Source organism: Odontesthes bonariensis, chromosome 12, assembly GCF_027942865.1.
Source record: "Odontesthes bonariensis isolate fOdoBon6 chromosome 12, fOdoBon6.hap1, whole genome shotgun sequence".
NCBI lineage: Eukaryota > Metazoa > Chordata > Actinopteri > Atheriniformes > Atherinopsidae > Odontesthes > Odontesthes bonariensis.
In genome coordinates, this window is record NC_134517.1 from 36634000 (window position 1) to 36777555 (window position 143556).

Consider the following 143556-nt stretch of genomic DNA (forward strand, 5'->3'; position numbering starts at 1 on the left):
AGAAGACAATTCAACTTGGCAGTGTTTACAGATGACTTTGGTTCTGTCGACTCCGCCGTCTGGAAGAACTTTAACATGAAAATGGCCGAGTAAAAGTTCCGTACCCTTCTCCATGTTTGGTGGATCCGCCGATTACTTTCTTTTCCTGTTCCACAGCAGACAGCAGCAGACTTTTACAAAATAAAAGCCTGTGAGCAACAGACTTTTACAGAATAAAAGCCTGTGAGCAGCAGACTTTTACAGAATAAAAGCCTGTGAGAAACAGACTTTTACAATAATAAAATAAATAATAAAACCTGCGTTAATGTGCGATAAAATATTTGTCGGTGTACATCCGGGTTTATGCTGATGTTACAGTAATGTGGAGCTGTGTCTGCAGCCTATCAGGCTTTCTGGTTAACACTGTGCAGCGTACTTAAAGCTTTAATCAATAAAACCAAACTTTCTGGCCACAACACTCATTTTAATTCACTCCAAACAAAGAATTCTTACACTTTTTTTAAAGCCTTATTTGCAAGATGAGAGTTTTTGACATGTTTAGTTTTTGATGTATTTCAAAGGTCGGCTGCTTCTCTTAGCAGAGAACTTTTGCGCTGTGTGTGCATCTGCTTTAACTCTTATATCTGAAACCTTTTCCACCACATGAGGGAGCATTACTGAGGAGAGCCGACAGTCAGCTGCAGATTTTATTGCACTAAATCGTCCTTACAGCAGAATTCGGCTCCAGATCGCTGACAGAGCAAGTTAAAGGTCTCAGAGTCATTCTGAAAGTTGTGATGTTGGTTCCAAAGCATGTTTCTGCGGTTACTTTGGACTGAAAATGCAGAATGAGTATAAGTCTTCTTACCTGAGAATTTAGTCACCCGTCCAACACTGGAACACATCCACAGGTTGTCCTGCCGGCCTAAGGCCGGGCCGAGGTTTAAGGCGTTTGTCACCACCTTTAGCTTAACAAACTTCTTCTCTGCAGACTCTCAGCAGCAGGAGAGAAACGTGAGACTGACTGTGAATCAGATAGGAACGCTTCCTGTGAAACCATGCATGCACACAAGCTCGCAGGGAAAGTCTGCAGCCACATGCACACGAACGCACGGTGGGCGACGGGATCACAAACCACAATATCGCCCACGTGTAGATTCATATCACAACTCTCACTGTTTTGCATCAGAGGCTTTGAGAGGCTGGAAATGTTCTGACATTCAGAGTGTTATCATCCGAGCTGCTGGCAGGGAGGATCTCGATGTTGGATGATGTCAGGATGTCTAAGAGAGGGGGGAAGGGCGTTTAAGATGCTTCTGCTGACGCTTTCACGGCTGTGCAGTCATGTGCTTGGAAATAAATACAAAAATATAGAAAGGTTCTTTAACCCTCCTGTTGTCTTGCAGGTCCAAAGTGAGCCACCACCATGTTTAGCTGTAGAAAAAATACCTTAAACTATCTTTTTCCAACTTGAAATGTTCTGACTTTTCCTAAAGGGACCCCATCATTAGAAAAAGTCAGACTTTATTTTTGTTTATGTTTCCATGTGGGCTGTACACCACTAGGGTACAAAGATTGTCTTATGGGTCATTTTTGACCCGTGAATTATAAAAACATTTAAACACCAGAAAAAAGTTCACTGTTTTTTTCCCTTTCAATATAATTAATTCAGAAGTAATTACTTCACATTTATATAATAGCAGGTTAAAAACATTTCTGTTCTCATGCGTCTACGCATGGAATCTGCACGATATCTTTGAACTTATCTGGACTGTTGCTTGTTATAAATTCATTTGAATTATTTTATTTGTTTCTCTTTATATTCTTTTCTGTATTTTTTAATGCTTCTTCCACTCCCTGCTGCAATGCTTTTATTTTATGTGAAGCACTTTGAATTGTTTTGTACATGAATTGTGCTACAAATAAATTTGATTTGATTTGATTCTGCCGGATGAGTGGAAGATAACGGACAGATGGATGGATGGACCTGTCAGTGCAGCATGGACATTATTTAACCACCAGAGGGCAGCAAAAAATTATTTAAACTGCTGTTCCAGAGTAAATTTAAAGTTTAAAGCTTTTATTTCCTTGAATCTGAAGTCCAGTCTGCCTCGGTGTCTGAGCTCAGAAGTCGACCTCTTTACCCTAACAAAAGCAGAAGGGACGTACCGACAGGCCGAGGCGGCACGCTGAGCTGTGGGCCGGAAGGTTTCTCAAGATGTGTGATGAATATAAAACTGTTTTTATCATGAAATAAAGTCAAACAGAGAAAGACAGGGTGGAACTTTTTAATTCCTCTTTCCATCAACAACCTGCAGAAAAGCATCAGGGGACGTCCCGCCTCGACAAGCTGAAGCTGAAGGTTACAGACTGTAAAGATGACGTTTGGGACCTGCTGTCTCTGAAACCGCAGAGAGGTTTGAGGTTTAGAGTTTGGATTCTTCACATTTAAAGAGAAACCGACTGCTGCACACACACACAAAGAGGATTTTCCTCTGCGGCTCACAGCTTTTATCACCTCTCTGCTGCAGCACAGCTGTACAGATGCTGAGTCTCCTCATCATGTGCTCGTGTGTTACCGACCACCACATCTGACAGATTCTATTCTGTTGCTAAAGTCAGAAATAACTCTGAAACTCTACAGACAAAACTTAGAGACAAACATAAAGCATAAGCGGCATGTCTCACTCATGGTAATCCACAGTAATTTCTCTTTTCTTTGTGTGTTCGGTGGATCTGAGCAGATGAAGTGAAGTGAATAAAAAACATGTAGTTTGACTAAAGGAATCCTTTTATACTGAGAGGAAATGAAAAAACTGTATTGATGAGATGATCTTCATGTCAGAGCAGCAGGGACATCATTCCACCACTAGAGGGCAGAAAAGCTGCTGTTACAGTAAATTAGCTGTTTAAAATCTGCATTTCACGCTTCACACTGATGAAAATGTTCAATCTGAAGTCAGACAGACTGGGTGGAAGTTTTTTATTCCAGATGTCCCACCTTCCTGGATTATTTAAGTAAAACATCTGTACAGATGCTGATTCTCTTCATCCTGTGCAGAACACAGACGCTTTAAGAGTTCCTCCTCGGTTGTATTATTTTATTTTACCCTTTTGTATTTTCAGATGATATGATAAAAACTACAAAAAGATGCTGATGTTAACAACAAAAGTGTGTTTATGCATGTATGCATGTTTTTATCATACATTTGTATGCATGTTTTTATCATACATTTGTATGCATGTTTTTATCATACATTTGTATGTATGTTTTTATCATACATTTGTATGCATGTTTTTGTCACACATTTGTATGCATGTTTTTATCATACATTTGTATGCATGTTTTTGTCACACATTTGTATGCGTGTTTTTGTCATACATTTGTATGCATGTTTTTATCATACACTTGTATGCATGTTTTTATCATACATTTGTATGCATGTTTTTGTCATACACTTGTATGCATGTTTTTGTCATACACTTGTATGCATGTTTTTGTCATACACTTGTATGCATGTTTTTGTCATACACTTGTATGCATGTTTTTATCATACATTTGTATGCATGTTTTTGTCATACATTTGTATGCATGTTTTTGTCATACACTTGTATGCATGTTTTTATCATACACTTGTATGCATGTTTTTGTCATACACTTGTACGCATGTTTTTATCATACATTTGTATGCATGTTTTTGTCATACACTTGTACGCATGTTTTTATCATACATTTGTATGCATGTTTTTGTCATACATTTGTATGCATGTTTTTGTCATACACTTGTATGCATGTTTTTGTCATACATTTGTATGCATGTTTTTATCATACACTTGTATGCATGTTTTTGTCATACACTTGTATGCATGTTTTTGTCATACACTTGTATGCATGTTTTTGTCATACACTTGTATGAATGTTTTTGTCACACATTTGTATGCATGTTTTTATCATACATTTGTATGAATGTTTTTGTCATACACTTGTATGCATGTTTTTGTCATACACTTGTATGCATGTTTTTGTCACACATTTGTATGAATGTTTTTGTCATACACTTGTATGAATGTTTTTGCCATACATTTGTATGAATGTTTTTGTCATACACTTGTATGCATGTTTTTGTCACACATTTGTATGCATGTTTTTGTCATACACTTGTATGCATGTTTTTGTCACACATTTGTATGCATGTTTTTGTCATACACTTGTATGCATGTTTTTGTCATACACTTGTATGCATGTTTTTGTCACACATTTGTATGCATGTTTTTGTCATACACTTGTATGAATGTTTTTGTCATACATTTGTATGCATGTTTTTGCCATACACTTGTATGCATGTTTTTGTCATACACTTGTATGAATGTTTTTGTCATACACTTGTATGCATGTTTTTGTCACACATTTGTATGCATGTTTTTGTCATACACTTGTATGAATGTTTTTGTCATACATTTGTATGCATGTTTTTGCCATACACTTGTATGCATGTTTTTGTCATACATTTGTATGCATGTTTTTGTCATACACTTGTATGCATGTTTTTGTCATACACTTGTATGCATGTTTTTGTCACACATTTGTATGCATGTTTTTGTCATACATTTGTATGCATGTTTTTGTCATACATTTGTATGCATGTTTTTGTCATACATTTGTATGCATGTTTTTGTCACACATTTGTATGCATGTTTTTGTCTTACACTTGTATGCATGTATTTGTCATACATTTGTATGCATGTTTTTGTCATACATTTGTATGCATGTTTTTGTCATACATTTGTATGCATGTTTTTATCATACATTTGTATGCATGTTTTTGTCATACATTTGTATGCATGTTTTTGTCATACATTTGTATGCATGTTTTTGTCATACACTTGTATTTATGTTTTTGTCATACATTTGTATGCATGTTTTTGTCATACACTTGTATGCATGTTTTTGTCATACATTTGTATGCATGTTTTTGTCTTACACTTGTATGCATGTTTTTGTCACACATTTGTATGCATGTTTTTGTCATACATTTGTATGCATGTTTTTGTCATACACTTGTATTTATGTTTTTGTCATACACTTGTATGCATGTTTTTGTCTTACACTTGTATGCATGTTTTTGTCATACATTTGTATGCATGTTTTTGTCACACATTTGTATGCATGTTTTTGTCACACATTTGTATGCATGTTTTTGTCTTACACTTGTATGCATGTTTTTGTCATACATTTGTATGCATGTTTTTGTCATACATTTGTATGTATGTTTTTGTCATACATTTGTATGCATGTTTTTGTCATACATTTGTATGCATGTTTTTGTCACACACTTGTATGCATGTTTTTGTCACACATTTGTATGCATGTTTTTGTCACACATTTGTATGCATGTTTTTGTCATACATTTGTATGCATGTTTTTGTCACACATTTGTATGCATGTTTTTGTCATACATTTGTATGCATGTTTTTGTCTTACATTTGTATGCATGTTTTTATCATACACTTGTATGAATGTTTTTGTCATACATTTGTATGCATGTTTTTGTCACACATTTGTATGCATGTTTTTGTCATACACTTGTATGAATGTTTTTGTCATACATTTGTATTTATGTTTTTGTCATACACTTGTATGCATGTTTTTGTCACACACTTGTATGCATGTTTTTGTCTTACACTTGTATGCATGTTTTTGTCACACATTTGTATGCATGTTTTTGTCATACACTTGTATGCATGTTTTTGTCATACATTTGTATTTATGTTTTTGTCATACATTTGTATGCATGTTTTTGTCACACATTTGTATGCATGTTTTTGTCACACATTTGTATGCATGTTTTTGTCACACATTTGTATGCATGTTTTTGTCATACATTTGTATGCATGTTTTTGTCATACACTTGTATGCATGTTTTTGTCATACATTTGTATGCATGTTTTTGTCATACACTTGTATGCATGTTTTTGTCATACATTTGTATGCATGTTTTTGTCATACACTTGTATGCATGTTTTTGTCATACATTTGTATGCATGTTTTTGCCATACATTTGTATGCATGTTTTTGTCATACATTTGTATGCATGTTTTTGTCATACACTTGTATGCATGTTTTTGTCATACATTTGTATGCATGTTTTTGTCATACATTTGTATGCATGTTTTTATCATACACTTGTATGCATGTTTTTGTCATACATTTGTATGCATGTTTTTGTCATACATTTGTATGCATGTTTTTGTCATACATTTGTATGCATGTTTTTATCATACACTTGTATGCATGTTTTTGTCATACATTTGTATGCATGTTTTTGTCATACATTTGTATGCATGTTTTTGTCATACATTTGTATGCATGTTTTTGTCATACATTTGTATGCATGTTTTTGTCATACACTTGTATGCATGTTTTTGTCATACATTTGTATGCATGTTTTTGTCATACATTTGTATGCATGTTTTTGTCATACACTTGTATGCATGTTTTTGTCATACATTTGTATGCATGTTTTTGTCATACACTTGTATGCATGTTTTTGTCACACATTTGTATGCATGTTTTTGTCATACACTTGTATGCATGTTTTTGTCATACACTTGTATGCATGTTTTTGTCATACATTTGTATGCATGTTTTTGTCACACATTTGTATGCATGTTTTTGTCATACACTTGTATGCATGTTTTTGTCATACACTTGTATGCATGTTTTTGTCACACATTTGTATGCATGTTTTTGTCATACATTTGTATGCATGTTTTTGTCACACATTTGTATGCATGTTTTTGTCACACATTTGTATGCATGTCTTTGTCACACATTTGTATGAATGTTTTTGTCATACACTTGTATGAATGTTTTTGTCACACATTTGTATGAATGTTTTTGTCACACATTTGTATGCATGTTTTTGTCACACATTTGTATGCATGTTTTTGTCACACATTTGTATGCATGTTTTTGTCACACATTTGTATGAATGTTTTTGTCACACATTTGTATGAATGTTTTTGTCATACATTTGTATGCATGTTTTTGTCATACATTGTATGCATGTTTTTGTCATACATTTGTATGCATGTTTTTGTCATACATTGTATGCATGTTTTTGTCATACATTTGTATGCATGTTTTTGTCATACATTGTATGCATGTTTTTGTCATACATTTGTATGCATGTTTTTGTCATACATTTGTATGCATGTTTTTGTCATACATTTGTATGCATGTTTTTATCATACATTTGTATGCATGTTTTTGTCATACATTTGTATGCATGTTTTTGTCATACACTTGTATGAATGTTTTTGTCACACATTTGTATGCATGTTTTTGTCATACATTTGTATGCATGTTTTTGTCATACACTTGTATGAATGTTTTTGTCACACATTTGTATGCAGGTTTTTATCATACATTTGTATGCATGTTTTTGTCATACACTTGTATGCATGTTTTTGTCATACATTTGTATGCAGGTTTTTATCATACATTTGTATGCATGTTTTTGTCATACACTTGTATGCATGTTTTTGTCATACATTTGTATGCAGGTTTTTATCATACATTTGTATGCATGTTTTTGTCATACATTTGTATGCATGTTTTTGTCATACATTTGTATGCAGGTTTTTATCATACATTTGTATGCATGTTTTTGTCATACACTTGTATGCATGTTTTTGTCATACATTTGTATGCGTGTTTTTGTCATACATTTGTATGCATGTTTTTGTCATACACTTGTATGCGTGTTTTTGTCATACATTTGTATGCATGTTTTTGTCATACATTTGTATGCGTGTTTTTGTCACACATTTGTATGCATGTTTTTATCATACACTTGTATGCATGTTTTTGTCACACATTTGTATGCATGTTTTTATCATACACTTGTATGCATGTTTTTGTCATACATTTGTATGCATGTTTTTGTCACACATTTGTATGCATGTTTTTGTCATACACTTGTATGCATGTTTTTATCATACATTTGTATGCATGTTTTTGTCATACATTTGTATGCATGTTTTTATCATACACTTGTATGCATGTTTTTGTCATACATTTGTATGCATGTTTTTGTCATACATTTGTATGCATGTTTTTATCATACATTTGTATGCATGTTTTTGTCATACATTTGTATGCATGTTTTTGTCACACATTTGTATGCATGTTTTTGTCATACACTTGTATGCATGTTTTTGTCATACATTTGTATGCATGTTTTTATCATACATTTGTATGCATGTTTTTATCATACATTTGTATGTATGTTTTTATCATACATTTGTATGTATGTTTTTATCATACATTTGTATGCATGTTTTTATCATACATTTGTATGCATGTTTTTGTCATACATTTGTATGCATGTTTTTGTCATACATTTGTATGTATGTTTTTATCATACATTTGTATGCATGTTTTTGTCATACATTGTATGCATGTTTTTGTCATACATTTGTATGCATGTTTTTATCATACATTTGTATGCATGTTTTTATCATACATTTGTATGCATGTTTTTGTCATACATTGTATGCATGTTTTTGTCATACATTTGTATGCATGTTTTTATCATACATTTGTATGCATGTTTTTGTCATACATTTGTATGCATGTTTTTGTCATACATTTGTATGCATGTTTTTATCATACATTTGTATGTATGTTTTTATCATACATTTGTATGCATGTTTTTATCATACACTTGTGTGCATGTTTTTGTCATACATTTGTATGCATGTTTTTGTCATACATTTGTATGCATGTTTTTGTCATACATTTGTATGCATGTTTTTGTCATACATTGTATGCATGTTTTTGTCATACATTTGTATGCATGTTTTTGTCACACACTTGTATGCATGTTTTTATCATACATTTGTATGCATGTTTTTATCATACACTTGTATGCATGTTTTTGTCATACATTTGTATGCATGTTTTTATCATACATTTGTATGCATGTTTTTGTCATACATTTGTATGCATGTTTTTGTCATACATTTGTATGCATGTTTTTATCATACACTTGTATGCATGTTTTTGTCATACATTTGTATGCATGTTTTTATCATACATTTGTATGCATGTTTTTGTCATACATTTGTATGCATGTTTTTGTCATACACTTGTATGCATGTTTTTATCATACACTTGTATGCATGTTTTTGTCATACATTTGTATGCATGTTTTTGTCATACATTTGTATGCATGTTTTTATCATACACTTGTATGCATGTTTTTGTCATACATTTGTATGCATGTTTTTATCATACATTTGTATGCATGTTTTTGTCATACATTTGTATGCATGTTTTTGTCATACATTTGTATGCATGTTTTTGTCATACATTGTATGCATGTTTTTGTCATACATTTGTATGCATGTTTTTGTCACACACTTGTATGCATGTTTTTATCATACATTTGTATGCATGTTTTTATCATACACTTGTATGCATGTTTTTGTCATACATTTGTATGCATGTTTTTATCATACATTTGTATGCATGTTTTTATCATACACTTGTATGCATGTTTTTGTCATACATTTGTATGCATGTTTTTGTCATACATTTGTATGCATGTTTTTATCATACACTTGTATGCATGTTTTTGTCATACACTTGTATGCATGTTTTTGTCATACATTTGTATGCATGTTTTTGTCATACATTTGTATGCATGTTTTTATCATACATTTGTATGCATGTTTTTATCATACACTTGTATGCATGTTTTTGTCATACACTTGTATGCATGTTTTTATCATACACTTGTATGCATGTTTTTGTCATACATTTGTATGCATGTTTTTGTCATACATTTGTATGCATGTTTTTGTCACACATTTGTATGCATGTTTTTGTCATACATTTGTATGCATGTTTTTGTCATACATTTGTATGCATGTTTTTATCATACACTTGTATGCATGTTTTTGTCATACATTTGTATGCATGTTTTTGCCATACATTTGTATGCAGGTTTTTATCATACATTTGTATGTATGTTTTTATCATACATTTGTATGCATGTTTTTATCATACATTTGTATGCATGTTTTTGTCATACATTTGTATGCATGTTTTTGCCATACATTTGTATGTATGTTTTTATCATACACTTGTATGCATGTTTTTATCATACACTTGTATGCATGTTTTTATCATACATTTGTATGCATGTTTTTATCATACATTTGTATGCATGTTTTTGTCATACATTTGTATGCATGTTTTTGTCATACATTTGTATGCATGTTTTTATCATACATTTGTATGCATGTTTTTATCATACATTTGTATGCATGTTTTTGTCATACACTTGTATGCATGTTTTTTTCATACATTTGTATGCATGTTTTTGTCATACATTTGTATGCATGTTTTTGTCATACATTTGTATGCATGTTTTTGTCATACATTTGTATGCATGTTTTTGTCATACATTTGTATGCATGTTTTTGTCATACATTTGTATGCATGTTTTTATCATACATTTGTATGCATGTTTTTGTCATACATTTGTATGCATGTTTTTATCATACATTTGTATGCATGTTTTTGTCATACATTTGTATGCATGTTTTTGTCATACATTGTATGCATGTTTTTGTCATACATTTGTATGCATGTTTTTATCATACATTTGTATGCATGTTTTTGTCATACATTTGTATGCATGTTTTTGTCATACATTTGTATGCATGTTTTTATCATACATTTGTATGTATGTTTTTATCATACATTTGTATGCATGTTTTTATCATACACTTGTGTGCATGTTTTTGTCATACATTTGTATGCATGTTTTTGTCATACATTTGTATGCATGTTTTTGTCATACATTTGTATGCATGTTTTTGTCACACACTTGTATGCATGTTTTTGTCACACACTTGTATGCATGTTTTTATCATACATTTGTATGCATGTTTTTGTCATACATTTGTATGCATGTTTTTGTCATACATTTGTATGCATGTTTTTGTCATACATTGTATGCATGTTTTTGTCATACATTTGTATGCATGTTTTTATCATACATTTGTATGCATGTTTTTGTCATACATTTGTATGCATGTTTTTGTCATACATTTGTATGCATGTTTTTGTCACACATTTGTATGCATGTTTTTGTCACACATTTGTATGCATGTTTTTGTCATACATTTGTATGCATGTTTTTGTCATACACTTGTATGCATGTTTTTGTCATACATTTGTATGCATGTTTTTGTCATACATTTGTATGCATGTTTTTGTCATACACTTGTATGCATGTTTTTGTCATACATTTGTATGCATGTTTTTATCATACATTTGTATGCATGTTTTTGTCATACATTTGTATGCATGTTTTTATCATACATTTGTATGCATGTTTTTGTCATACATTTGTATGCATGTTTTTGTCATACATTTGTATGCATGTTTTTGTCATACATTTGTATGCGTGTTTTTGTCATACATTTGTATGCATGTTTTTGTCATACGTTTGTATGCGTGTTTTTGTCATACATTTGTATGCATGTTTTTGTCATACATTTGTATGCATGTTTTTATCATACATTTGTATGCATGTTTTTGTCATACGTTTGTATGCATGTTTTTGTCATACATTTGTATGCATGTTTTTGTCATACATTTGTATGCATGTTTTTATCATACATTTGTATGTATGTTTTTATCATACATTTGTATGCATGTTTTTGTCATACATTTGTATGCATGTTTTTGTCATACATTTGTATGCATGTTTTTATCATACATTTGTATGTATGTTTTTGTCATACATTTGTATGCATGTTTTTGTCATACACTTGTATGCATGTTTTTGTCATACATTTGTATGCATGTTTTTGTCATACATTTGTATGCATGTTTTTGTCATACATTTGTATGCATGTTTTTGTCATACATTTGTATGCGTGTTTTTGTCATACATTTGTATGCATGTTTTTGTCATACGTTTGTATGCGTGTTTTTGTCATACATTTGTATGCATGTTTTTGTCATACATTTGTATGCATGTTTTTATCATACATTTGTATGCATGTTTTTGTCATACGTTTGTATGCATGTTTTTGTCATACATTTGTATGCATGTTTTTGTCATACATTTGTATGCATGTTTTTATCATACATTTGTATGCATGTTTTTGTCATACGTTTGTATGCATGTTTTTGTCATACATTTGTATGCATGTTTTTGTCATACGTTTGTATGCATGTTTTTGTCATACGTTTGTATGCATGTTTTTGTCATACATTTGTATGCATGTTTTTATCATACATTTGTATGCATGTTTTTGTCATACGTTTGTATGCATGTTTTTGTCATACATTTGTATGCATGTTTTTGTCATACGTTTGTATGCATGTTTTTGTCATACGTTTGTATGCATGTTTTTGTCACACATTTGTATGCGTGTTTTTGTCATACATTTGTATGCATGTTTTTGTCACACACTTGTATGCATGTTTTTGTCATACATTTGTATGCATGTTTTTGTCATACATTTGTATGCATGTTTTTGTCATACATTTGTATGCATGTTTTTATCATACACTTGTATGCAGGTTTTTGTCATACATTTGTATGCATGTTTTTTGCCATACATTTGTATGCATGTTTTTGTCATACATTTGTATGCATGTTTTTATCATACACTTGTATGCAGGTTTTTGTCATACATTTGTATGCATGTTTTTGTCATACATTTGTATGCGTGTTTTTGTCATACATTTGTATGCATGTTTTTGTCATACATTTGTATGCATGTTTTTGTCATACATTTGTATGCATGTTTTTATCATACATTTGTATGCATGTTTTTATCATACACTTGTATGCAGGTTTTTGTCATACATTTGTATGTTTTTATCATACATTTGTATGCATGTTTTTGCCATACACTTGTATGTTTTTATCATACATTTGTATGCATGTTTTTGCCGTACACTTGTATGTTTTTATCATACACTTGTATGCATGTTTTTGTCATACATTTGTATGTTTTTATCATAGATATGTATGCATGTTTTTGTCATACATTTGTATGTTTTTATCATACATTTGTATGCATGTTTTTGTCATACATTTGTATGTTTTTATCATACATTTGTATGCGTGTTTTTGTCATACACTTGTATGTTTTTATCATACATTTGTATGCATGTTTTTGTCATACGTTTGTATGCATGTTTTTGTCATACATTTGTATGCATGTTTTTTTCACACATTTGTATGCATGTTTTTGCCATACACTTGTATGTTTTTATCATACATTTGTATGCATGTTTTTGTCATACATTTGTATGCATGTTTTTATCATACATTTGTATGCATGTTTTTGTCATACATTTGTATGCATGTTTTTGTCATACATTTGTATGCATGTTTTTGTCATACATTTGTATGCATGTTTTTGTCATACACTTGTATGCATGTTTTTTTCATACGTTTGTATGCATGTTTTTGTCATACATTTGTATGCATGTTTTTGTCATACGTTTGTATGCATGTTTTTGTCATACATTTGTATGCATGTTTTTGTCATACGTTTGTATGCATGTTTTTGTCATACATTTGTATGCATGTTTTTATCATACATTTGTATGCATGTTTTTATCATACACTTGTATGCATGTTTTTGTCATACGTTTGTATGCATGTTTTTGTCATACATTTGTATGCATGTTTTTGTCATACATTTGTATGCATGTTTTTATCATACATTTGTATGCATGTTTTTGTCATACATTTGTATGCATGTTTTTATCATACATTTGTATGCATGTTTTTATCATACATTTGTATGCATGTTTTTATCATACATTTGTATGCATGTTTTTATCATACATTTGTATGCATGTTTTTGTCATACATTTGTATGCATGTTTTTGTCATACATTTGTATGCATGTTTTTGTCATACACTTGTATGCATGTTTTTGTCATACATTTGTATGCATGTTTTTATCATACATTTGTATGCATGTTTTTGTCATACATTTGTATGCGTGTTTTTGTCATACATTTGTATGCATGTTTTTGTCATACATTTGTATGCATGTTTTTATCATACATTTGTATGCATGTTTTTGTCATACATTTGTATGCATGTTTTTATCATACATTTGTATGCATGTTTTTGTCATACATTTGTATGCATGTTTTTATCATACATTTGTATGCATGTTTTTATCATACATTTGTATGCATGTTTTTGTCATACATTTGTATGCATGTTTTTGTCATACATTTGTATGCATGTTTTTATCATACACTTGTATGCTTGTTTTTGTCATACATTTGTATGCATGTTTTTATCATACATTTGTATGCATGTTTTTGTCATACATTTGTATGCGTGTTTTTGTCATACATTTGTATGTATGTTTTTGTCATACATTTGTATGCATGTTTTTGTCATACATTTGTATGCATGTTTTTATCATACATTTGTATGCATGTTTTTATCATACACTTGTATGCATGTTTTTGTCATACATTTGTATGCATGTTTTTATCATACACTTGTATGCTTGTTTTTGTCATACATTTGTATGCATGTTTTTATCATACATTTGTATGCATGTTTTTGTCATACATTTGTATGCGTGTTTTTGTCATACATTTGTATGTATGTTTTTGTCATACATTTGTATGCATGTTTTTGTCATACATTTGTATGCATGTTTTTATCATACATTTGTATGCATGTTTTTATCATACATTTGTATGCATGTTTTTGTCATACGTTTGTATGCATGTTTTTGTCATACATTTGTATGCATGTTTTTATCATACATTTGTATGCATGTTTTTATCATACACTTGTATGCATGTTTTTGTCATACATTTGTATGCATGTTTTTATCATACATTTGTATGCATGTTTTTGTCATACATTTGTATGCGTGTTTTTGTCATACATTTGTATGCATGTTTTTGTCATACATTTGTATGCATGTTTTTATCATACATTTGTATGCGTGTTTTTGTCATACATTTGTATGCATGTTTTTGTCATACATTTGTATGCATGTTTTTATCATACATTTGTATGCGTGTTTTTGTCATACATTTGTATGCGTGTTTTTGTCATACATTTGTATGTATGTTTTTATCATACATTTGTATGCATGTTTTTATCATACACTTGTATGCATGTTTTTGTCATACATTTGTATGCATGTTTTTGTCATACATTTGTATGCATGTTTTTGTCATACATTTGTATGCGTGTTTTTGTCATACATTTGTATGTATGTTTTTATCATACATTTGTATGCATGTTTTTATCATACACTTGTATGCATGTTTTTGTCATACACTTGTATGCATGTTTTTGTCATACATTTGTATGCATGTTTTTGTCATACATTTGTATGCATGTTTTTATCATACACTTGTATGCATGTTTTTGTCATACATTTGTATGCGTGTTTTTGTCATACATTTGTATGCATGTTTTTGTCATACATTTGTATGCGTGTTTTTGTCATACATTTGTATGCATGTTTTTGTCATACACTTGTATGCATGTTTTTGTCATACATTTGTATGCATGTTTTTATCATACACTTGTATGCATGTTTTTGTCATACATTTGTATGCAGGTTTTTGTCATACATTTGTATGCATGTTTTTTGCCATACATTTGTATGCATGTTTTTGTCATACATTTGTATGCATGTTTTTGTCATACATTTGTATGCGTGTTTTTGTCATACATTTGTATGCAGGTTTTTGTCATACATTTGTATGCATGTTTTTGTCATACATTTGTATGCGTGTTTTTGTCATACATTTGTATGCATGTTTTTGTCATACATTTGTATGCATGTTTTTATCATACATTTGTATGCATGTTTTTGTCATACATTTGTATGTTTTTATCATACATTTGTATGCATGTTTTTGTCATACATTTGTATGTTTTTATCATACATTTGTGTGCATGTTTTTATCATACACTTGTATGTTTTTATCATACATTTGTATGCATGTTTTTGCCGTACACTTGTATGTTTTTATCATACATTTGTATGTTTTTGTCATACATTTGTATGCATGTTTTTTTCACACATTTGTATGCATGTTTTTGTCATACATTTGTATGTTTTTGTCATACATTTGTATGCATGTTTTTTTCACACATTTGTATGCATGTTTTTGCCATACACTTGTATGTTTTTATCATACACTTGTATGCATGTTTTTGTCATACATTTGTATGTTTTTATCATAGATATGTATGCATGTTTTTGTCATACATTTGTATGTTTTTATCATACATTTGTATGCATGTTTTTGTCATACATTTGTATGTTTTTATCATACATTTGTATGCGTGTTTTTGTCATACACTTGTATGTTTTTATCATACATTTGTATGCGTGTTTTTGTCATACATTTGTATGCATGTTTTTTTCACACATTTGTATGCATGTTTTTGCCATACACTTGTATGTTTTTATCATACACTTGTATGCAGGTTTTTGTCATACATTTGTATGCAGGTTTTTGTCATACATTTGTATGCATGTTTTTGTCATACATTTGTATGCATGTTTTTATCATACATTTGTATGCATGTTTTTGTCATACACTTGTATGCATGTTTTTATCATTCATTTGTATGCATGTTTTTGTCATACATTTGTATGCATGTTTTTGTCATACACTTGTATGCATGTTTTTGTCATACATTTGTATGCATGTTTTTGTCATACATTTGTATGCATGTTTTTATCATACACTTGTATGTTTTTATCATACACTTGTATGCATGTTTTTGTCATACATTTGTATGTTTTTATCATACACTTGTATGCATGTTTTTGTTGTAGCGTTACCGGGTATTTATATACCTATTAAATATAAGGATTTATGAGATGTTCTTACAGTCTCAAATAAACCTTACCTCGAATTTAGGGGGCACCACCAACCTAGGTTTTGACTTAATTTTAAGTCACAGTCAGGTCGGAAAACTGTTCGAAATCTTACGATCCTGGTGTTAAATTAATATTCAATTAATATTCAGTCTCATATCTCGCTACTTTCGTGAAGTTCTCGTTTGGTTGGACAGACATTACGTAAAGAAAGCATACGACACAATCTGTGATTATAACATATATATAGATATATGAGCTGTTTATTACATTGATATGATCTTAGACATGAACCTTTAAACAAACAGGAGATGCATTGAATATGGGTGATTATATAAAACACTTAGTGAATATAAAATAAAATATGGGAATGGGGAGATACTGGATGTATTCAAATAGTTTGGGTTGGCTGACTATTTGACGCTAAATACTGACATTTCAGATTAATTTATCATTCTGTGAAAGCCTCGAGACATCCATCAAACCCACTTTAAGGTGAAAACGGGTCGGTCTTACTGTGCTGAAGTTCTGTTCAGTCGTTTCGGACCAATGGTAGCGGCCACGCGGGTCCGAGGAGATTTCTCTTCCGCTCTCTGGGCCTTCCTGGCTGTGGTGGCTGACTTTAGCGGACTTCTCAGTTGCTTCTTTCACCGGGAAACGGGGACGATGAGGTCGAGGGCTTTACTGTGGGATGATCAAATCCATCGTTGTGTCAGAGTTGGTCCGTTGCTGCTTTCTCTGATGAAGTGAACTTAAGTTCACAGAAGATTAATAAAAGGTTGCTTGGAGTTGGCTTTCTTGGTAGGAAAAGGTGATGATGGCGTGAAACAGCGGAGGTTGGGACGTGCGACGTAGAAGGACGTGGATGGCGAGGGACGAACACAAACACGTAAAACGTGCATCTTCAGAGTATTTCAATCTGTTTCTTTGTTCGGATCTTTCTTTCTCGTCTCCGGGGTCTCACTGGGTTCTGGAGGGTCTCCTCCGGTCGTCCGCTGCATCGTTATCCTCACGTCCTTCCGCTCTCTCCTGAGATTATGGGAAAACTCCCAAACTCCGGCGAGCTCTTCTCTTCTGCTTAAACCATTTCTAAAAGTCTATGAGCAGCTGTTTTCTGCTCAAATCTTCTTCTGAAACTCTGGGTTGGAACCCTTCTGGAACAAGATCCAGGGCACCAGAGGGCAAGCGCAGACGCCTGAAGCGAGCCAGCAAGCACGAGCGCCAGCGGGGAAGAAGGCAAGAGCGCCTGTGTTTTCCGCGGTTCCGGGTTTTGACTCTCGGAGGCGGGGTTTACACTACTTTTTCAGCCAATGACATGCTTGAACTGTGTGCATGTCTCTGTAAGGTGATCTGTGCTATAGGGGGATTTCTGGATTTAGACAAAGAACTGTGTGTTTCTCCATTACTCCCATCTCATAGAACATTTGTCTCGGTGATTCTGAAAACACCACAACTTGTTAAGATATGCAGATTAAAGATATAACATAGACTTGTAATATAAAGACATCAAAATAACACACATGATAAAGACAATTATGACTTTCAAAATTCAGATGAATATCTATGAAATCGTGACATATGAATTGTGAATTACACAATGCTAATTTCTGTGTTGACAATGGGGACACTAAACAAATACCAAATAGATACCGAAGGGACATCGTTAGAAGTCACTAGCTGCATATATTGTCCATTTTACTGAGTCCTTTATATGTTCAACTAATCAACACTGCAGACCACTAGGGGGCAATGTGGTTCCATCAGGCAGGTTGGGCATTTTCCACCAAAATCAGTTCTTTGTCAATATTTGAGCCAGAATCGTACAAATTGTCTCTATATGCGTCTTGTGATCAAGCTGGAAACCTGAAAGAAATTGTACACGGTTATCAAACACATTTAATATAATTTAAGATTTGACTAAAAGTGAGTCTTCTCAGTTCATGAGTATATCTGGTCTCTTTCTCTGGTGGGAGAGGGTGTTAAAATGTCAATTCGATTCATGGTGAAGATAAGATAGTGAGGTCTCCAACAGAAAGATCCTTTGTTCATTTGAGTTTTCCAATTTTTATGGCAAGTGTCTGTTGCGAGTTCCACTCCCCAAAACTCTAAAGAGGGTAGAAGATCAACGTAAATTAGGCAGTTTCTGTCTCTTTTTCCTTTGTGGAAAGAAAATGAAGATCTGGTTTATATCCACATACGTAAACATCCCCCACAGGAATGTTGGTTTTGTCAAAGTTTGAAAAACTCTTAATCCACACGGCACTGTGACTGTTACATTCCCCCATTCGAATCGGATCTGAACTCGTGGCTGATCCGAATCGCAGGTGAAGAAGTCCAGTGTGTCCGAGTCTGGTGGTTGCTAGGACTCTCAAGAGGGTTATGGTGGGTGTCTCGAGACAGCCTAATACAATTCTGACACAACAATGGCTATACACGTAATTTTGTTAAGCTTACTTAACCTACGTAGTAAATGTCTAATAGCTAAAGATAATGTTCATAAGTAAAGGTTTCTAAGCCTATATAATTTCAAATGGAAAATCCTAGTAAAAGCATGCAGATTTCTTTTGGAAAAAGATCAATGTTAGGGGAGAATTTTGCTCATGTTAGAGTCATGATCTAGGATGTGGTATTTCTTAATAGTTAGGAAATGAGAACGTTTACTACCTGAGTGTGAGCAATATTCGCAGGACTTTATACGAACAGTAATGTGTAACATATTTGTCGCGGCGGCGGTCCTGGACAGGGCTTCACTGTACAGTAGCAACGAGTGATATTCTAACTAAAAGGATCCATGGTGAAAGCTGTTGTCAGTGTTTCACTGCTAATTTGGCTTTTAATTCAGTTGTAGACCAGTTTCCCCCATTTGTAGATGTCACATGGGTGAAATAAGGTAAGTTGAGTGTGTCACCAGATGATAATAGACTTGAAAATTGAAGTTTTGAACACTGAGGTGTCCTGGATTCAATCTTGAGGCATCATGATACTACGGAGTAGTTTTATCGTGGTTGGGTAAGTGATATTTTGAGGGTAAGCTTCTTTGCTTCCTTTAAGAGTTAGCTATGGTTAAAGGTTTGGTATTCGGGGTTACTAGAATGTTTGTTGGAGTGTATGGTCCTACCTCCAGGAACAGGCTAGCATTTCTAAGTCTCTGTTAGCACGGTTGGGTTCTGAACTTTTTCTTTTCTTTTAGTAGCAGACTTTTCAGGCTATCAATATCATCTTGACTGATGGCACTTTTTTCACTAGACCATTGCTGAGATTTGATGTGGTCCTTGTCGATGACTCTGCTCATCTCAGTTGTTTTCTGATCTGGTGATGGTTGTGACCATGCAGTGTGTGATGGTTTATAGCGAGACCGAAGTCTATAATTGCGGTTGCGATTTTGAGCGGATTGCTGGTCATGTCGATTTTGAGAAGACATGTCTTTTTGCGGGTTTGAATGAACACTGTGGTTTTCACTGTGGCAGTGAGTTGGTTCATGGCTGGGCCATGAGGATTTGGAATAGTTGTGTTTGGAGCCTTTCTTAGGCCGTTGAGAATGTGGCCAGTGGGGGACCTCTGCTGGAGGTCTGCCACTTTGTCCCACTTCTAACTCTGGGGACCAAGAACCAGGGTTCTGGGTCTGTGTGGTGATGGGTTCTGGCTGTTTAGCTTGTCTATGTTTTTGGAAACCTAGACTGGCCCATTCACGTAGCTGCTGAATGGTAGCAGTGTGAGGGTTAGCTATAACTCCTAAGTGATAGCTGGTAGTTGGATGGAGGTTTTGAAGGAAAAGAGTTTTGAAACTCATGTCTTCTTCCATTCCTACCTTGTTGCTGAAACCAAAATAAGCTTTGAGGAGGCGGTAATAATACTGCTGAGGCAGCTCATTCTGTCCTTGTTTAACCATCATGGCAGCGGTTAAGCCAGATGGGGTCAGCTCATCTGAAAACTCGCGTTCGAGTGTTTGGCAGAGGAGTGTATAGTCGTTCCGGATGTAATCGGGTTGACGTTCAATGAATCTACTGACTTCGCGGCTAGATGTAACCTTAATCAAGTAGAATTTGTTGTTAACTGATGCGTTTGGAAACCTTCGCAGGAAGAAATCAATGTCGTCCAAATATGCTCGGGTGTCATGTGGCGTCCCAAGAGTCGGCTCGAATCTGGGCACATGGCGAGCAATTTTGTCAAGCTCTTCGTCAGAAGGAGCTTGTGGAACGTGGGGTCCTAGAGTAGGAAATGATTGATCCGGTTTACCTGGATCATAAACGATCTTTTCAGATCTGAAAGAATTTGTTGTCGTTGAAGACGGGGGTGAAATAATTGAGCTCTTGTAGGCTGTTTTCACTTCAGGAAAAGGGTTCCCTCTGTCTTCCTGGGGGAAGCCATGTGTTTCCTGTTCATGTCCAGTCTCCAAAGACTGACGTAGGTCTATCTCAACACCTTCTGGTTTATCTGATAGGTGTTCCTGCTGTGGATGAGCGGCGTTTTGCTCATCCTTAGCTTTGCTTAGCTGTTCTGTCAACAGCTGCATTTGTTCCTGCTCAACATTAAGATGCTTGTCATCAGTTGGCACTTTGACTGTTAAATCCTGCACTTTCTGCAGAACCACGTGTAGAGATTGCTGGGACTGTTTTTGTGCTTGGTCCACCTTCTTCAGTTGGACTTGGGTTGAAATCAACTCTTGTTGGCAGTTTTGAAGTAGCTGTTCAAGCTTTTTGTTGTTTTCATTGAGTTGAATAATTTGTTGGTTTGAGTTCTCAACCTGTGTTGTTAACTCTGTTACTTGGGCATTAGCTTGGCTGGATGCCCTCTCAGTGGCTTCAAGTTGGTGTTGGAGGAATTTGGTTTCCTCCTGAAACTGTGGCTTTTTCTGTGACCGAGTTTTAAGTTTGTCAGCGGCTTGTTCCATCACTTGGTGTGCATGTTTAACGAACACCACAGCTAGACTACTTAACATTTTGGTCAGAGATTCTTCTTTGGGCCTTTTAGCTTTTGTCTCAGCCAATGGCTTTACACTGATTGGCTCTGTTTCAGGTGTTTTAATGCATCTTTTCTTTAAGGCATAACCCAGTATCAACTGTTTTGTTAAGTCCATCATCTTGTTTTCACTTGTCTCAGAAAGGGTTCTTTCTTGAAAATAAGTTTGAGTTTGGAACAAGGGAAATTAGTTGGGTTAATGTGAAGGTAGTTGGGAATAAGGATTGTTCTCTTGAAATTAATTTCTTCCTTTTGAATTTGTTTACTTGAGAAACAAATAAGGAAGGATGTTAAAATAAACACGACTGTGTTATTTTACTCAAAACTGGAAGAAATGCATTTAATTTAGAAGCTTATCATTAACCGTTATGGTAAAAAGAGGGAAAACATTAATGCTAACACAAAAGGGAACATACAAGCTCTTGGCTGTTGTTTTCTTTAAGCCTTAGTGTCTTATAATCAGTTCCTGTTAAGGTAATCTGATTTGGTGAAAGACACACATTTGAGATAAATTAGCTTCAATTAATGTTTCCAAATAACAAAGTTGGTATTGTTTATGTCAAACAATTGATTCAAATGCATTAAAGAATATTCAAATAAAGCTGGTATTCGTTAGTACCAAGCAAAATGATCAGCTTTCTTTGTGATCCTATTTAATGTGATCCTGAACGCTCACATGTCCAAAAAGCTTCAAGTGGGCGGGTTTGAGAGAAGGGAGTGAGGAGTTGACGTCACTGGTGACGATTTCTAGCACCGCCCACCAATAGTCCTTCAAGTACCCAGTGAATTTGCCTCATTTCAACTGGGGAATGAAAGGGTTAACGTCTCTCACAGACAGTGCACAAGCGATGTTGTAGTTTGCTCACAAACTTTTTAAACACAGATTTGCAACATTCACAATGCTTGACACGGCGGCCTCAGTTCAGAATGCTTCTAAAAGTCACCAACTTTGATAATAACAACGAATAGAGTCACCAACTCAATTTTTCTGCAGCAAAATTGGTCTGTCCACTACTGCCGTTTATTATTTTAGTTAGGGCTTGTAAGCATTTTAAAAAAAATAAACACACCCTCAGTTTTTCTTTCAACTGGGTTCAACAGACACGGCGTTCCGGTCGTTTATTTAATAATACAAAAACAATTGACTGTTTAAGTCATTCATGCGATCACGTTTTGTGACCGTGTGTATTTTATTCATTTATTTTATCAGGAGCGACGGCTCTGACTCATTCAGTTAAGCTCAGCAGCTTTAACTTTCAATAAGTAATCTGTATTACTTTATTTTAGGCGTCACAACGCTCCGTTAAACAACGTTTAAACTCGCTCCCCCACTTCATGGGGTTTCAATATAGCACCTTGATGCTTTTTTTATGTCCGGCTGCAAGATTACAGCAGATCAAAACTCCTGTGTTTGAGGAGACTCTGAGTTGACTAAATTCACCGGGACTCGCGGCTGAATTTGTGATACTCATAAAAATAAAATCAACCGTGTTGGAAACTCGCAACTACGGCCAGGCCTTTAAATTCAGCGTTCTTACGCTGTGCATGCAATCTTTATTCTGGGACAGACAGCGACAGCTGGCTGCTCTTCTGCGGTGTGCAATTAATATTGCGCACCCACGGATTTGGAGAGTTATCATGCGTCCACGATTACTCTGATAAAGTGCTTTTAGTCATTCTAAGTTTATAAAGACAGACACAGCCACTGCTTGCATTGCTCACACACAGATAATGAACCAGCCAATATCATGTTTATGCTTTCCTTCACGTAAGTCAGTCTACCGTAAAACGCCTCGCACGGCGCACCAAAAATATGTAGCGTTACCGGGTATTTATATACCTATTAAATATAAGGATTTATGAGATGTTCTTACAGTCTCAAATAAACCTTACCTCGAATTTAGGGGGCACCACCTACCTAGGTTTTGACTTAATTTTAAGTCACAGTCAGGTCGGAAAACTGTTCGAAATCTTACGATCCTGGTGTTAAATTAATATTCAATTAATATTCAGTCTCATATCTCGCTACTTTCGTGAAGTTCTCGTTTGGTTGGACAGACATTACGTAAAGAAAGCATACGACACAATCTGTGATTATAACATATATATAGATATATGAGCTGTTTATTACATTGATATGATCTTAGACATGAACCTTTAAACAAACAGGAGATGCATTGAATATGGGTGATTATATAAAACACTTAGTGAATATAAAATAAAATATGGGAATGGGGAGATACTGGATTTATTCAAATAGTTCAGGTTGGCTGACTATTTGACGCTAAATACTGACATTTCAGATTAATTTATCATTCTGTGAAAGCCTCGAGACATCCATCAAACCCACTTTAAGGTGAAAACGGGTCGGTCTTACTGTGCTGAAGTTCTGTTCAGTCGTTTCGGACCAATGGTAGCGGCCACGCGGGTCCGAGGAGATTTCTCTTCCGCTCTCTGGGCCTTCCTGGCTGTGGTGGCTGACTTTAGCGGACTTCTCAGTTGCTTCTTTCACCGGGAAACGGGGACGATGAGGTCGAGGGCTTTACTGTGGGATGATCAAATCCATCGTTGTATCAGAGTTGGTCCGTTGCTGCTTTCTCTGATGAAGTGAACTTAAGTTCACAGAAGATTAATAAAAGGTTGCTTGGAGTTGGCTTTCTTAGTAAGAAAAGGTGATGATGGCGTGAAACAGCGGAGGTTGGGACGTGCGACGTAGAAGGACGTGGATGGCGAGGGACGAACACAAACACGTAAAACGTGCATCTTCAGAGTATTTCAATCTGTTTCTTTGTTCGGGTCTTTCTTTCTCGTCTCCGGGGTCTCACTGGGTTCTGGAGGGTCTCCTCCGGTCGTCCGCTGCATCGTTATCCTCACGTCCTTCCGCTCTCTCCTGAGATTATGGGAAAACTCCCAAACTCCGGCGAGCTCTTCTCTTCTGCTTAAACCATTTCTAAAAGTCTATGAGCAGCTGTTTTCTGCTCAAATCTTCTTCTGAAACTCTGGGTTGGAACCCTTCTGGAACAAGATCCAGGGCACCAGAGGGCAAGCGCAGACGCCTGAAGCGAGCCAGCAAGCACGAGCGCCAGCGGGGAAGAAGGCAAGAGCGCCTGTGTTTTCCGCGGTTCCGGGTTTTGACTCTCGGAGGCGGGGTTTACACTACTTTTTCAGCCAATGACATGCTTGAACTGTGTGCATGTCTCTGTAAGGTGATCTGTGCTATAGGGGGATTTCTGGATTTAGACAAAGAACTCTGTGTTTCTCCATTACTCCCATCTCATAGAACATTTGTCTCGGTGATTCTGAAAACACCACAACTTGTTAAGATATGCAGATTAAAGATATAACATAGACTTGTAATATAAAGACATCAAAATAACACACATGATAAAGACAATTATGACTTTCAAAATTCAGATGAATATCTATGAAATCGTGACATATGAATATTGAATTACACAATGCTAATTTCTGTGTTGACAATGGGGACATTAAACAAATACCAAATAGATACCGAAGGGACATCGTTAGAAGTCACTAGCTGCATATATTGTCCATTTTACTGAGTCCTTTATATGTTCAACTAATCAACACTGCAGACCACTAGGGGGCAATGTGGTTCCATCAGGCAGGTTGGGCATTTTCCACCAAAATCAGTTCTTTGTCAATATTTGAGCCAGAATCGTACAAATTGTCTCTATATGCGTCTTGTGATCAAGCTGGAAACCTGAAAGAAATTGTACACGGTTATCAAACACATTTAATATAATTTAAGATTTGACTAAAAGTGAGTCTTCTCAGTTCATGAGTATATCTGGTCTCTTTCTCTGGTGGGAGAGGGTGTTAAAATGTCAATTCGATTCATGGTGAAGATAAGATAGTGAGGTCTCCAACAGAAAGATCCTTTGTTCATTTGAGTTTTCCAATTTTTATGGCAAGTGTCTGTTGCGAGTTCCACTCCCCAAAACTCTAAAGAGGGTAGAAGATCAACGTAAATTAGGCAGTTTCTGTCTCTTTTTCCTTTGTGGAAAGAAAATGAAGATCTGGTTTATATCCACATACGTAAACATCCCCCACAGGAATGTTGGTTTTGTCAAAGTTTGAAAAACTCTTAATCCACACGGCACTGTGACTGTTACATTGTCATACATTTGTATGTTTTTATCATACATTTGTATGCGTGTTTTTGTCATACATTTGTATGCATGTTTTTATCATACATTTGTATGCATGTTTTTGCCATACATTTGTATGTTTTTATCATACATTTGTATGCATGTTTTTGTCATACATTTGTATGCATGTTTTTTTCACACATTTGTATGCATGTTTTTGCCATACACTTGTATGTTTTTGTCATACACTTGTATGCATGTTTTTATCATACATTTGTATGCATGTTTTTATCATACATTTGTATGCATGTTTTTGTCATACATTTGTATGCATGTTTTTTTCACACATTTGTATGCATGTTTTTGCCATACACTTGTATGTTTTTGTCATACACTTGTATGCATGTTTTTATCATACATTTGTATGCATGTTTTTATCATACATTTGTATGCATGTTTTTGTCATACATTTGTATGCATGTTTTTGTCATACATTTGTATGCATGTTTTTGTCATACATTTGTATGCATGTTTTTATCATACATTTGTATGCGTGTTTTTGTCATACATTTGTATGCATGTTTTTGTCATACATTTGTATGCATGTTTTTGTCATACATTTGTATGCGTGTTTTTGTCATACATTTGTATGCATGTTTTTGTCATACATTTGTATGCATGTTTTTTTCACACATTTGTATGCATGTTTTTGTCATACATTTGTATGTTTTTATCATACACTTGTATGCGTGTTTTTGTCATACATTTGTATGCATGTTTTTGTCATACATTTGTATGTTTTTATCATACATTTGTATGCATGTTTTTGTCATACATTTGTATGTTTTTGTCATACATTTGTATGCATGTTTTTGTCATACATTTGTATGTTTTTATCATACATTTGTATGCGTGTTTTTGTCATACATTTGTATGTTTTTATCATACATTTGTATGCATGTTTTTGCCATACACTTGTATGTTTTTATCATACATTTGTATGCATGTTTTTGTCATACATTTGTATGCATGTTTTTGTCATACATTTGTATGCATGTTTTTGTCATACATTTGTATGCATGTTTTTGTCATACACTTGTATGCATGTTTTTGTCATACACTTGTATGCATGTTTTTGTCATACATTTGTATGCATGTTTTTGTCATACACTTGTATGCATGTTTTTGTCATACATTTGTATGCATGTTGTTAACAGCAGAGATCATATTTCTCCAGTTTTAGCTTCTCTTCATTGGCTCCCTTTTAAATTCAGAATAGAATTTAAGATTCTTCTCCTCACATATAAAGCTCTTAATTACCGAGCTCCATCATATTTTAGAGATCTCATTATAAGATATTTTCCCAACAGAGCCTTCAGTTATCAGGCCCCTCTCTGAGGAACCAGCTGCCAGTTTGGGAGGCAGAGCCTTCAGTTATCAGGCCCCTCTCTGTGGAACCAGCTGCCAGTTTGGGAGGCAGAGCCTTCAGTTATCAGGCCCCTCTCTGTGGAATAAGCTGCCAGTAAATGTCCGGGAAGCAGACACCCTTTCCACTTTTAAGATCAGGCTTAAAACTTTCCTTTCTGATAAAGCTTATAGTTAGGGATGGCTCAGGTGGTCCTGAAACATCCCATAGTTAATCTGCTATAGGCCCAGACTGCTGGGGGTTCTCATCTGTCACACCTTTCTTCACTTTATCTCTTTTTCCCCTGTTTAATTTCCCCTGTTTAGGTACCCTTTAAATGGTGTTACAGTGGTTTTTTCCCCCTTTTTCTGTCTTCTCAAACCCCAACTGGTGGAGGCGGATGGCCACCCTTCCTGGTTCAGTCCAAACCATTATGTTGTGGAGAAAAATGAGTCGGACACGCGGTGGTCAGCCTCTTATGGGGAATTTATTGAACAGACCGTCACAGAGACATGTACATTTTCAGCATGCCGGAAATTCCCTTTGACCTCAGTTTGTGACAATCTTTTTTACACTTCTGTATCATTCAGTGCGTACTTGGCCCAAACCCAATCTCTCTTCGGCGCCTCGTTTTCGCCATTATCTAAAGAGCTCATACTAACCTCAAACAATATGTATGATCCGGACAACAACCAGGCACACTGTGTAATTAGGACAAAGTGTCATGGCTCTGCTCTCCCACATAATCCCCCCTGAAATCACTTATCAGTGATTTAATAAAGAAATAATCTAATAATCTAATCTAAAAAAGAAAATCATCACACATAATTAACGCTAAATTATTCTAATAATTCTAAATAAAATGGAACATATTGAATAAATGAAAATACTGCGAAAAAAAGGAATATATATGTTCCAAATCACCTTAAATGATACTGGATCCAACAATCATTTTAATTTTTAACATTACCATTAAAATTGTCCACTGTTCGCAGTGCATAGGAGCGAAAACCCACTGGCTGCTACTTTTGTAACTCGTGTTCTTATTCTTGGGAAACATAGAATTAATACACCAACATCATCAAATGAATAAATCACAGTTTTGTACCAAGTACAATACAGAAAATTATGAATGATCAAACAATAATAGTTATAAAATGCAATGTAATGCAGCTCTTCCAGTCCCGTCCGATCTCCCGTACTCTGGGGTCGTCTGCTTCCGGCCGAACATCCGTCCGGCTGGGTCTGGAACTGCTAAGCTAGCTTGGAAGGAGAGGTTACCAGCACTTCACTTCCATGGAAGAGGTCTTTACCACCTCCTCTCCCTGTCAGGCTATATTTGGTTCTACACCTAAGGAAAGAATCTTGTGAACCGTCCGTTGGTAACCTTCGTTTTCCGACCAGTTCTTCCATGCGTTGGTCCTCAGACCCGGTCTCGCAAGGTCAGCAGCATCCTGGCTTCTTCCAGTCTTTGTCTGAACATCACTTGCAGCAAACACCTTCTCAGAATGGGTATAATGCAACACACCAATAGGGAGACCATTATCAAAAAAGAAAGTATGAAAAACAATCATGCATACAAACGTGTATGCATGTTTTTGTCATACATTAATACAAGAATATTCTAGAATGCGCTGCTGAGGGTGGCAGCATGTTGGAGTAGCTCTGTACCTCACATTGAGATTTTTCTTTTTCTCTAAATTTCATTCCTGTTATTTCTTGGAAGAAATTGCATTTTTTGGACAACTGTTCCTTCCTGCCTTGGATGCTGTGCAGCTGGATTAATTTTTCCCAATACTTTTGTATATTTTACTCTTTTGTCATGATGCATCACCATAGCAACAAGGTGGTTTACAACAGGGAGCAGCTGAATAACATTGGAAAAGCAGAAATAATTCGACAACTGAAGCCAGAAATCCCACTGGAATTGAAAAGGAGGCGTCGTGGATGCAGAGCAGGAGCAAAGAGGAGAGAAAGAAAGAAGAAGTTCAAACCATCTCTGCCATCCTGCATCATGGGAAATGTAAGATCGTTAGCTAACAAGTTGGATGAACTTTTAGCCTTGATAAGGACTCAGCAAGAATATCGGGAATGTAGCATTATGTGTTTTACTGAGACATGGCTACAGGATCATATCCCCGACTCCAGCGTCTCTCTGCCGGGCTTCCTGACTGTACGAGCAGATCGAGATATAAAGAGTAGCAGGAAAAGGAAAGGGGGTGGATTGGCAGTGCTTGTCAACAACAGATGGTGTCACCCAGGACATGTTACTGTGAAGAGTCATATCTGCAGTCCTGACATTGAACTATTGGCAGTAAGTTTTCGTCCATATTATTTGCCAAGAGAGTTCACCTGTGTTGTTTTGGTGGCTGTTTACATTCCACCCTCAGCTGTTGCCGACACTGCATGTGATGTCATCAGTTCCGTTGTTGCTAAGATACAGACGCAACACCCCAATTCTTTTGTGGCAATATCTGGTGATTTTAATCATGCCTCACTCTCTGCTACACTGCCAACTTTTCAACAGTTTGTCAGCTGCTCTACCAGAGAAAACAAGACATTGGATTTGTTTTACACAAATGTCAAGGATTCATACATTTCCAAATCAAGACCTCCCCTGGGAAAATCAGATCACAACCTTGTTTTTCTCTGTTCAGCATATAAACCCCTTGTCCAGAGACTACCTGTCACAAAAAGGACTGTTAGAAAGTGGTCAGAGGAAGCTGAAGAAGCCTTACAGGGTTGTTTTGATGCAACCGATTGGATTTCTCTTTGTAAGCCACATGGAGAGGACATTAATGCCATGACTGAGTGTGTGACTGACTATATAAACTTCTGTGTGGACAACACCATCCCCACCAGAACAGTGAGATGCTTCCCTAATAACAAACCCTGGATCACCAGTGAGCTAAAGGAACTATTGAACAAGAAAAAAAGAGCCTTTAGGGAGCGAGACAGGGAGTTACTGAGGAGTATACAGAAGCAGCTCAAAGTCAAGATAAGAGAGAGCAAGGAGGTGTATAGAAAGAAGCTTGAGAGTAAACTGCAGAGGAATGATATCAGAGATGTGTGGTCAGGAATGAAGAAGATCACAGGCCTCAAGCAGAGGGAGGATCGGATGGATGGAAGTCTGGACAGAGCAAATGAGCTGAACACATTCTTCAACAGGTTCAGTTCAGGAACAAGCTCACCATCCTCCCCCCCTGTTCCCAGCCAAAGAGACATCCCACCCTCCTCTGACCCACAGCTTTCCTGTAACATCTCCACCTCCACCTCAGTCATGGATTCTTCTGCTTCCACTAGTTTGTCTTCAACCAAATCAGGAGATGCTGCTGTCCCCTTTGCCTCCCCCTCCCACTTTTCTGTTTCTAGAAGTCAGGTGAAGAGGCAGTTGGAGAGACTGAACCGGAACAAGGCTGCAGGTCCAGATGGTGTCAGCCCCCCGAGTCCTGAAGGCCTGTGCAGAGCAGCTCTGTGGGATTCTGCAACACCTTTTCAACCTTAGCTTGACCCAAGAGAAGGTACCACTGTTGTGGAAGACATCCTGTCTGGTTCCGGTACCAAAGAAAACTCACCCTTCAGTCATCAATGACTACAGACCTGTTGCCCTGACATCCCACATCATGAAGGTCCTGGAGAGACTCCTGTTGACCCACCTGTGTAAGCAAACCAGCACATATCAGGACCCCCTGCAGTTTGCTTATCGCCATGGAGTTGGAGTTGAAGACGCTATCATACACCTGCTTCAACAAACCCACTGTCATCTGGATAAAGCAGGCAGCACTGTGAGGATCATGTTCTTTGATTTCTCCAGTGCATTTAACACAATCCAGCCTGATCTGCTTCGTCTGAAACTCCAGAAGACTCAGGTGGAGGCCTCAACAATCACCTGGATTAATGACTACCTGACAAACAGACCACAGTTTGTCAGACTGAAGAATTGTGTGTCTAACCAGGTGATCAGCAGCACAGGTGCACCACAGGGGACTGTACTCTCACCATTCCTTTTCACTCTGTACACTTCAGACTTCCAGTACAAGTCAGACTCCTGTCATCTACAGAAATATTCAGATGACTCTGCAGTTGTCGGGTGTATCAGAGATGGACAAGAAGCTGAGTACAGAGAGCTGGTGGACCGCTTTGTGGCATGGTGTGGGAACAATCATCTCATCTTGAATGTTAACAAAACAAAGGAGATGATTGTAGATTTCAGGAGAAACAGGGTCAGATCAAACCCTGTTTCCATCATGGGAGAAGAAGTGGAGGTGGTTGAGGAATATAAATACCTTGGTGTTCATGTGGACAACAGACTGGACTGGAGACACAACAGTGAAGCCATCTACAAGAAAGGACAGAGCAGACTGTACTTCTTGAGGAAGCTAAGGTCCTTCAAGGTTTGCAACAAGATGTTGCAGATCTTCTACAAGTCTGTTGTTGAGAGCGTCATTTCCTCTTGCGTCATCTGTTGGGGCAGCAGCATCAGAACCAGGGACCTAAAAAGACTCAACAACCTGATAAGGAAGGCTGGTTCTGTTCTGGGGACGACTGTGGAACCTCTGGAGACAATAATGCAAAGAAGGATTTTGCATAAAATCAAGAGAATTATGGACAACCCTGAACATCCTCTCCATGAGACTGTTATCAGAAAACAGAGTCTCTTCAGTCAAAGGCTTCTTCAGTTTGGATGCAAAACGGACCGCTACAGGAAATCTTTCCTGCCCACAGCCATCAGCATCTATAATAACTCTTTGATTTAATTGAGCTACATCAACATTTAATTTCCCTCTGGGATAAATAAAGTATTTTTGAATTGAATTGAATTGAATTGAAAAAAATCACGCATACAAATGTATGATAAAAACACGCATACAAACGTATGAAAAAAAAGCATGAAAAAAATCCTGCATAGGCTACAAACGTATGAAAAAAACAAAAAAAAACATGCATACAAATGTATGGAGAAAAAAAAGCATGTCAACTGTATGACAAAATCACGCATACAAACTTATGATAAAAACACGCATACAAATGTGTCAGGGAAGCTCCTAAAACCCAAACTATGGGAAATATGAACTGTTTTGTTATATGTACATATGAATGAAAGTATTAATGTGAATGCAGCAACTGTCTGAATGGTGTCACTTTAATGGAGACATCTATCAAAGCTTCTAAACAAACATGATGATGATAACAGCTGCTGAGCAGTGTTATCAGACAGATGTATTTTATCTGTCTATTCATATAAATATATGGAGCTCAATTAAAATATTTACAATGATATATTATATATTAGAATTATATGATATTGTATATCAGAACAATCATAATTATAATATTAATAATAAAAATATGTTTTGTAACTTGTATGTGTGTGTGTGTGTGTTTATGTTTACTGCCACAGTTTATCTCCTTTTGGAGATATATAATTAAAGTATGTTTTTCATTTAATTCATTTATGTATATTTATGTATGAATGTAAGCACGCATGTGCATATGTATCCACGTATGTATGTAAATATATGTTTGAGCCCATCTCTCTTTGCTTTTCATGAAGACATCATTATGAAACATTTCATATAGGGCTGGGCGAGTTAACTCGTTATTACCGCGTTAACTTGTTAATTATTTAACGCTGATAAACATTTTATCGCGCATTAACACATTTTTTATTATTGTAAAAGTCTGTTGCTCACAGGCTTTTATTTTGTAAAAGTCTGCTGCTCACAGGCTTTTATTCTGTAAAAGTCTGCTGCTGTCTGCTGTGGAACAGGAAAAGAAAGTAATCGGCAGATCCACCAAACATGGAGAAGGGTACGGAACTTTTACTCGGCCATTTTCATTTTAAAGTTCTTCCAGACGGCGGAGTCGACAGAACCAAAGTCATCTGTAAACTCTGCCAAGTTGAATTGTCTTCTCAGCGTAGTAGTTCCAGTCTAAAATATCACTTAAAGGCAAAACACACAACTGATAGCAGCAAGTCATTCAAGGAAACAGACAGTGGAGCGAGGCTTCTACATAAAAACTACAGAAAGATGCTGATGTTAAAAGTGTGTTTGCACAACAAATGTTATGGCACTTTCATTCATATGGCAGCACATTTAAAATAAAGCTAAATGCTAAAAGCTATACACTACTTTTGGATTCATTTTTGGATTCTGCGTACAAATGCGATTAATCGTGATTAATCAGGGAAATCATGTGATTAATTAGATTAAACATTTTAATCGTTGCCCAGCCCTAATTTTATAACTTCACACCTTTCTGATGTAGACTTTATTAAAACTTTATTATCTACTTACTTTGCATTTCAGTGTAATTCTGCTTCATTTCTCTGCTTGTTAAACTGACCTCATGATCAACCCATCAGATTAGTTCAGCTTCTAAACCACGATGCCCACATGTGGCTTCTGATTTTGGCCTCTCTGACTTTCCATACATACTCGCATCACTGTTGCACATAAGTTAACACGTTACCATGTTTTTTTTTCATCGTCTGCTTGTGAAAAACATCTGTTCCAAAACACCAAACAACAAAGATGGTGATCTGCTTACGTCTCCTCTAAAACGACAGACAGAATGAAGATTGAGTGGAAATAAAGCCAGGCACACTCGTTAAAGTTCAAAGAGTTTAATTCTGCTAACCCAACACACAAAAACACAGAAATTATGAAACTCTGCAGCCAAAAACTGAACAAACATGAACATTTTATAATGAGTTTATAATCAACAATATTTTAGCTCATTGGACTCCATTAGGACTCAAACACCTATGGTGCACTGATTGGCTGAACACCGGAAAACACTGGTAAAAATGTTGGTCTACCAACCATTAACTGGCTGTTACATCACTTCAGTTCACATTTGTGATGAAAATGCCACCAGAGAAAAGTGTTTTTACTGTCTGTCCACTGGGGAACATCCCAGTCACCATAAGCGTCAGAGAGCTCCCAGAACTGTTTAGTCCAAAGCTTTCCATAAATGTTTCAGGAACAACTCAATCCCAGCTTTGGTTGACTGTCCTCTGATATCCAAAGATGACAAAGAGCTTCACATTCCTCTTCCAAATCTGACTGATTCATATAATTTCCGATATATCAAACAACTTCTAAATGTCATTTATAAGAAATTTAGATATGTAAACACATGACACAGTTAAGATTAAGATTAAGATCCGATTTATTGGTCATGCATAGATACGAAATTTATCCTCCACTTTTAACCCATGAAGCGCCCGGGGAGCATGGGGGGTACGGTGCCTTGCTAAAGGGCACCTCAGCCGTGACAAGGAGGTGGACTGACTGGTGGACTGGTGGCTTTTTTGAGTGGCGAGAGTGGGAATCAAACTGCCAACCTTCAAGTTATTGGACAACCGCCTATAACCACTGAGCCACGGCCGCCCACAGAGTGAGTGAGGCCCCATCCCGATTAAAGAAATCCTGTTTCTGATGTCTGATCAATGCATGAAGAAAAATAAAATGCTTTAGGCAAGGCAAGTTTATTTGTATAGCACAATTCAACTACGAGGCGATTAAAAATGCTTTATGAGGCAAAGAAGAGCCCACATGTCAGATATAAACTTAAACTCTGATTTTATCCCTTTTTAAAGAGCAAACAGGTGAACCTGATCAGTACTCCATCAGCGGTGTCATCTGCAGCTCCAGTCCCCTGAGAGGTGAGAACGGTGGGAGGCCGTCGTAGCCAAGCAGCTGACGGGTGGAGGACTCCCAGCTCAGACCGAACTCCAGCCGGCTGCAGATGCACGGATACTGCCGGTCGGCCCGGCACACCCAGTCCACCGCCTTCCTCACCTGCTCCCAACGCTCAGGCCTGGAGGTGAAAACACAGAGATCCAGCAGCTCAGCACAGGAGGAGGAAAAATTACAACAAGCATTAACAACCGAGTAAGTCCAACTGGTCGGAGGCAGCCCAGAAGCTGTCAGGGTGGTCTTACTAAGAGTCACAGGAGTTTCAGTTATGATGCAGATGTGAGTGAACAGATACTAAAGCTGTCAGTTATGTTGCTGGCGTGAGTTAACAGACACTAAAGCTGTCAGTTATGATGCTGATGTGAGTTAACAGATACTAAAGCTGTCAGTTATGTTGCTGGCGTGAGTTAACAGATACTAAAGCTGTCAGTTATGTTGCTGATGTGAGTTAACAGACACTAAAGCTGTCAGTTATGATGCTGACGTGAGTTAACAGACACTAAAGCTGTCAGTTATGATGCTGATGTGAGTTAACAGACACTAAAGCTGTCAGTTATGTTGCTGATGTGAGTTAACAGACACTAAAGCTGTCAGTTATGATGCTGATGTGAGTTAACAGACACTAAAGCTGTCAGTTATGATGCTGATGTGAGTTAACAGACACTAAAGCTGTCAGTTATGATGCTGACGTGAGATAACAGACACTAAAGCTGTCAGTTATGTTGCTGATGTGAGTTAACAGACACTAAAGCTGTCAGTTATGTTGCTGATGTGAGTTAACAGACACTAAAGCTGTCAGTTATGATGCTGACGTGAGTTAACAGACACTAAAACTGTCAGTTATGATGCTGACGTGAGATAACAGACACTAAAGCTGTCAGTTATGTTGCTGATGTGAGTTAACAGACACTAAAGCTGTCAGTTATGTTGCTGATGTGAGTTAACAGACACTAAAGCTGTCAGTTATGATGCTGACGTGAGTTAACAGACACTAAAACTGTCAGTTATGATGCTGACGTGAGATAACAGACACTAAAGCTGTCAGTTATGTTGCTGATGTGAGTTAACAGACACTAAAGCTGTCAGTTATGTTGCTGATGTGAGTTAACAGACACTAAAGCTGTCAGTTATGATGCTGACGTGAGTTAACAGACACTAAAACTGTCAGTTATGATGCTGACGTGAGTTAATAGATACTAAAGCTGTCAGTTATGATCCTGATGTGAGTCAACAGACACTAAAGCTGTCAGTTATGTTGCTGATGTGAGTTAACAGACACTAAAGCTGTCAGTTATGATGCTGATGTGAGTTAACAGACACTAAAGCTGTCAGTTATGATCCTGATGTGAGTCAACAGACACTAAAGCTGTCAGTTATGATCCTGATGTGAGTCAACAGACACTAAAGCTGTCAGTTATGTTGCTGATGTGAGTTAACAGACACTAAAGCTGTCAGTTATGATGCTGATGTGAGTTAACAGTCACTAAAGCTGTCAGTTATGATGCTGATGTGAGTTAACAGACACTAAAGCTGTCAGTTATGATGCTGATGTGAGTTAACAGACACTAAAGCTGTCAGTTATGTTGCTGATGTGAGTTAACAGACACTAAAGCTGTCAGTTATGATGCTGATGTGAGTTAACAGTCACTAAAGCTGTCAGTTATGATGCTGATGTGAGTTAACAGTCACTAAAGCTGTCAGTTATGATGCTGATGTGAGTTAACAGACACTAAAGCTGTCAGTTATGATCCTGATGTGAGTCAACAGACACTAAAGCTGTCAGTTATGTTGCTGATGTGAGTTAACAGACACTAAAGCTGTCAGTTATGATGCTGATGTGAGTTAACAGTCACTAAAGCTGTCAGTTATGATGCTGATGTGAGTTAACAGACACTAAAGCTGTCAGTTATGATGCTGATGTGAGTTAACAGACACTAAAGCTGTCAGTTATGTTGCTGATGTGAGTTAACAGACACTAAAGCTGTCAGTTATGATGCTGACGTGAGATAACAGACACTAAAGCTGTCAGTTATGTTGCTGATGTGAGTTAACAGACACTAAAGCTGTCAGTTATGATGCTGATGTGAGTTAACAGACACTAAAGCTGTCAGTTATGATGCTGATGTGAGTTAACAGACACTAAAGCTGTCAGTTATGATGCTGATGTGAGTTAACAGACACTAAAGCTGTCAGTTATGATGCTGATGTGAGTTAACAGACACTAAAGCTGTCAGTTATGATGCTGATGTGAGTTAACAGACACTAAAGCTGTCAGTTATGATGCTGATGTGAGTTAACAGACACTAAAGCTGTCAGTTATGATGCTGATGTGAGTTAACAGACACTAAAGCTGTCAGTTATGATGCTGACGTGAGTTAATAGATACTAAAGCTGTCAGTTATGATGCTGATGTGAGTCAACAGACACTAAAGCTGTCAGTTATGATGCTGACGTGAGTTAACAGACACTAAAGCTGTCAGTTATGTTGCTGATGTGAGTCAACAGACACTAAAGCTGTCAGTTATGATGCTGACGTGAGTTAACAGACACTAAAGCTGTCAGTTATGATGCTGACGTGAGTTAATAGATACTAAAGCTGTCAGTTATGATCCTGATGTGAGTCAACAGACACTAAAGCTGTCAGTTATGATGCTGACGTGAGTTAACAGACACTAAAGCTGTCAGTTATGTTGCTGATGTGAGTCAACAGACACTAAAGCTGTCAGTTATGATGCTGACGTGAGTTAACAGACACTAAAGCTGTCAGTTATGATGCTGATGTGAGTTAACAGACACTAAAGCTGTCAGTTATGATGCTGATGTGAGTTAACAGACACTAAAGCTGTCAGTTATGTTGCTGATGTGAGTTAACAGACACTAAAGCTGTAAGTTGTCATGCTGATGTGAGTTAACAGACACTAAAGCTGTCAGTTATGTTGTTGATGTGAGTTAACAGACACTAAAGCTGTAAGTTGTCATGCTGATGTGAGTTAACAGACACTAAAGCTGTCAGTTATGATGCTGATGTGAGTTAACAGTCACTAAAGCTGTCAGTTATGATGCTGATGTGAGTTAACAGACACTAAAGCTGTCAGTTATGATGCTGATGTGAGTTAACAGACACTAAAGCTGTCAGTTATGTTGCTGATGTGAGTTAACAGACACTAAAGCTGTCAGTTATGATCCTGATGTGAGTTAACAGACACTAAAGCTGTCAGTTATGATGCTGATGTGAGTTAACAGATACTAAAGCTGTCAGTTATGTTGCTGACATGAGTTAACAGACACTAAATCTGTCAGTTATGATGCTGATGTGAGTTAACAGACACTAAAGCTGTCAGTTATGTTGCTGATGTGAGTTAACAGACACTAAAGCAGTCAGTTATGTTGCTGATGTGAGTTAACAGACACTAAAGCTGTCAGTTATGATGCTGATGTGAGTTAACAGACACTAAAGCTGTCAGTTATGATGCTGATGTGAGTTAACAGACACTAAAGCTGTCAGCTATGATGCTGATGTGAGTTAACAGACACTAAAGCTGTCAGTTATGTTGCTGATGTGAGTTAACAGACACTAAAGCTGTCAGTTATGATGCTGGCGTGAGTTAACAGACACTAAAGCTGTCAGTTATGATCCTGATGTGAGTTAACAGACACTAAAGCTGTCAGTTATGATGCAGATATGAGTTAACAGACATTAAAGCTGTCAGTTATGATCCTGATGTGAGTTAACAGACACTAAAGCTGTCAGTTATGATGCTGATGTGAGTTAACAGTCACTAAAGCTGTCAGTTATGATGCTGGCGTGAGTTAACAGACACTAAAGCTGTCAGTTATGATGCTGATGTGAGTTAACAGACACTAAAGCTGTCAGTTATGATGCTGATGTGAGTTAACAGACACTAAAGCTGTCAGTTATGATGCTGATGTGAGTTAACAGACACTAAAGCTGTCAGTTATGATGCTGATGTGAGTTAACAGACACTAAAGCTGTCAGTTATGATGCTGGCGTGAGTTAACAGACACTAAAGCTGTCAGTTATGATGCTGATGTGAGTTAACAGACACTAAAGCTGTCAGTTATGATGCTGATGTGAGTTAACAGACACTAAAGCTGTCAGTTATGTTGCTGATGTGAGTTAACAGACACTAAAGCTGTCAGTTATGATGCTGGCGTGAGTTAACAGACACTAAAGCTGTCAGTTATGTTGCTGATGTGAGTTAACAGACACTAAAGCTGTCAGTTATGTTGCTGACGTGAGTTAACAGACACTAAAGCTGTCAGTTATGTTGCTGATGTGAGTTAACAGACACTAAATCTGTCAGTTATGTTGCTGACGTGAGTTAACAGACACTAAAGCTGTCAGTTATGTTGCTGATGTGAGTTAACAGACACTAAAGCTGTCAGTTATGTTGCTGATGTGAGTTAACAGACACTTAAGCTTTCAGTTATGATGCTGACGTGAGTTAACAGACACTAAAGCTGTCAGTTATGTTGCTGATGTGAGTTAACAGACACTTAAGCTTTCAGTTATGATGCTGACGTGAGTTAACAGACACTAAAGCTGTCAGTTATGATGCTGGTGTGAGTTAACAGACACTAAAGCTGTCAGTTATGATGCTGATGTGAGTTAACAGACACTAAAGCTGTCAGTTATGATGCTGATGTGAGTTAACAGACACTAAAGCTGTCAGTTATGATGCTGATGTGAGTTAACAGACACTAAAGCTGTCAGTTATGATGCTGATGTGAGTTAACAGACACTAAAGCTGTCAGTTATGTTGCTGATGTGAGTTAACAGATACTAAAGCTGTCAGTTATGATGCTGATGTGAGTTAACAGACACTAAAGCTGTCAGTTATGTTGCTGATGTGAGTTAACAGACACTAAAGCTGTCAGTTATGTTGCTGATGTGAGTTAACAGACACTAAAGCTGTCAGTTATGATGCTGATGTGACTTAACAGACACTAAAGCTGTCAGTTATGATGCTGATGTGAGTTAACAGACACTAAAGCTGTCAGTTATGATGCTGATGTGAGTTAACAGACACTAAAGCTGTCAGTTATGATGCTGATGTGAGTTAACAGACACTAAAGCAGTCAGTTATGATCCTGATGTGAGTTAACAGACACTAAAGCTGTCAGTTATGTTGCTGACGTGAGTTAACAGACACTAAAGCTGTCAGTTATGATGCTGATGTAAGTTAACAGACACTAAAGCTGTCAGTTATGTTGCTGACGTGAGTTAACAGACACTAAAGCTGTCAGTTATGATCCTGATGTGAGTTAACAGACACTAAAGCTGTCAGTTATGATGCTGATGTAAGTTAACAGACACTAAAGCTGTCAGTTATGATGCTGATGTGAGTTAACAGACACTAAAGCTGTCAGTTATGATCCTGATGTGAGTTAACAGACACTAAAGCTGTCAGTTATGATCCTGATGTGAGTTAACAGACACTAAAGCTGTCAGTTATGTTGCTGACGTGAGTTAACAGACACTAAAGCTGTCAGTTATGATCCTGATGTGAGTTAACAGACACTAAAGCTGTCAGTTGTGTCGTTGTGCAGACCTGAGCTGTGCAGACTCTTCCAGGCGAAACAGGCTTTGCAGCAGGCTTGCTTCCTCCATCTTCTCCATCCTCATCAGCTGCAGAACCAGGAGGGTCGCCACCATCCTCAAGATGTCTGAATGAGCCTTCACGCCTTTAACACACACACACATGCACTTTTGGTACAATTTGTAGCACTTTTTGTGACAAACAGTCAGAATCTAATCTAAAATCTGTCTCAGTTTAAGTGTTTAAATCGGAGACGGAGAAGTTTTACAGTTTGCCACCATGGTACAGGCAGATGTAAGTGGTGTCACTTCTCTGAGGCTCCAGAAGTTTCTTTTGATTTGGTTGATGCAGATTTAAAGTTACAGTGACCCAGCAGGTACAGTCCCACTGATTGCACAACAACAACAACAACCAAAAAAAAAACTACAGCAGTGACACAATCCTAAAAAGTGTCCTGATAATCCACCGATCATTAGTTTACCTACAGAAAAACAAGGGTCCCGACAACCCACTTCATCAAAACCCTGCTCCTTAAAAACAGTTTTATAAAAACTAAGTTTATGGAGTTAAAGCTGAGGGAAACATCTGGACAAGCCTGAGAGTCAGCCTGTAAAGAAACCAAAATCAATCATTCCCTCCTCGAGGTCCTGGATCCATTTGCTGGTTTACAGTAATTACAGGAGTAGAACTCTTTAGGGAAAGAGTTGTTACAGTTGTTACATGTTCCTGTTTAACCTGAAAATAAAAAGCCAGTTCTCCTCAGAGATCTTACCAAGAGAGCATATCCCTTTGTTCTTCAGGAAGACGTTGGCAAAGACGTCCACGTTGAGGTTAATCAACTGTCCCAGTTGGTCGTTTAGCTCCCAGAACCCCTCCTGCAGCATCAGAACCACAGTTACAGGCTTCGGGTTACAGTGCAGCACAGAAACAACGTTGGACTACAACGTGGAGTCCATCCCTCCACAGCTTGTTCTTACATTTGTAGAGAATAATGATGAAAACAATAGGGCTGGGCAACGATTAAAATGTTTAATCTAATTAATCACATGATTTCCCTGATTAATCACGATTAATCGCATTTGAACGCAGAATCCAAAAATGAATCCAAAAGTAGTGTATAGCTTTTAGCATTTAGCTTTATTTTAAATGTGCTGCCATATGAATGAAAGTGCCATAACATTTGTTGTGCAAACACACTTTTAACATCAGCATCTTTCTGTAGTTTTTATGTAGAAGCCTCGCTCCACTGTCTGTTTCCTTGAATGACTTGCTGCTATCAGTTGTGTGTTTTGCCTTTAAGTGATATTTTAGACTGGAACTACTACGCTGAGAAGACAATTCAACTTGGCAGAGTTTACAGATGACTTTGGTTCTGTCGACTCCGCCGTCTGGAAGAACTTTAACATGAAAATGGTCGAGTAAAAGTTCCGTACCCTTCTCCATGTTTGGTGGATCCTTCGATTACTTTCTTTTCCTGTTCCACAGCAGACAGCAGCAGACTTTTACAGAATAAAAGCCTGTGAGCAACAGACTTTTACAAAATAAAAGCCTGTGAGCAACAGACTTTTACAGAATAAAAGCCTGTGAGCAACAGACTTTTACAATAATAAAATAAATGATAAAATAGGGGTGGTTTGTGGCGTAGTGGGTTGAGCAGGCGCCCCATGTACAGAGGCTATAGTCCTCGCTGCAGCTGGTCCCGGTTCGAGTCCCGCATCGGACGGCCCTGTGCTGCATGTTGTTCCCCCTCTCTTGGCCCCCTGTTTCCTGTCTCTCTGAACTTTCCAATCCATTAAAGGGACAGTTCGCCTCTTTTGACATGAAGCTGTATGACATCCCATATCAACAACATCATTTCTGAACATCTTCTTACCCCCTGCTGCGTCCTGTGAGCAGAGTTCCAGCCTCGTTTTGGTGTTGATGAAGGTAGTCCGGCTAGTTGGCTGGGGTTTAAAAAATAAAGCGTTTTGCTTCTCAAAACAATATGCGTTCAACAGAGTTATACATTTGCATCACAAAATGGTTCTCCAGGAAAAAGTCAGACCTCACAATCTCTTGGCCCTATTTTCTCTCCCTTAGTATCACTGCCTGCTGTGCAGACCGAAGTGCAGACCAAAGTGTTTTTTTTATTAAAATAAAAAAAAAAAAACTGCGTTAATGCGCGATAAAATATTTATCGCCGTTAAATAATGAATGCGTTAACGCGATAATAACGAGTTAACTTGCCCAGCCCTAGAAAACAACAATAATTTCACTCAACTGTCCATTCATCCCATAAAGGAAGAACATCCTTGTTCAGTTCTCAGGGTTTATGTATCATGACAAAATGAACGTCGTGGTTCCGACACGTTACACTGAGTCGTTGGGTTCACAGTGGAATATGTCCTGTGTCTGTTGACAACCAATAAAAGGATAAAGTTGCATCTCAAACAGACTCAGAGCTCAGAGCAGTTTCCTATCGTCGGGCTGCTTAAACCCAATAAAAACAGAAAATATCTCACCGAGCGCTGCAGCTGGAAGATCTTTGCCCAATCGTGCTTCGGCTCTCCAGAATCTGTGTCCAGCTGAGTCCAGCTGGAACATGACAGCAGAACACAGAAAAGTTGCAGGGCGTGCACAGACACAGCTGATGAGGTAAACTAGTTTAAAACAAGTGTTTTGCATACAGCATTTAGCTGTTGTGCTGCAAACAAGTGGAAGAAACTGCCAGTGGAGATTAAACTGTCACCAAGTCAAGGCAATTTTATTTATAGAGCACAATTCATACACAAGGCAATTCAAAGTGCTTCACAGCTACATAAAATCACAAGAAGGCAATAAAATCATTAAAAAGAAATAAAAAATAATAAAAAATAAATAAATAAATAATAACAATAATAATAATAATGATAATAAAAATTTTAAAAAAATTAAAATAAAAAACATTAAAGATAATCATTAATTAATTAATTTAAAAGTGAAGAGTGCAGATAAAATACTTTCAGGTGTCATATGCACAGCTAAATAAGGAGACATTTTTAAATCCAGGTTAAAAACATTTCTGTTCTCATGTGTCTATGCATGAAATCTGCATGCTATCTTTGAACTTATCTGGACTGTTGCTTGTTTTTAAATTCATTTAAATGATTTTATTTGTTTCTCTTTATATTCTTTTATTATTATATTATTATATTAGTATTTTTAATGCTTCTTTCACTCCCTGCTGCAATGCTTTTATTTTATGTGAAGCACTTTGAATTGTTTGTACATGAAATGTGCTATACAAATAAATTTGATTTGATTTGATTAGATTTTTTTGAGGTTATTCTGTGTTGTTTCAGGACTCACTCAGAGCACGGACGAGCTGGAACGGAGGGGGATGCAGAACCCTGATAGGAAGATGCAGCTTTCCCGCGGAAAGACCGTCGGGCTCCAAATCTGGGTTGTAGGCTTTGAAAGTTGGATTCAAATGGATCCAATGCGGGGCGGCCTGATTTAGACTGAGACATGAGTGACTCTGCTGAGCCCCTCATTGGCCTCATTATCTCACTTTCTGTTGAGCAGGCAGCTGGAGCTCGGGCAGGCATATTGAGCACGTCTATTCTCTTTTTCTTCATCGATTGCTTTTTTGGCGAACTTTTGAGGGAACTGACCATTCCAACTGCACTGGATAAAGGTGCTGGTCGTCCAAAAAGGAAGCCGCTGCATTCAACCTTTGGACCAAAACCAAATAGTCCAATATCCACGTCCTCAGACATGTCCTGGGATGTCTGAGGAATTGGATTACTTATCGCTTCAAGAAGGACAGGAGGAGGAGCTGAGGAGGGAGGAGGAGGAGGAGCTGAGAAATGAGGAGGAGGAGCTGAGGAGGGAAGAGGAGGAGGAGCTAAGGAGGGAAGAGGAGGAGGAGGAGGAGGAGCTGAGAAATGAGGAGGAGGAGCTGAGGAGGGAAGAGGGGGAGGAGCTAAGGAGGGAGGAGGAGGAGGAAGAGCTGAGAAACAAAACGAAGGAGGAGCTGGCATAAGGCAACGGCGATCTGAGTAGAAATGAGGAGGACGAGGAGGAGGAGCTGAGGAGGGAAGAGGGGGAGGAGCTAAGGAGGGAGGAGGAGGAGGAAGAGCTGAGAAACAAGCCGAAGGAGGAGCTGGCATAAGGCAACGGCGATCTGAGTAGGAATGAGGAGGACGAGGAGGAGGAGCTGAGGAGGGAAGAGGAGGAGGAGCTAAGGAGGGAGGAGGAGGAGGAGGAAGAGCTGAGAAACAAGGCGAAGGAGGAGCTGGCATAAGGCAACGGCGATCTGAGTAGGAATGAGGAGGACGAGGAGGAGGATCTGAGTTTTGAGTGAGATCCATGGCGGCACCCATCATGACAGATTCAGAGCTACTACTTGCTTCCAAGCCGAGTATTACACCTCTTTGAAGGGTCTTCTGTGAAAGAGGAGAAAACTACATCAGTCACAGCTCAGATCCAGCAGGTCCTACAGAAACCTTCCAGCTGACAGCAACACGCGTGTTTGGTCTGAATGTAACCAGTCCATGCTGGTTGTCACCTGAACACGTTGTTCGTGCACCAACATTAAGGCCTCATGTCTTACAACCCCAAAGCAGAAAGAGTTGAGAGGCTATGAAAAATAAATCAAATTGGGTTTCTTATGTTTCCAACGATTAACATGTTTAATCTAATTAATCACATGATTTCCCTGATTAATCACGATTAATCGCATTTGTACGCAGAATCCAAAAATGAATCCAAAAGTAGTGTATAGCTTTTAGCATTTAGCTTTATTTTAAATGTGCTGCCATATGAATGAAAGTGCCATAACATTTGCTGTGCAAACACACTTTTAACATCAGCATCTTTCTGTAGTTTTTATGTAGAAGCCTCGCTCCACTGTCTGTTTCCTTGAATGACTTGCTGCTATCAGTTGTGTGTTTTGCCTTTAAGTGATATTTTAGACTGGAACTACTACGCTGAGAAGACAATTCAACTTGGCAGTGTTTACAGATGACTTTGGTTCTGTCGACTCCGCCGTCTGGAAGAACTTTAACATGAAAATGGCCGAGTAAAAGTTCCGTACCCTTCTCCATGTTTGGTGGATCCGCCGATTACTTTCTTTTCCTGTTCCACAGCAGACAGCAGCAGACTTTTACAAAATAAAAGCCTGTGAGCAACAGACTTTTACAGAATAAAAGCCTGTGAGCAGCAGACTTTTACAAAATAAAAGCCTGTGAGCAACAGACTTTTACAGAATAAAAGCCTGTGAGCAACAGACTTTTACAAAATAAAAGCCTGTGAGCGACAGACTTTTACAAAATAAAAGCCTGTGAGCTGCAGACTTTTACAAAATAAAAGCCTGTGAGCGACAGACTTTTACACAATAAAAGCCTGTGAGCGACAGACTTTTACAAAATAAAAGCCTGTGAGCAACAGACTTTTACAATAATAAATAAATAATAAAACCTGCGGTAATGCACGATAAAATATTTATCGGCGTTAAATAATTAATGAGTTTTGTGAAGCATGTTTCATCTCCTCCTGCTCTTTTGGATTTCTGTTAAACTCTCTGAACATTCAATACATTCATTTATGGGGTGCTCTTATCACCATCACCTCATATAATAATAATAATAATAATAATAATAATAATAATAATAATAATAATAATAATAATAATAATAATAATAATAACTTGGACTTATATAGCGCCTTTCAAGGTACCCAAGGTCGCTTAACAAAAGAAAAGAAGGGGGGAAGGGTAGGGCCGGAGGGGAGGGTTTAAGAAGAGTAGGACATGGAGGAGAGATGTGTTTTTAGAATCTTTTTGAACTGTAGTAGAGAGGGGGCAGAAAGGATGTGAAGTGGCAGATTGGGTAGGGGCAGCTGAACAGAAGGCCCTATCTCCACATGTTTTAAGTCTGGTGCGAGGAACGGAAAGTAGGTCCTTGTCTGAGGAGCGCAGAAGCCGCGACTGGGAGTAGGGGTGGATGAGATCAGACATGTGCTTAGGTGCGAGTGAGTGGAGAGATTTGTAGGTCAACAGAAGGATTTTATAGGTGATGCGTGCTTTGACTGGGAGCCGGTGAAGTTGCTTTAGGATGGGGGTGATGTGCAGCCAGGGCTTGGTGTGAGTTAGCACCCTGGCAGCAGAGTTTTGGACATACTGCAACCTGTCAAGGGCCTTACTGGGCTGCCCAGACAGGACACCATTGAAGTAGTCCAGGCGGGAGGAGATAAACGAGTGGATGAGGTCAGATAATGAGGGCCGGAGTCTTGAGATGTTTCTGATGTGAAAAAAGGCAGATTTGGTGATACTCTTGATGTGGGACTGAAATGAGAGAGTGGAGTCCAGGATGACACCCAGGTTCCGTACCTCTGGTGATGGAGAGATGGAACAGCCATCTATGGCCAGGGCCAGATCACCAACCTTCTTCAGCAGGGGTGCCGGGGCCACCACCATGAGCTCCGTTTTGCTGCTGTTGAGTTTGAGAAGGTTAGAGGCAATGTTCCCTCTAAGCTGCGCACCTGCGCAATCGCGCACTGCTCGCACATTCTCAGCGCACAAGAAAATCTATGCAGCGCATAAAATAAAATTCACCATAAACGTATTAATTAATATCTAATACCAGGCGTAGTGTTTTTCTGTAGCATTTTTCAATGTAACGCAATGAGTGACAGGTGTTCAGCCAATGATACGAGTTTACTTACGCTATGCAGTCAATCAGAGCATTGATAGTGCTTGCATATGTGCCCTGCCCATACGCGCCGTGCAGCTTAGCTAGCTAACAACAATGCCAAAGTAAAAAAGAAATGCGGTTCTTTTAGGATGGGATGGCTGTCTGAGTATGTGCAAACAGAAGAACAAGCGGTGAAACTGGCTGATATTTTTTTCTTTTTCGAGTGAGAAAGGTCTACTCTGCAAAACATGCAGGCTGCAAGCATGACTCTCACATATAACATACTACACATCTCATGAACAACAAGATTTTTGTCTTTTTCCTTTTTAAGTGGGCCTAATCGCTTATATTAAAATTAAACTAATGAAAATTGCTGCTGGGATTTGATTCTTTTAATAAGCCATGTAACTTGCTATGATCCAAGGTTTTGAACAGGTGTGATACAGGTGTGTGGCCACAGCGTGCACATCTGATGTTGCTCACAGTGGTCCTCAGTGTGCTCAGGGAGCTTGTGTGTTTGCCCAGACACATGAAAAATTAGAGGGAACATTGGTTAGAGGTCAACCAAGTTTTAATTTGCTGCAGGCAATTGTTGAGTTGCGTGGGTGGGGGCTGAGAGGAGGGCTTTGTGCTGATGTGCATCTGAGTGTCATCGGCATAGCAGTGAAAACTGAGTCCATGGTTTCGGATAATTTGTCCTAGGGGGAGCATGTAAATGGTGAAAAGAAGGGGACCCAGGACAGACCCCTGGGGGACGCCATGGTTAACTGCTGCAGCGATGGAGTTGGAGCCTTTCAGTGATGTATTGTTTCCTGCTAGAGAGGTAAGACTGGAACCAAGAGAGTGCTGTGCCAGTGAGGCCAATGAGTTTAGAGAAACGGGTGAGGAGGATGGTATGGGAGACAGTATCAAAGGCTGCGGACAGGTCTAGGAGGATGAGGATGGTGATAAGACGATTATCTGCAGCAACCAAGAGGTAATTGGTGATTTTGATGAGGCCGGTTTCAGTGCTGTGGTGGATTCTGAAACCGGACTGGAGGGGTTCGAAGAGCCCATGGTGGGACATGTGGTGTTGGAGCTGGGCAGCCACTGCTCTTTTCAAGATCTTACTCAGGAAGGGAAGGTTGGAGATCGGGCGATAGTTGTTAGGGTCATCTGGGTCCAGTCCAGGCTTTTTGAGGGTTGGAATCACAGCTGCCGTTTTGAAGCTGAGTGATACCACGCCAGAGCTGAATGATGCATTAATGATGGTCACCACTAAGGGGCGGAGGGTGGAGAGACAGGCCTTCACCAGGGTCACGGGCAGTGGGTCTAGACTGCTGGATGAAGTCCTGGCTTTGGTGATGAGGTCGGAGACTTGGTTGGCATCCAACAGGGAAAAAGAGGAGAAGCAGCACAGTGGAAAGCAGACAGATGGGTGGTTGGTATCCTCCTGCCGATGTAGCGTGGGCAATGGGGGGGAGGTAGACATCAGCAGCTGCTGATGGAGGGTATCCACTTTTTCTTGGAAAAAATCCAGGAATCTGGAGCAGAGGTCAGCAGCATCAGAAGGTTGAGGGGCATAGGGAGGGTCAAGAAGACGGTTGATGGTAGAAAAAGCATTTTGGGATTGTTTTGTTGATTCCTGATGAGTGTGGAGTAGTATTGTGTTTTTGTCTGGGAGAGAGCCTCTTTATAGCTCTGAACATGGTCCCTGTAGGCTTCAAGATGGACAGTGAGACCAGATCTTTTGAAGAGCCTCTCGAGCCGGCGCCCAGTAACCTCCGGAGCTCTTGGGTAAACCAGGGGGCAGGGCGGGCAAAGGAGACCGATCTGGTGATGAGAGGGACAACGGAGTCCAGGCTAAAGGGCCGTGTATACTCTCGCAGCAGTGTGTCGCAGTGAGCTTGTCACAGACACGACGCAGTTATTTTTGATTTATGCCTACTTTTGAAGCGCTGTCTGCGCTATGTTAATTCCACGCCACAACGCAAGAGGGACAATCACGAACAAGCTAGGATTGTGGGTGTGGTGGGTGGCGTGTTTCTCTTCCGGTTACGGAGGTCATTCAACAACAATGGCGACTGGACGAATGCACACTTTGATTGAGATGCAGCTGATCGATCTAGAAATAGAAGAAATATTGCTACTACTGGAGCTGGCAGAGATGCAAAAGAAGCGTCACGGTTAGCACGGTTAGCGTCACCATTAGCCGGTTAGCAAACCGGAAATACGCATAGTATAGAGCGGATGTAGAGTTGACCAATCAGAGGCTTCCTTTCTCTCCTCCCTGCGACGATATCTGCGGCACTGTCTGCGGTGAGTTACAATTTTGGGGAGGTGCACCAGAGTGTCTGCGGAAGGGGGGGGGGGGGGGGGGGGGGGCATGTCTGCGTTAACTGCGACACACACGCAGACGACCTGGTTTCCGACCATAAACAGGCCTTAAGGGTGAGAACAGTGTTGTAGTGTTCCACCAGGCCGTCGACTGTGTGGTTTGGAGGGTGGGTAGCGAGGTTGATCGCTAGCGTGTTTGCCAGTGTGGGTATACACACACGCTTTGTGTTCCTGTTAGTGATGGTCCGCTTTATGCACTGCTTGGGGAGGGGCACAGGGACTGAGAAAAGGATGGCATGGTGGTCAGAAACAGCCGGGTCTCTGCATTGGAGATGGGAGGGGGTCAAGCCAGCGCAGCACACCAGGTCCAAAGTGTGCCCTTTAGCATGTGTTGGCCCTGTACATGCTGTGTGAAATTAAAACAGTCCAGCACTGACAAGAAGTCCGCAGCGAGGAAACAGCTAGAGTCCACGTGGATGTTAAAGTCCCCAAGTAAGATGGTGGTAGGGGACATGGGGCAGATGGAGGCCAGTTGTTCAGAAAACTCCAGTAAAAAGCAGGTGGAGGCTTTTGGGGGGCGGTAGACAAGGACCACCTGGAGCTGTTTAGCCCCAGCCAACATGATGTGAAGGCACTCAAATGATGTAGTGTTTACTGGAATTTCTTTGATTGGGATGTTTGTGCAGTGTATGACGGCCAGCCCACCGCCGCGGCCACAGCTGCGAGGCTTTTGAATATAGGAATATCTAGGGGGAGTGGCTTGGTTGAGTGTGATGAATTCATGTTGACTCTGCCATGTCTCAGTCAGGCAGAAAAAGTCCAGTTTTCTTTCAGAGATGATATCATGGATGAGTAAGGCTTTGTTATTTAGTGAGCGGATATTTTGTAGCATGAATGTGGCAGGTCTAGGCACTACTGTGGTAGCAGTACCAGTGCTGGCCGCCACACAAACCAGGGGTCTCAGATATACAGGCGGTGGGCGTGGCTTCGAACGATGACGTCGCCATGTTGAGGCAAGGATCCTGACAGCTGGTATGACCGAAGTTGTAGCCCGATAAACAAACTTATGCCGGGTAGCCCTACGCATGTAGAAGGGGGAGACGCAGGAGTCGGAGAGATTTTATCACCGCAAGACAGTTCGGAGACAAGTAAGAACTGAGATTCCTGAGTTCCACTGCAGTGTATTTGATGAAAGTCATGGAGTAGCGATCAGTAGCTAACATCCTAGCTCGGTCTGCTAGCTCCAGCCGTGTTGACAGACCAAGAAAGTTTGCCGTGGCAAAACGTGAAACAAGATGTTCAGGATGTTTCAGCCGGCAGAGAGGTGACAGAGTATCCACGGTAGGTAGAATAATGCCACTAACGTTCAGAGTCTGATGATAATCAGTTAGCAACCAGTAAGTAAAGTTAAAGTAAAGTTGGATGTGAGAAGCGGCGACAGTTCTTCAGTTTCCACTAATTCATCCACCTGGAACAGATTCACATTTAAAGAGGATTTTCTGCATTTGTTGCCCTGGAAATAACTGATATGTGCAAATGTGTGTGTAAAGGTAAACTTACCAAACACAAACCCTCCTCATAATCCTCATAATTAGAATCAGTCAGCATGTTTGATTTTGTCAGCTGAGATCAAATCCTGATGTAACCACGTGTCTCATCAACACAATATGGAATTTTAACCATTTTAGCATCATGAATGTTACCTATATCATTCTATTGAATTATTTAAATGTACAGAGTGTACCAAGAAAGATAAATGAGAGAAAAATCAGACTTTACTTTTGTAGAAACGTCTAAAGGAACGGGAACAGATGACTTTGTGTCTTTGTGACACAAAGTACAGAAAGATCCAATTTAAAGTGTCTAAAGTCATCACTGGTTGTCTGTGGGACGCCTCAGGGATCGACCCTGGAGCTCTAACTATCCGCCCTCAGATCAGGCCTGTAATCACAGCTGAGACAGTTCTGAATCAGGGGAAGTGTGTCCTCACTGTTACCTCACTAATATCCACAGGAACAGGAGAGGCCCAGCCGATGTTAGGGAGGAAGTCCAGGTCCTCCTCTGCCATCAGCTGTGGGATGTCTGTGACGCCGTCCTCTGCCTGCTCAGAGTCCTAAAACAAGATCAATCAGTGGGGTCACATGGCGCTGAAAGGATCAGATTATTGGCTAAAATTACAATCAGAATGAGCTGAGCGAGGGTAATTCTCCTTGGATATATGGCGGTGAATGAATGGGATCAGAGGCACAAAGCGTGTCATACCCCGGTATGATAGGTGGCGCTGTACCCATTCCAGCTGTTGCTAATAGAGCCACTTCCTGTTGACCTCTTCACCACCAACAACAACAACAAACTCAGGCATTGGAGAAAGTCGGAGAACGCAGAGCCAGATGAAGCTACGTCCCTCTACATTTGGTCTGTGATGAGCTGCTTGTTGCACAAACGCTATAGCCTGGGTGCCAGCCGAACTTAGCCCCGTCCATAAATGTTTGGTGGGGAAGTTGGGTCTGGCTCTGCTCAGTTGGGAAATCATTATGCCCGACCTGGAATCAGTCGACCCAATCAGATTGCCAGGGCGGGCTTTATACGATGATGGACAGATGATCAACAGGGACATTATCGACTACGTCACTATAGAGCGCTTGGTTTAACTTCGTTTGAAACAAACATGGCTGCCGCTGGAGAGCTAGGGTGTGTAGATTCTGCCATCGAGTCTGTTCTACAGGATCTCCACATTGCATTCATTTTGAAAGATGAACAGAGGAACGCGATAAAGGCTTTTATTGATAGAAAATATGTTTTTGCCCTCCTTCCTACAACAAGTGTGTGTTGCTTAATCTACGTCACATACTACGTTGCTCTGATTGGTTGTAGGTCTATCCAATTGAGCGAAGAGGCATTTTTTCTCCTGGTTCGGTTGAAACACGCCCCATACTCAGAACTCTATCCAGCGGTATCAGACTCACATTCTGACTAGAATCGTGAGTGTGACGTAGTCAGGCCACAAACTCGATGCCCAACGGAGCATTCTCCAGCGCGTTGTTTGTTTCTTTCTGACGGCGACAACAACAGGAATATCGTCTCCTTTGACTTCCGGGTCACGACCCCGGGAAAACATCTGGAGCATGCGCAGAACGCAAAGTCTGATTCACCACGTGCTTCAGCGTCTACAAGCACGTTTAGAGTGACTTTCAACCCAGTTATCTCTGGGTCTGAATCCGATCCGATCCAGTTCTTAGTCAGATTAAGGCGTCTACATGCACTTAACAACTCAGTCTGATTGGAATTTAGCCAATAATCCGATCCTTTCAGGGCCATGTGACCCCACAGACTGAAACCATTCTGGTCTGAATTAAAATAAATCCTCGAAATCCAGAGTGCAAAGTGAGTGAAGTCAGAATGAACGAACCCTCGTTCGAGGCGGAGGAGGAGCTGAGTGTTGAGTGAGATCCATGGCGGCACTCATCATGACATAAGATTCAGAGCTATTACTTGTTCCCGAGGCGAGTATTACACCTCTTTCAAAGATGTTTTCGACTCGATCCTGTGAAGGAGGAGAAAACTACATCAGTTACAGCTCAGATCCAGCAGGTCCTACAGAAACCTTCCAGCTGACAGCAACACGCGTGTTTGGTCTGAATGTAACCAGTCCATGCTGGTTGTCACCTGAACACGTTGTTCGTGCACCAACATTAAGGCCTCGTGTCTTACAACCCCAAAGCAGAAAGAGTTGAGAGGCTATGAAAAATAAATCAAATCGGGTTTCTTGTGTTTCCAACGATTAAAATGTTTAATCTAATTAATCACATGATTTCCCTGATTAATCACGATTAATATAATTTATACGCAGAATCCAAAAATGAATCCAAAAGTAGTGTATAGCTTTTAGCATTTAGTTTTATTTTAAATGTGCTGCCATATGAATGAAAGTGCCATAACATTTGTTGTGCAAACACACTTTTAACATCAGCATCTTTCTGTAGTTTTTATGTAGAAGCCTCGCTCCACTGTCTGTTTCCTTGAATGACTTGCTGCTATCAGTTGTGTGTTTTGCCTTTAAGTGATATTTTAGACTGGAACTACTACGCTGAGAAGACAATTCAACTTGGCAGTGTTTACAGATGACTTTGGTTCTGTCGACTCCGCCGTCTGGAAGAACTTTAAAATGAAAATGGCCGAGTAAAAGTTCCGTACCCTTCTCCATGTTTGGTGGATCCGCCGATTACTTTCTTTTCCTGTTCCACAGCAGACAGCAACAGACTTTTACAAAATAAAAGCCTGTGAGCAGCAGACTTTTACAAAATAAAAGCCTGTGAGCAACAGACTTTTACAATAATAAAATAAATAATAAAACCTGCGGTAATGCGCGATAAAATATTTATCGGCGCTAAATAATTCATGAGTTTTGTGAAGAATGTTTCATGTCCTCCTGCTCTGTTGGATTTCTGTTAAACTCTCTGAACATTCAAAACATTCATTTATGGGGTGCTCTTATCATCATCACCTCATATGAAGTCAGTTCTTCAGTTTCCACTGTTTCATCCACCTGGAACAGATTCACATTTAAAGAGGATTTTCTGCATTTGTTGCCCTGGAAATCACTGATATGTGCAGATGTGTGTGTAAAGGTAAACTTACCAAACACAAACCCTCCTCATAATCATCATAAAATACAACATTCTTATGCCGATTCAGATCCCAATCCTCGCCCGAGTCCTCGTCCGCGTTTGAGTACGAATCCAAGCCCGAATACTTGGGACAGGAACGACAGAGTATCTCCAACATGAATGTATGCAGATATCAGGGGAGTTATTCACTGAATTATATCTTCATAAATGTGTAGTTTCTATTGATTTAAAATCAGTCAGCATGTTTGATTTTGTCAGCTGAGATCAAATCCTGATGTAACCACGTGTCTCATCAACACAATATGGATATTAAACCATTTTAGCATCATGAATGTTACCTATATCATTCTATTGAATTATTTAAATGTACAGAGTGTACCAAGAAAGATAAATGAGAGAAAAATCAGACTTTACTTTTGTAGAAACGTCTAAAGGAACGGGAACAGATGACTTTGTGTCTTTGTGACACAAAGTACAGAAAGATCCAATTTAAAGTGTCTAAAGTCACCACTGGTTGTCTGTGGGACCCCTCAGGGATCGACCCTGGAGCTCTAACTATCCGCCCTCAGATCAGGCCTGTAATCACAGCTGAGACAGTTCTGAATCAGGGGAAGTGTGTCCTCACTGTTACCTCACTAATATCCACAGGAACAGGAGAGGCCCAGCCGATGTTAGGGAGGAAGTCCACGTCCTCCTCTGCCATCAGCTGTGGGATGTCTGTGACGCCGTCCTCTGCCTGCTCAGAGTCCTGAAACAAGATCAATCAGTGGGGTCACATGGCGCTGAAAGGATCAGATTATTGGCTACATTACAATAAGAATGAGTTAAAGCGATACAATGTACCTTCTCAAAAAGCCCACTCTGGAGCTCCCCCTACAGGCTTGGAGGTAATGTACGGTTACACTGTTGTAAATACAACACCCTTTCGCTTTCACGTTTCACGTTTGTTGACGAACCGGCGAGGAGTCAGAAGGTGCAAGCTATGTCGACCGAGAAGGTAAGAGTAATCAAATGTACCTGGGAGCGTGAGAGGGGTCTATTTGTTTTTGCGGTAGGTGTGCCAGAAAGCAAGTCGAAGTACTTCCGCTCAGCTCCCGGGCCGCTCCAGTAAAGTTACATAGCGCAGTTTTTCCAACTCAGACCCCCGAAGGGCATAGGAGACAGGCCAATCGTAATATTAAAACTCATTCTAGCCGCACAAATTTTTTCAAGCTGTTATTTTAAGGTAGAAATGTTACATAGTATTGCTTTAAGCAAGGGTAATTCTCCTTGGATATATGGCGGTGAATGAATGGGATCAGAGGCACAAAGCGTGTCATACCCCGGTATGATAGGTGGCGTTGTACCCATTCCAGCTGTTGCTAATAGAGCCACTTCCTGTTGACCTCTTCACCACCAACAACAACAACAAACTCAGGCATTGGAGAAAGATGGAGAACGCAGAGCCAGATGAAGCTACGTCCCTCTACATTTGGTCTGTGATGAGCTGCTTGTTGCACAAACGCGATGCCCAACGGAGCATTCTCCATCGCGTTGTTTGTTTCTTTCTGACGGCGACAACAACAGGAATATCGTCTCCTTTGACTTCCGGGTCACGACCCCGGGAAAACATCTGGAGCATGCGCAGAACGCAAAGTCTGATTCACCACGTGCTTCAGCGTCTACAAGCACGTTTAGAGTGACTTTCAACCCAGTTATCTCGGGGTCTGAATCCCATCCGATCCAGTTCTTAGTCAGATTAAGGTGTCTACATGCAATTAATAACTCAGTCTGATTGGAACTTAGCCAATAATCCGATCCTTTCAGTGCCATGTGACCCCAGTGACTGAAACCATTCTGGTCTGAATTAAAATAAATCCTTGAAATCCAGAGTGTAAAGTGAGTGAAGTCAGAATGAACGAACCCTCTCCTCGATGGCCACGAAGCTGGTGAACTGAGACAGGATGGAGAACTCTTTGCTCAGCTCGGTGATGAAGGACTTCAGCTCTGCCTTCTTACCCTGAAACAGCAGAAACACGGGTCACATGCAGAGGTGCAGAGAGGACGCTTTGGTCTGACCCAGCCGCACAGAAACGCACCTCGTGCTCAGCTTCGGTGGAATCCAGGTTTCCGTCCTCGTAATCCCTGATGAGGGCCCTCGCTGTGAGCTTGTGAAGGAACTGAACACACATCACACGAGTCACCGTGCTGCCTTCTGACTGCTGGTTTGTAGCCGCTCAGCCTTTCAGCGACAGATATTTTCAGGTCTGAGTGTGCATGTGTGAGCTCTTACTGTGCCTCTGGTCTTCTGCAGCTCACTGGTCGACACCATGGTGGTCACCTCCTGACCACACAGGTTCCCAAGAAGAGTTGCCTGGATGAGAAATCAATGATTTAAGTCATAATGACAAAAAAAAAAAGGTCTGGGCATCAGCAACGATCTCAGAGAAGCAACTGCCCATCAACCTGGGAAGGGTTATAAGGCCGTTTCCAAACTATCTGGAGTCCATCGTTGTACAGAGAGAAAGATTATTCACAGATGGAAAACATTCAGGACAGCTGTCAATCTGCCCAGGAGTTGACATCCCAGCAAGGTCACCCCAAGGTCAGAAACCCAAGAGCTACATCTCAGACTCTGCAGGCCATGGAAACATCTGCAGATATTCACTTTAAAGCTGCTCAGAACTGAACTAACTCTGGTTCTGACTCAGATTCTGGGTTTATGTTCATGTTGGAACATGTTTCAGTGAATCTCTGCAGCTGTTACCATGGAAACATCTGCAGATATTCACTTTAAAGCTGCTCAGAACTGAAATAACTCTGGTTCTGCCTCAGATTCTGGGTTTATGTTCATGTTGGAACATGTTTCAGTGAATCTCTGCAGCTGTTACCATGGAAACATCTGCAGATATTCACTTTAAAGCTGCTCAGAACTGAACTAACTCTGGTTCTGACTCAGATTCTGGGTTTATGTTCATGTTGGAACATGTTTCAGTGAATCTCTGCAGCTGTTACCATGGAAACATCTGCAGATATTCACTTTAAAGCTGCTCAGAACTGAACTAACTCTGGTTCTGACTCAGATTCTGGGTTTATGTTCATGTTGGAACATGTTTCAGTGAATCTCTGCAGCTGTTACCATGGAAACATCTGCAGATATTCACTTTAAAGCTGCTCAGAACTGAACTAACTCTGGTTCTGACTCAGATTCTGGGTTTATGTTCATGTTGGAACATGTTTCAGTGAATCTCTGCAGCTGTTACCATGGAAACATCTGCAGATATTCACTTTAAAGCTGCTCAGAGCTGAACTAACTCTGCTTCTGCCTCAGATTCTGGGTTTATGTTCATGTTGGAACATGTTTCAGTGAATCTCTGCAGCTGTTACCATGGAAACATCTGCAGATATTCACTTTAAAGCTGCTCAGAGCTGAACTAACTCTGGTTCTGCCTCAGATTCTGGGTTTATGTTCATGTTGGAACATGTTTCAGTGAATCTCTGCAGCTGTTACCATGGAAACATCTGCAGATATTCACTTTAAAGCTGCTCAGAACTGAACTAACTCTGGTTCTGCCTCAGATTCTGGGTTTATGTTCATGTTGGAACATGTTTCAGTGAATCTCTGCAGCTGTTACCATGGAAACATCTGCAGATATTCACTTTAAAGCTGCTCAGAACTGAACTAACTCTGGTTCTGCCTCAGATTCTGGGTTTATGTTCATGTTGGAACATGTTTCAGTGAATCTCTGCAGCTGTTACCATGGAAACATCTGCAGATATTCACTTTAAAGCTGCTCAGAACTGAACTAACTCTGGTTCTGACTCAGATTCTGGGTTTATGTTCATGTTGGAACATGTTTCAGTGAATCTCTGCAGCTGTTTCCTATTTCCATGGAAACAGAAAGAAACGAGGACTGTTTAAAACTCAGGTACGATCACTACTGGTGTCCTCTGTTTCAGCTCGGACAGAAGCCTGCTGATTTAAAAGCTTTACAGCCACATGTCTGAGGCGCGTACCTGAGTGCAGTGCGGCACAAATCCATAAACCAGAGAGTGGCAGTCTCTGAACAGCGCGTGCAGCTGCTGGGGCGCCTGTACGGGAGGAGGGGCGGTCGGGTTAAACTGCTGCCACTTCACCGACACCGAGCTGCAGCCAACAGACGACATGCGCTCCACCTGGCGCTCCACCTGCAGAAGGAACACGCTGGTTAAATGTGGAGGTTTCACCCTGTCTGAGATCAGGAGCCATCGTTAGATGTGAGGTTTACCTGTGACAACAGTAACATCAACGGTTTAATGACATCTGTGACGTTTCTCAGTAATCCTGCTCTTTTTAAGCTTTAAAAGTTTAATCCCTCTTTGTGTTCCAGCTGCATCCCATAACCATGATGCCCCCTGTAGGAGAAGTTTGATCAAATGCGAGGTATAAAAAAAAAAAAAAGACGTTTCCAACCACCAGCAGGTGGCGCTATAGGTGGATGTCACTATGTTATATGTGCACGTTCAGGCTGGGTCCAGCATTCACCGTATGAAGTTTGGGAAAGATTGGATAATGTATGTGGGAGTTATAAGCGACTTAATTTTTTGTGGCGAGTGATGGCGAGTCATCAAACTTTGAGGCGTCGCCACGGCAACACCCTTTAAGTTTTGAAAAAGTTTCTCCATGATTCTTTCCCCCCATGTCTTAAGAGTAACCTGGCCAAGTTTGGAGCTTGTAGCATTAAATCTGTAGGACGAGTTCGATCGTCTGACATCCAGATTAATATCTGCAGCCTGCTCCTCCCACTCAGGTTGTTAGATAAAAACCTCTCCTCTAAATCCCTGCAACAAAGGGATGATTAGAAATGTATTTGGTTCCTTTTATGGGTGGTGAACTTTCTGACTGCACGTGTCACTGTTTTCTATGACCAATTGAAGTGGGCGATGCTATTTATGGAGGTGAGCAGAGGTGGGCAGTAATGAGTTACATTTACTTGAGTAAGTTTTTGAAAACATTATACTTCTAGGAGTAGTTTTAAATCTCTATACTTTTTACTTTTCCTTGAGTAGATGTGTGCAGCAGAAACTGTCCTCTTACTCCGCTACATTAGGCTACAATGAGCTGGTTACTTTTCTTCTTACCTCTTTGGTATTCTACGCCTCATTATTTTTATCCCCCCGCGTACGCCTCATTTTAATGTTTTATTCTGACAGAGAGAGAGACTTCCGCCAAAGGCTCTGGTCACGTGACCGTACTCGATCTCAGCGGCGGGACGGGTTAGCTTTAGCATTAGCAGTCGTAGCAAACAAACAAAGAAACAGATGAAAAATGTCAGAACCAACGGTGGGAAATGAAGACGCAGACGAGGCCTCATACTGAAAGCATGTTTACCTTACAAAGAGTGAGAAACAGCAGCTACATTATGTGTCTTCTGTGTCAACCAAAACAAACGCACATTTCAGCAGAAACTCAACATCTAACTTGAGGAAACATGTAGCGCTAAGTTTCCTAAACTCGTTTTTTCCCCCATGGATAGGTGAATGTTTGTTTTTTAGGTTACATATGGGTTACATATGTTTTACACATTTCCTAAGTCTCTTTGATTTTTTATTGAAGTTCTGGAATTTACCTGGATTATCTTTAATTTAAACTATTTTGTAATTAATTAATTCATTTTAATTTAATTTTATTAATTTTTTTATTTATTTATTAATTTATTTTTTAAATATTTTTTGGGGCTTTTTATGTCTTTAATGGATAAGACAGTTGGAGAGAGACAGGAAGCAGGGGGCAGAGAGAGGAGGAAGACATGCAGCAAAGGGCCGTCCGGTGTGAGACTCGAACCGGGGCCAGCTGGATTATTTTCATTTAAGCTATTTTGTAATTATAAATTCATTTTAATTTAATTTATCAATTGGATGAACTCTAATTAGCCTAAAGATGATTATTCAGTATTTTTGTCTGTCTGATTGAATGTTTGTGTTAACAAATAAATCAGACGTTACTCAACAGTTACTCAGTACTCGAGTAGTTTTTTCACAAAGCACTTTTATACTCTTACTCAAGTAATTATTTGGACGACTACTTTTTACTTTTACTTGAGTCATATTATTCTAAAGTAACAGTACTTTTACTCGAGTACAATTTTTGGCTGCTCTGCCCACCTCTGGAGGTGACCCCGCCCCTCCTCACCTCTGATCAGGTGACGTTCTCACCTTTTCTGCCCAGTTGTGTTTGGTTTTTGCGTCAAAGAATTCGTAGGCTCCGCCCCCTGCCTGTGCTAAGGCTCTCAGCATGTGGCGGTTGGCTGTTGAGCTGAAAAGACAAACAGACGTGAAGACACACCTTTCTACGGTAACCGTTGTAGAGTATGAACAGAAAGGCTGTGTTCGAAACCGCCTACTTGTCCTACTACTCCTACTACTCCTACTAACTTTAACTTTTTTTAAATTCCCGGATGCATACTAGATTCTCTGAAATGTTGGGTATGCATCATGAGGTTACTACTCATACTCAAACTACCCAAGATGCAACGTAACGTGACGTCGCCGATCGTCATTTCCTGTCAAAACGGCAGTTTCAAGCTAGCTACAACGAGGGTAGGTTCACTTCCTGTTTTCAAAACAAAAGCACCAATTGTATGGTAATGGCTTTCCCTATGATAAAAGGCAACGGGTATTTTATTTTGTGAAAATAACAGGAAGTGCGTTAGCTCACTGCGGCTAGCTTTAGTAGCGCCGAATTCGTGGGAACAAAATTGTAAACAGCCGGTATTTTGTCAGGTTTTCAACACGTTGGGGATCTAAACGACTACTTTCTCACCTGAAAATGTTTCAAATGTTGCTAAAGTTTACAGAGTTTATAGCTTAAGGGAAATCAGCTTCAGGCCGGCTGATTTCGGCTCGGGCAGGAGGGAGATGCATTGTGGGTAAACGCTCTGCATACTGTCTGATCGATGAGTATGCAGTATGGAATTATGTAGTATGTAGCATGTAGCAGGTAGCATGTAGCATGTAGTAGGCGGTTTCGTACACAGCCAAACTGTGAAAAAGGGCGACCTCTGACCCCTGCTCACACCTGAGGCCGCAGGTGAAGAGGCGGCTGTGCTCGGCGTCTCTGAGCAGCTGCAGAGTGACCGCTGCGTCCTGGATGTGGCCGTCCGACAGCAACAGCAGATTCCTGACGCCGCCGCAGGACGGCGGCAGCAGGCCGAGCGCCCGCAGGGGACGCCACAGCTCCGTGCTGCCCCCTACTGGAGAGCAGCGCTGATGAGAGGCAGAGGAGGCGAGTTACTGACGCCACCGAGAAGATTCAAATAAAACTTCAGCAGTTTTACAGCTGATATCCACTTCCTGTGTCAGGGAATAAAAACTGTTCGTTTGAATAAAAACAAGCACATCCCATAAAACAAGGACTCTGGGTCGGGACTCTCTCTGATTCTCTCTTCCAACAGAAAGATCAGTTTCAGTTTGTAAGAACTCACCCTGATGAAGCTCTCGGCTGCCTGACGAGCTTCAGTGAGCGGCTGAGCGCTCAGGAAAGCCTCCGTGTGATCTGACAGCCACAAACACAGAAAGCTTCAGTGATCTGACAGCCACAAACACAGAAAGCTTCAGTGATCTGACACAAACACAGAAAACTTCAGTGATCTGACAGCCACAAACACAGAAAGCTTCAGTGATCTGACACAAACACAGAAAGCTTCAGTGATCTGACAGCCACAAACACAGAAAGCTTCAGTGATCTGACACAAACACAGAAAGCTTCAGTGATCTGACAGCCACAAACACAGAAAGCTTCAGTGATCTGACAGCCACAAACACAGAAAGCTTCAGTGATCTGACACAAACACAGAAAGCTTCAGTGATCTGACAGCCACAAACACAGAAAGCTTCAGTGATCTGACACAAACACAGAAAGCTTCAGTGATCTGACAGCCACAAACACAGAAAGCTTCAGTGATCTGACAGCCACAAACACAGAAAGCTTCAGTGATCTGACAGCCACAAACACAGAAAGCTTCAGTGATCTGCCACAAACACAGAAAGCTTCAGTGATCTGACACAAACACAGAAAGCTTCAGTGATCTGACACAAACACAGAAAGCTTCAGTGATCTGACAGCCACAAACACAGAAAGCTTCAGTGATCTGACAGCCACAAACACAGAAAGCTTCAGTGATCTGACACAAACACAGAAAGCTTCAGTGATCTGACAGCCACAAACACAGAAAGCTTCAGTGATCTGACAGCCACAAACACAGAAAGCTTCAGTGATCTGACACAAACACAGAAAGCTTCAGTGATCTGACAGCCACAAACACAGAAAGCTTCAGTGATCTGACAGCCACAAACACAGAAAGCTTCAGTGATCTGCCACAAACACAGAAAGCTTCAGTGATCTGACAGCCACAAACACAGAAAGCTTCAGTGATCTGACAGCCACAAACACAGAAAACTTCAGTGATCTGACAGCCACAAACACAGAAAGCTTCAGTGATCTGACAGCCACAAACACAGAAAGCTTCAGTGATCTGACAGCCACAAACACAGAAAGTTTCAGTGATCTGACACAAACACAGAAAACTTCAGTGATCTGACAGCCACAAACACAGAAAGCTTCAGTGATCTGACACAAACACAGAAAGCTTCAGTGATCTGACAGCCACAAACACAGAAAGCTTCAGTGATCTGACAGCCACAAACACAGAAAGCTTCAGTGATCTGACACAAACACAGAAAGCTTCAGTGATCTGACAGACACAAACACAGAAAGCTTCAGTGATCTGACAGACACAAACACAGAAAGCTTCAGTGATCTGACAGACACAAACACAGAAAGCTTCAGTGATCTGACACAAACACAGAAAGCTTCAGTGATCTGACAGCCACAAACACAGAAAGCTTCAGTGATCTGACAGCCACAAACACAGAAAGCTTCAGTGATCTGACAGCCACAAACACAGAAAGCTTCAGTGATCTGACAGCCACAAACACAGAAAGCTTCAGTGATCTGACAGCCACAAACACAGAAAGCTTCAGTGATCTGACACAAACACAGAAAGCTTCAGTGATCTGACACAAACACAGAAAGCTTCAGTGATCTGCCACAAACACAGAAAGCTTCAGTGATCTGCCACAAACACAGAAAGCTTCAGTGATCTGACAGCCACAAACACAGAAAACTTCAGTGATCTGACAGCCACAAACACAGAAAGCTTCAGTGATCTGACACAAACACAGAAAGCTTCAGTGATCTGACACAAACACAGAAAGCTTCAGTGATCTGACAGCCACAAACACAGAAAGCTTCAGTGATCTGACAGCCACAAACACAGAAAGCTTCAGCAACACCACTCTGGACTGCAGTAATCTGTCACTTCTGCTCAGCGTTTCAGGTCATATTTGCTTCATTAACCCCTTAACGCCTGAATTTAAATAGCTGTATATAAACAAATGTTTTGTCTGTGTTTTAGCCTTTAAGTAGATGGTAAATAATGCTGAGATTATTAATTTCACTTATGCACAAAAAATACATAGAAATTTTGGTATGTTCCTTATTTGCAACACCAGGCATAATGGTCTAGCCTGGGCGAAAGCCGACTGTTGACTCCGTCAAACAGTCTGGAAAAACCCAATAGGAATCTGTTTCCATGGAGGGTGGGACCTTACCCAGCAACTTAAATTCATTGGAGTTCCCTTAACCAATCAGTAATGTTTAGAAATGACGTTGGTTATGCGCCGAGGTTCATGCTTACTCTCGCGAGGCTCTAGCTCGCGAATCACGCTTCCCACATCCGCTTTCATTATACCGGTACCATTTGATAAATCAAACTTTTCCCAAAGCCAGTTGGAAGGAGAGCTTCGACATCCTTGCCACTAACAAAATTGACGAGGCATTCCTCTTGCTCTCGTTTTAATTGTGTAATGATCTCCAGAGTTGAGACAACTTCATGGATAGCTTCTAGCGTTCTTCCGTCGCCATGTTTATTTCCGCTGCGGTTGAACTACAATTATATGGACTACAATGGACTCCGCGCGTGAGTTCTGCGTCACCACTCGCAACTGTTTGCTGATTGGCAAAACACTGAGCGAACCGAGGTAGGGGGATTTGGCCAGACTATGTGCGGAGCCAAAATCTTTGGGCGGAAGTACGTAGGATGGCGTCGCCAGGCTAATAATGGTCAATGATAAGATAACAACAACACAGTAATATAACAGTGAAAAAACAATGTTTTTTTATTCACCCTTTTTTTTTTACATATTTATTTATATAAAGGTTCCTAGGTCCGTAGTGAATATTGACCAACCGGCAATGGGGGACAAAAGATGCTATCTCAGCTGGTTGATTGAGTCAAACGGGGTTAAGGGGTTAAAGGCGACAGAAGATGCCAAACAGACTGAAGAGAGAAAAACGTTTTCAACTAAAAACAAAGAAGTTCTGCTTCCGCTCATGCTTCTGTGTTCAAACAGTTTGCTCTTTTTAAAATCAGGTGAAACCGACCCGTGCCGAACAGAACCACGTTGACTTTGAGGTTGTTGTCCAGCTTTCTGAGGACCTGCAGGGCGATTCTCTGAGCCGAGCCGAGCGACTCCCCCCTCATGGACTCAGAGGTGTCCAACAGCAGGACCACTTCGTCGGATCCCGACCCGGAGCCGGGCTCAAAGTCCGGGTAGAACACCAGCATGCAGGCCTGCAGGAGAGAGGAGGAGGGCTGAGGAAGGACCAGACTGACCCAGGGGCGCTGCTGGGCATACAGCTGTACGGGGGCCCAGGCCCCCAGCCAGAACCCCACCACCACCAACACTGCCGTTCTGTATACAGAAAATCAGCCTAAAGAACATTTATTCAAATGTGCATGAACCTCAACAGGTTTAACAGAGCTATAGGCTATAGTCCAGCCATTTAGCTTTTCTATTCCTCCTTCTGTAGCTCATCAAACATAATCAAGTCAGCCTTTTACAAGAGGAAATATTACTAAAAAACACAGTATGCACAGTATTACAATTTTAAATAGATACTAAATAATGAAAAATATTTCAGTCCAGGTACTGAACATGTTTTAATCTTACTGTAACACAGTCAAGTAATACTTGGCAAAATAAAAAGTCAAAATTTTAAATTAAGAGCAGCTGATATGGTCTGATTGAGTAGCCTTTTAAACTAGCCTACCCACATTTTACCCACTTATAATGCCTAAGGTAGTTTAGTAAATGGGCTATAATAGGATATTGTCTCCCGTTTTTCATCTGCCATGGAACCAGACGCCGTTTAAGCCTAAATGCAAACGTTGTGTATTTGGCGTAAGAAATGACAGTGGACTATACGTAGGCGTGGGCGTCAACACAACAGAGAAAACAAATCTCTCACCTCCCTCCACTTCATTCTCAGTTCTCCTTGCTGCTTCTGACTGTAAGAATTTCCTGATGTCCATGACCACAGTGACAGCAATCCATCAATGTGTAGACTGTGCTTTTGCTGTGGCGGCTCCTAACCTGTGGAACAATCTGCCTCTCCACGTCAGACAGGCTTCCTCTCTGTCTGTTTTTAAATCTCACCTTAAAACGCATCTCTTCTCCCTGGCTTTTGACACGATGTGAGATGTTGAAATGTGAAATTGCTATTTTTAGTATTAGTATTATTATTGTTTTAAATTATATTGCTGTTTTGTGCCTTTTGATTTATTCTTGTATTTTATTCTTTTAAATTTTCTTTGTTTTTATTGTCATTTTCTTTTTGTACAGCACTTTGGTCAACTGATGTTGTTGTAAAGTGCTTTATAAATAACATTGGATTGGATTGGATTGTAGTGGTTCATGCAGCCTACTACGCTTCCATTGGCCCAATGTGTGGGCTACTATCTGCTGATGAATATGATGTGCGGGCCGCAGTATCTTGCCTTTCAACTCTGATTTTGCGAGCTACGCATCACACACGGTCCGTTCGCTGAACATGCACAGACGCACCCAACGCCTGCAAATACAACCTCTACACTTCACTCTTTGGTAGACCTGTGCAGCTTTAAAGGAGGTTACGTGGTTGAAATAGGGAAAATCGTGTCTGTGTTTTTCTTCCTTGGCACATCAGTCGCAGCGTAGTCTGAAGGATGTATGTAGGAATGTTTACAGGGGCACACCGCATAATTACAGGGGCAGGTGCTCCGGTAAAAAGTGTCAGGTGACGTGTCTGGACTGACCTGGCTCTCCTTGTCGGGGTGTTTCTCCACCCACATCCTGGGCAGGTGGACCTCAGACAGAATGACTGACAGCTGGAAACCGTCTGAATCCATGACCTGTCCCGGCAGCACGCTGACCACCGCCTTACAGTCCGTCCTCTACGGGATCACACACACAAAACCGTCAACATGACAGGAAGCTGGCGGCGTGTGATGACTTCCTCTCCAAAAATACTTCCAAAAAGATTAAATTATTCAAACTCAGTGAATGTTTTTACAGCTCGCGGATCATGAAAGTCGACACATTCGGTTAAAAACAAAACTTTCTGGCTTGGGTCGAGTGTGCCGCCACAGGCAGATGAAACAAATCAAAGTTTTAGATGTGAGAAATCACCTTCATCTTGACTCTGTGAGTGGTGCAGAGCAGGCTGCTGATCTCATGGGGCATCTCAACTGAGGCGTCCAACGTGAACTCCCTGAGGGGCAGAAACGGCACAATGAACACGACCTCCGCACATGCGGTGCGCTGAGAAAGCGCCTGATGGAGGACACGCAGTCACAGGATCGATAATTCAGTTCAATTCAGTTTTATTTATATAGCGCCAAATACAACAAATGTCATCTCAAGGCACTTAAACAATAAAGTCCCATTCAAGCCAATTGGAATTCAATTAATTGTAATCATAATTATTTATAAAATAATCCATTTCATTCATATAGAGCCAATTCAAAAACAGTTTCCTAGCTAAGGAAACCAACAGATTGCAGTGAAACTTGTCTTCAGTCCAATCTCCCGTCCTGAGCGTGCCTGAGGAGAGGAACGACTCCCTTTGAACAGGAAGAAACCTCTGGCAGAACCAGAACCAGGAAGGGTGGCCATCCGCCTCCACCAGCTGGGGTTTGGGCCTATAGCAGCTTAACTATGGGATGTTTCAGGATCACCTGAGCCATCCCTAACTATAAGCTTTATCAGAAAGGAAAGTTTTAAGCCTGGTCTTAAAAGTGGAAAGGGTGTCTGCTTCCCAGACATTTACTGGCAGCTGATTCCACAGAGAGGGGCCTGATAACTGAAGGCTCTGCCTCCCAAACTGGCAGCTGGTTCCACAGAGAGGGGCCTGATAACTGAAGGATCTGCCTCCCAAACTGGCAGCTGGTGCCACAGAGAGGTAGCCTGGGTGCCAGCCGAACTTAGCCCCGCCCATAAAAGTTTTGGTCAGGAAGTTCGGTCTGGCTCTGCTCAGTTGGGAAATCATTATGCCCGACCAAGAATTGGTCGGACCAATCAGATTGCCAGGGCGGGCTTTATACGATGATGGACAGATGATCAACAGGGACATTATCGACTACGTCACTAAAGAACTGAACACGGCTGCCGCTGGAGAGCTAGGGCGTGTAGATTCTGCCATCGAGTCTGTTCTACAGGATCTCCACATTGCATTCATTTTGAAAGACGAACAGAGGAATGCGATAAAGGCTTTTATCGATAGAAAAGATGTTTTTGCCTTCCTACAACAAGTGTGTGTTGCTTAATCTACGTTACATACTACGTTGCTCTGATTGGTTGTAGGTCTATCCAATTGAGCGAAGAGGCATTTTTTCTCCTGGTTCGGTTGAAACACGCCCCATACTCAAATCTCTATTGAGCGGTATCAGACTCACATTCTGACTAGAATCGTGAGTATGACGTAGTCAGGCTAACAGAGAGGAGCCTGATAACTGAAGGCTCTGCCTCCCAAACTGGCAGCTGGTTCCACAGAGAGGGGCCTGATAACTGAAGGCTCTGCCTCCCATTCTACTTTTAGAAACTCTGGGAACCTTAAGGTAGGTAACGAACTGCCGTGCACTGCGTGTGCGCCGACTCCTTTCAGCAGCTCCCATGAATCACGTCTGACTCAAACAGAATAAAACAGAATAAATGAGGCCGCTCACCTGCTTCCTGCTTCCTCATCAGTCACACACACCTTCTCCGTGGTGACCTGTTCAGTTAAAAACACAGAGCGCTAACTGAGTCAGACGAGCACAAAGCTGCAAAATAAACGAATAAATAAATCAACGACAGCAACAGTTCGCGCCTGTTTACAGTAACTGGTGAAGAATGAGACACTACAGGTGAATAGGGGAATATTTTTAAATAACAGATATCACCATGAAACTTCCTCAGTTGATTACTTATACAAGTATGAAAAATTTGTATGTTTAATTATGCAAATGAGGCATTATCTCATTGAATATGCGCAGATTTGCATATATTTCCAGAAGCTAGATCTGAACATGTGATAAAGCCAGGTGCAAAATTCTTTTTTCATTTTGTTTACACACAAAATGAAAAGAAAGTTACAGAGGGATTTCAGGATATCTGCTTTCATTTCCTAGGAAATCAAAATGTACTGTCCATAGCCTAAAAAACATCAATTTTTGCCATTTTTTTTAATATAATGTCACATAAATCAGGCCAGGAATGATTTATCAACAAATCCTTCTGTAAATATCTTCGGAATACTGCTAAGTGTATAACTGGAAAGTTTGGTGTTAGTAGGTGCTCCATAGTCTGAGATATTGATACTGGAAAAATACAAAAAACTGATTTTGAGAAAACGGCATTTAAAGATTCAAATAGGGGAATTCAATACATTTGTATTGGAAACAATTGCTCAAAAACAGAATAAATACTCAGGCCCTTAGTAATACTAAAATTGAATTAAATAATCTTATTAATAAAGAATACAAGCTCAATAAAATACAATAAAAGATCTTTTTCTTTGAAAGTTGTGGTGTTTTGGGGCATTTTCGGAGTGTCATAGTCCAGAGATTTCGTCATTAGCTATAAATCCGCCTTTAGACTTTCACGATTGGTTACTGATAGAGAGGAAGTGCCGTTATTTGGGTTTCATATCATTGTGCAGGAGACTTACAGGAGCTTTACAACCATACCGGTCACGACAGACTTCAGTAAACAGGCCAAGCTCGGCATGGCGCGTTGGAATGCTAACTTTTTGGTATATTTGGGCAAAACGTACTGCCGCAAGTAAACAAGATGTAATAAAATAAACATTTTAATTTACGTTTTCAACGTTTTCTTTATAGCAGGTTGAACGAACACATGTTGAAGGAGTCGACTGGCCCAAATTCTCAGAATTGAACCACTGCATGAAAAAAAAAAAAATAAATAAAAATAAAAAAAAATCACTGTTTTTGCCTGCCGTGTCTCGCCTTAATTAAGGCAACCGAACACACGTCTTCTTCCATTTGTTTTCTCGCTGCTTCGTCTCCACCGTGTCCCACTTGTCATTTTCACCCCGGCCCGCCTGCAGTGTAAGATGTGTCGGGATGTGTCATCCAGGCTCCTCCCCTACCTGTGTGGTCTGGTTGAGCGCCGCGCTCTGCTGCCAGGGCGCCACGCTCCCGGGCAGGGAGAACAGAATCCTCCCGTCTCTGACCACCAGCTCAGACACAAAGGTCACTTTGATGAGGACGGTCGCTCCGGGCGGCAGGTTGCCCACGCTGATGGTGAACACGTCCTGCAGAGAGAACAAAGATGGCGTCACAGCAGGTGGAGGGAACAACCGAGAGTCAGAATGAGAATAAAGTCTGACGTACAGGAGCATCCTGGTCCATGAGGTACGCTCCGTGGCCTTTCTCCACGGCCTGCTTGTACTCCTTACGAGCTTTCTCTTTCTCCTTCACCTGATCCCCGAACACACCAAACAAAAAGTGTTACTTTGGCTTAGAAAGGAATCCCCAACATTGATATTTCATTGTGTGTTGTGCTGGTGGGCAAGTTTTCAGACATCATTTACAGACATGACCAGCAAACTCCTGAGAATCAACAGTGAAGATGTAATCAATAAACGAAGATAATAAAAAATATGTAAACACTTTCACAACCAAGGCCTCCATCTGAGGCCCCGCCCTAACCACACTAAACCAAACGGAGGACAGTCCACAGGAGTGTGGTCCCATTTAAAGGGGAACTCCGGGGCATTTGAAGCGCGTTTCCATTGCTAGAGGTTGTCAAATACTGTTAGTAGGACACAGACAGGTGTAAATCTGCGCTCCCTGTGTGGAGATCGCGCTGTTCGCGCAGCCTGTCATGCGAGGCTAATACGTGGTGGCTAGGGGCAAGCGCTAACCCTTCCACGTAAAACAACAACTTGCACACTGCAGAAACGTCACACCACTTTATAAACCATCCGACAATAAAGTCACAAGCCTTACCATCAAAACCATATGCATGGTTCTCACATTACTGGCATGGGGACGTTACAAAACAACTTTATAAACAGCATGTCACTCACCGGCTGGTTGTACGCTCGCGCATGTGAAAGCCCAGAAGAGTCGATAGAGAATAATCCCATATACAAAACAATTATATTCTCTAGAAAAACTGCGTTCAAGTATTTAAAACATTACAACAATACATGCCCAGTAATATTGTTGTAATGTTTTACGTGGAAGGGTTAGCGCTTGCCCCTTAGCCACCACGTATTAGCCTCGCATGACAGGCTGAGCGAACAGCGCTATCTCCGCACAGGGAGCGCAGATTTGCACCAGTCTGTGTCCTACTGTCAGTATTTGAAAACCTCTAGCAATGGAAACACGCTTCAAATGCCCCGGAGTTCCCCTTTAACTCTTTCAGACCCCACGGATGGAGCCCCAACCACCAGGCGCTTCCCTACGAGTCCCTCCCCGGGACTGACCCAGGGTGAAGTCCCAGTCTCTCTAACGTGGGATATTGATGTTAGTGAGCCAATAAGTTTTGGTCCATTTACCCTGGTGTCCTGCAGAAGCTGCTTTGGTAATGTAATGGTATCGGTTCCTTCAGCGGCGTCGAACAGGGGGGAAAAGTCAGACTGATTCACAGGGTCCAGCCTACAGGGGGGGCCCTAAGGGAAATGTTCTTCTTCTTTCATTTTTTAAAAATAATTTTTTAAATAATGTCAATATGTGTTGGTAATTTATGCAAATCCAATGTTCTCTGGAAATACATCTGTTGAAATGTATATCCCAGCCTGCAAATAGGCTATAATCTATATCAGACACCCCCATTATCAGTGTGCATTGGTTCAGTCCGCCTTCTGGCGGACTTTTGATTGTAAATGCGCAATAAATTTCACTCCCTTCATTATTAGGCATTAAGCAGCAGCCGGCACATGAAAGATGTCATCCAAAAAAAATCAGGCTTTCAGAAAAGAAAAGAAAGGCAAGCGAGACAGAGGAAACAAAATGAAGGAAAGCAACTGCTGACTGATTTCTTTCCCAAGAAAGGTGAGCCCAAATGTCAAAATTACAGCCCACAGTAACTGATTATCCCATTCCCATTCCGTTGCATACCACTGTGATAGCAGCTTAAGTAAAATAATTCAAAAATAATCTCTCATTTTGTTGGCTACCACATAATTGTGATATAGAAGCCATATTTGTCTTAAATGTATTTATTTTCATAATAACTATTAGCCTATACAAGTGTCCCAAAAGCCTAACATAGGGTCGATGTTGGTTCAAATATGCATGGTAGTGGTTGTTCCTGGGGCCCCAAATTTGGTGCTACGCCCCTGGGTCCCTTTCTGATGAGCCATTAGGTCCCTGTACAACCAGTGAGAGCTTGGCTTCCTTTGCTGGTAGTAAGTCAACTGGTTTCAGGTTCATGTTGGACTCTGCTGAGGCTGGTGCTTTGTCACCATTGTAATTACAACTTTTATGGACAGAAATTTCAGGTGTTCGAGGCCCGATCCCAATTCCTACTTCTGGCCTTTCAATTCCAGTTTGCAGAGATAAAGTTTTTGTTTCAGACATGTCCTGCCAGGACGAGGCAGACCCAGGACTCACTGGAGAGATTTGATCTCTTTGGGTCCCAATGGAAGAGCTGGATGAGTTGGCTGAGGATCTCTAATTAGCCTGTTGCCTGTGTGACCCAGTCCCGGATAAAACTGAAGAATGGATGAATGGAAAAGAAGTCTGATCAGGTTACCTGTCCCACCACATGTTTCCCATTGATGAAAGCTTCAAATCCACAAACTGCAGCAGAATCGTCCAGCGGGAAGACATACTTTGCCTCAATGGGGACGGAGCTCAGATTGGTGTATTTCTGGAAAATAATGACCTAAAGGAGAAAAGAAGTGAGCAGTCAGTGAAAGACTAACATCTGGGAGTCTGAAGCTACCAAACCCCGAGCATCAGATCATCCCAAACTAAATGAGGCGTTTAAATTTTCACCTGAGAGAGCAAATCCATCAGTTTGCACTTCACGTGGACGGCCTGCAGGGGGAGCTGCTGCCCAGAGCCGTCCAACAGTCCAGCTGTCACATCCTCCAGAGGGTTTTTAATGTCTTCAGCCGCCTCATCTTCTGAGCTGAGCTCTACACACAGAAATCTGATCAATGAGGATGTTTGTGTGAAAGGACAGGACTTTGCTTTGTCCCGTTGACCCCTGATCAGAACTACTTGCTTTAAGAAACTCATCCATGCATTCATCTCCAGCAGACTCCATCACTGTAACGCTCTTTTAACTGGACTTCCCACAAAGAGCATTAAACATCTGCAGCTCATCCAGAACGCTGCTGCTGGAGTTTTAACCCGGACTAAGAGATCTGAACACATCACAGCAGCTTTAAAATCTTTACTCTGGCTTCCAGTCAGTCACAGAATAGATTTTAAAAGCCTGCTGATGGTTTACAATCTGAGATCTGTTCAGAGAATATAAAGCCAGCAGAGCTCTTAGATCCAAGGACTCAGGTCAGCTGGTCCAGTCCAGAGTCCAGACTAAACATGGAGAAGCAGCATTTAGCTGTTATGCTGCAAACAAGTGGAACAAACTGCCAGTGGAGATTAAACTTTCACCAAATGGAGACATTTTTAAATCCAGGTTAAAGACATTTCTGTTCTCATGTGTCTATGCATGAAATCTGCACGCTATCTTTGAACTTATCTGGACTGTTGCTGGTTTTTAAATTCATTTAAATTAATTTATTTGTTTCTCTTTATATTCTTTTATGTATGTTAATGCTTCTTCCACTCCCTGCTGCAATGCTTTTATTTTATGTGAAGCACTTGTTTGTACATGAAATATGCTATACAAATAAATTTGATTTGATTTGATTTGATTTTGATTTAAGGACGTGGCAGCGATGTTAATCAGATTTTTAATAAATTCACATCGTCTGCATTGTGTTTTTTCACTTTTGCCGTCTTTCCTTCCTGCTTTGTCTGCAGCAGCTGCTGCTCTTTACTCTGAAAGGATTACGGATTGTGACAGGTGAGCTGATGCCAGATGTCAGAGTCAGTCACCTGGGCCGCCTTACAGAGTTGATAACCGGCATCGTAGTACAGCGTTGGGAGATCTCCATAGTTAGGGTTAGTTAAACCAGATAAGCAGAAGAAGCAAACTTTCAGATGGAAAATGGCGGCGTCACGTAAGGCAGCGGCTACTCCAGCTCCAGATGGCGATGTGTGTTTTCTGTTAAATATGTTGTCTGTACCGTCACAGTCTTGTACGAGAATAGTCTATAACAGGACTACTTTACTTGGGCTACGAAACTCCAACTTCTCCGATAATCTTTCTGGAGTTACTCTGGCTTTCAACAAAAGGCTGAAGACACAACTATTTTCAGCTGCATTTGAATAAAGCTCCAAATCTGAAGCTTGAGTTTCAAAACTTAATCACATTTTAACTCCTGATTCTATCTATTGTTCTTATTTCTTTCTTTTTTGTTTAACATTTAAATCGTGCTTTTTATTTCTACTGTTTTAATGTCTCTGTAAAGCACTTTGAATCCCCCTGTTGTTGAATTGTGCCGTACAGATAAACTTGCCTTGCTTATTTATCCCATTTGTCTGTACATGTTGTGTTTATTTGTCTTACCTGTGTGCGTTATGGTATGTTGTATATTTTGTGTGTGTTATAATAATGCTGCTGCACATTTGGAGTATGGGGGAACGCAATTTGGATCCTCTGTGTAATTGCTCGCACTGATTGCACGGTTGGATTGACGATAAAGTTCACTTTGGCTTTGAAAACACGCTGGATGTGTTGAACCTGCTTCGTAGTTCAGGCCCCGGCTGCTTCACCAGGAAACATTTAAGGCCCCCACCGAGACCAAACCCAAAAACTGCTCTTTGGTCTGTTCTTTAACCCATTTAGGCCGGGAAAGCGTACACGTCTTTTTTCCTGTATGTAGAAAACATGGCTGTTATTCCACATAATCTGCCCAAAACACTTGCAGACTGCTGTCACTAAGAAACCTGGCACAGCAGCCTAATGCTGATTTCAAACAGGCTTCCAGCAGCATTTGTCGAAGCATTAAAAACCTTGTTTTAGCAGTGCCATTTTCTGATATCTGCGTTGTCCAAGATATCGATGTGGAGTTCAAGAAGGTGCTGGTTAACCTCAGCCCAGCACTTCTGTCACCTGAAAATCTGGTGGGAAAAGAAATTGGAGGAGTAAAACTCACCTGCAGAGACCTGCTGTCACACCGTGGTGAGGTTAAGTTGGGTTTTTGTCTCGTTTCATGTCTTGTTTCGTCATTTCCTGTTTTATTTTGAAAGACTAACTTCCCTCTCGTTCCAGGTCACTTGCCCTTCCTCTCGTGTTCCAGTCTGATTGTCGTATGAATGATTCCACCTGTTCCCCATTACCCCGGTGTGCTTAAGAGTCTGCGTCTCCCCCTGTCTTGTGCCAGTGTGTTGTATCTGTCTCCGTATAGTGCATCATCCTAGCGTTTTTCCCAAGCCCGTTTCCAAGTTCCGAGTTCCCAGTGGTATTTTTCCTCGTAAGAGTGATTTTGTTTTTCCCAGAGTAAGTTTTGATAATATAGAACCTGTAAGAGTTACAGAGTTAATTTTTCTTATAGCCTTTTTGTTTTCCCTCCTGAGTGGAGTGGCCTTTTTGTTTGTAAAATTTTCATAGCATATTTCCTCCGATTTCTAGGAGAGGCTCTTTTGTTTTCCTCCTCAGTAGGAGTGACATTTAGTTTAAAAGTAAAGTTTCATGGTCTTTTGTTTTCTCCTCCGCTAGTGGAGTGATTTTGGGTTTTGATAATTTTTATATAGATATACTTCTCCACTTTTGGAAAGTATATTCTTAGAGTAATATTTCATAGCCTATTTAGCTTCTCTCACGAGGAACTGGTCGATCTGCTGCCTCAAATAAAAGTCTTGGAATTAAACCTCGTGCATCTGCGTCCTCCATTCTCTGGTCCTGACACCTGCTGCACTACTTCAAAGTGAGTTTACGTTTTATACTCGGTACACTGAGTCTGTAAGAATCACACCTTTCTGCTACATCATGCGGCTCTTTCATCCTGATGCTGCAGCTCCGCCTGGCTTAAGAACATTTATTTAAAAAGTATCCAATTAAAGTGTATTTTATTTGGGTTTTTTTTTTATTTTTTTATTGTAGTTCTAAATTGGAAGATTATTGTGATCTTGAAATGTTAAAATATTTCTGTCTGACGGATTTCCTGCGAGAGTTCTGTCATACCGAGTCCAGCGCTGAGATACTTCATTTGTTGCCAGAAATAAAGACTTCATTTAACTTGAGATTACTCCGGCTTGTTCTTGAGCTTCCAATTAAAGAATCGATCTAACATATATGTATATATATATATATATACATATATATATATATGTTTGTTTTTTGTCGTTCAAAATATGAGTCACACTTGCTGAAAGCCGGTATATGCCCACTAAAACGCTGTGCATTTATCGAGACAGGAAAAAAGACGTGTACGCTTTCCCGGCCTAAATGGTAGAATAACGCAACAGTGCCCCCGGCTTTAAAGGTAGAAATGCAGCAATGCTTTCCCGGCCTAAATGGGTTAAAAGCTGTGAGTCCCAGTGAAGAATCCCACCCTGACTGGACCGAGCTGGTGCTGCTTCCCTCTGAACTGAAAACGTAACAAAAGAGCGACACGGCCCACCTTGGTCAGAGGAGGGCTGCGGCAGCTCGGCCGACGTGTTGATTTCAGGACTGAAGTCCTTCAGCTGCTCTCCCTCAGCGAGGAACTGAACCACATACTTCAGCTTCACCTGATCAGGAGAGTACACCACGTACTCGTCATCCTGGAACACACGGACACACACACGTAGTTCAGTTTGGGTGTAAAACAGCCTAATTTGGAGCCCTGTTTATATCCCTCCTACCTCAAACTCAGAGGGGGTTTTCTTGGTGTGGCGGACCCCATGCACGCTGTGGTGGCCGTCGGGAGCCTGGGTCAGAGCCGGGTCTCTCTTATGGAGGTCCCTGCACCGTCCCAGCGCCACGTCGCACACCAGCAGCAGCCGAGAGCCGTCCGTCCGGCTGGGTTTGGAGTACTTCAGACTGGTGCTGCCGGCGCAGCAGAAACTGGGTTCAGAGTGCAGCTGAACACCAGACTGTTAGTGTTTTAACTAGGGCTGGGCAACCATTCAAATGTTTAATCTGATTAATCACGTGATTTCCCTGATTAATCACGGTTAATCTCATTTGTACGCAGAATCCAAAATGAATCCAAAAGTAGCGTATAGCTTTTAGCATTTAGCTTTATTTTAAATGTGCTGCCATATGAATGAAAGTGCCATAACATTTGTTGTGCAAACACACTTTTAACATCAGCATCTTTCTGTAGTTTTTATGTAGAAGCCTCGCTCCACTGTCTGTTTCCTTGAATGACTTGCTGCTATCAGTTGTGTGTTTTGCCTTTAAGTGATATTTTAGACTGGAACTACTACGCTGAGAAGACAATTCAACTTGGCAGAGTTTACAGATGACTTTGGTTCTGTCGACTCCGCCGTCTGGAAGAACTTTAACATGAAAATGGCCGAGTAAAAGTTCCGTACCCTTCTCCATGTTTGGTGGATCCGCCGATTACTTTCTTTTCCTGTTCCACAGCAGACAGCAGCAGACTTTTACAAAATAAAAGCCTGTGAGCAGCAGACTTTTACAAAATAAAAGCCTGTGAGCAGCAGACTTTTACAAAATAAAATAAATAATAAAACAGGGGTGGTTTGTGGCGTAGTGGGTTGAGCAGGCGCCCCATGTACAGAGGCTATAGTCCTCGCTGCAGCTGGCCCCGGTTCGATTTCCGCATCAGACGGCCCTGTGCTGCGTGTCCTTCCCCCTCTCTTTAACCCCTGTTTCCTGTCTCTATGAACTTTCCTATCCATTAAAGGCACAAAAGCCCAAAAAAAATGTATGAATTTGTATTTATTTATTTTAAATAAATAAAATAAAATAAAACCTGCGTTAATGCGTGGTAAATAATGTATCGGCGTTAAATAATTAACAAGTTAACGTGATAATAACGAGTTAACTCGCCCAGCCCTAGTATTAATGGAGTTAAGCTTTTCTACCAACCTCAATGCGTCACCAAAGTAGATCCCGCTGCCCAGATTACCAATATCTGTCCTCTCGATCCCATGATGCCCGACGCCGACGAGGGGAGGCAGCAGGCCCCTGAGGAGACGGTTATAAAATCACATTTCTTACAGTCGAAAGCAATAAAACTAAAGGTTTACTGCATCACAGACAGAGTTAAAAAAGCCTCCTCGCTCCTCTCCTGTGGAAGATCTCACACTGGAAAAAATGCACCTCCAAAAATAAGTAAAAAAAACAACAAATACAAGACTTTTTGCGTGAAATAGGCAAAAAAAAATCTGCCAATGGAACTAGTGAAAATCGGCTTGTCAAGATTTCTTGAAATAAGATGTGATATTTAGGACTTTTGAGATAAAAGTGATCTTGAAATTAGCTTAAAAACCTCTTCAAATGTAAAAAAAAGTTTGTTTCATGTGATATGTGACTCAAAACAATTTGTTTTCAAGGCTTTTTCATTTAACAAGATATTCCAGATGTATTGTCTTCAAACAAGTCCCTATATCTGGCTGAAATGGTGCTTGTTAGGCAGTTGTGTCTGATATCAAGTGTAATGAGATATTTTGACAAGAAATGAGACAAATATACTTGGTAAGAATTAGATTTTTTCCAGTGTAGAAACAATTGGTCTGGTTAAAATAACGCAGCACAGAAAACTCTGCTTCCAGGCACAAATGAACGCCACAAAAAGGCTCAAATAACCAACAGTTTCACTGGAAAATAAAATGTTCTGTTTTACAGAGGATCAGGGTTCATTCAACGTGTAACTTTAACTCTGTGAGACATTAACTTTAACTCTGTGTGACATTGTGTTTCCTGGGTGCTCAGATCTCACCGGGACAGGATTCCTACGAAGTTACTGGGGCTGGAGGAATGGAGGAGGGGCTTCACGTTCCCCAGCTCATTCCTGAAGCTCTGAAGCTCCGCCCCCCTGGTGACACGCGCAATCTGCTGGATCCAAACTCTGCTGCAAAGCACACAGACGGAAACATGAGCATGCTGAGAGGTTTCTGAAAGGTTTCTGAAAGGTTTCTGAAGGGTTTCTGAAGGGTTCTGAAGGGTTTCTGAAGGTTTCTGAAGGGTTTCTGAAGGGTTCTGAGAGGTTTCTGAAGGGTTCTGAGAGGTTTCTGAAGGGTTCTGAGAGGTTTCTGAAGGGTTCTGAGAGGTTTCTGAAGGGTTCTGAGAGGTTTCTGAAGGGTTTCTGAAGGGTTTCTGAAGGGTTTCTGAAGGGTTTCTGAAGGGTTTCTGAAGGTTTCTGAAAGGTTTCTGAAGGTTTCTGAAGGGTTTCGGAAGGGTTTCGGAAGGTTTCTGAAAGTTTCTGAAGGGTTTCTGAAAGGTTTCTGAAGGTTTCTGAAGGTTTCTGAAAGGTTTCTGAAGGTTTCTGAAGGTTTCTGAAAGGTTTCTGAAGGTTTCTGAAGGGTTTCTGAAGGGTTCTGAAGGGTTTCTGAAGGTTTCTGAAGGGTTTCTGAAGGGTTCTGAGAGGTTTCTGAAGGGTTCTGAGAGGTTTCTGAAGGGTTTCTGAAGGGTTTCTGAAGGGTTTCTGAAGGGTTTCTGAAAGGTTTCTGAAGGTTTCTGAAAGGTTTCTGAAGGTTTCTGAAGGGTTTCGGAAGGGTTTCGGAAGGTTTCTGAAAGTTTCTGAAGGGTTTCTGAAAGGTTTCTGAAGGTTTCTGAAAGGTTTCTGAAGGGTTTCTGAAGGTTTCTGAAGGGTTTCTGAAAGGTTTCTGAAGGTTTCTGAAGGGTTTCTGAAGGTTTCTGAAGGTTTCTGAAGGGTTTCTGAAGGTTTCTGAAAGGTTTCTGAAGGGTTTCTGAAGGTTTCTGAAAGGTTTCTGAAGGGTTTCTGAAGGGTTTCTGAAAGGTTTCTGAAGGTTTCTGAAAGGTTTCTGAAGGTTTCTGAAAGGTTTCTGAAGGGTTTCTGAAGGTTTCTGAAGGTTTTCTGAAGGTTTCTGAAGGGTTTCTGAAGGTTTCTGAAAGGTTTCTGAAGGGTTTCTGAAGGGTTTCTGAAAGGTTTTTGAAGGTTTCTGAAGGGTTTCTGAAGGTTTCTGAAAGGTTTCTGAAGGGTTTCTGAAGGGTTTCTGAAAGCAGCATCCTCTGAACTACCTGTTCTGCAGCAGACGGGCGACGGCCTGGAACTCAGAGCTGCAGGGGAGGAGGGGCTCGATGCTGCACCTCAGAGCGCGGTACTTCCCCACGCTGGTCGGGGCCGAGCTCCCCAGAGTCATCTCGCTCACGCTCAGAACGTCTCGGATTAACTGCACCAACAGAAAGAAGTTGTTAATGACGTGATGTGGGGGCTCAAACACTCACACTTTGCTTAAAAACTTCCACTCAAACCAAAACAAGTCCACTTAGATCACTAAAACGGGTTGCTATGGTGACCTCTCCTGTGAGATAGCAACACAAGCTGTTATATTCGGTGTGTGGATTCACACAGGAGCGTTCATAAAGGTGCTCTCCTTCAGGCAAAAACTGCTTTATGCTGAAAACAAATAAAAATTTGAATGCATATTGTTCCCAGCTCAGTCCATCCTCCATCTGCAGCGTTTTTTACATGCACAATGCATTGTGGGTAATTTTAGAACACAGAGGATACACAGAAGCATCCTTAAAATGTCACGACCTCAGAGGCAGCGTCCGAGAAATGCGTGACATGAAAGATCCTGAGAAGTAGATTCTACTTCTGAGATGGTTTGGGAGGCGGAGCCTTCAGTTATCAGGCCCCTCTCTGTGGAACCAGCTGCCAGTTTGGGAGGCAGAGCCTTCAGTTATCAGGCCCCTCTCTGTGGAACCAGCTGCCAGTTTGGGAGGCAGAGCCTTCAGTTATCAGGCCCCTCTCTGTGGAACCAGCTGCCAGTTTGGGAGGCAGAGCCTTCAGTTATCAGGCCCCTTTCCACCTTTAAGACCAGGCTTAAAACTTTCCTTTCTGATAAAGCTTATAGTTAGGGATGGCTCAGGTGACCCTGGAACATCCCATAGTTAAGCTGCTGTAGGCCCAGCCTGCTGGGGGAGCTCCCATGATGCACCTCTCCATGTACATGTGACATCATTGTTGTCATTAACTTGTGTTTCTCTCTCTCAGCAGGCGTCTCTGGCCTGGTTTTACGCTACTTGTTGTCCCCTCTTTCCTGTCCTCTCAGCCCCCAGCTGGTCCAGCCAGATGGTTCTGGTTCTGATGGAGGTTTCTTCCTGGTTCTGGTTCTGATGGAGGTTTCTTCCTGGTTCTGGTTCTGGTTCTGGTTCTGATGGAGGTTTCTTTCTGGTTCTGGTTCTGGTTCTGATGGAGGTTTCTTTCTGGTTCTGGTTCTGGTTCTGGTTCTGATGGAGGTTTCTTTCTGGTTCAAAGCAAGTTTTTTCTCTCCACAGTCGCCTCGTGCAGCTCAGGACGGGAGATTGGATCAGAGAGAAGCTTCAGTTAATCTGCTGGTTTCCTTACATTTGGACTCATTTGGAATTTAATCAGTTGGATTTGATTGTTCAACAATGAACCGGATTCTGATTGGCTCTAATTGGACTGAACCTGTGAAGTGACCTGAGATGATATTTGCTGTGCTTTGGTGCTTTATAAATAAAATCAGGCCCACTTGCTGAACTCGCTGCAGACTGTCGCCTCTCTCATCGATTTAAAGGTCTGAGGAGCACTTTGCACATCTTAAAGCAGCTTGTTCCGTATAAACCTGGGAGTCGGGTGTTACCTGACAGAGGTCCAGCTTCTGAGACAGAAGCCTGGTGCTCGGGTTCGGGGGCCGGTCCTCCCTGTGTGGCAGCAGGACGTAAACCTCCTCCAGGAGAGACGACGCCTCTGGGAGATTTCCCTCCGTCAGCTTCTTCTGAGCCTGGAGCAACAAGCCCTCTGCCCTGCTCACCTGCTCGTGCACACACACATGCACACACATCAGGACACGATCTCTGATTTAACCGCTCTCTGAAAGCTCAAACCTTGAAAGCCTCACATCACTGAGGCTCAGCTGCTCGATGGAAACTCTGAGGACGTCGCTGAGGCAGCCCAGAGCCTCGGTCCACAGCAGCTCCACCAACAGACCCGCTTCCTGTGATAAGCTCCCCGTGTTCAGCTTCTCCTCCAGCAGCAGCTGTGGATAAAACAGCACAGATCAGAGCTGAAGCACCGATCATGTTCAACACGCTTTGGGCTGGTGCGGCCACAGTGAATGAGCCGATAGACAGACACCTCAGTGTGAAGCATCACGTTCACAGAGGCCAGCAGAGCCATGACACTTTGTCCTAATTACACAGTGTGCCAGGTTGTTGTCCGAATCATACATATTGTTTGAGGTTAGGATGAGCTCTCTCTAGATCAGTGTTACCCAACCGGGGGTACGCGGTGCATGGGGAGTTTTTTTTTTTTTTTTTTTTTTAAAGGCGTTACACAAGTGTTTAGTCCCAAGCTCGTAATATGTGGACAAATTAATGTCTGCTGTGGAATTAATGTCTGTGTGTGTATTTATTTAATACAATCTTAAAGAAGATAAATCTTCTCAGCATGGGCCTATGTCACTAAAGACAGATTATACTGCAGTAGTGAGTATTTTGATAAAGGTTTTGTTTCAGATATTAACTATTAAAAAGCACTTTTATGGAGGACTGTTAATGAAGGAGACTCCAGTTTTGTGATGAATGTTACATGAGTTAGGCCTGTTAATGTATTCTTAAAAAAAATGAGAAATGTTACTTATTTAAGTTAGATAAAAAAGGAAGATTATTTTGATTTAGTATTTATATTATTTTGGTTAATTATTTATATTTCAAGAAAATGTTTTTTATTCTTATGTTGAATTCAACTGAGGTTAAAAAAAAGAGAGAAAGCCTGAGAATTTTATGTTCAAGTTAAGGATATTAAATAAATGATTTTCATGTAATAACCACTGTGTTGCTCTACTTTTGGAGAATCATCGCACGCGTTGTATGTGTGAGGGGTACTCAGGCCAAAAGAGGTTGGGATACACTGGACTAGATAATGGCGAAAACGAGGCGCCGGCCTCGGACAGTAGGTGCGGGAGAGAGATTGGGTTTTGGCCACGTACGCATTGAATGATACAGAATAGTATAAAAGATTGTCACAAACTGAGGTCAAAGGGAATTTCCGGGCATTCTGAAATGCACTCGTCTCTGTGACGGTCTGTTCAATAAATTCCCCATAAGAGGCTGACCACCGTGCGTCCGACTCATTTTTGGTGGGAGAGACGGTTCACATACTTCCTGTGTACCACGGGATGTGGTTTGTGTTCGTGCGTTTAAACTGTCATTTGTGTCCAGGTTTTAAAACAAAAATGAAGAACAAAAGAGTGAAAACAATGTTCAAACACCTACTGTGACCTCATGGTGTGGGGAAATATTCCGGGTCCTCCCCCATGAAAGACTTAGTGCAGTTGTGAAGGGTAATGAGAGGTCCTTTAATGAGGTGTGGGCTCCTCTGCTCAACTATCTACCTGACAAATTGACTCAGCTCGTGACGAGGGGCGGGTCTTCCGTACAATGGCCACGCCCACCTGATATAAATCTGTAAGGGTCTTTTCTTGCAGTTACATACCACCATATTTAATTATTTTAAGTCTGCTTGATGTATCACTGTTTACTCTGTGGGAGGCTGATGTGACTTGGACTACATTAATGGGAGATGTGTATGTATACAGAGCAATATGAGGAGGGTGCCTGTTTGCACTGTGGGGGCAGATGGGGGGCAGTTAACTGGAAGATTTGTCTGCTTCGGATAGATGGATGGCAATATTTTACTGTATTTTGTCTATCTTTGTTTCTGACATGATGGCAAAATGTATATTTTGTGTTTCTGCTGAAAACCAATAAATATAAAAAAAAAATAAAAAGAGTGAAAACTGAGTACGTGGGGACCAGGCGTGTTGCATCAGGGGGCGTGTCTGAGTCTGACCTGCTGGAGGGGGGCGGAGCCCAGGCCCGAGGCCTCTGGAGGAAGGCCGCTCCTCTTCCTCAGACCAGCAGCCTCCAAGGTGTTCCTCAGGGCCTGGAACACGTCCACAGCTTTTTCTGAGGTGGACGGAAACACCAGCTGATCCCTCAGCGCCGCCTTCTGTTCACACACACAGAAAAAGGTTTTTTTCTTCATCCGAAGATGCTGATCATTCCGTCTCCGAAGAAACCAGAACTTCTCCTTTCATTGGACGATTTGTGTCCAATCGAACTTCAAATAAGGTTTAACGCTACGTTACTGCTGTAAGCAGTTTGCTTTAGGACCAACCAGAGTGACGCCTCACCTCCGCGCCGTCCTTCCGATACACGACCACGCGATAGCGCCGCCCCAGCTCTGTTCTGACGCTCTGCAGCTCCAGGACGCACCAGCTGTTCATCTGCACACACGTCTGCATCAGCAACCATCAGCAACGGTAACAGAACCAGAACCAACGTCCAATCAAACAGCTTCCTCACCTTTTCAAAGATGGCATACTTGGCCACCTGGAAATCATCAGGATACGCCGGAAGGTCAGAGTCGGTTTCTGCGTAAACTCTGAAATTTAAACCACAGAGACACAAAAAGTCGGCTTCGTCTCACAGGAAACGATTCGACGTGTGAACATCAGCCTTCAGCTCAGAATATCCCCACTGACAGCTCCAACCTCACTGCCTCCAGATGTGTGAAAACAGCTGCTCACTCTGACCGACACAGCAAGCGATGCTACCTCCACCCTTCAGTCTCACCTGGACTGTGAGGTCTTTAGCCATCGCTACAGCTAGCTTTAATCCTCCAGCAGCTGAACATCTGCAGCGAGTCTAAAGGTTTATTCAGAGGGCAGCAAACTGCGGCCGCCTCGAACCTGAAAGGATTAGTCCTGACCAGTGTTGGGAGTAACAGCGTTTAAGTATAACGGCGTTACTAACGGCGTTATTTTTCCAGTAGCGGAGTAATCTAATTAATTACTTTCCCCATCGTTACAACGCCGTTATCGTTACTGAGAATATAAAGTGGCGCGTTACTACAGTTTGGTTGTAGGCTTTCGGCTCCACATCAGATGCACGCTGCCTAGAGAGAGCAGGGGTGGGGATGATGTCACCGTTGCAAATGCGATGATGATTGAGGGAACCGGTGTTTTATTTATCCATTTTTCCTCTGCTTTTAACTGCTTATTACTTTTAGAACATTTTAACTTGAGTCCAAATCCTGTGGGCTGGATCTTAAACTTCTGAATAAACAGGACACAGAGGGTCAGAGTTGATGGGTTTTTATCTGACAAAGTGTGCTCTTCCACAGGCTCACCACAAGGGGGCGTGCTCTCACCTTTGTTATTCATCTTATAAACCAGTGATACTCACTATTTATTTCACCAGAGCCACGTTGGCAGCAGAATCAAGGGCAGAGCCACTTTTACCACAACATACTAAAGTCCCCTTTTGCAAATATGCATTTCTACATATGAAACATCCCACAGAAAAAGAAACAACACAGCCAATACATTTTCAGTTCAGACCACATTTACTTTAATACTGGGATGAGCGGAACCTGGCCTGCATGTGCTCGACTTTCTTCATGTTGTATTTGTAGTTGTTGTAATCATAGTGAGACATTCAGGATGAGCATGGTTTCTGTGCTGGTTTTTGCCCTTTTTTTTATTTTTTTTTTAAATTTGAAAATTTTTATTTAGTTTTTGTTTTCCATACAGGTGAACAACCACAATTCCACATTTTTCACAATATCCTTCCCGTATTCAACAAAGTATTGTGCCCACATTCTGTATCTGTATTGAAGCATTATAACCTTTCTTTCCTTTATGTACTTCAACCTGCCCTAACACTTTCAGTACCTGGCATTTACTGTTCGTTCTTCCAACCTGTCTCCTAATTTTCCTTCTTCTCATTTAAATTTACCTGCAAATTAACTATATACAATCTGCAGCTATGTAAGGGTTCCTCCTGTCCCCGGGGTTTTATTCAACAAAATCTGACCTCAATGGTGAAACAAAATCCAACCAATTTTTCCAGTAATTCTTAAATTTGCCAGATTCTAATCTGATGGAAAATGTCAATCTTTCCATCATAAGTATTGTGCATTACGTCAACCCAATCTTCCCTTTTAGGCTCCTCTGCCTCCATCCATTTCCTTGTAATGGCTTTTTTGCTAGCCACCGTCATGATCCCAAACATATATTTATCGGCTGATCTTGACAACCTTTCCGGGTTTTTGCCCTTTTTAATTAAAAACCGATCCATTGTGCCTGCATCTCGCGCTGGCTAAAGGAGCTAGCGTGCACTGCGGTCAAGTTTTAGGTGGTTTAAGCGGGCTGCGTTGCCAGGTTTAACAGAGCCTCCTTTAAGCCTTAAGTAATACTTAATAAAAATACTTAATACTACAAAAACGCAAACTTTAAAAAAAAATACTTAATACTGTGCAGTATTCGCTGTATGTTATTTGAAAAAATGTATTGTTATTGTTAGCATATTTTTATAAGCTACTATGAGAGTGCAAGCCATCAATTAAAGCTTGAGGAGCCGCACAATGAGGATCTCTGTTATAAACTAATATGTGTCAGAGCACTGTTACCAAACGCCTTATCTCACAGGATGCAGATGACTCTGTATTGTTAGCCTGCTGCAGGGACATGAAAACGACCACGGCCCCTGAGCTCTTACCCACATCTTAATTAAACAAATACATGAAAAATTGATTTTAGGAAGAATACCGAAACACCTGAACCTGTTAGGATCAAGTCATTGGACAGGTGCAGTCCATTGAATATCTGGGGACAATCATTGACTCGACCCTGAACTTTAAAGAGAAGTGCAAAGCTGTGAGCAGGAAGGGACGCCAGCGGCTGTTCTGTCTGAGGAAGTTGTCCCATTTCCTCATTTATAGCACCATGATGACACTCTTTTATCATGCTTTTATTTAATCTACTTCAAGTAGACTTTTCACTTGCATCGTGGTTCGGAAACTTGTCCCTAATAGAAAGGAGGTCACTCAACCAGATTATTAAAGGGTCAGGTCGGCTGATCGGGGAAACACAGCTGGGCTTGGAGTCGCTGTACATGAAGCAGATGGACCTGTCCTCAGTTAGTAATGTGTGTGAGATGCCTTCTCCTGTTTTCTGCAGATCACATCTACCTACGGGGTACTAATAAAGTCGACGTGAACTAAACCCAAACTGTTAGCAGTGTTGTGCGACACACCTGTGGACAGAGACATGATACTGTTCCCACCTGATCTCATCCAGAACATTCCCACGTCTCTCTGCAGTCTCCGTCCTCTCAGTCAGACGGACAGCTGGGACCGGACCTCTGGACCGCTCAGCTGCTGGTTTACCTGCTGCTGCTTTGGACTCTGCAACACAGAGGTCACACAGAGGTCAGGCAGAGGGCAGGCAGAGGTCAGGCAGAGGTCAGGCAGAGGTCACGCAGAGGTCACGCAGAGGTCAGGCAGAGGTCAGGCAGAGGTCAGGCAGAGGGCAGGCAGAGGGCAGGCAGAGGTCAGGCAGAGGTCAGGCAGAGGGCAGGCAGAGATCAGGCAGAGGGCAGGCAGAGGGCAGGCAGAGGTCAGGCAGAGGTCACGCAGAGGTCACGCAGAGGTCACCCGTAGGAGATGCATTTGGGCCGCTGTGCGTTTACATTCTGACAAACCTACCTCTGTCGGCTGTTTGTGGGACTAAAAATCTTCGTCTAATTCAGTGATACTCACTATTTATTTCACCAGAGCCACATTGGCAGCAGAATCAAGGGAAGAGACACTTTTACCACAACATACTAAAGTCCCCTTGTGCAAATATGCATTTCTACATATAAAACATCCCACAGAAAAAGAACCAACACAGCCAATACATTTTCAGTTAAGACCACATTTACCTTTAAAGATGATAGAGAATGGTTGAATGGGGCATTAATCCTTGTTCTGTGATGTGATATGTAGCCCAGAAAAAATTGGTTGGGTCTGTAATGGCTCAGAACCTCCCTAAAAGGCTCTCTGAAACAGCTGTTACTATGCTGGGTTTAGAATGCGTCGTTTGCCCTTATTGGCGTCGTTTCAGAGCTTATCTGGCAACCTCATTATGAAATGCAGGTAGGTGTTGGCGCTATTCGGCTGCCGTTGCTTGATTGGCTGCCCTTGCTCTCACTGAAAACAGAGCTATAGAGTAATACACTGACTGGAAACAGAGCTATAGAGTAATACACTGACTGGAAACAGAGCTATAGAGTAATACACTGACTGGAAACAGAGCTATAGAGTAATACACTGACTGAAAACAGAGCTATAGAGTAATACACTGACTGAAAAGAAAGCTCATCAGAATCAGAATTCGTTTTATTGCCATTGTTAGTGAACAGTGTTCACTAACTAGGAATTTGCTGCGGCGTAAGGTGCAAACATGTAACATAGGACATAATAATAAAAAATAAAGAATAAAAATGTATGAATATAAAATGTACGAGATGTGTACAACAATACACAGTATCCAATATACAGAGCAACAACAGTGCAGCTTCATTAGTGCAATTTTAATGATGGTAAAGTGACTGGGGCAGGTTAGGAGGTGATTATGAAGTGTTAATAAGTCCAACTGCAAGGGGGAAAAACTGCTTTTGTGACGGGAGGTTCTGGTTCGAATGGACCGAAGCCTCCTGCCCGAGGGGAGTGGAGCAAATAGAGAAGGGTCAGCTGAGATCCGACCTGCTCGGCCGATAGTCCTGGAGACGTGCAGCCGATCAGCTTCTCAGCGGAGCGCACAGCTCGCTGCAGTCTGTCTGTCCCTGTCGGAACTGACCATCTACTGAGCAAAAACGGATTGGCACTTTTTCTGGGGGATATTCAAAAAGGGGAGTACTTGAAACAGAGGTTCTGACACTTGCTGGCACTTCGTGTGTACTCCCCACAGCGGGGAGACTCAGAACTAACACCAAAAACCTGAAAAAGAGGACTTTGATTCTCTATCCCCTTTAAAACTGGGATGAGTGGAAGCTGGCGTGCATGTCCTTGACTTTCTTCATGTTGTATTTGTAGTTTGTTGTTGTAATCATAGTGAGACATTCAGGATGAGCATGGTTTTTGTGCTGGTTTTTAATTAACTCATTGGCTGCCAGCCATTTTCAGCGCAGAGAGAGCCATACTGCCAAGTGTTTTACAGTATTTTGACTGATTTTCCAAGACCCAGAGAAAAGTGTGTCTTATGACTATGTACACACCGAAATTACCAAACGAAAGAGTAGACTCTCTTCTTTCATCAGGAAAAAAAAGTTTGTTTCTACCATTTTCAGTCCTTTAGTAATAGACAGTAGAACATAGGTTGGTTTCACCAAAAACAGCTGTTTGACCCAAAAAACGGCGAAAACGAGCTTTTTTTTGTGCAAAGTGGCACTGCTGCCACCTTGCGGGTAATTTTGCCAGTATATTCTGTGTTTAGTGTCTACAAGCCAAAGATTTAGTGACGAACTCCGCTAGATTGTTCCCCAGCCCGCTCCGTTAAAAACGCAATTGACGTCTATAGACGTCTTTGACACCGAAAGAGTTAAAAACCGATCCATTGTGCCTGCATCTGGCGCTGGCTGAAGGAGCTAGCTGCTCTGCGGTCAGGTGTGAGGTGGTTTAAGGGGGCTGCGTTGCCAAGTTTAACAGAGCCCCCTTTAGGAAACACCATTAAGCCTTAATTAATACTTAATAAAAATACTTAATACTGTGCAGTATTTGCTGTATGTTATTTGAAAAAATGTATTGTTATTGTTACCATATTGTTATAATCTACTATGCGAGTGCGAGCCGCCAAATAAAGCTTGAGGAGCCGTGCAGTGAGGATCTCTGGTCTAAATGAAGGAAGCTTAAACTCCCTGAACAACGGACGGGACTTCTGAGACCTTTATCCCACCTGCTGTGTAGTTGGATTAACAATTAAAGGATAAGACCGTTTTTTTGACATTGGGCCCTTGATTTCACATTATAACATGATGTTCTACTCACCCCTGCTTGTTGTTGAACATTTGGAGCTGTTCCGAAGATATTCGCGAGGCGTCTGGCTGCTCTCTTGAGATATTCGGCCATGAAACGGTTTCCTATGGGCAAGCTCATACAGGCACAAACTATGCTGTTTATAATTTATTAATTACTCTACACTAGCACTGATAACGTGGAGGTGCGTCGCTTACTTAAAAAAATCCGGGTTACTAATTTTGAATTTTAGCCGAATGAATAAATAGGCAGCAGGTCTGTGGGCTGTCTGTGGCAGTAGCACGACGAGGACGTCAGTAACACCCACTTTACGACAAAAAAATCAAAATTACAATAACCCGGATTTTTTAAGTAAGCGACGCACCTCCACGTTATCAGTGCTAGTGTAGAGTAATTAATAAATTATAAACAGCATAGTTTGTGCCTGTATGAGCTTGCCCATAGGAAACCGTTTCATGGCCGAATATCTCAAGAGAGCAGCCAGACGCCTCGCGAATATCTTCGGAACAGCTCCAAATGACAAACAACAAGCAGGGGTGAGTAGAACATCATGTTATAATGTGAAATCAAGGGCCCAATGTCAAAAAAACGGTCTTATCCTTTAACTGCAGAAGTGTGGGAGGACGAGGCGGGTGGCAACGGTGAGTCACTGCTGGGTGGAGATCAAAGGTGAGAAACTCTATGGCTGTGTTCCAAACCGCCTACTCCTCCTAACTTTAAAGGCCAACTTCCACTAAAAACCGGTTTAACTCGCTCCTTCTGAAAAAGGGTGGCTCACCCCAGTTACATACACATACTAGGCTTCCAAGTGTTGCGTCACCTCCACAGGCTGTGTTCCCGAATTTACAGAAACAATGCAGAGCCACGAGCGAATCAGAAAAGCCTGTACATTCTGCGTAGAACTGAAAAAAAGGCGTTGCCCACTTGGGATTATGCCCGCCCCCCTCGGACGGGCCCTGTAACTAAGCAGAAACCTGTCGTCTGTGGGGCTCCTCATTCCTCCTCATCGAGCCTCTCACTGCCACCTTTCCATCAACTACATTTGACACTGAGCATATACAGAATGTTATTTTCAGGAGTTGCTAAAAAAAAAAAAAAAAAAAGCAAATAACTAGCTTAACCTTTCCTTGGCTAACCTAATACTAAAATTCTAACGCTGCACACGAGACTTCATAGCCACCATGGCAAATTACATAGACCGGGGAACGTGTTTCAACAAGGGGTGGCCACAATCGCAAGAGGGGGTCACCAAAACTTTAGGTCGGACATGATGCATAGCCGAGGCTCTGCACAGTATACACAGACACGCACGTAATGCCATCAGTCATGTCAGCCAGCACAGAGCAGCGCAGAATAAAATGCACAGAAAGGTACCTCGGGGGTCGGAAGTATGTAGTATGTAGTATGTAGTATGCAGTATAAAGTATGTAGTATGTAGTATGCAGTATGCAGTATGTAGTATGTAGTATGCAGTATGTAGTATGTAGTATGCAGTATGCAGTATGCAGTATGTAGTATGCAGTATGCAGTATGTAATATGCAGTATGCAGTATGTAGTATGTAGTATGTAGTATGTAGTATACAGTATGTAGTATGTAGTATGCTGTATGCAGTATGTAGTATGCATGATGCAGTATAAAGTATGTAGTATGCAGTATGCAGTATGCAGTATGTAGTATGCAGTATGTAGTATGTAGTATGCAGTATGCAGTATGCAGTATGTAGTATGTAGTATGCTGTATGCAGTATGCAGTATGCAGTATGTAGTATGTAGTATGCTGTATGCAGTATGTAGTATGCATGATGCAGTATAAAGTATGTAGTATGCAGTATGCAGTATGCAGTATGTAGTATGCAGTATGTAGTATGTAGTATCAACTATATAGTATGTAGTATGAACTATATAGTATGCAGTATGTAGTATGAAGTATGTAGTATGCAGTATGCAGTATGTAGTATGTAGTATGAACTATATAGTATGTAGTATGTAGTATGAAGTATGTAGTATGTAGTATGCAGTATGCAGTATGTAGTATGTAGTATGCAGTATGTAGTATGCAGTATGCGGTATGCAGTATGTAGTATGCAGTATGTAGTATGAACTATATAGTATGCAGTATGTAGTATGAAGTATGTAGTATGCAGTATGCAGTATGTAGTATGTAGTATGTAGTATGAACTATATAGTATGTAGTATGTAGTATGAAGTATGTAGTATGTAGTATGCAGTATGCAGTATGCAGTATGTAGTATGCAGTATGTAGTATGCAGTATGTAGTATGCAGTATGCGGTATGCAGTATGTAGTATGTAGTATGTAGTATGTAGTATGCAGTATGGAAGTATGTAGTATGCAGTATGAAGTATTCAGTATGTAGTATGTAGTATGCAGTATAAAGTATGTAGTATGCAGTATGCAGTATGCAGTATGTAGTATGTAGTATCAACTATATAGTATGTAGTATGAACTATATAGTATGCAGTATGCAGTATGTAGTATGCAGTATGTAGTATGTAGTATCAACTATATAGTATGTAGTATGCAGTATGTAATATGCAGTATGTAGTATGCAGTATGCAGTATGTAGTATGTAGTATGAACTATATAGTATGTAGTATGCAGTATGCAGTATGTAATATGCAGTATATAGTATGTAGTATGCAGTATGCAGTATGCAGTATGTAGTATGCAGTATGCAGTATGTAGTATGCAGTATGTAGTATGCAGTATGCAGTATGCAGTATGTAGTATGTAGTATGCAGTATGCAGTATGTAGTATGTAGTATGCACTATATAGTATGTAGTATGCAGTATGCAGTATGTAGTATGCAGTATGTAGTACGCAGTATGTAGTATGTAGTATGCAGTATGCAGTATGTAGTATGTAGTATGTAGTATGTAGTATGCAGTATGTAGTACGCAGTATGTAGTATGTAGTACGCAGTATGCAGTATGTAGTACGCAGTATGTAGTACGTAGTATGTAGTATGGAAGTATGTAGTATGCAGAATGTAGTACGCAGTATGTAGTACGCCAGTACCTCGGCTTATGGGAGGAGCTCTTCTCAGTGAAGAAGGAGGAGGAGGAGGAGCTGAGACTGCAGGCCGAGCATCCAGCTTGTATTCATCCACAGGCAGAAGAACGCCCGCCTCCACGCAGCCGAACACGTAGTTCACCCCGACCACCGGCGTCTGGTGCTTCTGGATGCTTCTCAGCCGGTTGGAGCTCAGGCTGGACACGTCGCCGGTCACCACCAGAGAGCACTGTGGGAAACGTAGGCAGGAGTCAGACGGCGAAGATGGCGGCAGTCTGACAGCAAAGCGCTCAGGTGTGACGGCGCTGCCTCACCTGTTTGTTCACCACGAAGCAGACGCTGCCGCCGTTCTCCGTCACGGCTGATTTCAGCTTCTTCTTCTCCTTGAAGGTCAAATGTTTCAGCTCCAGCAGCACCAAGAGGTTCTCAAACACGGCCATGCTGAAGAGGAGAGGACTCATCGTCACACTGACCCCCAGAACCCCAGATGACCCCCAGATGACCCCCAGAACCCCACATGACCCCCAGATGACCCCCAGAACCCCACATGACCCCCAGATAACCCCCACATGACCCCCACATGACCCCCACATGACCCCCAGAACCCCAGATGACCCCCAGATAACCCCCACATGACCCCCAGATGACCCCCAGAACCCCAGATGACCCCCAGATAACCCCCAGATAACCCCCACATGACCCCCAGATAACCCCCACATGACCCCCAGAACCCCAGATGACCCCCAGATAACCCCCACATGACCCCCACATGACCCCCAGAACCCCAGATGACCCCCAGATAACCCCCACATGACCCCCAGAACCCCAGATGACCCCCAGATAACCCCCAGATAACCCCCACATGACCCCCAGAACCCCAGATAACCCCCACATGACCCCCAGATGACCCCCAGAACCCCAGATGACCCCCAGATAACCCCCACATGACCCCCAGACGACCCCCAGAACCCCACATGACCCCCAGACGACCCCCAGAACCCCACATGACCCCCAAATGACCCCCAGACGATCCCGAGATGATCGAGGCTGGGGGGGGGGGGGGCAGGACTTGTCTTGTATTGATAGAATAAATGCAGGTGGTGATTTAAAAAAGCATATATCTGCAAAGTTTATAGCTTCATTTATTTTTTTGCTATCGCCCCCCCCCCCCGTAACCTTAACCCCTCTCTGCTGAAAAAAAAAGGCGATTTTCACATTTTCGGATGTTTTTGTTGTATATAATGATCTGAAATGTAGACTTAATGAAGGTAATAACAAGCTGGAGTTGGCTGGATGTCTCGCCCAAAGTATCTACCTGAATTTAAACCCTCAATGGAGAGTGTGGAGCATGTTAAACAAAAGCTATTGCATCATACAAGTTCTACATTTCTTTACAACCCCCCCCCCAAAAAAAAAACAAACAAAAATAAATAAAACTTCATAAAAAATTCATGATTTATGCTATCATCCATCCATTTTCTATACCCGCTGAATCCGTCGGTCGGGTCGCGGGGGGGCCGGAGCCTATCCCAGCAGTCAATGGGCGAGAGGCGGGGTACACCTGGACAGGCCGCCAGTCCATCACAGGGATTTATGCTAGTGTGCCCATATTTTCATTACCGAATTGAATTATTACCATTATTATTATTATTATTTTAATATTATTATTATTATTTTATTATTATTATAAATAATAAACTTTATTTCACAGACTCAAGGTCCAGATAAGAATATGCAGTACATTAAAAAGACATTAAAAGACATACACCCCCCCCCCCCCCCCCCCCCACATACAATTGCCTTTTCCAGTATTTCCAGATGTCAGAATTGTATTGGGTGTCACTTTCCTTTATATTAGACACACACCTTATGATTCCATTTCTTGATAGATTTAATCTACACATAAATTTATATACTTGTAGTTGTAGTAGGGGTTTTCCACCAATTTTTTCAGGTATTGTGCCCCCCCCCCCCCCAGATGAGCTAACTGCCCCCCCACACATGCATTCTGCTCACACCCCTGGCCACCCAGCTCTGAGCGTTATTACCTGAGACTTTCTGTAAACACATGCGGAAGTAAACTCCTCCCAGCTGTCAGATTATCGCCTGAAACATCTCAGGAAACACGCACACACAGAGCGGGTGGAAAAGCGCGACTGACCCGGTTAAAGGCGGAAAACTGGAGGTCTGTGACGGTTAAAGTTGGAGCTGAGCTGATATTTACCTGTTTTACAGAGAAACCGAGCCGCAGTCAGTCCGAGTCACCGCCCGCAACCAACAGCAAGTTAACAAGTTAACAGCTGGACCAGCTGCGTCCGCTTCCGGCGGAGGGCTTTTCAAAATAAAGGTTGCTGAACACATCACAGCAGCTTTACAATCTTTACTCTGGCTTCCAGTCAGTCACAGAATAGATTTTAAAAGCCTGCTGATGGTTTACAATCTGTGATCTGTTCAGAGAATATAAAGCCAGCAGAGCTCTTAGATCCAAGGACTCAGGCCAGCTGGTCCAGTCCAGAGTCCAGACTAAACATGGAGAAGCAGCATTTAGCTGTTATGCTGCTAACAAGTGGAACAAACTTCCAGTGGAGATTAAACTTTCACCAAATGGAGACATTTTTAAATCCAGGTTAAAGACATTTCTGTTCTCATGTGTCTATGCATGAAATCTGCACGATATCTTTGAACTTATCTGGACTGTTGCTGGTTTTTAAATTCATTTAAATTATTTTATTTGTTTCTCTTTATATTCTTTTATGTATTTTTAATGCTTCTTCCACTCCCTGCTGCAATGCTTTTATTTTATGTGAAGCACTTTGAATTGTTTTGTACATGAAATGTGCTATACAAATAAATTTGATTTGATTTGATGATTTGATTTAAGCTCTGAGCCCCGAGCTCAGTCTGTGACAACAAAGAGGATAGAGTCCAAACCGGAGTCCCGATCCAGAGTCCCAATCAGCAGTTCTGCAGCTTCCTGAAGCTCTCTCAGAGTTTCTCTTTGGACAATTTCTGCTTCTTCCCTCATCTTCAGTCCAGTCCTTGTACCTGAGCATCTTCAGAGGAATGTGTTTTTCTTTGTTAAGCCACTTAACTCTGAGCTGTGAACCATTCAGGCAGGAAAAAGGCTCCTAACTCAAGGGATGAACCAGTGTTGTGTCCAACTTAGCAAAGAAGCCGTTTTAAACTGGATCTTTAGGCACTTTATTCCCAGCAGCCTGTCACAGAGACACATCATTTGTTCCCATTTCTTTAGCTGCATCTGTGAAAAACAGCTTCATAGTTTCAACTTTATTGTACATTTAGGTTAAAACTGCTTTCAGTTACCAAAAGAGTCAAATTAATATATGAAATTCAGTTTAAAAAAAATCTTAATCCCAAAATAATGAACATTATCACGTCTCAAAGTAGAAAAGTAGGAAAAAACAGACAATAATAAGAATTATATGTTATTCAACATCAAGAAAAAGTAAATAAGATTAATTTTAAAGCTTAAAAAAGGAATATAAGATATAATCTAATGACTAATTATGGAACAATTAATATAAATGAAATGATTAAAGTGTTTTATGCCACCAGAAATGAATAATCTAGAAGCTCTTTGTGGGTTTCAGACTGGAATTAAGATTTGTTCCCATTTCTTTAGCTGCATGTGTGAAAAACAGCAAAGATAACACAGTCTGACATTGTAATGTAATTAATTCTTATTTCTTTTACTGACACAAATGTACCTAATGATGCATATAAAACCCAGAAGGAGCAAACTAAGACAGGAAATTAAATGTATTTAAAATATGAACACAAATCAGAATGAATTGTTTTCTTTTGTTGCCTGATTAAATGAGTTGGGGATCAGCACGTGTTGTTGTTATATTTCATAACATGACATTTCCAAACAAACTTTCACTTTCTTTGCCAGTTTTTTTTAAAAACACACAAATAATTTCATTGACTGTCTCCTCCACCTCCATCATTCCTGGAGTTTCATGATGAACTGCAGGCTGGGAAATGTTGCCCCGTGCAGCTTTAGAAGAAACTGACTGAAAGTGGAAATAAATCTGGGTTTCTGTTTTAAACATTAAAAAGTTTACTGGATAAAAGGATGTGGTCTGTGTGTCTGTAACTTGATGCAGCTGATCAGCTGTCTCCCTGCTTCAGTCACGCGACCAGCAGCTCCATGCTGCCCTCCTCTGGACGAAGAGGCGAACTGCAGCAGCCACAGACTCTCTGTGTAGAGCTTTATTTGATCCAATTTCTGGAAGCAGAATAATCAGAAGCGGCCCCTTTGTACTCATGTATCATCCGCCAAAAAAACCTTTAAAAAACTAATATCTTTCTGCTTATCTCCTGGGATCTCCACAGTTTGAAGTAAGTTTGCTTCCTGTGTGTAGATCTAAAGATGAAGGAGTGAATCCTGTCTGTTGACAGGACGCACAGACTCCATTCTCACCATCTGCCATCCCATCTGTAGTTTAGGTTTAAACATTTGAAGTCTTGTCAATATTCTGCTTGGCAGCTAAACACAGTCTGCACATGTTTAAATAAGTTTTGTTTACAGAGGGAGACAGAAAAGATTGTCTCAACGATGTTTGAGTAGCTGTTTAAAACTCATCGACGACTGAATGTCGCTCATCTTTAAACATGGAGAAGCAGCATTTAGCTGTTCTGATGCAAACAAGTGGAACAAACTGCCAGTGGAGATTAAACTTTCACCAAATGGAGACATTTTTAAATCCAGGTTAAAGACATTTCTTTTCTCATGTGTCTATGCATGAAATCTGCACGCTATCTTTGAACTTAACTGTTGCTTGTTTTTAAATTCATTTAAATGATTTTATTTGTTTCTCTTTATATTCTTTTTTCTATTTTTAATGCTTCTTCCACTCCCTGCTGCAATATTTTTTTTTTTTATGTAAAGCACTTGGAATTGTTTTGTACATGAAATGTGTTACAAATAAATTTGATTTGATTTGATTTGATTAAGTGGGACGTTCGATCATTATTTTAATCTTCATGATGCTTCAGAATGAAGGAAGACGGCCTGTTGATGTCTGCTGTAAATAAATATGACAAACAGGATGCGTGTGAAGCTGAATTCATCAAAAAATGGTTGAAAACAAGAAGACGACGATCATTTCAGGCTTTATCTAAAAGTCATAAAATGTCCTAATTTCTTCATTTTTCTTCTGGGTGAATCAGTCGTTTCCAACAAGTTATCCTGATCAGCAGCCAGACTGTATATTAAAAAGGACAGTTTAATGTTTATTCATGTCCACGGGGTCCCAACAGTCCTGATGAGCACCACAACACAGCGCCTGCACAGAAATAGCTCCGTGGTCCTTTTCCTGCATAATGACTGCTCTGCCCCCAGTGACTCAGTTTGAGGAGCGAGGAGCAGCATCCACACTGAAAACAGAGTTCCTTTATGCTGACGTGAGCATTAGGCACAGTCCAACACGCCATGATTCACAGCCCGGTTCATGCTGCTGCCATGGGGACCAGTTTGAGTGTGTTGGCCTCGGGTTTTTATCCTTCATGGTGCTGAGAGAGTTATGGTTCACTTATTTCTTAAGGCCGACTTTACACAAGAGGGACCATCAGGACCTTCAGGAGAGGGACCATCAGGAGAGGGACCATCAGGAGAGGGACCATCAGGAGAGGGAACATCAGGAGAGGGACCATCGGGAGAGGGAACATCAGGAGAGGGACCATCAGGAGAGGGACCATCAGGAGAGGGAACATCAGGAGAGGGAACATCAGGAGAGGGACCATCGGGAGAGGGAACATCAGGAGAGGGACCATCAGGACCTTCAGGAGAGGGACCATCAGGAGAGGGAACATTGGGAGAGGAGCCATCGGAACCATCAGGAGAGGGAACATCGGGAGAGGGAACATCGGGACCATCGGGACCATCAGGAGAGGGACCATCGGGACCATCGGGACCATCAGGAGAGGGACCATCGGGAGAGGGAACATCGGGAGAGGGGACATCGGGAGAGGGGACATCGGGAGAGGGAACATCGGGACCATCAGGAGAGGGAACATCGGGAGAGGGAACATCGGGACCATCGGGACCATCAGGAGAGGGACCATCGGGAGAGGGAACATCGGGAGAGGGAACATCGGGACCATCAGGAGAGGGACCATCGGGAGAGGGAACATCGGGACCATCAGGAGGGGGAACATCGGGAAAGGGAACATCGGGAGAGGGACCATCGGAAGAGGGACCATCGGGAGAGGAGCCATCGGGACCATCAGGAGAGGGACCATCGGGAGAGGAGCCATCGGGACCATCAGGAGAGGGACCATCGGGAGAGGAGCCATCGGGACCATCAGGAGAGGGACCATCAGGAGAGGGACCATCGAAACAGGGACCATCGGGACCATCAGGAGAGGGACCATCGGGAGAGGAGCCATCGGGACCATCAGGAGAGGAGCCATCTGGACCATCAGGAGAGGGACCATCAGGAGAAGGACCATTGGAAGAGGGACCATTGGGAGAGGGACCATCGGGAGAGGGACCATCGGGAGAGGGACCATCGGGACCATCAGGAGAAGGACCATCGGTACCATCAGAAGAGGGACCATCAGGAGAGGAACCATTGGGAGAGGGACCATCGGGACCATTGGGAGAGGGACCATCGGGACCATCGGAAGAGGGACCATCAGGAGAGGAACCATCGGGAGAGGGTACATCGGGAGAGGGACCATCGGGACCATTGGGAGAGGGACCATCAGGACCATCGGGACCATCGGAATCATCGGGAGAGGGACCATCAGGACCATCGGGAGAGGAACCATCGGGAGAGGAGCCATCGGGACCATCAGGAGAAGGACCATCAGGATCATCGGGAGAGGGACCATCGGGACCATCGGGAGAGGGACCATCAGGAGAGGAACCATTGGGAGAGGGACCATCAGGACCATCAGGAGAGGGACCATTGGGAGAGGGACCATCGGAAGAGGGACCATCAGGAGAGGAACCATCGGGAGAGGGTACATCGGGAGAGGGACCATCGGGACCATTGGGAGAGGGACCATCAGGACCATCGGGACCATCGGAATCATCGGGAGAGGGACCATCAGGACCATCGGGAGAGGGACCATCGGAAGAGGGACCATTGGGAGAGGAGCCATCGGGACCATCAGGAGAGGGACCATCAGGATCATCGGGAGAGGGACCATCGGGACCATCGGGAGAGGGACCATCGGGACCATTGGGAGAGGGACCATCGGGACCATCAGGAGAGGGACCATCGGGAGAGGGACAATCAGGAGAGGGACCATCGGGAGAGGGACCATCAGGAGAGGAGCCATCTGGACCATCAGGAGAGGGACCATCAGGAGAAGGACCATTGGAAGAGGGACCATTGGGAGAGGGACCATCGGGAGAGGGACCATCAGGAGAGGGACCATCGGGACCATCAGGAGAAGGACCATCGGTACCATCGGAAGAGGGACCATCAGGAGAGGAACCATTGGGAGAGGGACCATCAGGACCATCAGGAGAGGGACCATTGGGAGAGGGACCATCGGGACCATCAGGAGAGGGACCATCAGGACCATCGGAATCATCGGGAGAGGGACCATCGGAAGAGGGACCATCAGGAGAGGGACCATCAGGACCATCGGGAGAGGGACCATCGGAAGAGGGACCATCAGGAGAGGGACCATCAGGACCATCGGGAGAGGGACCATCGGAAGAGGGACCATCGGGAGAGGAGCCATCGGGACCATCAGGAGAGGGACCATCAGGATTATCGGGAGAGGGACCATCGGGAGAGGAGCCATCGGGACCATCAGGAGAGAAGCCATCGGGACCATCAGGAGAGAGACCATCGGGACCATCGGGAGAGGGACCATAGGGAGAGGGACCATCGGGACCATCGGAATCATCGGGAGAGGGACCATCGGAAGAGGGACCATCAGGAGAGGGACCATCAGGACCATCGGGAGAGGGACCATCGGAAGAGGGACCATCAGGAGAGGGACCATCAGGACCATCGGGAGAGGGACCATCGGAAGAGGGACCATCGGGAGAGGAGCCATCGGGACCACCAGGAGAGGGACCATCAGGATCATCGGGAGAGGGACCATCGGAAGAGGGACCATCGGGAGAGGAGCCATCGGGACCACCAGGAGAGGGACCATCAGGATCATCGGGAGAGGGACCATCGGAAGAGGGACCATCGGGAGAGGGACCATCGGGAGAGGAGCCATCGGGACCATCAGGAGAGGGACCATCGGGAGAGGGACCATCGGGACCATCGGAAGAGGAACCATTGTGAGAGGGACCATCAGGAGAGGGAACATGGGGGGCGGATTAGGGCCTCTGGAAGTGGAATTAATCTGTTCCAGCAGCACGGCTTCATAGTAGAAGAGTCCAGCTGCTGCACTGACCAGCTGCAGTCCAGATGTTTCACCACCTGAAAGCATGTAAAATACAACAAAGAGCCTGGTCTGCTGAGCAGCTAGAATCAGACAGGAATGGGACAGCATTCGTCTCCCAGAGGTCCAGCAGCTGGTGTCCTCAGTTCCAGATGTTTACAGATGTTGTTAAAAGAAGAGAGGATGCTGCACAGCCGGAAACAGGGAGCTGTCCCAACATTTATGAGATGTGTTGCTGCCATCAAATTCAAGATGAACTCGTATTTTTCATTAAATGATAAAACGTCTCACTTTCATCTTCTCATATGTTTTAATGTCCTATTGTGGCTAAATTGTAAATCTTTGCATTTTCTTTGTTATTTACATTTTAAACAGCATCCCGGCTCCCTTGGAATCGGGGGTTATACAAGTGAGACTTACGTTTGGGGCTTTGTGGGGTTCAGCATGTCAGCCTGTGAACTGCTGAATCTGGGGATGAAGACAAGAACAGAGACCAGCGTATGAACCGGCCTCATCAGATGAGAGATAAAGAGTCGGTGAGGTGAGACATGGAACACCCGGAGCACCAGGAGAGGACAGCAAGATGGGCTCACTTTCTAACTCAGACGATCCATTTCTGCTGAGGAGGAGGGTCAGATTGTTCTTTTAACAGCACCGAAGTGTAGCTTAATGTTTATTCATGTCCACGGGGTCCCAACAGTCCTGATGAGCACCACAACACAGCGCCTGCACAGAAATAGCTCCGTGGTCCTTTTCCTGCATAATGACTGCTCTGCCCCCTGTGACTCAGTTTGAGGAGCGAGGAGCAGCATCCACTGAGTTCCTTTATGCTGACGTGAGTATCAGGCCCGGCCCAACACGCCATCATTCACAGCCCGGTTCATGCTGCTGCCGTGGGGACCAGTTTGAGTCCAGCGTCTGGATGAAAATGTGATGGAACAACAGAGAGAGCATCCTTGATCTTTTCTCTGTTGACTCATCAGTGTGGCAGTCGGTAGGAACATACGATGTGCTTCAGTTGTTGTTGTTTTCATCACAAAGACACAAATATTGTACAATCCCAATTTCCTCCAACTGTTACCCTCACAGATGTCCTGATTCATGGTGAAACCAGCGCAGGGCTACAGATGAAGCGGGTCACGGTGGCTTTATCTGATAAATGAAGGTCCTACTGAGGCAGAAAGCAGAAAACTACAGAACCAAAAAACAACTGACAGAAATTACAACACTGATCTGACAACTGGCAGGAGACTGGAGAGCTATGAATACCGGGAGGGTTGATGAGCAGAGCGACAACAGGCGAGTAGGGATGGGAATCAAAAACCAGTTCTTGTTGAGAACCGGTTCCCAGTGTTTCAGTTCCTTGGAATCGTTTTGGCGATTATGCAAACGATTCCCTTATCGATTCCAGTGGGCGCGAATGACGTCACCACGCAGCGCTGCGTGGCGAGTCCAGCGCAGCCAGCAGCCAACAGTAAACATGGCGCCCAAGCGGTACAAACGCTGGAAAGTTTGGTTCCACATCCCTAAAAAAGACGACAACAGGGCAACTTGCAAAGTGAATATTTCACCAAAGGAAGGAAATACTACCAACATGCAATAACTATGAATGAATGATTAACGTTGGTGAATCTGAACCCAGCAACGTTAGCAACGTTAGCATGTCCTCAGCTAAAACAAATACCCTAAATAAAAGAGAAACTCCAAAACAAATAATTGCATCTTAAAATTTGAGAGGTAATTCAAAACTCCAAAAAACCCAAAACTAAGCCAAAACAAAATAAAAAAAACCCAAGAGGCTTCAGAACCAGTTTTAGTCAAAATAACACAAAACCAAAACACAGGACTCTTCAAAATCAACCGAACTACAAACAGCTTATAGTAGCCTTCAGAACATACAAAAAACATAAGAAAAGTCATAGTCCAGCACGAGCTAATAAAGCTATCCAAATAATTAATCAATCAATCAATCAATCAATCAAACACCCAGCAAAGAGGCCAGCTGTTCACACAAAGGAAACACAGCCACCTTCTGGTAGGAAGAGGAGGTTTAAATAGGGAGGCCTCTTCAGTGATTGCTGGAGTCATTAAGGTGAAGAACCAATCAGAGCAGGAGTAGGCCTCAACCAGGAAGTGTCTGCTGTCTCCTCAGTGGAGACAGCAGGCAGGAACCTATCTGATACAGGAAAAAGAAACATACGAAGGCCGTAACAATGTGAACGTGGAGCTGGAGCTCAGAGGAAAGTTTCCAACGACTCATCACAAACCCAGAGTCGGTGTGATGTTCCTAACAAAGAGCTCCGTGAGTCTGTTTCCCCCCACATCCAAACTCAGGGCCTGCTTCATCCTCCTGCAGAACGTGAGACAGACGCAGAGATGAGCCGATGGAATCACTGGATCCTTAGAAAACTCTGCCAGAGCAAAAATGAAAATCTCTTCTTTGGACAGCCTGTTGGTATTTTCCTACATATCACACCAGTGTGCACCTTCAAACAGCTACCTCTGATAATATCCCTGACTCCCGCAGCACCTTCTCCCTGTCACAGACACTTATATTTAATTGGAGTGTTTCTTCACAGAAGGCTGATTGCGGAGGGCCTTTGATGCCTCGCTGCTCTCTAACCCGCCGTGCAGCAGCCGCACACTGAAGGAGGCTGCTGCATTCAGAGCTCAGGGCTTCAGGTTAGCTTCCTCATTACCAAACGCCTCCTTTAGAGTCTGTACAGCAGACAGCTGGACACGGTCAGGACACTCCATTCAATTCAGTTTCATTTATATCAAATCAAATCAAATCAAATTTATTTGTAGCACATTTCATGTACAAACAATTCAAAGTGCTTTACATAAAATAAAAGCATTGCAGCAGGGAGTGGAAGAAGCATTAAAAATACATAAAAGAATATAAAGAGAAACAAATATAATAATTTAAATTTATTTAAAACCAGCAACAGTCCAGATAAGTTCAAAGATATCGTGCAGATTTCATGCATAGACACATGAGAACAGAAATGTTTTTAACCTGGATTTAAAAATGTCTCCATTTGGTGAAAGTTTAATCTCCACTGGCAGTTTGTTCCACTTGTTTGCAGCATAACAGCTAAATGCTGCTTCTCCATGTTTAGTCTGGACTCTATATAGCGTCAATTCACAAAAAAGGTCATCTCAGGGGACTTAACAAAAAGAAACTTGACTATTCCCTTTGAACAGCACTAAGAAGAAACAACAGCAGCATAACTAAAGGATAGTTCAGAGTCACCTGAGTTAATCCTGAATTTAAACTAGTTAATCTTGCCAAAAAGGGTGAAATAACTGTGAATAAGCTGTAAAAGTGTGCAGGTCTGTGTTACTCAGCAGAATCAGATTATAGATCCTCACATGAACAATCAGTGCTCTAAGAAAACACTTAAACTCTCACTGAGAATGATTCCAGCAGAGGGAAGTGTTGATGTTTGCTCTTGAAGGAGGTTTTTGAGCGAACATTAATTTCCTTCTTCGTTAAAGTGCTGAACTCTAAAAGATCTCCCGCTGCTCCCTCAGACTCCCGCAGCTTCAGGCTGTTCTCTGCAGATTGCTTCAGAACACGCCTGAACGTTTATCGTCTCAAACATGGAGCCGATCGTCCGGAAGAAGAATTACAAACACGGCTTTTTATGTCTCTCCTTTGTTGGTATGAAGCTGGACATCAGCAACAAGCCTGCTTTGAATGACTCTGTTTGTTGTGTGTTTGGTAGGGCTGGGCCAGTTAACTTATCTAACTATTATCGCGTTAACTAGCTAATTATTTAACGCCGATAGATTAGTGCTGGGCAGTATGACCAAAAATACATATCACGGTATTTTTTTTTTCATGCATAATTAGGTGTTCACAGCATTTTGTACAGATTGAGAACAGAAGGCATATCCCTTTAAACCAAACATTTTATTATAAAATGTCATCATGGAAAATGTAAAACAAGCCTTATTAAAGAAGTTGTTTTACTGCTATTTATACTGTTGGGTAGATTAATCTGCAACAATGAAATATATTTGATCAAATTCAAGGGTTTGGACATTGTAGAAAAGTTCTGAAGTCCTAATGAGGGTTGATCCATGACAGCAGCGAGCACCACATCTGCTGACCTCCCTGACAACAGCAACAGAGAAATTAATAAATTCATTATCACAGCTGCAAAGTCATGCTGAAAAAAACTTACTTAATTAAAGACCAGTCAGCTAATGCCTCACTATGCCAAAACTGTTGTAATTTAATCAATTTACCGGAGAAAATACGTCAGAAATACCAAAAATGTATTAAATGTATTATTACTATAGGCCTATATAGTATTTTGGTAATGTTTTAAAACCTAACAATCAAAACAACTTTACATACTGTCACCTGACAGTAAAAAAGTTAACGGACTTTAGTGAAATGATCCCGTTAATTACCTCACGTTAGCCTCCGTTACTCAGCTTTAAGCTAGGTCCCTAAATCCATTCCATTTTTAACATCAACATCGACATTTCATGCTAACCAAATGTAAAAATAACGATGTCTAAGAGTATACTTCTGATAGATAATGTTTAAAAATGTTATTTTATTAACTTACCAGTAATTGTTCTTGATGAGCAATTGAGGTTAACGGAGCTGCGTCTCTTGTTTGGAACTGTGGCGTCTCCGTGACCCACGTGACTTCCGCATTCCTTTCTTTCTGTAGAAGTCTATGAGAGTGTCGCCACTCTCTTTTTACACCACTGCTTGAACTGACCCAGGTCGTCATGGTGACTCGCAGCCCTCTGTTCTGTAAAACTTAAAGCATTTAATGTTTTTTTTCCACAGTGTTTTGCTTCCCGTTAAACTGCTCGCTCACTCCAGCGTGACGTCTTCTCCTTCCTGTGCTGAGTCAGCGCTCGGCCTCAGAACTGCGGCCTGAGGACTTCTTATTGTGCTGACATTCTGTGGCACACCAACTCCGGCTGTTCTGCAGCTAAACTGTCATTTTCATTTACTCCCTGTTTGTCTGCGCTGTGGCTGCTGAGGACAGACGGACCTGTGGTGCTGATCAGGACCACCCTGCCCCCCCCGCTCGGTGACACGTGCTGGATGTTCCCGCTTTGGAGCAGAATGTATTTTAAAGCTCTGCTTACTCCTCTTCCCAAAGGAGGAGACGGAGACAATTACAGCATGTAAAGGAAACCTGGAGCAGCTTTTATCCACAGACTGTTTGTTTGCATTTCATTAATCTTTCATCTGAATATTTTTAGGAGAAAAAAGTCTCCAAGTAAAACTGTGTATCATCAGTCACCCTCATCGGCCGACACGCTGCTTTGTCCTCACACCGTCTTTGCTGCTGTAACATCTGCTCTAAATCAGGCCGATCCTGCTGAATGTGCAGCAGTTTGACTCAGCTCCACCACTCCCTTCATTTCTTCATTTCTTCATTTTGTTCAACAGACGCTGATAAACACAACTGTAGGTGTGAGTTAGCCAAAAGGCAGAGGTGGGCAGAGCAGCCAAACACTGTACTCAAGTAAAAGTACTGTTACTTCAGAATAATACGACTCAAGTAAAAGTAAAATGTCTGATTTATTTGTTAACACAAGCATTCAATCAGACAAAAATAAAAGAGACTTAGGAAATGTTTAAAACATATGTAACCCATACACTGGAAAAAATCAAAGTCTTACCAAGTATATTTGTCTCATTTCTAGTCAAAATATCTCATTACACTTAATATAAGACACAACTGCCTAACAAGTTCTATTTCAGCCAGATATAGGGACTTGTTTGAAGACAATACATCTAGAATATCTTGTTAAATGAAAAAGTCTTGAAAACAAATTGTTTTGAGTCACATATCATATGAAACAAGCTTTTTTTTTACATTTGAAGAGGTTTTTAAGCTAATTTCAAGATCACTTTAACTCAAAAGTCCTAAATATCACATTTTATTTCAAGAAATCTTAACAAGCCGATTTTCACTAGTTCCGTTGGCAGATTTTTTTGCTTATTTCAAGCAAAAACGTCTTTTATTTGTTGTTTTTTTACTTATTTTTGGAGGGGCATTTTTTCCAGTGCGTGTAACCTAAAAAACAAACATTCACCTATCCATGGGGGGAAAAACGAGTTTAGGAAACTTAGCGCTACATGTTTCCTCAAGTTAGATGTTGAGTTTCTGCTGAAATGTGCGTTTGTTTTGGTTGACACAGAAGACACATAATGTAGCTGCTGTTTCTCACTCTTTGTAAGGTAAACATGCTTTCAGTATGAGGCCTCGTCTGCGTCTTCATTTCCCACCGTTGGTTCTGACATTTTTCATCTGTTTCTTTGTTTGTTTGCTACGACTGCTAATGCTAAAGCTAACCCGTCCCGCCGCTGAGATCGAGTACGGTCACGTGACCAGACTGCACGGCTGCGTCTGATTGGTGGAACACAGTCAGGTGGTAGAGCCTTTGGCGGAAGTCTCTCTCTCTGTCAGAATAAAACATTAAAATGAGGCGTACGCGGGGGGATAAAAATAATGAGGCGTAGAATACCAAAGAGGTAAGAAGAAAAGTAACCAGCTCATTGTAGCCTAATGTAGCGGAGTAAGAGGACAGCTTCTGCTGCACACATCTACTCAAGTTAAAGTAAAAAGTATAGAGATTTAAAACTACTTCTGGAAGTATAATGTTTTCAAAAACTTACTCAAGTAAATGTAACTCGTTACTACCCACTAGAGATGGGACCAAGTCACACATGTGCAAGTCTCTATTATTTTTTTCTGGTCAGGTCAAGTCACCTTATTATTGCAATTTTACCTGCAGAATCTGATCTTAATAAAGTGAAAACACAAAGATATAAGTAACTGTCAGTAAACATCATTGGCCAATGTGTCCAACCTGTCCACCCCGTATCATATCAAGCTAACGTTAGCTAACTACCGGCTAGGCTAACAGGATAATATTAGCTAATTTAACAGCACTTCCTGGTCAGAATGGATCTTTAAATGAGGAACAAAGTTGGAAGTTGTCGTCTGGCTGTCTGAGATGTTGATGCCGCATGTCTTGCATTGAGCTGTTCGTCTTTAGCCGTCAAAACGGTGATTATGAAAGCCGAAGACAACGACTCTCGGTCCCGCTGACATGTTGATGCATATCTGATATGAGTTTATTCTCTCCAATAAACACTAAGGTATGTAGAGAGGGCATGGCTGACTGACAGGGTAGGGATCCAATCAGGACGCCATTCTCAGCCTGCGCTCCTACCGGGTAATCCATATTATTTTTTTATTAATTTATTAATCTTATATTCAAACTGAAAACATGAACTGAATAACTCTCAAGTCATTCAAGTCATCGTGTCTCAAGTCAAGTGCCGAGTCTTTAACTTCCAAGTCCGAGTCGAGTCTCAAGTCTTTTATTTTTTGCCAAGTCAAGTCACAAGTCATCAGAACAGCGACTCGAGTCGACTCGAGTCTAAGTCACAGTGACTCGAGTCCCCATCTCTGCTACCCACCTCTGCCAAAAGGGTATTTACATCTGCAGTCACCCTAAAAACAGAATACAAGCTAATAACGGCTTTATATCAAACATTATAAAACACAGAAATGTAAATACAGTTCCAGTTCAGTGCAGCTTTACAGGGAACGCAGAGCGGCCCGATGAATGTTTCCCAGGAGCAACGGCAGCAGCTGCTCTGACTGAAGCTGCCGTAAACCGATACGATCTGTTCAAACTGTCCGAGCCGAGGAGAAGGGAGGCCATCTTATAAGGAAACATTTATCATGAAAACAGGCTTATTCAGGTCGGTGAATCAGTTCATCGAGCCGTACAAACTTTGATTTTCTACTTTAATTTATTTCTCTACTTTTTCTATTCCTGTCTCCTGTTTTCAAATGAAGGGGCGTGGCTAGCTCACACCCAGGACTTATAACTCCCTCCATCGGCTTCCTGTCCTTTACAGAACTGATTTTAAACCTTTAATGTCTGTTTTTAAAGCTCTTAACGGCCTCGCCCCGTCGTATTTATCTGAGCTTTTAACAGTCCTGGTAGAGCTCTGAGGTCAACAGATCAGTTTCTGCTGGAAGTGCGCAGGTCAGAATACAAACCCTGGGGTGAGCGAGCCTTTTCCCAAAGCTGCCCCCAGGCTCTGGAATAAGCCCCCCGTCCAGCTGCGTCTTATTTCTGACCTGGGCCTCTTCAGATCCAGGCTAAAAACCTGCTTATTTAGGATGGCTTTAATACCCAGTAGTATGATGGCACTTTTATCTTATTTTATTTTGTTGTATTTTATTGCTTTCACTGTTCTTTTGTTGTTTTTATTTGTTTTTACTTATTCTTCTCTTTATTTATTATTGGTAAAGCACTTTGGTACATCATAATGATTGTCTGTAAAGGGCTGTATAAATAAAGCACATTTACATTTATTTAGTCCATGCAGCATTCAGGCAGATGCCCACCTGAAGGTCTGTGAGCGCTGCAGTACCTGAACCTGTCCGCCAGGGGGAGCTGTGGCTCCAGCGGTCCCCAGCAGGGCTCTGTGATCACTGACCCAGTAAATGGTGGTTAGTGTGAGGATCTCATCCAGCTCACATGCCGCCTTTTGGGAGCCGCACATGCTCATAATTTCCCTGAATACAAGTCATCGCCTCAAACGCCAAACATTTGTCCTCCTGACTGATTCCATTCATGCAAAGAGAAGCAGAGCCATTAAAACTCCTCCTCCCTCATCTCCTGCCTCCTCCTCCCTCATCTCCTGCTTCCTCCTCCCTCATCTCCTGCCTCCTCCTCCCTCATCTCCTGCCTCCTCCTCCCTCATCTCCTGCTTCCTCCTCCCTCATCTCCTGCCTCCTCCCTCATCTCCTGCTTCCTCCTCCCTCATATTCTGCCTCCTCCCTCATCTCCTTCTTCCTCCTCCTCCCTCATCTCCTGCCTCCTCCTCCTCCCTCATCTCCTGCCTCCTCCTCCTCCCTCATCTCCTGCCTCCTCCTCCCTCATCTCCTGCCTCCTCCTCCCTCATCTCCTTCTTCCTCCTCCTCCCTCATCTCCTTCTTCCTCCTCCCTCATCTCCTGCTTCCTCCTCCTCCCTCATCTCCTGCCTCCTCCTCCCTCATCTCCTGCTTCCTCCTCCCTCATCTCCTGCCTCCTCCCTCATCTCCTGCTTCCTCCTCCCTCATATTCTGCCTCCTCCCTCATCTCCTTCTTCCTCCTCCTCCCTCATCTCCTGCCTCCTCCTCCTCCCTCATCTCCTTCTTCCTCCTCCCTCATCTCCTGCCTCCTCCTCCTCCCTCATCTCCTGCCTCCTCCTCCTCCTGCATCCGTCTCTGTCGCCTCTTCTTACACATGATTGTTCAGGGTGTCACATCAGCTGGACATTTTTTCATTCCTGGTTCCTCTGTTTCCTCTGTCTCCTCGCTCCTCTGCTTCCTCGCTCCTCTGTTTCCTCGCTCCTCTGCTTCCTCGCTCCTCTGCTTCCTCGCTCCTCTTTTTCCTCGCTCCTCTGTTTCCTCGCTCCTCTGCTTCCTCGCTCCTCTGTTCCCTCGCTCCTCTGTTTCCTCGCTCCTCTGCTTCCTCGCTCCTCTGTTTCCTCGCTCCTCTGCTTCCTCGCTCCTCTGTTTCCTCGCTCCTCTGCTTCCTCGCTCCTCTGTTTCCTCCCTCATCTGCTTCCTCGCTCCTCTGTTTCCTCGCTCCTCTGTTTCCTCAATCCTGTTTCCTCGCTCCTCTGTTTCCTCGCTCCTCTGTTTCCTCGCTCCTCTGTTTCCTCGCTCCTGTTTCCTCGTTCCTCTGTTTCCTCGCTCCTCTGTTTCCTCGCTCCTCTGTTTCCTCGCTCCTGTTTCCTCGCTCCTCTGTTTCCTCGCTCCTCTGCTTCCTCTGTTTCCTCGCTCCTCTGCTTCCTCGCTCCTCTGCTTCCTCGCTCCTCTGCTTCCTCGCTCCTCTGTCTCCTCGCTTCTCTGTCTCCTCGCTCCCCTGTTTCCTCACTCGTCTGTTTCCTCACTCCTCTGCTTCCTCGCTCCTCTGTCTCCTCACTCCTCTGCTTCCTCGCTCCTCTGTCTCCTCGCTCCTCTGTTTCCACGCTCCCCTGTTTCCTCACTCGTCTGTCTCCTCACTCGTCTGTCTCCTCGCTCCTCTGCTTCCTCACTCCTCTGTTTCCTCGCTCCTCTGTTTCCTCGCTCCTCTGTCTCCTCGCTCCCCTGTTTCCTCGCTCCTCTGTTTCCTCCCTCCTCTGTTTCCTCCCTCCTCTGTCTCCTCCCTCCTCTGTTTCCTCACTCGTCTGTCTCCTCGCTCCTCTGTTTCCTCGCTCCTCTGTTTCCTCGCTCGTCTGTCTCCTCGCTCCTCTGTTTCCTCCCTCCTCTGTTTCCTCCCTCCTCTGTCTCCTCGCTCCTCTGTTTCCTCGCTCCTCTGTCTCCTCGCTCCTCTGTCTCCTCGCTCCTCTGTCTCCTCGCTCCTCTGTCTCCTCGCTCCTCTGTTTCCTCGCTCCTCTGTCTCCTCGCTCCTCTGTCTCCTCGCTCCTCTGTTTCCTCGCTCCTCTGCTTCCTCGCTCCTCTGCCTCCTCGCTCCTCTGCTTCCTAGCTCCTCTTTTTCCTCGCCCCTCTGTCTCCTCGCTCCTCTGTCTCCTCGCTCATCTGTTTCCTCGCTCCTCTGTTTCCTCGCTCCTCTGTTTCCTCGCTCCTCTTTTTCCTCGCTCCTCTGCTTCCTCGCCCCTCTGTCTCCTCGCTCCTCTGTTTCCTCGCTCCTCTGTCTCCTCGCTCCTCTGTTTCCTCGCTCCTCTGTTTCCTCGCTCCTCTGTCTCCTCGCTCCTCTGTTTCCTCGCTCCTCTGCTTCCTCGCTCCTCTGCTTCCTCGCTCCTCTGCCTCCTCGCTCCTCTGCTTCCTCGCTCCTCTTTTTCCTCGCCCCTCTGTCTCCTCGCTCCTCTGTCTCCTCGCTCCTCTTTTTCCTCGCTCCTCTGCTTCCTCGCTCCTCTGTCTCCTCGCTCATCTGTCTCCTCGCTCCTCTGTTTCCTCACTCCTCTGTTTCCTCACTCCTCTGTTTCCTCACTCATCTGTCTCCTCGCTCCTCTGTTTCCTCGCTCCTCTGTTTCCTCGCTCCTCTGTCTCCTCGCTCCTCTGTTTCCTCGCTCCTCTGCTTCCTCGCTCCTCTGCTTCCTCGCTCCTCTGCTTCCTCGCTCCTCTGCCTCCTCGCTCCTCTGCTTCCTCGCTCCTCTTTTTCCTCGCCCCTCTGTCTCCTTGCTCCTCTGTCTCCTCGCTCATCTGTTTCCTCACTCCTCTGTTTCCTCGCTCCTCTTTTTCCTCGCTCCTCTGCTTCCTCGCTCCTCTGTCTCCTCGCTCATCTGTCTCCTCGCTCCTCTGTTTCCTCACTCCTCTGTTTCCTCACTCATCTGTCTCCTCGCTCCTCTGTCTCCTCACTCATCTGTCTCCTCGCTCCTCTGTTTCCTCGCTCCTCTGTTTCCTCACTCCTCTGTTTCCTCGCTCATCTGTTTCCTCACTCCTCTGTTTCCTCGCTCCTCTGTTTCCTCGCTCCTCTTTTTCCTCGCTCCTCTGTTTCCTCACTCCTCTGTCTCCTCGCTCATCTGTTTCCTCACTCCTCTGTTTCCTCGCTCCTCTGTTTCCTCGCTCCTCTTTTTCCTCGCTCCTCTGTTTCCTCGCTCCTCTGTCTCCTCGCTCCTCTGTTTCCTCGCTCCTCTGTCTCCTCGCTCCTCTGTTTCCTCGCTCCTCTGTTTCCTCGCTCCTCTGTCTCCTCGCTCCCCTGTCTCCTCGCTCCCCTGTCTCCTCGCTCCCCTGTCTCCTTTCTCCTCTGTCTCCTCGCTCCCCTGTCTCCTTTCTCCTCTGTTTCCTCGCTCCTCTGTCTCCTCGCTCCTCTGCTTCCTCGCTCCCCTGTCTCCTTTCTCCTCTGTTTCCTCGCTCCTCTGTCTCCTCGCTCCTCTGTCTCCTCGCTCCTCTGCTTCCTCGCTCCTTTGTTTCCTCACTCCTCTGTTTCCTCACTCATCTGTCTCCTCGCTCCTCTGTCTCCTCGCTCCTCTGCCTCCTCACTCCTCTGTTTCCTCGCTCCTCTGTCTCCTCGCTCCTCTGTCTCCTCACTCCTCTGTCTCCTCGCTCCTCTGCTTCCTCGCTCCTCTGTCTCCTCGCTCCTCTGTCTCCTCGCTCCTGTTTCCTCGCTCCTCTGTTTCCTCGCTCCTCTGTCTCCTCGCTCCTCGTTTTCCTCGCTCCTCTGTTTCCTCGCTCATCTGTCTCCTCGCTCCTCTGTCTCCTCGCTCCCCTGTCTCCTTTCTCCTCTGTCTCCTCACTCCTCTGTCTCCTCGCTCCTCTGCTTCCTCACTCCTCTGTTTCCTCGCTCCTCTGTTTCCTCGCTCCTCTGTCTCCTCGCTCCTCTGTTTCCTCGCTCCTCTGTTTCCTCGCTCCTCTGTTTCCTCGCTCCTCTGTTTCCTCACTCGTCTGTCTCCTGTCTCCCCTGTTTCCTCGCTCCTCTGTTTCCTCACTCGTCTGTCTCCTCGCTCCTCTGTTTCCTCGCTCCTCTTTTTCCTCGCCCCTCTGTCTCCTCGCTCCTCTGTCTCCTCGCTCCTCTTTTTCCTCGCTCCTCTGCTTCCTCGCTCCTCTGTCTCCTCGCTCATCTGTCTCCTCGCTCCTCTGTTTCCTCACTCCTCTGTTTCCTCACTCCTCTGTTTCCTCACTCATCTGTCTCCTCGCTCCTCTGTTTCCTCGCTCCTCTGTTTCCTCGCTCCTCTGTCTCCTCGCTCCTCTGTTTCCTCGCTCCTCTGCTTCCTCGCTCCTCTGCTTCCTCGCTCCTCTGCTTCCTCGCTCCTCTGCCTCCTCGCTCCTCTGCTTCCTCGCTCCTCTTTTTCCTCGCCCCTCTGTCTCCTTGCTCCTCTGTCTCCTCGCTCATCTGTTTCCTCACTCCTCTGTTTCCTCGCTCCTCTTTTTCCTCGCTCCTCTGCTTCCTCGCTCCTCTGTCTCCTCGCTCATCTGTCTCCTCGCTCCTCTGTTTCCTCACTCCTCTGTTTCCTCACTCATCTGTCTCCTCGCTCCTCTGTCTCCTCACTCATCTGTCTCCTCGCTCCTCTGTTTCCTCGCTCCTCTGTTTCCTCACTCCTCTGTTTCCTCGCTCATCTGTTTCCTCACTCCTCTGTTTCCTCGCTCCTCTGTTTCCTCGCTCCTCTTTTTCCTCGCTCCTCTGTTTCCTCACTCCTCTGTCTCCTCGCTCATCTGTTTCCTCACTCCTCTGTTTCCTCGCTCCTCTGTTTCCTCGCTCCTCTTTTTCCTCGCTCCTCTGTTTCCTCGCTCCTCTGTCTCCTCGCTCCTCTGTTTCCTCGCTCCTCTGTCTCCTCGCTCCTCTGTTTCCTCGCTCCTCTGTTTCCTCGCTCCTCTGTCTCCTCGCTCCCCTGTCTCCTCGCTCCCCTGTCTCCTCGCTCCCCTGTCTCCTTTCTCCTCTGTCTCCTCGCTCCCCTGTCTCCTTTCTCCTCTGTTTCCTCGCTCCTCTGTCTCCTCGCTCCTCTGCTTCCTCGCTCCCCTGTCTCCTTTCTCCTCTGTTTCCTCGCTCCTCTGTCTCCTCGCTCCTCTGTCTCCTCGCTCCTCTGCTTCCTCGCTCCTTTGTTTCCTCACTCCTCTGTTTCCTCACTCATCTGTCTCCTCGCTCCTCTGTCTCCTCGCTCCTCTGCCTCCTCACTCCTCTGTTTCCTCGCTCCTCTGTCTCCTCGCTCCTCTGTCTCCTCACTCCTCTGTCTCCTCGCTCCTCTGCTTCCTCGCTCCTCTGTCTCCTCGCTCCTCTGTCTCCTCGCTCCTGTTTCCTCGCTCCTCTGTTTCCTCGCTCCTCTGTCTCCTCGCTCCTCGTTTTCCTCGCTCCTCTGTTTCCTCGCTCATCTGTCTCCTCGCTCCTCTGTCTCCTCGCTCCCCTGTCTCCTTTCTCCTCTGTCTCCTCACTCCTCTGTCTCCTCGCTCCTCTGCTTCCTCACTCCTCTGTTTCCTCGCTCCTCTGTTTCCTCGCTCCTCTGTCTCCTCGCTCCTCTGTTTCCTCGCTCCTCTGTTTCCTCGCTCCTCTGTTTCCTCGCTCCTCTGTTTCCTCACTCGTCTGTCTCCTGTCTCCCCTGTTTCCTCGCTCCTCTGTTTCCTCACTCGTCTGTCTCCTCGCTCCTCTGTCTCCTCACTCCCCTGTCTCCTCGCTCCTCTGTCTCCTCGCTCCCCTGTTTCCTCTCTCCTCTGTTTCCTCGCTCCTCTGTCTCCTCGCTCCCCTGTTTCCTCGCTCCTCTGTCTCCTCACTCCTCTGTCTCCTCGCTCCTCTGTCTCCTCGCTCATCTGTCTCCTCGCTCCTCTGTTTCCTCACTCCTCTGTTTCCTCACTCATCTGTCTCCTCGCTCCTCTGTCTCCTCACTCATCTGTCTCCTCGCTCCTCTGTTTCCTCGCTCCTCTGTTTCCTCACTCCTCTGTTTCCTCACTCCTCTGTCTCCTCGCTCATCTGTTTCCTCACTCCTCTGTTTCCTCGCTCCTCTGTTTCCTCGCTCCTCTTTTTCCTCGCTCCTCTGTTTCCTCGCTCCTCTGTCTCCTCGCTCCTCTGTTTCCTCGCTCCTCTGTCTCCTCGCTCCTCTGTTTCCTCGCTCCTCTGTTTCCTCGCTCCTCTGTCTCCTCGCTCCCCTGTCTCCTCGCTCCCCTGTCTCCTTTCTCCTCTGTCTCCTCGCTCCTCTGCCTCCTCACTCCTCTGTTTCCTCGCTCCTCTGTCTCCTCGCTCCTCTGTCTCCTCACTCCTCTGTCTCCTCGCTCCTCTGCTTCCTCGCTCCTCTGTCTCCTCGCTCCTCTGTCTCCTCGCTCCTCTGTTTCCTCGCTCCTCTGTTTCCTCGCTCCTCTGTCTCCTCGCTCCTCGTTTTCCTCGCTCCTCTGTTTCCTCGCTCATCTGTCTCCTCGCTCCTCTGTCTCCTCGCTCCCCTGTCTCCTTTCTCCTCTGTTTCCTCGATCCTCTGTCTCCTCACTCCTCTGTCTCCTCGCTCCTCTGCTTCCTCACTCCTCTGTTTCCTCGCTCCTCTGTTTCCTCGCTCCTCTGTCTCCTCGCTCCTCTGTTTCCTCGCTCCTCTGTTTCCTCGCTCCTCTGTTTCCTCGCTCCTCTGTTTCCTCGCTCCTCTGTTTCCTCACTCGTCTGTCTCCTGTCTCCCCTGTTTCCTCGCTCCTCTGTTTCCTCGCTCATCTGTCTCCTCGCTCCTCTGTCTCCTCGCTCCCCTGTCTCCTTTCTCCTCTGTTTCCTCGATCCTCTGTCTCCTCACTCCTCTGTCTCCTCGCTCCTCTGCTTCCTCACTCCTCTGTTTCCTCGCTCCTCTGTTTCCTCGCTCCTCTGTCTCCTCGCTCCTCTGTTTCCTCGCTCCCCTGTCTCCTCGCTCCTCTGTCTCCTCACTCCCCTGTCTCCTCGCTCCTCTGTCTCCTCGCTCCCCTGTTTCCTCTCTCCTCTGTTTCCTCGCTCCTCTGTCTCCTCGCTCCCCTGTTTCCTCGCTCCTCTGTCTCCTCACTCCTCTGTCTCCTCGCTCCTCTGTTTCCTCACTCGTCTGTCTCCTCGCTCCTCTGTTTCCTCGCTCCTCTGTTTCCTCACTCGTCTGTCTCCTCGCTCCTCTGTCTCCTCGCTCCTCTGTCTCCTCGCTCCTCTGTCTCCTCGCTCCCCTGTCTCCTCTCTCCTCTGTTTCCTCGCTCCTCTGTCTCCTCGCTCCTCTGCTTCCTCACTCCTCTGTTTCCTCGCTCCTCTGTTCCCTCGCTCCTCTGTTCCCTCGCTCCTCTGTCTCCTCGCTCCCCTGTCTCCTCGCTCCTCTGCTTCCTCACTCCTCTGTTTCCTCACTCATCTGTCTCCTCGCTCCTCTGTTTCCTCGCTCCTCTGTCTCCTCACTCCTCTGACTCCTCACTCCTCTGTTTCCTCACTCCTCTGTCTCCTCGCTCCTCTGTTTCCTCACTCATCTGTCTCCTCGCTCCTCTGTTTCCTCGCTCCTCTGTTTCCTCGCTCCTCTGTCTCCTTGCTCCTCTGTCTCCTCGCTCCTCTGTTTCCTCACTCATCTGTTTCCTCGCTCCTCTGTCTCCTCGCTCCTCTGTTTCCTCGCTCCTCTGTTTCCTCACTCGTCTGTCTCCTGTCTCCCCTGTTTCCTCGCTCCTCTGTCTCCTCACTCCTCTGTTTCCTCGCTCCTCTGTTTCCTCACTCGTCTGTCTCCTCGCTCCTCTGTCTCCTCGCTCCCCTGTCTCCTTTCTCCTCTGTTTCCTCGCTCCTCTGTCTCCTCACTCCCCTGTCTCCTCGCTCCTCTGTCTCCTCGCTCCCCTGTTTCCTTTCTCCTCTGTCTCCTCACTCATCTGTCTCCTCGCTCCTCTGTTTCCTCGCTCCTCTGTTTCCTCACTCCCCTGTCTCCTCGCTCCTCTGTCTCCTCGCTCATCTGTCTCCTCGCTCCTCTGTTTCCTCACTCCTCTGTTTCCTCACTCATCTGTCTCCTCGCTCCTCTGTCTCCTCACTCATCTGTCTCCTCGCTCCTCTGTTTCCTCGCTCCTCTGTTTCCTCACTCCTCTGTTTCCTCACTCATCTGTCTCCTCGCTCCTCTGTCTCCTCACTCATCTGTCTCCTCGCTCCTCTGTTTCCTCACTCCTCTGTTTCCTCACTCATCTGTCTCCTCGCTCCTCTGTCTCCTCGCTCCCCTGTCTCCTCACTCATCTGTCTCCTCACTCATCTGTCTCCTCGCTCCTCTGTCTCCTCGCTCCTCTGTTTCCTCGCTCCTCTGTTTCCTCACTCCTCTGTTTCCTCACTCATCTGTTTCCTCACTCATCTGTCTCCTCGCTCCTCTGTTTCCTCACTCCTCTGTTTCCTCACTCCTCTGTTTCCTCACTCCTCTGTTTCCTCACTCATCTGTCTCCTCGCTCCTCTGTCTCCTCGCTCCTCTGTCTCCTCACTCATCTGTTTCCTCACTCATCTGTTTCCTCACTCCTCTGTTTCCTCACTCATCTGTCTCCTCGCTCCTCTGTTTCCTCACTCCTCTGTTTCCTCACTCCTCTGTTTCCTCACTCATCTGTCTCCTCGCTCCTCTGTTTCCTCACTCATCTGTCTCCTCGCTCCTCTGTTTCCTCGCTCCTCTGTTTCCTCGCTCCTCTGTCTCCTCGCTCCTCTGTTTCCTCGCTCCTCTGTTTCCTCACTCCTCTGTTTCCTCGCTCATCTGTCTCCTCGCTCCTCTGTTTCCTCACTCCTCTGTTTCCTCACTCCTCTGTTTCCTCACTCATCTGTCTCCTCGCTCCTCTGTTTCCTCGCTCCTCTGTTTCCTCGCTCCTCTGTCTCCTCGCTCCTCTGTTTCCTCGCTCCTCTGCTTCCTCGCTCCTCTGCTTCCTCGCTCCTCTGCTTCCTCGCTCCTCTGCCTCCTCGCTCCTCTGCTTCCTCGCTCCTCTTTTTCCTCGCCCCTCTGTCTCCTCGCTCCTCTGTCTCCTCGCTCATCTGTTTCCTCACTCCTCTGTTTCCTCGCTCCTCTTTTTCCTCGCCCCTCTGTCTCCTCGCTCCTCTGTCTCCTCGCTCATCTGTTTCCTCACTCATCTGTTTCCTCGCTCCTCTGCTTCCTCGCTCCTCTGTCTCCTCGCTCATCTGTCTCCTCGCTCCTCTGTTTCCTCACTCCTCTGTTTCCTCACTCATCTGTCTCCTCGCTCCTCTGTCTCCTCACTCATCTGTCTCCTCGCTCCTCTGTTTCCTCGCTCCTTTGTTTCCTCACTCCTCTGTTTCCTCGCTCATCTGTTTCCTCACTCCTCTGTTTCCTCGCTCCTCTGTTTCCTCGCTCCTCTTTTTCCTCGCTCCTGTTTCCTCACTCCTCTGTCTCCTCGCTCATCTGTTTCCTCACTCCTCTGTTTCCTCGCTCCTCTGTTTCCTCGCTCCTCTTTTTCCTCGCTCCTCTGTTTCCTCGCTCCTCTGTCTCCTCGCTCCTCTGTTTCCTCGCTCCTCTGTCTCCTCGCTCCTCTGTTTCCTCGCTCCTCTGTTTCCTCGCTCCTCTGTCTCCTCGCTCCCCTGTCTCCTCGCTCCCCTGTCTCCTCGCTCCCCTGTCTCCTTTCTCCTCTGTCTCCTCGCTCCCCTGTCTCCTTTCTCCTCTGTTTCCTCGCTCCTCTGTCTCCTCGCTCCTCTGCTTCCTCGCTCCCCTGTCTCCTTTCTCCTCTGTTTCCTCGCTCCTCTGTCTCCTCGCTCCTCTGTCTCCTCGCTCCTCTGCTTCCTCGCTCCTTTGTTTCCTCACTCCTCTGTTTCCTCACTCATCTGTCTCCTCGCTCCTCTGTCTCCTCGCTCCTCTGCCTCCTCACTCCTCTGTTTCCTCGCTCCTCTGTCTCCTCGCTCCTCTGTCTCCTCACTCCTCTGTCTCCTCGCTCCTCTGCTTCCTCGCTCCTCTGTCTCCTCGCTCCTCTGTCTCCTCGCTCCTGTTTCCTCGCTCCTCTGTTTCCTCGCTCCTCTGTCTCCTCGCTCCTCGTTTTCCTCGCTCCTCTGTTTCCTCGCTCATCTGTCTCCTCGCTCCTCTGTCTCCTCGCTCCCCTGTCTCCTTTCTCCTCTGTCTCCTCACTCCTCTGTCTCCTCGCTCCTCTGCTTCCTCACTCCTCTGTTTCCTCGCTCCTCTGTTTCCTCGCTCCTCTGTCTCCTCGCTCCTCTGTTTCCTCGCTCCTCTGTTTCCTCGCTCCTCTGTTTCCTCGCTCCTCTGTTTCCTCACTCGTCTGTCTCCTGTCTCCCCTGTTTCCTCGCTCCTCTGTTTCCTCACTCGTCTGTCTCCTCGCTCCTCTGTTTCCTCGCTCCTCTTTTTCCTCGCCCCTCTGTCTCCTCGCTCCTCTGTCTCCTCGCTCCTCTTTTTCCTCGCTCCTCTGCTTCCTCGCTCCTCTGTCTCCTCGCTCATCTGTCTCCTCGCTCCTCTGTTTCCTCACTCCTCTGTTTCCTCACTCCTCTGTTTCCTCACTCATCTGTCTCCTCGCTCCTCTGTTTCCTCGCTCCTCTGTTTCCTCGCTCCTCTGTCTCCTCGCTCCTCTGTTTCCTCGCTCCTCTGCTTCCTCGCTCCTCTGCTTCCTCGCTCCTCTGCTTCCTCGCTCCTCTGCCTCCTCGCTCCTCTGCTTCCTCGCTCCTCTTTTTCCTCGCCCCTCTGTCTCCTTGCTCCTCTGTCTCCTCGCTCATCTGTTTCCTCACTCCTCTGTTTCCTCGCTCCTCTTTTTCCTCGCTCCTCTGCTTCCTCGCTCCTCTGTCTCCTCGCTCATCTGTCTCCTCGCTCCTCTGTTTCCTCACTCCTCTGTTTCCTCACTCATCTGTCTCCTCGCTCCTCTGTCTCCTCACTCATCTGTCTCCTCGCTCCTCTGTTTCCTCGCTCCTCTGTTTCCTCACTCCTCTGTTTCCTCGCTCATCTGTTTCCTCACTCCTCTGTTTCCTCGCTCCTCTGTTTCCTCGCTCCTCTTTTTCCTCGCTCCTCTGTTTCCTCACTCCTCTGTCTCCTCGCTCATCTGTTTCCTCACTCCTCTGTTTCCTCGCTCCTCTGTTTCCTCGCTCCTCTTTTTCCTCGCTCCTCTGTTTCCTCGCTCCTCTGTCTCCTCGCTCCTCTGTTTCCTCGCTCCTCTGTCTCCTCGCTCCTCTGTTTCCTCGCTCCTCTGTTTCCTCGCTCCTCTGTCTCCTCGCTCCCCTGTCTCCTCGCTCCCCTGTCTCCTCGCTCCCCTGTCTCCTTTCTCCTCTGTCTCCTCGCTCCCCTGTCTCCTTTCTCCTCTGTTTCCTCGCTCCTCTGTCTCCTCGCTCCTCTGCTTCCTCGCTCCCCTGTCTCCTTTCTCCTCTGTTTCCTCGCTCCTCTGTCTCCTCGCTCCTCTGTCTCCTCGCTCCTCTGCTTCCTCGCTCCTTTGTTTCCTCACTCCTCTGTTTCCTCACTCATCTGTCTCCTCGCTCCTCTGTCTCCTCGCTCCTCTGCCTCCTCACTCCTCTGTTTCCTCGCTCCTCTGTCTCCTCGCTCCTCTGTCTCCTCACTCCTCTGTCTCCTCGCTCCTCTGCTTCCTCGCTCCTCTGTCTCCTCGCTCCTCTGTCTCCTCGCTCCTGTTTCCTCGCTCCTCTGTTTCCTCGCTCCTCTGTCTCCTCGCTCCTCGTTTTCCTCGCTCCTCTGTTTCCTCGCTCATCTGTCTCCTCGCTCCTCTGTCTCCTCGCTCCCCTGTCTCCTTTCTCCTCTGTCTCCTCACTCCTCTGTCTCCTCGCTCCTCTGCTTCCTCACTCCTCTGTTTCCTCGCTCCTCTGTTTCCTCGCTCCTCTGTCTCCTCGCTCCTCTGTTTCCTCGCTCCTCTGTTTCCTCGCTCCTCTGTTTCCTCGCTCCTCTGTTTCCTCACTCGTCTGTCTCCTGTCTCCCCTGTTTCCTCGCTCCTCTGTTTCCTCACTCGTCTGTCTCCTCGCTCCTCTGTCTCCTCACTCCCCTGTCTCCTCGCTCCTCTGTCTCCTCGCTCCCCTGTTTCCTCTCTCCTCTGTTTCCTCGCTCCTCTGTCTCCTCGCTCCCCTGTTTCCTCGCTCCTCTGTCTCCTCACTCCTCTGTCTCCTCGCTCCTCTGTCTCCTCGCTCATCTGTCTCCTCGCTCCTCTGTTTCCTCACTCCTCTGTTTCCTCACTCATCTGTCTCCTCGCTCCTCTGTCTCCTCACTCATCTGTCTCCTCGCTCCTCTGTTTCCTCGCTCCTCTGTTTCCTCACTCCTCTGTTTCCTCACTCCTCTGTCTCCTCGCTCATCTGTTTCCTCACTCCTCTGTTTCCTCGCTCCTCTGTTTCCTCGCTCCTCTTTTTCCTCGCTCCTCTGTTTCCTCGCTCCTCTGTCTCCTCGCTCCTCTGTTTCCTCGCTCCTCTGTCTCCTCGCTCCTCTGTTTCCTCGCTCCTCTGTTTCCTCGCTCCTCTGTCTCCTCGCTCCCCTGTCTCCTCGCTCCCCTGTCTCCTTTCTCCTCTGTCTCCTCGCTCCTCTGCCTCCTCGCTCCTCTGTTTCCTCGCTCCTCTGTCTCCTCGCTCCTCTGTCTCCTCACTCCTCTGTCTCCTCGCTCCTCTGCTTCCTCGCTCCTCTGTCTCCTCGCTCCTCTGTCTCCTCGCTCCTCTGTTTCCTCGCTCCTCTGTTTCCTCGCTCCTCTGTTTCCTCGCTCCCCTGTCTCCTCGCTCCTGTCTCCTCGCTCCTCTGTCTCCTCGCTCCTCTGTCTCCTCGCTCCTCTGTCTCCTCGCTCCTCGTTTTCCTCGCTCCTCTGTTTCCTCGCTCATCTGTCTCCTCGCTCCTCTGTCTCCTCGCTCCCCTGTCTCCTTTCTCCTCTGTTTCCTCGATCCTCTGTCTCCTCACTCCTCTGTCTCCTCGCTCCTCTGCTTCCTCACTCCTCTGTTTCCTCGCTCCTCTGTTTCCTCGCTCCTCTGTCTCCTCGCTCCTCTGTTTCCTCGCTCCTCTGTTTCCTCGCTCCTCTGTTTCCTCGCTCCTCTGTTTCCTCGCTCCTCTGTTTCCTCACTCGTCTGTCTCCTGTCTCCCCTGTTTCCTCGCTCCTCTGTTTCCTCGCTCATCTGTCTCCTCGCTCCTCTGTCTCCTCGCTCCCCTGTCTCCTTTCTCCTCTGTTTCCTCGATCCTCTGTCTCCTCACTCCTCTGTCTCCTCGCTCCTCTGCTTCCTCACTCCTCTGTTTCCTCGCTCCTCTGTTTCCTCGCTCCTCTGTCTCCTCGCTCCTCTGTTTCCTCGCTCCCCTGTCTCCTCGCTCCTCTGTCTCCTCACTCCCCTGTCTCCTCGCTCCTCTGTCTCCTCGCTCCCCTGTTTCCTCTCTCCTCTGTTTCCTCGCTCCTCTGTCTCCTCGCTCCCCTGTTTCCTCGCTCCTCTGTCTCCTCGCTCCTCTGTCTCCTCGCTCCTCTGTTTCCTCACTCGTCTGTCTCCTCGCTCCTCTGTTTCCTCGCTCCTCTGTTTCCTCACTCGTCTGTCTCCTCGCTCCTCTGTCTCCTCGCTCCTCTGTCTCCTCGCTCCTCTGTCTCCTCGCTCCCCTGTCTCCTCTCTCCTCTGTTTCCTCGCTCCTCTGTCTCCTCGCTCCTCTGCTTCCTCACTCCTCTGTTTCCTCGCTCCTCTGTTCCCTCGCTCCTCTGTTCCCTCGCTCCTCTGTCTCCTCGCTCCCCTGTCTCCTCGCTCCTCTGCTTCCTCACTCCTCTGTTTCCTCACTCATCTGTCTCCTCGCTCCTCTGTTTCCTCGCTCCTCTGTCTCCTCACTCCTCTGTCTCCTCACTCCTCTGTTTCCTCACTCCTCTGTCTCCTCGCTCCTCTGTTTCCTCACTCATCTGTCTCCTCGCTCCTCTGTTTCCTCGCTCCTCTGTTTCCTCGCTCCTCTGTCTCCTCGCTCCTCTGTCTCCTCGCTCCTCTGTTTCCTCACTCATCTGTTTCCTCGCTCCTCTGTCTCCTCGCTCCTCTGTTTCCTCGCTCCTCTGTTTCCTCACTCGTCTGTCTCCTGTCTCCCCTGTTTCCTCGCTCCTCTGTCTCCTCACTCCTCTGTTTCCTCGCTCCTCTGTTTCCTCACTCGTCTGTCTCCTCGCTCCTCTGTCTCCTCGCTCCCCTGTCTCCTCTCTCCTCTGTTTCCTCGCTCCTCTGTCTCCTCACTCCCCTGTCTCCTCGCTCCTCTGTCTCCTCGCTCCCCTGTTTCCTTTCTCCTCTGTCTCCTCACTCATCTGTCTCCTCGCTCCTCTGTTTCCTCGCTCCTCTGTTTCCTCACTCCCCTGTCTCCTCGCTCCTCTGTCTCCTCGCTCATCTGTCTCCTCGCTCCTCTGTTTCCTCACTCCTCTGTTTCCTCACTCATCTGTCTCCTCGCTCCTCTGTCTCCTCACTCATCTGTCTCCTCGCTCCTCTGTTTCCTCGCTCCTCTGTTTCCTCACTCCTCTGTTTCCTCACTCATCTGTCTCCTCGCTCCTCTGTCTCCTCACTCATCTGTCTCCTCGCTCCTCTGTTTCCTCACTCCTCTGTTTCCTCACTCATCTGTCTCCTCGCTCCTCTGTCTCCTCGCTCCCCTGTCTCCTCACTCATCTGTCTCCTCACTCATCTGTCTCCTCGCTCCTCTGTCTCCTCGCTCCTCTGTTTCCTCGCTCCTCTGTTTCCTCACTCCTCTGTTTCCTCACTCATCTGTTTCCTCACTCATCTGTCTCCTCGCTCCTCTGTTTCCTCACTCCTCTGTCTCCTCGCTCCTCTGTTTCCTCGCTCCTCTGTTTCCTCGCTCCTCTGTCTCCTCGCTCCTCTGTTTCCTCGCTCCTCTGCTTCCTCGCTCCTCTGCTTCCTCGCTCCTCTGCTTCCTCGCTCCTCTGCCTCCTCGCTCCTCTGCTTCCTCGCTCCTCTTTTTCCTCGCCCCTCTGTCTCCTCGCTCCTCTGTCTCCTCGCTCATCTGTTTCCTCACTCCTCTGTTTCCTCGCTCCTCTTTTTCCTCGCTCCTCTGCTTCCTCGCTCCTCTGTCTCCTCGCTCATCTGTCTCCTCGCTCCTCTGTTTCCTCACTCCTCTGTTTCCTCACTCATCTGTCTCCTCGCTCCTCTGTCTCCTCACTCATCTGTCTCCTCGCTCCTCTGTTTCCTCGCTCCTCTGTTTCCTCACTCCTCTGTTTCCTCACTCCTCTGTTTCCTCGCTCATCTGTTTCCTCACTCCTCTGTTTCCTCGCTCCTCTGTTTCCTCGCTCCTCTTTTTCCTCGCTCCTCTGTTTCCTCACTCCTCTGTCTCCTCGCTCATCTGTTTCCTCACTCCTCTGTTTCCTCGCTCCTCTGTTTCCTCGCTCCTCTTTTTCCTCGCTCCTCTGTTTCCTCGCTCCTCTGTCTCCTCGCTCCTCTGTTTCCTCGCTCCTCTGTCTCCTCGCTCCTCTGTTTCCTCGCTCCTCTGTTTCCTCGCTCCTCTGTCTCCTCGCTCCCCTGTCTCCTCGCTCCCCTGTCTCCTCGCTCCCCTGTCTCCTTTCTCCTCTGTCTCCTCGCTCCCCTGTCTCCTTTCTCCTCTGTTTCCTCGCTCCTCTGTCTCCTCGCTCCTCTGCTTCCTCGCTCCCCTGTCTCCTTTCTCCTCTGTTTCCTCGCTCCTCTGTCTCCTCGCTCCTCTGTCTCCTCGCTCCTCTGTCTCCTCACTCATCTGTCTCCTCGCTCCTCTGTTTCCTCGCTCCTCTGTTTCCTCACTCCTCTGTTTCCTCGCTCATCTGTTTCCTCACTCCTCTGTTTCCTCGCTCCTCTGTTTCCTCGCTCCTCTTTTTCCTCGCTCCTCTGTTTCCTCACTCCTCTGTCTCCTCGCTCCTCTGTTTCCTCGCTCCTCTGTTTCCTCGCTCCTCTTTTTCCTCGCTCCTCTGTTTCCTCGCTCCTCTGTCTCCTCGCTCCTCTGTTTCCTCGCTCCTCTGTCTCCTCGCTCCTCTGTTTCCTCGCTCCTCTGTTTCCTCGCTCCTCTGTCTCCTCGCTCCCCTGTCTCCTCGCTCCCCTGTCTCCTCGCTCCCCTGTCTCCTTTCTCCTCTGTCTCCTCGCTCCCCTGTCTCCTTTCTCCTCTGTTTCCTCGCTCCTCTGTCTCCTCGCTCCTCTGCTTCCTCGCTCCCCTGTCTCCTTTCTCCTCTGTCTCCTCGCTCCTCTGTCTCCTCGCTCCTCTGCTTCCTCGCTCCTTTGTTTCCTCACTCCTCTGTTTCCTCACTCATCTGTCTCCTCGCTCCTCTGTCTCCTCGCTCCTCTGCCTCCTCACTCCTCTGTTTCCTCGCTCCTCTGTCTCCTCGCTCCTCTGTCTCCTCACTCCTCTGTCTCCTCGCTCCTCTGCTTCCTCGCTCCTCTGTCTCCTCGCTCCTCTGTCTCCTCGCTCCTGTTTCCTCGCTCCTCTGTTTCCTCGCTCCTCTGTCTCCTCGCTCCTCGTTTTCCTCGCTCCTCTGTTTCCTCGCTCATCTGTCTCCTCGCTCCTCTGTCTCCTCGCTCCCCTGTCTCCTTTCTCCTCTGTCTCCTCACTCCTCTGTCTCCTCGCTCCTCTGCTTCCTCACTCCTCTGTTTCCTCGCTCCTCTGTTTCCTCGCTCCTCTGTCTCCTCGCTCCTCTGTTTCCTCGCTCCTCTGTTTCCTCGCTCCTCTGTTTCCTCGCTCCTCTGTTTCCTCACTCGTCTGTCTCCTGTCTCCCCTGTTTCCTCGCTCCTCTGTTTCCTCACTCGTCTGTCTCCTCGCTCCTCTGTTTCCTCGCTCCTCTGTTTCCTCACTCGTCTGTCTCCTCGCTCCTCTGTCTCCTCGCTCCTCTGTCTCCTCGCTCCCCTGTCTCCTCTCTCCTCTGTTTCCTCGCTCCTCTGTCTCCTCGCTCCTCTGCTTCCTCACTCCTCTGTCTCCTCGCTCCTCTGTTCCCTCGCTCCTCTGTCTCCTCGCTCCCCTGTCTCCTCGCTCCTCTGCTTCCTCGCTCCTCTGCTTCCTCACTCCTCTGTTTCCTCACTCATCTGTCTCCTCGCTCCTCTGTTTCCTCGCTCCTCTGTCTCCTCACTCCTCTGTCTCCTCGCTCCTCTGTTTCCTCACTCCTCTGTTTCCTCACTCATCTGTCTCCTCGCTCCTCTGTTTCCTCGCTCCTCTGTTTCCTCGCTCCTCTGTCTCCTTGCTCCTCTGTCTCCTCGCTCCTCTGTTTCCTCACTCATCTGTTTCCTCGCTCCTCTGTCTCCTCGCTCCTCTGTTTCCTCGCTCCTCTGTTTCCTCACTCATCTGTCTCCTCGCTCCTCTGTTTCCTCGCTCCTCTGTCTCCTCACTCCTCTGACTCCTCACTCCTCTGTTTCCTCACTCCTCTGTCTCCTCGCTCCTCTGTTTCCTCACTCATCTGTCTCCTCGCTCCTCTGTTTCCTCGCTCCTCTGTTTCCTCGCTCCTCTGTCTCCTTGCTCCTCTGTCTCCTCGCTCCTCTGTTTCCTCACTCATCTGTTTCCTCGCTCCTCTGTCTCCTCGCTCCTCTGTTTCCTCGCTCCTCTGTTTCCTCACTCGTCTGTCTCCTGTCTCCCCTGTTTCCTCGCTCCTCTGTCTCCTCACTCCTCTGTTTCCTCGCTCCTCTGTTTCCTCACTCGTCTGTCTCCTCGCTCCTCTGTCTCCTCGCTCCCCTGTCTCCTTTCTCCTCTGTTTCCTCGCTCCTCTGTCTCCTCACTCCCCTGTCTCCTCGCTCCTCTGTCTCCTCGCTCCCCTGTTTCCTTTCTCCTCTGTCTCCTCACTCATCTGTCTCCTCGCTCCTCTGTTTCCTCGCTCCTCTGTTTCCTCACTCCCCTGTCTCCTCGCTCCTCTGTCTCCTCGCTCATCTGTCTCCTCGCTCCTCTGTTTCCTCACTCCTCTGTTTCCTCACTCATCTGTCTCCTCGCTCCTCTGTCTCCTCACTCATCTGTCTCCTCGCTCCTCTGTTTCCTCGCTCCTCTGTTTCCTCACTCCTCTGTTTCCTCACTCATCTGTCTCCTCGCTCCTCTGTCTCCTCACTCATCTGTCTCCTCGCTCCTCTGTTTCCTCACTCCTCTGTTTCCTCACTCATCTGTCTCCTCGCTCCTCTGTCTCCTCGCTCCCCTGTCTCCTCACTCATCTGTCTCCTCACTCATCTGTCTCCTCGCTCCTCTGTCTCCTCGCTCCTCTGTTTCCTCGCTCCTCTGTTTCCTCACTCCTCTGTTTCCTCACTCATCTGTTTCCTCACTCATCTGTCTCCTCGCTCCTCTGTTTCCTCACTCCTCTGTTTCCTCACTCCTCTGTTTCCTCACTCCTCTGTTTCCTCACTCATCTGTCTCCTCGCTCCTCTGTCTCCTCGCTCCTCTGTCTCCTCACTCATCTGTTTCCTCACTCATCTGTTTCCTCACTCCTCTGTTTCCTCACTCATCTGTCTCCTCGCTCCTCTGTTTCCTCACTCCTCTGTTTCCTCACTCCTCTGTTTCCTCACTCATCTGTCTCCTCGCTCCTCTGTTTCCTCACTCATCTGTCTCCTCGCTCCTCTGTTTCCTCGCTCCTCTGTTTCCTCGCTCCTCTGTCTCCTCGCTCCTCTGTTTCCTCGCTCCTCTGTTTCCTCACTCCTCTGTTTCCTCGCTCATCTGTCTCCTCGCTCCTCTGTTTCCTCACTCCTCTGTTTCCTCACTCCTCTGTTTCCTCACTCATCTGTCTCCTCGCTCCTCTGTTTCCTCGCTCCTCTGTTTCCTCGCTCCTCTGTCTCCTCGCTCCTCTGTTTCCTCGCTCCTCTGCTTCCTCGCTCCTCTGCTTCCTCGCTCCTCTGCTTCCTCGCTCCTCTGCCTCCTCGCTCCTCTGCTTCCTCGCTCCTCTTTTTCCTCGCCCCTCTGTCTCCTCGCTCCTCTGTCTCCTCGCTCATCTGTTTCCTCACTCCTCTGTTTCCTCGCTCCTCTTTTTCCTCGCCCCTCTGTCTCCTCGCTCCTCTGTCTCCTCGCTCATCTGTTTCCTCACTCATCTGTTTCCTCGCTCCTCTGCTTCCTCGCTCCTCTGTCTCCTCGCTCATCTGTCTCCTCGCTCCTCTGTTTCCTCACTCCTCTGTTTCCTCACTCATCTGTCTCCTCGCTCCTCTGTCTCCTCACTCATCTGTCTCCTCGCTCCTCTGTTTCCTCGCTCCTTTGTTTCCTCACTCCTCTGTTTCCTCGCTCATCTGTTTCCTCACTCCTCTGTTTCCTCGCTCCTCTGTTTCCTCGCTCCTCTTTTTCCTCGCTCCTGTTTCCTCACTCCTCTGTCTCCTCGCTCATCTGTTTCCTCACTCCTCTGTTTCCTCGCTCCTCTGTTTCCTCGCTCCTCTTTTTCCTCGCTCCTCTGTTTCCTCGCTCCTCTGTCTCCTCGCTCCTCTGTTTCCTCGCTCCTCTGTCTCCTCGCTCCTCTGTTTCCTCGCTCCTCTGTTTCCTCGCTCCTCTGTCTCCTCGCTCCCCTGTCTCCTCGCTCCCCTGTCTCCTCGCTCCCCTGTCTCCTTTCTCCTCTGTCTCCTCGCTCCCCTGTCTCCTTTCTCCTCTGTTTCCTCGCTCCTCTGTCTCCTCGCTCCTCTGCTTCCTCGCTCCCCTGTCTCCTTTCTCCTCTGTTTCCTCGCTCCTCTGTCTCCTCGCTCCTCTGTCTCCTCGCTCCTCTGCTTCCTCGCTCCTTTGTTTCCTCACTCCTCTGTTTCCTCACTCATCTGTCTCCTCGCTCCTCTGTCTCCTCGCTCCTCTGCCTCCTCACTCCTCTGTTTCCTCGCTCCTCTGTCTCCTCGCTCCTCTGTCTCCTCACTCCTCTGTCTCCTCGCTCCTCTGCTTCCTCGCTCCTCTGTCTCCTCGCTCCTCTGTCTCCTCGCTCCTGTTTCCTCGCTCCTCTGTTTCCTCGCTCCTCTGTCTCCTCGCTCCTCGTTTTCCTCGCTCCTCTGTTTCCTCGCTCATCTGTCTCCTCGCTCCTCTGTCTCCTCGCTCCCCTGTCTCCTTTCTCCTCTGTCTCCTCACTCCTCTGTCTCCTCGCTCCTCTGCTTCCTCACTCCTCTGTTTCCTCGCTCCTCTGTTTCCTCGCTCCTCTGTCTCCTCGCTCCTCTGTTTCCTCGCTCCTCTGTTTCCTCGCTCCTCTGTTTCCTCGCTCCTCTGTTTCCTCACTCGTCTGTCTCCTGTCTCCCCTGTTTCCTCGCTCCTCTGTTTCCTCACTCGTCTGTCTCCTCGCTCCTCTGTTTCCTCGCTCCTCTTTTTCCTCGCCCCTCTGTCTCCTCGCTCCTCTGTCTCCTCGCTCCTCTTTTTCCTCGCTCCTCTGCTTCCTCGCTCCTCTGTCTCCTCGCTCATCTGTCTCCTCGCTCCTCTGTTTCCTCACTCCTCTGTTTCCTCACTCCTCTGTTTCCTCACTCATCTGTCTCCTCGCTCCTCTGTTTCCTCGCTCCTCTGTTTCCTCGCTCCTCTGTCTCCTCGCTCCTCTGTTTCCTCGCTCCTCTGCTTCCTCGCTCCTCTGCTTCCTCGCTCCTCTGCTTCCTCGCTCCTCTGCCTCCTCGCTCCTCTGCTTCCTCGCTCCTCTTTTTCCTCGCCCCTCTGTCTCCTTGCTCCTCTGTCTCCTCGCTCATCTGTTTCCTCACTCCTCTGTTTCCTCGCTCCTCTTTTTCCTCGCTCCTCTGCTTCCTCGCTCCTCTGTCTCCTCGCTCATCTGTCTCCTCGCTCCTCTGTTTCCTCACTCCTCTGTTTCCTCACTCATCTGTCTCCTCGCTCCTCTGTCTCCTCACTCATCTGTCTCCTCGCTCCTCTGTTTCCTCGCTCCTCTGTTTCCTCACTCCTCTGTTTCCTCGCTCATCTGTTTCCTCACTCCTCTGTTTCCTCGCTCCTCTGTTTCCTCGCTCCTCTTTTTCCTCGCTCCTCTGTTTCCTCACTCCTCTGTCTCCTCGCTCATCTGTTTCCTCACTCCTCTGTTTCCTCGCTCCTCTGTTTCCTCGCTCCTCTTTTTCCTCGCTCCTCTGTTTCCTCGCTCCTCTGTCTCCTCGCTCCTCTGTTTCCTCGCTCCTCTGTCTCCTCGCTCCTCTGTTTCCTCGCTCCTCTGTTTCCTCGCTCCTCTGTCTCCTCGCTCCCCTGTCTCCTCGCTCCCCTGTCTCCTCGCTCCCCTGTCTCCTTTCTCCTCTGTCTCCTCGCTCCCCTGTCTCCTTTCTCCTCTGTTTCCTCGCTCCTCTGTCTCCTCGCTCCTCTGCTTCCTCGCTCCCCTGTCTCCTTTCTCCTCTGTTTCCTCGCTCCTCTGTCTCCTCGCTCCTCTGTCTCCTCGCTCCTCTGCTTCCTCGCTCCTTTGTTTCCTCACTCCTCTGTTTCCTCACTCATCTGTCTCCTCGCTCCTCTGTCTCCTCGCTCCTCTGCCTCCTCACTCCTCTGTTTCCTCGCTCCTCTGTCTCCTCGCTCCTCTGTCTCCTCACTCCTCTGTCTCCTCGCTCCTCTGCTTCCTCGCTCCTCTGTCTCCTCGCTCCTCTGTCTCCTCGCTCCTGTTTCCTCGCTCCTCTGTTTCCTCGCTCCTCTGTCTCCTCGCTCCTCGTTTTCCTCGCTCCTCTGTTTCCTCGCTCATCTGTCTCCTCGCTCCTCTGTCTCCTCGCTCCCCTGTCTCCTTTCTCCTCTGTCTCCTCACTCCTCTGTCTCCTCGCTCCTCTGCTTCCTCACTCCTCTGTTTCCTCGCTCCTCTGTTTCCTCGCTCCTCTGTCTCCTCGCTCCTCTGTTTCCTCGCTCCTCTGTTTCCTCGCTCCTCTGTTTCCTCGCTCCTCTGTTTCCTCACTCGTCTGTCTCCTGTCTCCCCTGTTTCCTCGCTCCTCTGTTTCCTCACTCGTCTGTCTCCTCGCTCCTCTGTCTCCTCACTCCCCTGTCTCCTCGCTCCTCTGTCTCCTCGCTCCCCTGTTTCCTCTCTCCTCTGTTTCCTCGCTCCTCTGTCTCCTCGCTCCCCTGTTTCCTCGCTCCTCTGTCTCCTCACTCCTCTGTCTCCTCGCTCCTCTGTCTCCTCGCTCATCTGTCTCCTCGCTCCTCTGTTTCCTCACTCCTCTGTTTCCTCACTCATCTGTCTCCTCGCTCCTCTGTCTCCTCACTCATCTGTCTCCTCGCTCCTCTGTTTCCTCGCTCCTCTGTTTCCTCACTCCTCTGTTTCCTCACTCCTCTGTCTCCTCGCTCATCTGTTTCCTCACTCCTCTGTTTCCTCGCTCCTCTGTTTCCTCGCTCCTCTTTTTCCTCGCTCCTCTGTTTCCTCGCTCCTCTGTCTCCTCGCTCCTCTGTTTCCTCGCTCCTCTGTCTCCTCGCTCCTCTGTTTCCTCGCTCCTCTGTTTCCTCGCTCCTCTGTCTCCTCGCTCCCCTGTCTCCTCGCTCCCCTGTCTCCTCTCTCCTCTGTCTCCTCGCTCCTCTGCCTCCTCGCTCCTCTGTTTCCTCGCTCCTCTGTCTCCTCGCTCCTCTGTCTCCTCACTCCTCTGTCTCCTCGCTCCTCTGCTTCCTCGCTCCTCTGTCTCCTCGCTCCTCTGTCTCCTCGCTCCTCTGTTTCCTCGCTCCTCTGTTTCCTCGCTCCTCTGTTTCCTCGCTCCCCTGTCTCCTCGCTCCTGTCTCCTCGCTCCTCTGTCTCCTCGCTCCTCTGTCTCCTCGCTCCTCTGTCTCCTCGCTCCTCGTTTTCCTCGCTCCTCTGTTTCCTCGCTCATCTGTCTCCTCGCTCCTCTGTCTCCTCGCTCCCCTGTCTCCTTTCTCCTCTGTTTCCTCGATCCTCTGTCTCCTCACTCCTCTGTCTCCTCGCTCCTCTGCTTCCTCACTCCTCTGTTTCCTCGCTCCTCTGTTTCCTCGCTCCTCTGTCTCCTCGCTCCTCTGTTTCCTCGCTCCTCTGTTTCCTCGCTCCTCTGTTTCCTCGCTCCTCTGTTTCCTCGCTCCTCTGTTTCCTCACTCGTCTGTCTCCTGTCTCCCCTGTTTCCTCGCTCCTCTGTTTCCTCGCTCATCTGTCTCCTCGCTCCTCTGTCTCCTCGCTCCCCTGTCTCCTTTCTCCTCTGTTTCCTCGATCCTCTGTCTCCTCACTCCTCTGTCTCCTCGCTCCTCTGCTTCCTCACTCCTCTGTTTCCTCGCTCCTCTGTTTCCTCGCTCCTCTGTCTCCTCGCTCCTCTGTTTCCTCGCTCCCCTGTCTCCTCGCTCCTCTGTCTCCTCACTCCCCTGTCTCCTCGCTCCTCTGTCTCCTCGCTCCCCTGTTTCCTCTCTCCTCTGTTTCCTCGCTCCTCTGTCTCCTCGCTCCCCTGTTTCCTCGCTCCTCTGTCTCCTCGCTCCTCTGTCTCCTCGCTCCTCTGTTTCCTCACTCGTCTGTCTCCTCGCTCCTCTGTTTCCTCGCTCCTCTGTTTCCTCACTCGTCTGTCTCCTCGCTCCTCTGTCTCCTCGCTCCTCTGTCTCCTCGCTCCTCTGTCTCCTCGCTCCCCTGTCTCCTCTCTCCTCTGTTTCCTCGCTCCTCTGTCTCCTCGCTCCTCTGCTTCCTCACTCCTCTGTTTCCTCGCTCCTCTGTTCCCTCGCTCCTCTGTTCCCTCGCTCCTCTGTCTCCTCGCTCCCCTGTCTCCTCGCTCCTCTGCTTCCTCACTCCTCTGTTTCCTCACTCATCTGTCTCCTCGCTCCTCTGTTTCCTCGCTCCTCTGTCTCCTCACTCCTCTGTCTCCTCACTCCTCTGTTTCCTCACTCCTCTGTCTCCTCGCTCCTCTGTTTCCTCACTCATCTGTCTCCTCGCTCCTCTGTTTCCTCGCTCCTCTGTTTCCTCGCTCCTCTGTCTCCTTGCTCCTCTGTCTCCTCGCTCCTCTGTTTCCTCACTCATCTGTTTCCTCGCTCCTCTGTCTCCTCGCTCCTCTGTTTCCTCGCTCCTCTGTTTCCTCACTCGTCTGTCTCCTGTCTCCCCTGTTTCCTCGCTCCTCTGTCTCCTCACTCCTCTGTTTCCTCGCTCCTCTGTTTCCTCACTCGTCTGTCTCCTCGCTCCTCTGTCTCCTCGCTCCCCTGTCTCCTTTCTCCTCTGTTTCCTCGCTCCTCTGTCTCCTCACTCCCCTGTCTCCTCGCTCCTCTGTCTCCTCGCTCCCCTGTTTCCTTTCTCCTCTGTCTCCTCACTCATCTGTCTCCTCGCTCCTCTGTTTCCTCGCTCCTCTGTTTCCTCACTCCCCTGTCTCCTCGCTCCTCTGTCTCCTCGCTCATCTGTCTCCTCGCTCCTCTGTTTCCTCACTCCTCTGTTTCCTCACTCATCTGTCTCCTCGCTCCTCTGTCTCCTCACTCATCTGTCTCCTCGCTCCTCTGTTTCCTCGCTCCTCTGTTTCCTCACTCCTCTGTTTCCTCACTCATCTGTCTCCTCGCTCCTCTGTCTCCTCACTCATCTGTCTCCTCGCTCCTCTGTTTCCTCACTCCTCTGTTTCCTCACTCATCTGTCTCCTCGCTCCTCTGTCTCCTCGCTCCCCTGTCTCCTCACTCATCTGTCTCCTCACTCATCTGTCTCCTCGCTCCTCTGTCTCCTCGCTCCTCTGTTTCCTCGCTCCTCTGTTTCCTCACTCCTCTGTTTCCTCACTCATCTGTTTCCTCACTCATCTGTCTCCTCGCTCCTCTGTTTCCTCACTCCTCTGTCTCCTCGCTCCTCTGTTTCCTCGCTCCTCTGTTTCCTCGCTCCTCTGTCTCCTCGCTCCTCTGTTTCCTCGCTCCTCTGCTTCCTCGCTCCTCTGCTTCCTCGCTCCTCTGCTTCCTCGCTCCTCTGCCTCCTCGCTCCTCTGCTTCCTCGCTCCTCTTTTTCCTCGCCCCTCTGTCTCCTCGCTCCTCTGTCTCCTCGCTCATCTGTTTCCTCACTCCTCTGTTTCCTCGCTCCTCTTTTTCCTCGCTCCTCTGCTTCCTCGCTCCTCTGTCTCCTCGCTCATCTGTCTCCTCGCTCCTCTGTTTCCTCACTCCTCTGTTTCCTCACTCATCTGTCTCCTCGCTCCTCTGTCTCCTCACTCATCTGTCTCCTCGCTCCTCTGTTTCCTCGCTCCTCTGTTTCCTCACTCCTCTGTTTCCTCACTCCTCTGTTTCCTCGCTCATCTGTTTCCTCACTCCTCTGTTTCCTCGCTCCTCTGTTTCCTCGCTCCTCTTTTTCCTCGCTCCTCTGTTTCCTCACTCCTCTGTCTCCTCGCTCATCTGTTTCCTCACTCCTCTGTTTCCTCGCTCCTCTGTTTCCTCGCTCCTCTTTTTCCTCGCTCCTCTGTTTCCTCGCTCCTCTGTCTCCTCGCTCCTCTGTTTCCTCGCTCCTCTGTCTCCTCGCTCCTCTGTTTCCTCGCTCCTCTGTTTCCTCGCTCCTCTGTCTCCTCGCTCCCCTGTCTCCTCGCTCCCCTGTCTCCTCGCTCCCCTGTCTCCTTTCTCCTCTGTCTCCTCGCTCCCCTGTCTCCTTTCTCCTCTGTTTCCTCGCTCCTCTGTCTCCTCGCTCCTCTGCTTCCTCGCTCCCCTGTCTCCTTTCTCCTCTGTTTCCTCGCTCCTCTGTCTCCTCGCTCCTCTGTCTCCTCGCTCCTCTGTCTCCTCACTCATCTGTCTCCTCGCTCCTCTGTTTCCTCGCTCCTCTGTTTCCTCACTCCTCTGTTTCCTCGCTCATCTGTTTCCTCACTCCTCTGTTTCCTCGCTCCTCTGTTTCCTCGCTCCTCTTTTTCCTCGCTCCTCTGTTTCCTCACTCCTCTGTCTCCTCGCTCCTCTGTTTCCTCGCTCCTCTGTTTCCTCGCTCCTCTTTTTCCTCGCTCCTCTGTTTCCTCGCTCCTCTGTCTCCTCGCTCCTCTGTTTCCTCGCTCCTCTGTCTCCTCGCTCCTCTGTTTCCTCGCTCCTCTGTTTCCTCGCTCCTCTGTCTCCTCGCTCCCCTGTCTCCTCGCTCCCCTGTCTCCTCGCTCCCCTGTCTCCTTTCTCCTCTGTCTCCTCGCTCCCCTGTCTCCTTTCTCCTCTGTTTCCTCGCTCCTCTGTCTCCTCGCTCCTCTGCTTCCTCGCTCCCCTGTCTCCTTTCTCCTCTGTCTCCTCGCTCCTCTGTCTCCTCGCTCCTCTGCTTCCTCGCTCCTTTGTTTCCTCACTCCTCTGTTTCCTCACTCATCTGTCTCCTCGCTCCTCTGTCTCCTCGCTCCTCTGCCTCCTCACTCCTCTGTTTCCTCGCTCCTCTGTCTCCTCGCTCCTCTGTCTCCTCACTCCTCTGTCTCCTCGCTCCTCTGCTTCCTCGCTCCTCTGTCTCCTCGCTCCTCTGTCTCCTCGCTCCTGTTTCCTCGCTCCTCTGTTTCCTCGCTCCTCTGTCTCCTCGCTCCTCGTTTTCCTCGCTCCTCTGTTTCCTCGCTCATCTGTCTCCTCGCTCCTCTGTCTCCTCGCTCCCCTGTCTCCTTTCTCCTCTGTCTCCTCACTCCTCTGTCTCCTCGCTCCTCTGCTTCCTCACTCCTCTGTTTCCTCGCTCCTCTGTTTCCTCGCTCCTCTGTCTCCTCGCTCCTCTGTTTCCTCGCTCCTCTGTTTCCTCGCTCCTCTGTTTCCTCGCTCCTCTGTTTCCTCACTCGTCTGTCTCCTGTCTCCCCTGTTTCCTCGCTCCTCTGTTTCCTCACTCGTCTGTCTCCTCGCTCCTCTGTTTCCTCGCTCCTCTGTTTCCTCACTCGTCTGTCTCCTCGCTCCTCTGTCTCCTCGCTCCTCTGTCTCCTCGCTCCCCTGTCTCCTCTCTCCTCTGTTTCCTCGCTCCTCTGTCTCCTCGCTCCTCTGCTTCCTCACTCCTCTGTCTCCTCGCTCCTCTGTTCCCTCGCTCCTCTGTCTCCTCGCTCCCCTGTCTCCTCGCTCCTCTGCTTCCTCGCTCCTCTGCTTCCTCACTCCTCTGTTTCCTCACTCATCTGTCTCCTCGCTCCTCTGTTTCCTCGCTCCTCTGTCTCCTCACTCCTCTGTCTCCTCGCTCCTCTGTTTCCTCACTCCTCTGTTTCCTCACTCATCTGTCTCCTCGCTCCTCTGTTTCCTCGCTCCTCTGTTTCCTCGCTCCTCTGTCTCCTTGCTCCTCTGTCTCCTCGCTCCTCTGTTTCCTCACTCATCTGTTTCCTCGCTCCTCTGTCTCCTCGCTCCTCTGTTTCCTCGCTCCTCTGTTTCCTCACTCGTCTGTCTCCTGTCTCCCCTGTTTCCTCGCTCCTCTGTCTCCTCACTCCTCTGTTTCCTCGCTCCTCTGTTTCCTCACTCGTCTGTCTCCTCGCTCCTCTGTCTCCTCGCTCCCCTGTCTCCTCGCTCCCCTGTCTCCTTTCTCCTCTGTTTCCTCGCTCCTCTGTCTCCTCACTCCCCTGTCTCCTCGCTCCTCTGTCTCCTCGCTCCCCTGTTTCCTTTCTCCTCTGTTTCCTCGCTCCTCTGTCTCCTCACTCCCCTGTCTCCTCGCTCCTCTGTCTCCTCGCTCCCCTGTTTCCTTTCTCCCCTGTTTCCTCGCTCCTCTGTCTCCTCACTCCTCTGTCTCCTCGCTCCTCTGTTTCCTCACTCGTCTGTCTCCTCGCTCCTCTGTTTCCTCGCTCCTCTGTTTCCTCACTCGTCTGTCTCCTCGCTCCTCTGTTTCCTCACTCGTCTGTCTCCTCACTCCTCTGTCTCCTCGCTCCTCTGTTTCCTCACTCGTCTGTCTCCTCGCTCCTCTGTTTCCTCGCTCCTCTGTCTCCTCGCTCCTCTGTCTCCTCGCTCCCCTGTCTCCTCTCTCCTCTGTTTCCTCGCTCCTCTGTCTCCTCGCTCCTCTGCTTCCTCACTCCTCTGTTTCCTCGCTCCTCTGTTCCCTCGCTCCTCATTTCCCTCGCTCCTCTGTCTCCTCACTCATCTGTCTCCTCGCTCCTCTGTTTCCTCGCTCCTCTGTTTCCTCACTCCTCTGTTTCCTCACTCCTCTGTTTCCTCACTCATCTGTCTCCTCGCTCCTCTGTCTCCTCGCTCCTCTGTCTCCTCACTCCTCTGTTTCCTCACTCATCTGTCTCCTCGCTCCTCTGTCTCCTCGCTCCTCTGTCTCCTCGCTCCTCTGTCTCCTCGCTCCTCTGTTTCCTCGCTCCTGTTTCCTCACTCGTCTGTCTCCTCACTCCTCTTCTTCCTCGCTCCCCTGTCTCCTCGCTCCCCTGTCTCCTCGCTCCTCTGTCTCCTCGCTCCTGTCTCCTCGCTCCTCTGTTTCCTCGCTCCTCTGTCTCCTCACTCCTCTGTTTCCTCACTCATCTGTCTCCTCGCTCCTCTGTTTCCTCACTCATCTGTTTCCTCGCTCCTCTGTCTCCTCGCTCCTCTGTCTCCTCGCTCCTCTGTTTCCTCGCTCCTCTGTCTCCTCGCTCCTCTGTCTCCTCGCTCATCTGTCTCCTCGCTCCTCTGTCTCCTCGCTCCCCTGTCTCCTTTCTCCTCTGTTTCCTCGATCCTCTGTCTCCTCACTCCTCTGTCTCCTCGCTCCTCTGCTTCCTCACTCCTCTGTTTCCTCGCTCCTCTGTTTCCTCGCTCCTCTGTCTCCTCGCTCCTCTGTTTCCTCGCTCCCCTGTCTCCTCGCTCCTCTGTCTCCTCACTCCCCTGTCTCCTCGCTCCTCTGTCTCCTCGCTCCCCTGTTTCCTCTCTCCTCTGTTTCCTCGCTCCTCTGTCTCCTCGCTCCTCTGTTTCCTCGCTCCTCTGTCTCCTCGCTCCTCTGTTTCCTCGCTCCTCTGTTTCCTCACTCCTCTGTTTCCTCGCTCATCTGTTTCCTCACTCCTCTGTTTCCTCGCTCCTCTGTTTCCTCGCTCCTCTTTTTCCTCGCTCCTCTGTTTCCTCACTCCTCTGTCTCCTCGCTCATCTGTTTCCTCACTCCTCTGTTTCCTCGCTCCTCTGTTTCCTCGCTCCTCTTTTTCCTCGCTCCTCTGTTTCCTCGCTCCTCTGTCTCCTCGCTCCTCTGTTTCCTCGCTCCTCTGTCTCCTCGCTCCTCTGTTTCCTCGCTCCTCTGTCTCCTCGCTCCCCTGTCTCCTCGCTCCCCTGTCTCCTCGCTCCCCTGTCTCCTCGCTCCCCTGTCTCCTTTCTCCTCTGTCTCCTCGCTCCCCTGTCTCCTTTCTCCTCTGTTTCCTCGCTCCTCTGTCTCCTCGCTCCTCTGCTTCCTCGCTCCCCTGTCTCCTTTCTCCTCTGTTTCCTCGCTCCTCTGTCTCCTCGCTCCTCTGTCTCCTCGCTCCTCTGTCTCCTCACTCATCTGTCTCCTCGCTCCTCTGTTTCCTCGCTCCTCTGTTTCCTCACTCCTCTGTTTCCTCGCTCATCTGTTTCCTCACTCCTCTGTTTCCTCGCTCCTCTGTTTCCTCGCTCCTCTTTTTCCTCGCTCCTCTGTTTCCTCACTCCTCTGTCTCCTCGCTCATCTGTTTCCTCACTCCTCTGTTTCCTCGCTCCTCTGTTTCCTCGCTCCTCTTTTTCCTCGCTCCTCTGTTTCCTCGCTCCTCTGTCTCCTCGCTCCTCTGTTTCCTCGCTCCTCTGTCTCCTCGCTCCTCTGTTTCCTCGCTCCTCTGTTTCCTCGCTCCTCTGTCTCCTCGCTCCCCTGTCTCCTCGCTCCCCTGTCTCCTCGCTCCCCTGTCTCCTTTCTCCTCTGTCTCCTCGCTCCCCTGTCTCCTTTCTCCTCTGTTTCCTCGCTCCTCTGTCTCCTCGCTCCTCTGCTTCCTCGCTCCCCTGTCTCCTTTCTCCTCTGTTTCCTCGCTCCTCTGTCTCCTCGCTCCTCTGTCTCCTCGCTCCTCTGCTTCCTCGCTCCTTTGTTTCCTCACTCCTCTGTTTCCTCACTCATCTGTCTCCTCGCTCCTCTGTCTCCTCGCTCCTCTGCCTCCTCACTCCTCTGTTTCCTCGCTCCTCTGTCTCCTCGCTCCTCTGTCTCCTCACTCCTCTGTCTCCTCGCTCCTCTGCTTCCTCGCTCCTCTGTCTCCTCGCTCCTCTGTCTCCTCGCTCCTGTTTCCTCGCTCCTCTGTTTCCTCGCTCCTCTGTCTCCTCGCTCCTCGTTTTCCTCGCTCCTCTGTTTCCTCGCTCATCTGTCTCCTCGCTCCTCTGTCTCCTCGCTCCCCTGTCTCCTTTCTCCTCTGTCTCCTCACTCCTCTGTCTCCTCGCTCCTCTGCTTCCTCACTCCTCTGTTTCCTCGCTCCTCTGTTTCCTCGCTCCTCTGTCTCCTCGCTCCTCTGTTTCCTCGCTCCTCTGTTTCCTCGCTCCTCTGTTTCCTCGCTCCTCTGTTTCCTCACTCGTCTGTCTCCTGTCTCCCCTGTTTCCTCGCTCCTCTGTTTCCTCACTCGTCTGTCTCCTCGCTCCTCTGTTTCCTCGCTCCTCTGTTTCCTCACTCGTCTGTCTCCTCGCTCCTCTGTCTCCTCGCTCCTCTGTCTCCTCGCTCCCCTGTCTCCTCTCTCCTCTGTTTCCTCGCTCCTCTGTCTCCTCGCTCCTCTGCTTCCTCACTCCTCTGTCTCCTCGCTCCTCTGTTCCCTCGCTCCTCTGTCTCCTCGCTCCCCTGTCTCCTCGCTCCTCTGCTTCCTCGCTCCTCTGCTTCCTCACTCCTCTGTTTCCTCACTCATCTGTCTCCTCGCTCCTCTGTTTCCTCGCTCCTCTGTCTCCTCACTCCTCTGTCTCCTCGCTCCTCTGTTTCCTCACTCCTCTGTTTCCTCACTCATCTGTCTCCTCGCTCCTCTGTTTCCTCGCTCCTCTGTCTCCTCGCTCCTCTGTTTCCTCGCTCCTCTGTTTCCTCACTCGTCTGTCTCCTGTCTCCCCTGTTTCCTCGCTCCTCTGTCTCCTCACTCCTCTGTTTCCTCGCTCCTCTGTTTCCTCACTCGTCTGTCTCCTCGCTCCTCTGTCTCCTCGCTCCCCTGTCTCCTTTCTCCTCTGTTTCCTCGCTCCTCTGTCTCCTCACTCCCCTGTCTCCTCGCTCCTCTGTCTCCTCGCTCCCCTGTTTCCTTTCTCCTCTGTTTCCTCGCTCCTCTGTCTCCTCACTCCCCTGTCTCCTCGCTCCTCTGTCTCCTCGCTCCCCTGTTTCCTTTCTCCCCTGTTTCCTCGCTCCTCTGTCTCCTCACTCCTCTGTCTCCTCGCTCCTCTGTTTCCTCACTCGTCTGTCTCCTCGCTCCTCTGTTTCCTCGCTCCTCTGTTTCCTCACTCGTCTGTCTCCTCGCTCCTCTGTTTCCTCACTCGTCTGTCTCCTCACTCCTCTGTCTCCTCGCTCCTCTGTTTCCTCACTCGTCTGTCTCCTCGCTCCTCTGTTTCCTCGCTCCTCTGTCTCCTCGCTCCTCTGTCTCCTCGCTCCCCTGTCTCCTCTCTCCTCTGTTTCCTCGCTCCTCTGTCTCCTCGCTCCTCTGCTTCCTCACTCCTCTGTTTCCTCGCTCCTCTGTTCCCTCGCTCCTCATTTCCCTCGCTCCTCTGTCTCCTCACTCATCTGTCTCCTCGCTCCTCTGTTTCCTCGCTCCTCTGTTTCCTCACTCCTCTGTTTCCTCACTCCTCTGTTTCCTCACTCATCTGTCTCCTCGCTCCTCTGTCTCCTCGCTCCTCTGTCTCCTCACTCCTCTGTTTCCTCACTCATCTGTCTCCTCGCTCCTCTGTCTCCTCGCTCCTCTGTCTCCTCGCTCCTCTGTCTCCTCGCTCCTCTGTTTCCTCGCTCCTGTTTCCTCACTCGTCTGTCTCCTCACTCCTCTTCTTCCTCGCTCCCCTGTCTCCTCGCTCCCCTGTCTCCTCGCTCCTCTGTCTCCTCGCTCCTGTCTCCTCGCTCCTCTGTTTCCTCGCTCCTCTGTCTCCTCACTCCTCTGTTTCCTCACTCATCTGTCTCCTCGCTCCTCTGTTTCCTCACTCATCTGTTTCCTCGCTCCTCTGTCTCCTCGCTCCTCTGTCTCCTCGCTCCTCTGTTTCCTCGCTCCTCTGTCTCCTCGCTCCTCTGTCTCCTCGCTCATCTGTCTCCTCGCTCCTCTGTCTCCTCGCTCCCCTGTCTCCTTTCTCCTCTGTTTCCTCGATCCTCTGTCTCCTCACTCCTCTGTCTCCTCGCTCCTCTGCTTCCTCACTCCTCTGTTTCCTCGCTCCTCTGTTTCCTCGCTCCTCTGTCTCCTCGCTCCTCTGTTTCCTCGCTCCCCTGTCTCCTCGCTCCTCTGTCTCCTCACTCCCCTGTCTCCTCGCTCCTCTGTCTCCTCGCTCCCCTGTTTCCTCTCTCCTCTGTTTCCTCGCTCCTCTGTCTCCTCGCTCCCCTGTTTCCTCGCTCCTCTGTCTCCTCACTCCTCTGTCTCCTCGCTCCTCTGTTTCCTCACTCGTCTGTCTCCTCGCTCCTCTGTTTCCTCGCTCCTCTGTTTCCTCACTCGTCTGTCTCCTCGCTCCTCTGTCTCCTCGCTCCTCTGTCTCCTCGCTCCTCTGTCTCCTCGCTCCCCTGTCTCCTCTCTCCTCTGTTTCCTCGCTCCTCTGTCTCCTCGCTCCTCTGCTTCCTCACTCCTCTGTTTCCTCGCTCCTCTGTTCCCTCGCTCCTCTGTTCCCTCGCTCCTCTGTCTCCTCGCTCCCCTGTCTCCTCGCTCCTCTGCTTCCTCACTCCTCTGTTTCCTCACTCATCTGTCTCCTCGCTCCTCTGTTTCCTCGCTCCTCTGTCTCCTCACTCCTCTGTCTCCTCACTCCTCTGTTTCCTCACTCCTCTGTCTCCTCGCTCCTCTGTTTCCTCACTCATCTGTCTCCTCGCTCCTCTGTTTCCTCGCTCCTCTGTTTCCTCGCTCCTCTGTCTCCTTGCTCCTCTGTCTCCTCGCTCCTCTGTTTCCTCACTCATCTGTTTCCTCGCTCCTCTGTCTCCTCGCTCCTCTGTTTCCTCGCTCCTCTGTTTCCTCACTCGTCTGTCTCCTGTCTCCCCTGTTTCCTCGCTCCTCTGTCTCCTCACTCCTCTGTTTCCTCGCTCCTCTGTTTCCTCACTCGTCTGTCTCCTCGCTCCTCTGTCTCCTCGCTCCCCTGTCTCCTTTCTCCTCTGTTTCCTCGCTCCTCTGTCTCCTCACTCCCCTGTCTCCTCGCTCCTCTGTCTCCTCGCTCCCCTGTTTCCTTTCTCCTCTGTCTCCTCACTCATCTGTCTCCTCGCTCCTCTGTTTCCTCGCTCCTCTGTTTCCTCACTCCCCTGTCTCCTCGCTCCTCTGTCTCCTCGCTCATCTGTCTCCTCGCTCCTCTGTTTCCTCACTCCTCTGTTTCCTCACTCATCTGTCTCCTCGCTCCTCTGTCTCCTCGCTCATCTGTCTCCTCGCTCCTCTGTTTCCTCGCTCCTCTGTTTCCTCACTCCTCTGTTTCCTCACTCATCTGTCTCCTCGCTCCTCTGTCTCCTCACTCATCTGTCTCCTCGCTCCTCTGTTTCCTCACTCCTCTGTTTCCTCACTCATCTGTCTCCTCGCTCCTCTGTCTCCTCGCTCCCCTGTCTCCTCACTCATCTGTCTCCTCACTCATCTGTCTCCTCGCTCCTCTGTCTCCTCGCTCCTCTGTTTCCTCGCTCCTCTGTTTCCTCACTCCTCTGTTTCCTCACTCATCTGTTTCCTCACTCATCTGTCTCCTCGCTCCTCTGTTTCCTCACTCCTCTGTTTCCTCACTCCTCTGTTTCCTCACTCCTCTGTTTCCTCACTCATCTGTCTCCTCGCTCCTCTGTCTCCTCGCTCCTCTGTCTCCTCACTCATCTGTTTCCTCACTCATCTGTTTCCTCACTCATCTGTTTCCTCACTCCTCTGTTTCCTCACTCATCTGTCTCCTCGCTCCTCTGTTTCCTCACTCCTCTGTTTCCTCACTCCTCTGTTTCCTCACTCATCTGTCTCCTCGCTCCTCTGTTTCCTCACTCATCTGTCTCCTCGCTCCTCTGTTTCCTCGCTCCTCTGTTTCCTCGCTCCTCTGTCTCCTCGCTCCTCTGTTTCCTCGCTCCTCTGTTTCCTCACTCCTCTGTTTCCTCACTCATCTGTCTCCTCGCTCCTCTGTTTCCTCACTCCTCTGTTTCCTCACTCCTCTGTTTCCTCACTCATCTGTCTCCTCGCTCCTCTGTTTCCTCGCTCCTCTGTTTCCTCGCTCCTCTGTCTCCTCGCTCCTCTGTTTCCTCGCTCCTCTGCTTCCTCGCTCCTCTGCTTCCTCGCTCCTCTGCTTCCTCGCTCCTCTGCCTCCTCGCTCCTCTGCTTCCTCGCTCCTCTTTTTCCTCGCCCCTCTGTCTCCTCGCTCCTCTGTCTCCTCGCTCATCTGTTTCCTCACTCCTCTGTTTCCTCGCTCCTCTTTTTCCTCGCTCCTCTGCTTCCTCGCTCCTCTGTCTCCTCGCTCATCTGTCTCCTCGCTCCTCTGTTTCCTCACTCCTCTGTTTCCTCACTCATCT

At 45.1% G+C, this 143556-nt stretch overlaps 2 protein-coding genes across 3 annotated transcripts in view; both read right to left on the reverse strand.

The window, feature by feature from the left end:
• Positions 1 to 1234, reverse strand: part of cd28 (CD28 molecule) — a 20841-nt gene extending 19607 nt beyond the window's left edge. Inside the window, exon 1 of the mRNA XM_075478835.1 lies at positions 848 to 1234. Within this exon, the coding sequence (XP_075334950.1) occupies positions 848 to 884 (37 nt within the window). The 5' untranslated portion in view covers positions 885 to 1234. The remainder of the gene's footprint in view (positions 1 to 847) is intronic.
• A 32762-nt stretch (positions 1235 to 33996) lies between these two features.
• Positions 33997 to 94973, reverse strand: parp4 (poly (ADP-ribose) polymerase family, member 4). 2 transcript variants are annotated; one of them, XM_075480315.1, is made up of 39 exons: positions 94896 to 94973; positions 92986 to 93112; positions 92678 to 92900; positions 86907 to 87027; positions 84144 to 84222; positions 83972 to 84064; positions 83629 to 83787; positions 81677 to 81814; positions 81419 to 81589; positions 79827 to 79978; positions 78565 to 78696; positions 77712 to 77810; positions 76520 to 76703; positions 76297 to 76438; positions 72596 to 72738; positions 72351 to 72482; positions 69980 to 70066; positions 69736 to 69900; positions 68312 to 68358; positions 66777 to 66858; positions 66404 to 66541; positions 64711 to 64900; positions 61691 to 61761; positions 61285 to 61472; positions 60423 to 60522; positions 58245 to 58415; positions 56521 to 56601; positions 56327 to 56407; positions 56152 to 56247; positions 54880 to 54996; positions 54259 to 54372; positions 54125 to 54166; positions 53030 to 53164; positions 51617 to 51733; positions 43979 to 45057; positions 43153 to 43225; positions 41424 to 41526; positions 40664 to 40796; positions 33997 to 35211 (listed from the first exon to the last, which is right to left on the reverse strand). In XM_075480315.1, the coding sequence occupies exons 2-39, from the start codon at positions 93109 to 93111 to the stop codon at positions 35010 to 35012; spliced, it is 5706 nt and encodes a 1901-aa protein (XP_075336430.1). In that variant the 5' UTR covers position 93112; positions 94896 to 94973; the 3' UTR covers positions 33997 to 35009. The 2 variants fall into 2 exon arrangements, with proteins under 2 accessions (XP_075336430.1, XP_075336428.1); XM_075480313.1 differs by having other exon boundaries at positions 83972 to 84076.
• Between the last annotated feature and the right edge of the window lie 48583 nt (positions 94974 to 143556).

Bases quoted from the DNA above. Each gene is read 5' to 3' on its own strand.
- parp4 (XM_075480313.1), bottom strand. From the start codon at position 93,111: ATGGCCGTGTTTGAGAACCTCTTGGTGCTGCTGGAGCTGAAACATTTG. The intron at 76,704-77,711 runs GTTGGTAGAAAA...CTGCGCCGGCAG, and splicing joins TACTTTGGTGACGCATTGAG to CACCAGTCTGAAGTACTCCA. The intron at 56,602-58,244 runs GTACGCGCCTCA...TTTCTCATCCAG, and splicing joins TTGTGCCGCACTGCACTCAG to GCAACTCTTCTTGGGAACCT.